Source organism: Typha latifolia, chromosome 12 (genome assembly GCF_019914945.1).
Source record: "Typha latifolia isolate L0001 chromosome 12, TyphaL0001v2, whole genome shotgun sequence".
NCBI classification, from domain to species: domain Eukaryota; kingdom Viridiplantae; phylum Streptophyta; class Magnoliopsida; order Poales; family Typhaceae; genus Typha; species Typha latifolia.
In genome coordinates, this window is record NC_133097.1 from 869198 (window position 1) to 1013376 (window position 144179).

At 35.7% G+C, this 144179-nt stretch overlaps 6 protein-coding genes across 15 annotated transcripts in view; 3 read left to right on the forward strand and 3 right to left on the reverse strand.

The window, feature by feature from the left end:
- Positions 1-12563: 12563 nt before the first annotated feature.
- Positions 12564-66980, forward strand: LOC140799258 (protein MICRORCHIDIA 2-like). Of its 3 annotated transcripts, XM_073153483.1 has the most exons (20): positions 12564-13030; positions 13119-13208; positions 13944-13978; positions 14059-14137; positions 14224-14313; positions 15920-15995; positions 21692-21770; positions 21853-21981; positions 23970-24068; positions 32717-32818; positions 32901-33050; positions 33840-33932; positions 46594-46645; positions 46721-46832; positions 57280-57485; positions 61677-61759; positions 64340-64425; positions 66458-66500; positions 66614-66699; positions 66851-66980. In XM_073153483.1, exons 1-20 carry the CDS (start codon positions 12829-12831, stop codon positions 66852-66854), a joined length of 1896 nt encoding a protein of 631 aa, XP_073009584.1. In that variant the 5' UTR covers positions 12564-12828; the 3' UTR covers positions 66855-66980. The 3 variants fall into 3 exon arrangements, with proteins under 3 accessions (XP_073009584.1, XP_073009583.1, XP_073009585.1); XM_073153482.1 differs by lacking the exon at positions 66851-66980 and having other exon boundaries at positions 66614-66833; XM_073153484.1 differs by lacking the exon at positions 66851-66980 and having other exon boundaries at positions 12571-13030; positions 61689-61759; positions 66614-66833.
- A 9060-nt stretch (positions 66981-76040) lies between these two features.
- On the reverse strand, positions 76041-89607 carry LOC140798677 (putative pentatricopeptide repeat-containing protein At3g25970). 6 transcript variants are annotated; one of them, XM_073152668.1, is made up of 6 exons: positions 89402-89607; positions 84482-86903; positions 82030-82128; positions 80974-81215; positions 80788-80906; positions 76041-76334 (listed from the first exon to the last, which is right to left on the reverse strand). In XM_073152668.1, the coding sequence occupies exon 2, from the start codon at positions 86668-86670 to the stop codon at positions 84838-84840; it is 1833 nt and encodes a 610-aa protein (XP_073008769.1). In that variant the 5' UTR covers positions 86671-86903; positions 89402-89607; the 3' UTR covers positions 76041-76334; positions 80788-80906; positions 80974-81215; positions 82030-82128; positions 84482-84837. The 6 variants fall into 6 exon arrangements, with proteins under 6 accessions (XP_073008769.1, XP_073008767.1, XP_073008768.1 ...); XM_073152666.1 differs by having other exon boundaries at positions 84482-87001; XM_073152667.1 differs by having other exon boundaries at positions 80788-80876; positions 84482-87050.
- Positions 89608-99087: 9480 nt separating this feature from the next.
- LOC140798676 (pentatricopeptide repeat-containing protein MRL1, chloroplastic) lies at positions 99088-114633 on the reverse strand. The gene is made up of 18 exons (XM_073152662.1): positions 114395-114633; positions 114030-114258; positions 113364-113427; positions 113112-113256; positions 112905-113020; positions 106656-106784; positions 106335-106508; positions 106065-106229; positions 105590-105730; positions 105285-105384; positions 103796-103904; positions 103635-103726; positions 103298-103388; positions 102214-102445; positions 102028-102120; positions 101064-101112; positions 100614-100707; positions 99088-99652 (listed from the first exon to the last, which is right to left on the reverse strand). The coding sequence occupies exons 1-18, from the start codon at positions 114582-114584 to the stop codon at positions 99412-99414; spliced, it is 2454 nt and encodes an 817-aa protein (XP_073008763.1). The 5' UTR covers positions 114585-114633; the 3' UTR covers positions 99088-99411.
- An 8674-nt stretch (positions 114634-123307) lies between these two features.
- Positions 123308-124345, forward strand: LOC140798896 (cytosolic sulfotransferase 12-like). Its single transcript, XM_073152979.1, has one exon. The coding sequence runs from the start codon at positions 123308-123310 to the stop codon at positions 124343-124345; it is 1038 nt and encodes a 345-aa protein (XP_073009080.1).
- A 579-nt stretch (positions 124346-124924) lies between these two features.
- Positions 124925-128903, reverse strand: LOC140799326 (uncharacterized). 3 transcript variants are annotated; one of them, XM_073153617.1, is made up of 4 exons: positions 128729-128903; positions 128076-128196; positions 126672-127684; positions 124925-125231 (listed from the first exon to the last, which is right to left on the reverse strand). In XM_073153617.1, the coding sequence occupies exons 3-4, from the start codon at positions 127580-127582 to the stop codon at positions 125057-125059; spliced, it is 1086 nt and encodes a 361-aa protein (XP_073009718.1). In that variant the 5' UTR covers positions 127583-127684; positions 128076-128196; positions 128729-128903; the 3' UTR covers positions 124925-125056. The 3 variants fall into 3 exon arrangements, with proteins under 3 accessions (XP_073009718.1, XP_073009717.1, XP_073009719.1); XM_073153616.1 differs by lacking the exon at positions 128076-128196 and having other exon boundaries at positions 128729-128893; XM_073153618.1 differs by lacking the exon at positions 128076-128196 and having other exon boundaries at positions 128545-128746.
- A 5914-nt stretch (positions 128904-134817) lies between these two features.
- Positions 134818-144179, forward strand: part of LOC140798897 (jacalin-related lectin 3-like) — a 14495-nt gene continuing 5133 nt past the window's right edge. Inside the window, exons 1-2 of the mRNA XM_073152980.1 lie at positions 134818-134961; positions 135057-135239. Coding sequence (XP_073009081.1) covers positions 134818-134961; positions 135057-135239 — 327 coding nt within the window. The remainder of the gene's footprint in view (positions 134962-135056; positions 135240-144179) is intronic.

Here is a 144179-nt window from a genome sequence, read left to right on the forward strand (position 1 = left end):
CAACTGTGGGTCGGGCTAGGCTGGGTGTAGCCCAACCCGAGTTTGAGATATGGTTGGGCTGCATGCAGCTCAGCCTAAGTTTATTGTGGGTTTGGACTGCAGGCACCCAACCTAGGTTTGTTGGTGGGTTGCTACAACCTAGCCCATGAGGCCTTTAGGCCTAGTTACTTTGGGCTTTGGGCCTAATTTTTATGGGTTTGTGCTTGGCTTTGACTTGGCCAAGCCGATTATTGCATCATAATTATTTTAATTATGCTAGTCATCTTATTCTTTTATTCTTATCAACTTGAGCATTAATATTAATTATCAATAAAGAGTGGTTTGGTTAAATTTAGTAATTGCTCTTAATAGGGATTTAGTTCTAGGTACCGTTTAACATAGTTGATTTTAAATTTGGTTAAATTAATTTTAGCAAATGAGTCGGTGATCCAATAGTATCTGTATTAATTACTCCCGTTGGAGAATTAATAATAATTATTATAGGGAAGTTATACTATGCAGATTGTCTTATTTAACGAAATGGATTAACCGAGTGTTGCCCTACGGGAGTCTACTCTTATTGTGTTTTAATTGTTTCATTTTAGAAAATAAGAATTTTGTATGTCGCGTTTGAACGAGAGAGGGTATCGTTCGAACGCCCCTTGCGAACACCTGCAGGCATTCGCATCGATAGAGAATACAATTTGTGCGTTCGAACACACATACCCCTTTTGAACGCTCGCGTGTAAACGCTTGCATGCGTTCGCATTGGCAGAGAACACAAAATCTGCAATCGACAAGAATTCATTTTTTCTACGATTATTATTTGTCATTTTTGGCTTGTTTGGTTAGCCTTTTAAGGAGTAGATGGCAACCAACAATATTATGATGTATTAATATTGAGTTCTATCTCTTTCCTTCCTCTCTACCCTAATCTTCCTCCCCCTTCGTTCATGCCCTAGCCGTGCACCATATCGAGTCCTCCCTCCTCCTTGGGATCTCGACCCCTTCTTTCTCCTCATCTTTATCCCCTAAACACCACAATCCATCCAACCCATTGCTAGTATCATTTCTCACATCATCATCACCACCAGCCGTCATTTCCACCATCACTCCCACTTTACATATTTTTGCCTTAGTCATAGTCAGAATCTACGGGGGCCGTAAATACCATAGATTAGGAAGTTACGGATCGACCACTCTCTAGTTTCATAATTTTCCGTCTACGATAAAAATATCTAGTGATTATTTTCCTCCAAGTGTGTGGGCTGCGTTCTTGCATTCTCCAAGTGGTATCAAAGCTACTGTTCCTCGGCCACCATGCCAACCACCAGATCTATGGCATCAAGACCCAATGAAGGCACCTTCGCAGAGCGAGTGGCCATGCAGATTATCAGATCGGATGCCAACCCTAACTCACTGATCGAAACATCTCTAACGACCTCTACGGTCAACTCAGATCTGATCAAGATGTTTGCGGATATGATGGAGACACAACGAGCCATACAAGCATCAATGGAAGCCATGACTCAAGTCCTTTTAGGCACACCAAGGGGTACAGCAGCGACCGAGGTCCCTACGCAAGCCCGGGCTGCACCACCAGAACTGATACAATCTAGACTTCACCGATTTCGTCTCGAGCATGGATACACTTTAGGGGTGTCTTTTATTCTTGTTTTAGTATTTAATTTATAGAAAAATAAGTTTTCTATTTGTCGCGTTTGAATGCGAGTAGAGTGCATTTGAATGCACTTACGAACGTCTGCATCAAGTTTGCAAATACAAAGAGTGCAAAATGTGCGTTCGAATGCGCTTGCGAATGCCTGCATCACGTTTGCACATACGGAGAATGCAAAATGCACATTCGAACATGATCGGCGAAAATCTCCTGTTTTAGGGTTAATAATTGCCATTTTTGAATTGTTTGGTTAGCCTCTAACCATGGAATCATTATTGAATGAATTGAGTTTTGCCCTAGTCTCCTTCATCTTCTTCTCTCTCATTCTCTCGTTCCCCGGCGTCGCCGCTTCTAGCCTCCCTCGATCGGCCAATCACCCTATTCACTTAGGGGCGGGCCCACTCCTCCCCTTCTTCCAATCTATCTATCACCTTGTCCTAACCCCTACCATCACCCATAACCATTCCACCTCAATGTATTCATCAGTGCCACCCCATTACCGGCAGTCTACCACCAACCTTCATCATCTAGGATCTCGTGCCTCAATCCATAAATCCAAAGATGGACTCCCTGATGTTTATCTACTAATCGGACGATATCTCGAGATCCCACGATTTGATTCGCCTAAAACTAGTTTTTTGGAAAGATCTTTTCTAGAGCTATAACATATCAAAATTTTACATCGATCCAACGGCTGCATCTTTCAGGATCTATTTTTAAAGTTTTAGGTTAGATCTTGTCCAAATCTAAAAACGGAGATCAAGCCTTGGCCTAAGGGGGCATCGTATCAGGAATCACATTTTCGCCAAGGGATACTGCCTCCACTATTCCATACAAGGCGGGAGGAAGATCATGAAGATCCCATGGGTGGTCACGTCAGGAGGCCCTTGCTGCCCACGCCGACTGAAAGACGCAACATACCACTGCCGGTCTTTCACCGTGACGTACCACCGCTAGTTAAATTATGTGATTTACCTAGATCGGGAAGTGGACTTTAGGTTCATAACACCATGTGATTTACCTAAATGATAATAACTAGTGGAATGAAATTTGAGGTAAATTAGTTTAAAATTACTTTTAATAACATGTTAGATGCTAGTATAACTATGTTAGCTCAGCCTAATTAATAAATATGTGAATATGCAAATGAACCTACCTAAGCCTATAGTGAACGTTACTAACTTATTTAATTAATTAGTGGGAGGCATTTGTGCTTATGCTTTTTATTGCTTTACTTATCGTGGTGGACTCCGTACCCTATGAGGCTGATCCTATATCGTAGTGGCAGCTAGTATCAAGAAAGTAGTTCATGTAAGTGAAACTTTTATAATATAAGAGTAGTGTAGAGAATAAAATGACTTACTTTATAACATCATCACATTTATATTATAATTGTGCATACGTTCTTCTTATTCTTATTATTACATGTCATGCATGTTAATTTTATTTTGCGGTATGATAAAATATCTCATATCATGATTTTTATGCATATTTATTGGGTACGAAGATGTATGTTAGCACGTAAAACATGACAATGATGTGTGTTCCATTATACCTATTGTGTTATATAATATCATGCCACTTGCACACGTCGACGACCATAAAGAGGGTGACCGTTGCGTCTCGACAGTACCCGACAACTCACCAGCCAAGATTAGAGGCAGAGGATATTATTATACTCTTATATATATGGCCCACACCTGAAATCTCAACAGACAATTAGGTAGCCATTTTGCCAGGTGATGGGTGATTTATTGTCGATCAACGAGATGATAGGGTAGGGAACTTCCTCTTGAATATTTGGATTGATTGTAGAAAGCAGTCCGCGCAATTGAGGAAAACTATTTACCAAATATTCTCTTGTAATCAAAAAATTACAAAACTAAGGGTGGTTGATCTGTAACTTCCTGATTGTATTTATGCCCTTTGCATATTCGGACTGAAACTGGTGCAAAAATACGATATAGTGGGGATGATGGTGGTGGTGACGGGTGGAGATAATGGCAGGGTTATGGATGATAATGGAGATGAGGGTGGATGGTTGATATAGTTTAAGGGATAAGGATGAAATGGGAGAAGTGGCCGAGATCCCAAGAAGGAAGGAGGACTCAATAGACAAGAGAGATTAAAAGATAGATGAGACTTTACCAACGGTAGAGGTGGCTAGTTGGTAAAGAGGGAGGAGGGAGATTAGGGTAGAGAGACTAGAGAGAGGATAGATGAAGATATAAACTAATATTCATTCTTCATAATGATTTTGGATGCCTTCCACACCTTTATAGAGGCTAGCCAACAAGCCAAAATAACAATTATTAACACTAATTCTAGTGGACTCTCGCTATTCGTATTCAAACGGGGTCGACCAAGTTCGAACGCACAAAAGACGTTCTTTGTGGATGCGAACTGATGTAGGCGTTCGAACGAGCCCCACCGCGTTCAAATGCACATTTTGCGTTCTTTATTTTTGTGAACTGATGTAGGTGTTCGAACGTGCCCCCTTGCACGTTCGAACGTGACCTACAAAAAATTTATTTTTATAAAAATAAATAATTAATGCAATAAAAAAATACTCTACTAAGGTGTATCACGAGAGTCATACCCTTTAGGGTGTTTAAGATTAAGAGAGAAGGGTAGGATGATGTAGACTTAGTGGTACCCGAAGACGCACGATGAGGACATCCATGAGCGACGACTCATAATTTCTGCACGGTGGTGCACGTGATAGGATAGTCGGGGCCGCCATGCACAAATACACCCCTGTGCTCACATAATTCATCATAAAATAAATCATAACATCATCAAGTTAAATATGTTAATATATTCATATTTATATCTACAACAATCATACTAGATAGCTACATAATCTGGCAGGGCCCACATAGGCCATGACAAACCATCAAGATACAACTAAAATTATTGATATATGAGTACACTATAATCCGACATGTATTATACAAATTATCGTCTAATACAATGGAGTAAAAATATCTAATGAAAACCCCTAAACACAAGTATGTATCTAAATACTAGGCAATGATATCACTCGTTCACTTAAGTAAAAGTCCGTAGAAATATTAAGAACGAAAGCAGAGATGAACACAAAGATTTTAACGTGGAAAAACCCAAACGGGAAAAAACCACGGATCCAAACTTGGATCAAAAACCAATCACTAGAATAGTAGCAGTTACAAGACTGACTCACAAAACAACCTGTCGATCCAAACGACTTTGTTCCTCTCAGTCCTGTTCGCTAGAACCCACGATTCACTGCTTCTCGTGATTGAAGTCCAATCTTAGTAACCCTCGAGATTGATCTTTCGTCTAGATAGCCCTTAAGACGAAAGATTAACTTTTGTAGATAAGTGGAACCTTGTTAGTTGAAGAACCGATGTAGCCTCAAGAAGTCTCATTCAATAATGCTTCTTCAACCCCTCTAGAGATAGGGTTTCACAATCCTTATATATGATCTCCAAGATAGAGTCAAATCCAAGTCTTATCCGTACTCACAAAAGTACAAGATAGAGCCAAATCCAAATCTTATCCGTACTCACGAAAGTACAAGATAGAGTCAAATCCTAATCTTATCTCTACTCACGAAAGTACAAGATAGAACCAAATCCAAATCTTATCTGTACTCACGAAAGTCCAAGATTTTCAAACTTCGTTGGTGCATTCGAACGCGGCACGGGTGCGTTCGGCATGACTTGATCTCATCAACTTTGCTCTAATAATTTTGCAATTCTTCAAACTAGATATTTTATAGACTTGTGTAAAACTCATATACATGTAAAAAATACACTTAGAATATTTTGTACACAATTGCCAACAATTAAAACCTAACAATCTCCCCCTTTGGCAATTTGTGACAAAACAACTAGATTAGATATTACAAAGAATTCAAAATGAGCATTCAACAAGTCTAAAAAATTTCGCACTTCAATCCATGCAAATAATAAAAATATACCAATCCAAGATCAAGTGAAAATAACTTGAAATGAATAACAATCCAAACACAAGTTATCAATGGAGCATAAGTTCAAAAGTACTTAAACAAACAAAGTTCACAGTTTCTCCAAGCAAAATTATAAGCAAGATTATAAAGACAGAAAGACTCTAATAAACTCCCCCTATTACCATGCTCCCCCTACACACGTAAACTCTAAAACTTTAAACTCGCACCACACACGACACACTAGACACTCTCCCCCTTTTTGACACAAATGCCAAAGACTAGGAACTCGGAGGGAACTGACGATGAAGAAACCATGAAGGCCCTAAATGAAACCCATCTTTCACTTGAAAACGCTAAGATATCACATTCAATCGCACAAGAAACATCAAGATATTAACTTTAACCTGATCAAAACTCGAAACCGCACGAAATCAATCAAGATCAAGAGACTTAATTGAATAAAAAATAAGAAAATTAATGAATGATCATACATCGCAAAAAGTGAAGAAAATCTTGAAGTTTCGGCCAAAAGACTTTAAAAGGGTTTGAAGTGAAAATTTTGATGAAAAAGATGAAGATCTTGAGGATTTGGGTTTTTTTCAAAAAAAATTAAACTAAAACAAATCAAAAATCTTTTTGGAGATGCACATCTAAAGATTCAAAATACATTCAAGACATAGAATATGACAATCGAATGAAATAAGTCATACACAGATTAACCAAATCATCAAAAGCATATTATAATCAATTCTAATGCATCACTCAAAATTAAATTAATCTTGATTGATCATAACAATATGCATATGCAAGGTGAGCATAGATAACATGAAACATTCTTCTTAAATAAACTTTTCTATTTAAACAATGATACTACACAGTAGTCAAACCGACTTAGTATTTAAATTTGCACTTTTCGACTTATTCTCTATAACCGAACAGAATTTTTTCCTGTATATTTTTTTTATAAATAAACCATATAGGTGCAATGATGACTTTCACACATGAGTAGGTAGCCCTTTTCTTGTAGTACAAATCAAACAATGTGCCAGAATATATACACAAATATTTTTTTGAATTTGCATATAATGTACTGAGTCAAACTGGACTCGAAATAAGACGGCTTTCACACTAACTCATTATAGCCCTTTTCATTGATCTTTTATGAACATATTTTTTATGACTAAGCATGAGGTCAAACTGTGCAAATCAAAGTTAATAGTGAGCTATTTAAAAAAAATATTCATGATATCATGCTCACACAAGAATACACATACGTTATGAGTGCATTAAAATTTTTATTATTATAGAAGTCGAGGGAGTGACAAAATCAAAATTGAAACAATATACTAAAAGATGACAAAATTGACTATAATAACTCATAATCAAGAGAAAAATCATATTTTTATGTCAAAAGTATATTATCCTGAATCAGTGATGTCAAACAAACAGTAAATCATGGACCGAATAATATGAATTAGAAAAAGTATTATGTCATGAATAAGTATATAAATGTATCCTTAATAATACATAAATGTATGATAGATATCATATCATAACTGATCAAGTATATAATTCTCGACAATGTATAAATAAATCTCGATATCATACCATCATCATAACTCTCTCGAATATGACACATATGGTGTATGCCGACCATGACCATATTATGATATCAAATGCAACACATATGATATATAAGGACCACTCGATAATCAAGTATATTAGATAATAATAAAATCATATGTATTTCTTAATATCTTAGTCATCAACATCGACTCTGAATAACATCATTATACTAGACCACCATGCATAGTCAACATCTGGTAGCCTGTCTCAATTCCAGTCCGAAGGCTCAGAGCATGTCTTTCTAACCATTAAAGGTATCTCAATCATATAATCATACCCTGCCAACCGATAAGAGTATTATCATCATCGAGACCTAGGTACCCAACTAGCTGATAGAAATTACATAAGGATAACTCACTATATATGCCCTAGCGATAGAAGTGTAAACGAGTCAAGCCTGAGCGAGTCGCCTCTAGCTTGGGCTCGTCACGAAATTAATTTCAAGCCTACTAGCTTAGCTCAACTCATTTTAAAAAACTTTTAGGTCTAAGTTAAAAAAAACTACTAGCTCCAGCTTAGGCTCGGCTCAAAAAGTTCTTTTTAAAAAAAATTCCTATATTATTATTATTATTATTGTTATTATTATTATTATTATTATTATTATTATTATTATTATTTTAGTTTTAGGTCTAAGTTATTACATTATCAATTCCCAATACAATTATTATTCTCTGTTAATTTAATATTAATCTTATGTCATATCGGTTATAATTATTATACACTTTACTGATGCTAATATTCAACCAAACATTAGCCCCTCTTCATTTTAGAAATAATAAAACTTCTTATACTAGAATAATAGCTAAACATCAATATAGACATAATTAAGAATATAAACACTATTTATTAAAATTACATCTTATACCGCACACTAAGCTAATTATCAATTTACTCTTGATTGATTATAACTTCTCTTAAATATCTTATTATAATTTATTACTCATCTCTATCTCTTTCAAATATCTTATCATAATTCTTTACTGTTCTCTTCCATCTCTTAGACATCTTATCATAATTTATTAGTCCTCTTGATATACTTAGTTAGGATCTTTTCTTATTGTATCAGTTATTTATTTTTATTAAAATAATATTTCTATAGGTCGTGTTCGAACGCAAGAGGGGTCACGTTCGAACGCAGGAAGGGTTTGCGTTCGAATACCCTTATGAACGCCTGCATCAGGTTCGCAAATACAGAGAATGCATATTGCGTGTTCGAACGCGGTCGGGCGAGTTCGAACGCCCGCGTTCGAACGCTTACATCACGTTCGCACATACAGAGAACGTCTTTTGTGCGTTCAAATGTGATCGGGCGCGTTCAAACGCGATCGGCGGGAATCCTCTAGACTCTATAAATATATGGATGGCAATCAACTTCATTATGCTATTAGATTATTAATTTCTTGCTTCCTATCTTCTCTCTAGACTCTCTTCCTCCTCCCTCTTCACCATCCTTCCAACTCTACCGTTGGCAAAGTTTCTCATAACTTGTAATATCCCTCGTCTGTCGAGTCACCCCTCTTCTTTTGGATCTCGACCACTTCGTTCCCTTCATCTATATCCCTTAATTACATCCACCATCCACCTTCATCTCCATACCCATCCATAACCCTAACATCCACTCCACCCGTAACCACCACCATTACCCATGTTATTCCGTGTTTTCGTCCTAGTTGCAGTTCGAACCTGTGAAGGGCATAAATATGAAAGTTGTGGTTCGGAAAGTTACAAATCTAATCCAATTAGTTTCGTAATTTTCTGACTATAGAGAATATCTGAAGAATATTTTTCCACAATTACGCGGACTGCTTTCTATAATAAATTAAGATCTTAAGGAATTATTTCGTAACCTATCTTTTGGTATCAGAGCTCATCAATCTGGTATAAGAGCCCATCACCTCTCTATTCTCTTTCCTCTATTATCATATTTTTTACACTAAATAAATGAAATTAAACTTAAACATCATAAATGTGAATAATTTAATATTTAATAAAATAAGCACATTTTTTAAAGTATTAGTATTGAATATTATTTTTATTGTATATACCTATATAATTGGCATAATCTATTTTTTATAAATTATCTTATTATTAAAATAATTTTTATATGTATTAATAACATTAATAATATAGTATTAATAAACTACTATTTTTTTAATTAAATTTTTACTGATAAAAAAATAATATATTTACTATTTAAACTATGTATTAATCTAACTAAATCTTTCTTTCTTTAAATAATAACATATAACAACCTGTCCTAAAATAATAAATAATAAATAATTAAAAAAATTTAGACACGACGTAGCTGGCCACACTATGCCTTTTGCTCATGCATTTGATTAGGATAATTTGGGATATGAGTACATTGATGATATATAAATATTTTTGGAGATGACTATACTGTTATGATTTTATATCGAGATGATCTTTATTATAAGTGTGTATGTGAGAGACTAATAGGAGTATACATGTGTTAGATATATGGTTGGAGTCTATATTGCATTATCTTTCTCTTGGCTTTTTTATCATCTAAATTCTTGAGTTGTATGATCTATTGTAGTATTGAATATATACATATGATCAATCATGTATTAGAAAATTATGAAAATACTTGTGTATGTGATGTGATGGTTGGAACGGTATCTAGTCCGGACTAGTATTAGATATGCTCTTAACGTATGGCAAAGTATGGTGATGGCTAATCATTGTACTCTTAGCGTATGACATAGTACAACTATCATTGATATACCCTTAACATATGATATGGTATTTTTATTTACTGAGAGACCTTTAGCGTATGATAATCTTCTAAGATATTCTTAGTGTATGTCAAGGTATGATTTATCTCCAGAAATACTCTTAGCTTATGATAGGGTATGCTCTAAGCTTGTGGCATAATGTGTATTGAGTTTGGGGCCGGGTACCATAGTCAAACATTGTGGATGATATTCAAAGTTGAGATAGATGATTATGATAGTGAGAGATATGTGAATTATATATGGCTTTGACATATATAATTATCTAGTGGTTGGCATGCATTATGCATCATCCTTGATGTAACTAGTATTACTAGATCATGATTGTTATACATCATATATTGTTATATTCGGTGATGTTATATTATAATTTCATTATGAGAAATGTTTATAATATGCCCATTCATGAGAAATGTTTATAATATGCCCATTCATGAGATATGTTTATAATATGCCCATTCATGAGATAATATTGATATATATATATATGTTATGAGGATACATATATACATGCTCATACATGACATCATATTTTTTTCTGATTCATATTTTTTAGTACATGATTTACTTTCTATTTGGCATCACTGATTCGGAGTAAGGTCTATTCACTGAGCTTTTAGCTCATGACTTTATTTATTTCTTTTAACCCTATTAGATATGTAGTACGTGATAACAACTTAAGATATGTCGGGCATGGGCGTTACATAACATAAGAAATTTGAGAAAAAATAATATAATATTATTAATAATCTCATTGTTTAAGCTAAAATAAAATATACCAACATGTAAATATCTTGATATTATTAATAATCTTATTTTTCAAAGACATATATTAAAAAATATATGTTCCATATAAAATAAAATTTTATATATTAAAATTTTTTGTTATAAGAATTAAATATGTAGGATTAAATACAAAAAAGACATATATTAATAAACCAATATTCTATTAAAATAAATATATTTAAATAATAATAATAAATTTGTATAAGTATTACATACATATCACTCAAATATTTCACACCTATCTTTCAAGCATTGGACACTTATTTTTCAAACATTGTATATTTATTTCTCTGGCATTGCATTGTATTGCATTTTTATTTTTCTAGATTGCATATTGTTACGAACCGACTTAATCCGATCCAAAACAGTCTGAACTCGATTAGGCTCGTAACTTTCGAGATGATTTGTGAACAATCTAATCGATGAATCTTACTGAATTTTGGATATTCTGTCGCTTTTGGAAAGAACTTTCTAACGAATCCACGGTAACAGGATTTGGACGGTTAAATCTTGAAATATTGACTGAACAGTGGTCAAAGGTCAAATAAACTCTAGCCCTTCAATGGCTAGATAGATGCTAGATAAAATCTCTGGTGTGAAGGGGGAGAAGTTGTTATAGAAGAAGGGGATTAAGAGTTAGAGGAAGCCAACCAAAGACTTGGGTGGTGGAAAAAAAGAGGTGGGAGAGGGCGTCAATGGCTAGAGAAAGTTGAGAAGAAGATAAAGACACAATGCTAATTTCAATTATCAGATAAACTCTAATTAAGATTTCCTCCACATATTTATAGAGACTCACCCTAAGGACCTATCAACTACGTTAAAAAACTTTAACAAACTAACAACTTTTGCCGCAGTGCGTTCGAACGTTCGAATGACCCGATTCCATTCAAACGCACAATTTGCGTTCTATGTTTTTGTAAATGTATGCAGGCGCTTGCATACCCGTTCAAACGCGATCCCTGTCTTCGAACGTCCCCCGGCAAAAATATTTTTATTTCTTCTAACAAAACTCAACTAGATAAGTAGACTCATCCCAATAAACCCAATATCACGAGTGGAGTTAATATGGACTGAGTCATATCATATATATATATATATAGGGTTGTTAAAATAAACAAGCAGCTCGAGTTAACTTAACTACGACTTGACTCACATATAAATGAGCAGAGCCTAAATAAAATTATTAGCTTGAAAAGTTCAAATTTATTAATATATATATATATATATTAATTTATATTATATACAAGTTATAGTAATTGAATTTTAATTTAATAACTATCTTTTCAGCCAACTTTATTTAATAGTTTGTCCTTGTCTATTTATTTTTATTCATATCTTTTCTCTCTGCTTACTTTATATTAGTATTTTCTTCTTTTCCCTATAACTTATCCCATCTCATTTAATGACTTATTGTGACTCATAATTTTGTTTTATTTTATTTATCCTTCTCTTTCTCCTTATGACAAACCTCTCCCACATTTAATAACTTATTTTGATCTCAAATTTTTTTCTTATTTTATTTATCTCTTTCTCCTTATAAAATATACTAATTTATTTACCATCTATCTCATCAATACATTTTAAATCAAATTAAAAAGTGTTTTAATAATTTTTTATTATTTATCTCTATTTTGTACATTAAATATAATTATTAAACTCTTATTCCAATTCTTTTTATCTGCACTTTATATACTGGAATAACGATTTCGATTTCGATTTGTTTTTGTTATTTCACCTCTCTCTTCAAGCTTCCAAAGTTATTTTTAGTTAAAAAAAAGTTTGAATTGAGACATAGTTTAATCAAAATTTAGCCTCTCTCGTCGTCTTCGGTTCGTTTTTCGCCGTAATCTCTTCCCTCTCCCTCTTCTTTTCCTGCCATTAGAAGTTCACGCCCGTTGCTCTTGAAAACCCCCGACCTACTCAAAACCCCACGAAAACCCTAGCAATCGTCCCATATAGTCCTTTCTTCCCTTCCATTCAATATAGTTTCCTACATTGCTTCTTGATCGAAGACTACAGTCGCTTCTCGACGCTTCCCGCTCCATGCCGTCATGCCGAGGTGCGATCCTCCCGGCGGCGAATTGGTTATCCTCGAAACGGACGAGATAACCCGTCTATCGCCTGGTCGAGCCGAACCGCCGGCCATCTCCATGGGCGTAGAAGGGCAGCGGGAGCGTCACACCCTCGAGTGCCGCAGCTTCTGGAAAGCGGGATCGTACAAAGTTCCGACGCCTTCATCTTTCATCCTCCAAGGTTATTTTCCTCTCTTGTGCGAGGAAGAAGGTCAATTTCTTGGTTATTTTGATGAACTGAGATGCAGATTTTGTTTCTTTTTGTGCAGATGGGTTGGAGTCCTCTGATTTTGACCGAGCGCGCGTGCACCCCAAGTTCTTGCACACCAACGCTACCTCGCATAAGTGGGCTTTCGGAGGTTGGTCTCACTTCTGCCCTGGATTTTTCTCCTTCATAAATATAAATTTATGGGTATTTTCCATCGAACTGCGGTGCGTAAGATTGAAAGGGTGCAAATTTACTCATTTCTCCCAATCATATTGAGCTTTTGAGATACCATTATTCCAAGTGAAGTAACTCTGAATTGGAAACATAGAAAGATAAGCATGAGGGGAAAAAGTTGAAAAGAAATAATCTGCCACCAAGTTAAATGGCTTCTTTTGTGCTTGCCTTTACTTGAAGATTTGTATATCTAACTTTAAGTTTCCTTAAGTGATCTTGTGCTGGTGTTCGCATGCCCTTAATCCCATCCGGGCGGAGTTTTGAAACTACCATGCTGTATTTGAATTTTTCTCACTTTAAATTGATTTCTTTGCATGATCTGGTCTTCTATATGCTATGTGATTTGACCATATATTTGAATCTAATTTGTACAACCCTAATACATTTGAGGTCCACAAATTTTAATTGCACTAACATTTCTTTTGAGAGTCACTGCACAAGATTGATTTAATTTCATGACCTTAATTGCTCAGATCTAATTTATTTAATTTTTAATGAAAATGTAAGGCCTTGGAGTTACTAAATTTGTTATTTTTCCCCTTTTTTCTCTCATTTTTTAGATAATAAGCATATAGTCTAATGTGTTATGTATCTTTAAGACCATTTTGAGCATCACCAAAGCCTACTAAATTTTGTTGTGTTCTTTATGCAGCTATAGCTGAGCTTCTTGACAATGCTGTTGATGAGGTTTGCTATCTTTAGGATCTGCATGCAGTACATACTATTGTAAGCCATAATAATTTACATGTTGCTGTGTGGCCTTTCAGATTTGCAATGGTGCAACATTTGTTAAGGTGGATAAAACTATCAATATGAAAGATAATAGCCCTATGTTGCTTTTTCAAGGTACTTGCTTAATAGAATATGTTGCACATATATTTACCTGAATGAGCCACAGGTGGATTTAGTTTCTTAATCAAGGCACCTTGCAGATGATGGAGGAGGAATGGACCCTCAAGGTATTCGGCAATGCATGAGCCTAGGTTTCTCATCGAAGAAGTCAAAGACTACTATAGGACAATGTAAGCTATGAGTGCCAAGAAATTATCTTTTCCTTTTCTGATCTTGTTAGGACTTATAAAGATTTGGTCATAGTATGCATTTGATCTACATGGTTATTTTGATTTTATATGTGGAATAAACAGCTGTATTAACATCACAATTGTTTCCATCCTTAGAATTTTGGAACCTTAATATGGATTGTCATGATGGTACCACCTTGACAAGCTATAGATTTCCAATTGTCATTTTACTGGTGTTTTTCATATTTTCTGTGCACCAGATAATATGTTCAGATTAACTTACTTTTTTACCAAATTACTTTGGTTTGCTGTGAGTTGATGTGAACGGTTGCATGAAGACAATCTCAGTATATGTAATCCAAAGAGCAGAATGTTGCATTGTATTCTGCAAATGGGACCCAAAGGGTGGAGTGTCTCATTTTATTCGTGCAACTAAACCATTTTTGTTTACCAATTCTGTGTAAAATATTCTTAGGTAGAGGTATTTCATTAGGGGCAAGACAACACTCAGTTTATGCTGAGCGTGCTGGCAACAGTTTGCTGCTAGTAACATTAGAACTTAAGAAGTTGTAAATTATGCTGTGTCACAAACACCAATTACCCTACTAATTACAAAACCACAAAAGCACTCTCTGTTTGAGAAATATTGGTTTGCGCAGTCATCAGAGGGATTATCATTATTTTTTAACTAGTGAAGTAGCGATTGTGCTTCCTAAAAACTTCAATACTGCAATTTCTTCTATTCTTCAAGTGCTGTTGTCACTGCAGCCTGTAGATCTTTGTTTTTCATATATTTCTGCATAATACTTTCTTTACTATAAGCATATACACCTTGATGACGATCCAGTGAAGGAGTGATTTTTCTGTAAGTCACAGCTTGGTATACTATCTAGATATTAGACTGAGAAAGGTGGAGCTTTGCAATGTCGCACATTATTTTAAGAATCTAAGGAATATTTCACCTGAAAGCTTGAAATTGATGTTCATTACTATGCAGCGTCTAGGTTGAGTCTACAAAGGAGAAAAGGTTATTGTTGTCTCACGTCCAAATTCCATCTAAGACCCACTCCAGAAAAATCTCTTTGGTTGAAATTTTTAGTCCTTACTAATCGGGGTGGGCCATCAACTCTTCTTGTCTCCTAAAAGGCTATATGGTAGGATATGCGGGACACGCCATAATTTGCTGTGAAATTTTGAACCATTTGGTTCTAATACCTACTGCGAAAAAGGCTGTTTGGTTGCATTTTGCAATCAGTTGTTAAAAGCCATTAGTTCCTCCTAAGGTGGATGGTAGGTTATAACTTATAAAGGCTTGATCCTTGGAATACCTAATCTGGAGAAGTTTTTTCATTCTCTTTTCTTTCATCAATGCTGTTTTACTGCCATGAGTTATGATAATCCAGAGTCTTAATTGAAGGAACCTGCATATATGCTAAATTGAATTTGTATGGTTTATATGTATGCCTTTTACATTCATTTTATAAAATACTGTTAACTTATTCTCTTACTCTCTAAAATATTTTCAACTGGATCATAAGCACTTGATTTTATTTAATCTTCTCTTTATTCTTTTACGATTTATTTCTTATGTATGGTTGTTTTATAGATGGCAATGGGTTCAAGACAAGTACGATGAGATTAGGTGCTGATGCAATTGTTTTTAGTTGTACAACTCGTGGAAGGTAAATTTGTGTGAGAGTTTGTTTTGTCTATTCTGTTAAAATTATCATGGTTCTGGTTTCACTTTATTATGAATGATGAAGGGTATCTTCAACTTAACAATGAAGATTTCCTAATGAAATTTTATTGAAGTTTTATATAGCTTTTCCAGGGAAAGTATTAAATATATTGGTTTGTATTCTACCCATGTACAATGATTTGTTCTGCTTATTTTTATACATATATATTATGATGGGCCAGAATGTGATAGGAACATGACCATAGTTGCCCTCTCTATCATATAGATCTCATCCTACCCCAATATCAACTCACAACTTATTTACTTCAAGTTCGTCGGTATTTAGACTGTTTTAATTTTACTCTGTTATGATCATGTTGTCCACTCTGCATAGTTGGCGTAGCGATAATTAGCTAAAGGTAATTTTTCCTCATTTTTGGCTAAAGGAGTTTTACCTATTCTATTTTGAAAATTTCCCCATTTTTCTAGTAACAACCCTTATCATGGGATAAGGGATGGTGCTATCCTATTCTTTTTCTTTTGGCGTTTGTTGGAAAAAGAAGGATAATCATAATGATGTATTGGATAAAAAGAAGGATAATCATAATGATGTATTGGATAAAAAGAAGGATAATCATAATGATGTATTGGATAAAAATAAGGGATGAAAATGATATTTGATTATAATCAAATTAATTTTATTACCCTTTCTTTGGTTTAATGTAAATAGTTATTCGTAATTTCATTTTACAACTATTATACTGTCTCGTCCTAGTTAATTTTGGAATTCCTACCCAAAAAATAATTTGACTGAATTCACCATAATTTACTTAATAGAAATACCATTACATATGACATAACAGATGGAGCCCATATCAAAATATTTTTAGTGCATATGTATTATAAAATATTACTATGTATATTATAGTTTATATCATTACAATATTCAATATGGACCAAACCTCCGAAATGTAGCACAATACATCACCATAATAATACGTAAATAAAAATCCGAGGGGCAAAGTTGTCATTTGCCAACATGGGATAACTCACCTCTTTATCTCATTTTTCTTATTTCTAGTCGAGAGCTGAAAAGGAAATGTGATAAACCCTCTTTATCACAATTTTTGTATATCTCATCCATTTAACACCTGTTTGGCTTCAATTTTCTAGGTCCCCCAAACCATCCTTTATCGCAAGCAACCAAATGTTAGAATATCACACACCCATTGGACATCGTAATTGAATTTTGGGATCTTGGTGTACTTTCACTTTTATTTAAACTGCTTGTCCATGTTTTTCTTTCACTATTCTAGGTAAGTTTACTATTTGTGTCCTGTGAGCTATATTTGGGGAAGTCCGAGAAAGTCATACCACCTATATAATATATGGCTTGGCTTGGCCTAGTTGTTAGGTACATAGGCTATGATGATATATTAATATTTAATGGATATAAAAAATACTAGTGAAGTTTTCAAATTACTTTTCTACATTTATCCTTGGAATATGAGTCACTCTTTTACCCTCCTTAGTTTTCAAACTAGTTCTGAAGAAAATTGCAACCAAATGTCCTCCTCGTCAAATTTTAATTTTTATTTATTTTTTACGATGGTTTTTAATTATAAGTGTTGATGTCCACTCCCGATGTTTGAGCACATTTATCAAAGCAAAGATTTGAGATTTGCTGAATTGCTTGTGTTTTAATAGAGATGAAACCAAAGAGAATGTGAAGAAGTAGAGAGAGAGGTGAACTCCACTTACCGTGAGTTGAGGTGTGATATACAGTTCAGGGAGGACAAGGTTTCCTTTTCTCTCTCTTCCTTTCATGGAACAACTATCTCATTGACAAGCTCTCGGATGAGAAGTTTGTTGGATCCAACTTAAATCCTCATTTCAAAGAGAAAATTTGTCTATAAGAGGGGAAATAATAATTTTGTATTCAATAAGCTAAGATGATTACTTTTCTCTCCCTTAAATGATAGGAATTGGCCATGCATGTACGTTAGTCTTGATTTCATAAGTTAATATGCACCATGGATTGTCGTGTTAGTGTACATAGTTAGCACGGGTACTGATACATATGGAGAGTATTATACTCCTTCATGGCCACTCATTGATTTGTGGCACTAGAATTGAATGTCTTACTCTAAACAAGCCTAATTTGGGGTCTCTTTCATATCTTTTAAAACCTCTTTACATTTTGGTGTTTAATCTATATAAGTAATATTTTGAATTTTAGAAATTAAAATAAATTTTTTATTTTTCCCTAGTTATTTGCCCTAATAAGTAGGATTCTAGAAAAATTTGGGAAAATGATGAGATTAGAATCTAATTGTATATGTTATACTAATAAACATTGCTGAAGGACTATAATTTAGCCCTTCAAACCTAATTTAAGATCCTAGAAAGGTTTGGAGAATTTTTTCGACATGTCATGACTATTAAATGTGTCAACAACACACCGGCTAGGCACGTAATGTGCTAGCATTATGTACTATGCCTAGTCTAGGTCGGCACTTCCCATGCCACCCTAGCATGTCAATCCTTATTGTGTACATTAGCCAGGAATAGGCCTTACATATGAGGTCTTGGTTCGATATGAGCTTACCATGACCCATATAAGTTTACTTGATCTAGGTAAGTAATAATGTAATATACTTTTCTAGTCTTGGCACACTTGCTCTATGACTTCTGTTAAGGTCAAAGAAAGTTACTTCAGAGGTCAATTATACTTACTATCGGTTTATAAGAACTTTTTAATAATTGGATTACTGTAGTAACCTGACTGGCCAACTGTTTTTCAAAATTGTAATTTAGCTGTATAAATACTGGTTTTATTTAGGGAGAAACTTTTGAATTCTTAATGATGACTATTTTGGCTTATTGTTTCTATAGTTGCATTAGAAAATACAAGGTTCCTAGTATTGGGATCGGGATTGGTATCGGCCGTTCATATTGGATCGGACTATTTTTAAATTACATAAAATTCTAAATATTATTTAAAACTGCAGAAAAATGCAGAAAAATTTAGAAAAAATGATAGAAACATAAGAAAAACAAAAGTTACTCACATATGAAGTCTAAAAACTTAAAAAATATATTAACTTACTCAAAATTTAAAACTTTGATGAATACCAAGCTATTTCTCGTAAATTTCTATGGTTTTCATCCTCATAATCATAATAAGTTCGTAAATAATGATGCCTGAGACCTAATGCTCTAAAAAGTGATTTCATCATACTAGTCATATTATATGGATCTTGTTGTGTGACTTGCGTCTGAGGAGTATAAAAACCAGTATTTGAATCTTTTGTTTGAGAATACTGAGGATAATAACTAGCATATGGATTTGTGATGATTTCAAACAATAAATACTCGATGGGACGATTTCACCACTAGGAGTATCATCAGGATTATAACTAGTACTAGTAGGTATACTATCTCTCGTAGTTGAACGACTCGTACCAGCCTCTGCCCTTGTCGTGGTCTAATCATGGGTTATCTTTGTCATCTAATAACCTGTCCTTTATTTCTCTGATCCATGGAGTCAAAAGGTCTTCTTAATCCAAAACTTGATTTAAATCAATCAATTGTTCATTTTTTGTCTTTCTTCTTAAATTTCTCTCCCCTAATCTCATATTATAATGACAAAAAATTGACTTATCCAATCTTTCTATTGCTAATCGATTGCGTGTTTTGTGTGGATTAAGGAGAAAGTAGTATAATTTATTTTACACTGTGATAAAGACACATTTTGATTTAAAATCTTTTTTGCTATTGACGTCAAATTTGGTGTCTTCTCTCATCCATAGATAGACCACCATTTAGTTGGAGTGTTATAAGATACAGCTGCAGCAATTTTAGCAGTATTGAATTGCCCAATTCTCAATTTATGTCTCTCCATCTGAAATCAGAAATATATTATTGCATACTGATTGTATTGAAAGTTAAAACTTGAAATAAATAATAATAAAATTATTTAATTAAATTATAACTCACTTCTTTATCGCAAATGATTTGTTTATGAATATCGGGTTCAAGCCTACTGATTACTTTTCTAACTTCCAACAAGACTTTACTATCATTAGACATTTGTAGAGAATTAAAATCTTGGATTAAGAAAATACCATTTAGAAATTTAAAATTTATGAACATTCAAGTTTTTAAATATTCATAAATAAAAGTAAATTAGTAAATTAAAATTTAAAACTTAAAAGCATGCCTACCAATAATGTGTATATCTCTATGTAGTTGTCTGTTCCATCTCAAATCAATCATCTTCCACTACTTTCTATAACTTTGGCCCACATTTTTTTTGGTCAATTTTTTGCTATGTCAATTACCTCATATAAGAAACCCATTTCAAACTTGTCATCACTGTCTACAAGTCATAATACTTTGACAAGTGGCTCAACTACTGCGGTGGCAATTGTAAATCATCATAAAATGTATTTCCAAAAATCATGTTTTTCAAAGTTTCACCTAAAGATTTATTTTTAGGTTTCATATTCTTAATTTTTCTAGATCACTTCTGTGATATGAACATCCGCATAATGTTATCCTTGTAGCGCATGATGTTTTTCAAAGCTAAAAAATAAGTGACAAATCTAGTAACGTTGAGTCTGATGATATCTCCACAATTAATTATCTACTTAAGTAAATTCAAAACCTAACCATGATTATATATAAAATTTGTCAATATCTGACCTTCATGTATGATTATGTCAATTTCAAGCTCTTTGGCAATATCCTCTAATATTAAATCAATACAATATATAGCACATGACGTCTAATATAAATGAGGTCTTTTTATCATAAGTAAATTTCCAACAGCTTTATAATTGACCCCATTATCAGTAACCACTTGGACTATTCTTTTTTCATTGATTTCTTGTACCACTTCATCCATCAACTGACAAATATAATTTGCATTTTTAAAATGAGTAGTAGCATTTACAGGCTTTAGAAATATTGTCCCCATGCTCGAGTACAGTAAGAAATTAATTATACTTCTTTTGTTTTGTGTATTCCATCTATCACACATCAGTGTACAATCAAATTCATCCCAATACCATTTAAATGTCTCAATAGCAGTAACTGCTGGCTGCTGCTACTAAGCAGCAACAGTAGGTGCGCAATTAAAAAAAAGAGAAAAAAAGAAATTAGAAACTAAAAAAAAAAACTCACTCAAGGTCGCCAGAGGTCGAGGTCGTCGGATCTTCATCGGAGAATATCACCGGAGGTCGAGATCACTGGAGATCTACTTAGTCGCTGGTGAGGAAGAGACCGGTGAGAAGAGAAAGAAAGAAAAGAGAGAAAGAGAGAAAGAAAGAAAAGAGAGAGAAAGAGAGAGAAAAGGGAGAAAGAGAGGCGGGTGGGTTGGATCCGACCCATTCCCACCCGTTTTGGTTGATCCCATTCGGGATTGGCTGAAACTAGGAACCTTGAGAAAATACTTTTATTGTCTCTTTCTTTTGTTCTACTGGTCACAAAATATATTTGTACTGAGTCTATATTTTGTATTTGCTATAGGACAACTCTTTTTTAATCATCCTAGGAAGTAGGGTCTATCCTTTATAAATATTTTTTGACATTTGCTAATTGCTAAGTCATTAAAGTATGCCAGAATTTGTGGTCTACCTAATGCAATTCCAGCTTTTAATTATTATTAATTTGATGTTTTCTTTTTGTTCCTCCTAGCCATATGACGATGAGTGTAGGCCTGCTATCGTATACATTTCTGAGAAGAACGATGAAAGATGATATAATAGTTCCTATGGTAATATATCTTGTTCTAATGCCCATCTTTTATGCTATAGCTGTATTTGCCCTGTTGAAAGTATTCTGGGTCTCTATTGCAGCTGGATTTCCAAATTCAGGAAGGCCAAGTTGTACCTTTAGTCTACACTTCACTGGATGATTGGGATAATAGCTTGAAAATAATTCTTGATTGGTCTCCCTTCTTTTCCAAGAAGGAACTTCTGCAACAGGTTCTCAATTTTCTGTTCCAAGCTATTGTATCTTTGAGAGCTTTCCTGTAATCTTCTACCTGTGTGTCCATAATCAGTCTCCTTCCTGTTTGTCCTTCTAGGTTTCTTTAGTTTAATCTGTTTATTTTCTTACTAATTTGGGGCATATTGTCTGTTTCCAATATCTTTTGGTTAATAAATAAGATATTACTTTGAAGAATAGTGCTAACCTCTCCACACGTCTGTCACCATTAGGTAGGAAGAAAAATGCAATAGTGAGTTCTTTTCAGATCTTTTACGGCTTGTTTGATTTAAGGCTAAGTTCCGAACTTAATTTGATCGCATTTTTTAGTCTTGATTTTTTGTAGAGTGAACTTGGTTATGTATAAAAAAGATAAAATATGTTTGGTTACTGAACCAAGCTAGGGGTCCTTGAACCAGTTTAGGGACCCTCCTTGAACTCAAACCAAACTGGCCATTAGGTGCTCAAGTAAATCTTAAAGAATAGAATCATAATTGTAATATTTTTCAAGGAACTTTCTAATTGTACTCTCTTGTGAATGAGTATTACTAGTCTACTAGACACTAAGAATATAATTTGTTGGTAGTAGAGAATATGTTTGAGAATATGAACCCTGGATAGCGAGGCTGGCCAGCATGCTGATTGCCCCCACCGAGCGAGTGCCACTTGAAACTTGAAAGAGACAATATTTGGGCTCCGTTTCATCTCTTTTGCTGCCCCTTTGTTCTTTGGTCATATTTCTACGTAAAAAATGGTTTAAATTTTAGAAATTGAGGGGAAATTTGGAGATTTACATCTCGATAAGAAAGTCTACTAATTTTGTCTACTCATTCGATTGAAGTATTGAACTACTACATGGTTTGATGTGATTAGGGAATATCCATCTTGACAGGAAATTATCTATATGTTAAGACGTCTATGACAAGGGCTATATCTCAGTTGGTAGATAATCTTGTTTGCACGTGTTGCCATGCTTTTCAAGAGAGCGTCCAAATTTTCTTTTTTGCCTGAATTAGAGAAATATGAAGATTTGGGGAAAATTTGACTTGGAGCAAAATTGTAGTTGGATCCAACTTCTCTCTATTGGTTGATCACTTGATCTTGAACCATACTTTGCAATTATTGATTGGCTTTTCAACTTTAAGAACAAAATTTGGGCTCTAATTTTAGATCAGGAAAAGGGGGATTATCTAATTGTGTTCTAGTTTGTGCAGAATTCAGAAGGACCTACTTATGAGTTGTTCTCAGCTCAAAATTTGCTATTATTGGGTGAAACTCAAAGATGCAAAATATCTTTTCCCCAAATATTTTTGCACATTAAAAATACGTCCAAAACATTGGAGAAAGGGGTTAAATTCAGTATAACTAGTGTAGGATCCTAGTAGATTTCCTATTTTTATTAAGAAATTGCATGTGTTGCACCAACATCTACTGCCGAAAGGCTTTACTTAAGAGACTGTTTCCTGGGTGTGCTGAGGCCGCCCAATTGTGCCAGTGGCATGCCATATCATGCGAACATGTGCATCTAGCATGACAATTCTTGCTACAAACCTTTTTTGTTCTTAGTCCTTGAAATTTAGTAAGCTGGACGTGGGTACGGGGTACAGATGTCTAGGGCTAATAGTAGCACAACAAATGAGGGGACTTTCCTTATCATGATGATTAAGGGGGACAAAATGAGTAGAATTTTGCATCACCTGAAGCGTTTCATTGGATATTGGAGACTCTGTATTCAAATGTTTCAATTTATATTCAGCCATTTGGGAGTTGCTTTTTAACTTGTCATATATCTGTCGCTGGTTTTTAAATTCCAGTGGATGTAATTGTGATCTTATTACTAGATAAGTAATTAATAGCTGACAGATCATTATTCTACTTCATTTCTAACTTCCCATGACTTTTGAAATTCTTTTCAGTAGGAATTTTTTGTAAGTTTCAGTTACATGCTGTGATACTATTCATTACTTTTTCCTTTGTGAGTTTTCAGTTTGAGGATATTGGTTCTCATGGAACTAAAGTTTTCATATACAATTTGTGGATGAACGATGATGGCCTTCTTGAACTGGACCTTGATGATGATGATGAGGTAATTATAATTTACTGCTGATATGTCTTGCATTACATAGTTGTCTTTTTTCTTTTGATTTTTCAAAATTCCTCTTTGCTTTTAAGATATGCATACTATGCTACAATTTCACATGGTTTCCTTTTTTTTTTGGTAATTCACTTGGTTTGCTTGCTGAGTGAAAACACACAGTAATTGACAAATATCAGTACTAATTATACACCCAAAGGTCCAAACATATGTCCTAGTGAAGGTCGATCTGATAGGGATCTAAGATAGCATGGAGCCTAGGTTTTCTCAACAAGTACCAGAACATAAGACACAATAATAAGTGAAATATATAGGTGCAAAGTTTTTGCCAGTGGTAGGGCTGACAGAGAATAAGAATTTTTGTCATCAATGTTTTAAAAAGCATGCCAGCGGGTGACATGTGTTCAAGGTGAGATTTTAAAAATATGATATAAAATTACTTTTGCTAGGCTATCCAACTTCTCCGTAGTCTTACGAAAAAGGCATAAAATTATGTAATGAAGCGAGTCTGTCACAATTTCAACCTAAAATGCAACATCGCTATAAAAGGATCAATATAAACTTCATGCAGATATGTCTATCATAACATAAAGGCATCAAACATCTTTTTCTTTGGGTAAATCCAAGGTTCGAAAAATCGGGATCGGCCTTCCGAAAAAACAATACATATTGGCCGAATCGGCCATATCGGCCATATCGATTGCCTGGATTGGATCGGATCGGACTTTTTAATTATATAAAATTCTAAATATTATTTAAAAATGCAGGAAAACTTATAAAAATTTAGAAAAAAGTTTCTAAAAATTTAGAAAAAAGAAAAACTATGGTGCAATAAAAATTGAAAAAAAGAAGAGATTAGAAAGAGTGTGAGTGGAAGAAAATCAAACAAAAAAACCATGATGTAGTAAAGAAGAAGAAGAAAAAGAAGAAGAAAAAGAAGAAAAAGGGAGAGAGTGGAAGAAATTTAAAAAATGAGAGAAATAAAAAGATTAATTAAAAAATTATATACTAGAGTTCGTCGAAGTTCACCGGAGTTCGTCGGAGTTCACCGGAGTTTGTCGGAGTTCACTGGAGTTCGTCGAAGTTCACCGGAGTTCGTCGAAGTTCACCGGAGCTAGATTTCTCCATAAAAGAAAAAATGATTATATATAAGGAGAGAAAAAAAAGAAAGAGTAAGAGAGAGTGAGAGAGAGAGTTCGGATTAGGCTTGGATCGGGATCAAGTTCGGCCGATCTGGATCCGGATCGGCCTATCCGTATCGGGATTGGCCGATACGGTGAATTATGGGTAAATCCATTGCTTTTGCTTCTCCATCATGGCTAGAATGGGAATCATTTATCACCATAATTGCATCCATGTTCTCATCATCTCAAACTCCAACTCCTCACTATCAACTAACCTTTCTCTTTTGGATTGCATAGCGGATGATGATTCGTTATTGGCCTAGGCCTCCTTGTGTATCTCCTTGCTTGCTCATTAATCCTGGATGCATTCTCAACTTGAGACTATGTTAACCCTTCTCCAAGAAGGACTTCGTCATCTTTATTTGTTATTGAATCACTTACTAACAATTCATTAATTTTTCCTTTGTTCTTGTCCTTTGCAACAATAGGATCTCTAATTTTGTTCTCTTGCTTCTCTTTAAGCCTTACATTGAATTTCACAAGGACTAGATTATTCAATATTCTTTGCCTCAATCTATTCCTTTTCTTTTTGTCTATCTATAGCAAAAGGACAAGATATCAATTCTAATTAGCATATTGCATTCTTGGCTACTAAATGTTGAACATGGAGAATATAAGTTATATTTACCATTTTAAAAGTACTTTAGTTTCTTTCTGAAACACCCAAACCTCTAAATACACGTGTAAACCGTGTGGGTAAATTCCCCTACGCGGTGAATCACATGACCTATCAGTAATAGGTTTTCACAAGGCACATAGCATTATAGGTTCATTACCATACATAATCTCAACAATATGAGTCCGGATACAAGTTCCATAGGCCACAACATGCCTTCAAGATACACATCCCAAAATATAACTCTAAAGTTCCAAAATACAACGTCAATTATAACGTTCTCGCAGGGGCTCAATACAACTACTAGACATAGACATAACTAAAATGAAAAGGCAGCTACTCCTCGCTACCCGCATCTGTTACCCCTAGCTCTGAAATGATACTACCAAGAGGTGGTGACCACACAGCCCAGTGAGTAGAATCCATACAATCTATAACAGTAAAATCTATAACAATTTTCTCTAATGCATGCCTATAGTTGCTAGCTAGGGGTGGCAATCGGGTCGGGTTAAGCGAGTTCGGGTCGGGTCAATATCTCCCTAATACGAACACGACTGGATTATTAAACGGGTTGTATTTAGTAAACACGAACACGACTCGTTTATTAAACGGGTAACACGACAACTCGTGTAACCCGTTTATTAAATGGGTCCGGTTAAAACGGCACGACCCGTGTAACCCGTTTAATAAACGGGTCATATTAACACGACCCGAATAATACAATAATATTTAATTATTTACTATTTAACCCCATATAAAAATTAATATTTACTAATTTACACTATATAAATAATACATTATACAATAATATCTTTTCAACTCAAAATTTATACAACATAAAAATAATAATTCTAAGTATTAAGCCATTAATACAAATAGAATCTATTATACAATTGACTAAGCTAACACAAATAGAATCTATTATACAATAAACTCTTAGTTATACAAGCCATTAACTCACAAATCCTAACACAAATATTTAATTACAACTGTAAGTCAGTAACAAATCCAATTCCTCGACGATAGAGATCAGAGACCAACGGCGATGGTGCGGTAGATCGACCGACAGCGACGGTGATGGGGCGGGCGGGCGGGCGTGCAAGAAGGATGGTGATCCGTCGGAGATCTTAGGAGAGAAGGGTGGCGGTGGAGGCGAGGCCTCGAGACGGAGGATCGGAGAAGATCGGGCCTTAGGATTTTCGTCGGAAGTTTGAGGAAAGGCAAGGCTGCAAGAGAGTGGGAGGCCTGTCGAAGATGAGGAAAGAAGCCTGCGGTGGCGATGAGAGCTTACGATTGGCGACGGTGGAGGCGAGAGGGAGGGGAAGAGATGATGGGATTTCGAAGAAGGGATCTAATGGAAGAAGCTCATTAAGCCAATCTAATGGAAGCAAGAGCTTACCGCTGTCTCCACCACCACCGCGATCATCGTTGCCCTCTCGGTCGCTGCACCATTAAGCCGATCTAATGGAAGAAGATGACGAGGAGACGGCTGCGAGCATGGGTAAGGGCCAAGGGCGACCAACTGCGAGAATGGGTAAGAGCCAAGGGGCGACGATTACGGGCATGGGTAAGGGCCAAGGGGGCGATGGTTGCGGGCATAGGTAAAGGTCGAGGGGTGACGACTACGGGATTGGGATTTGGCCGATTTGGGGACTCACTCAAGTAGTGTTGGTATTAGGTTAGGGTTAAAAACTTAGAAATATGTATATATATATGGCGGGTTAGCGGGTTTGCGGGTCGACCCGACCCGTTTACTTAAATGGGTTAAACGGGTCAAGCGGGTCAGTGGTATAAACACAAACATGACCCGATTAATAATCGAGTTAGGCAGGTTGACCCGTTTATGACCCGAACCCGATTGGACTAAACCCAAACTTGATTAACAGTCGGGTTATCGTGTCGGGTTATTGGGTCAGGTCAATTTTTGCCACCCCTATTGCTAGCAATAACAATACGCTTGTTTAAATGACTTACCATGAGTTACTGAATCAATACAATCAATAAAGACTACACGTCACTATTCTAGAATATGCCAATTCCTAATCATATTAGGATAAGTCCACACAGATATAAAACTTGATACAATCTTTTATTCATACAAATCTTAATCATAGTGTTTACATGTTTTGCATAGTAATAAAAGAGTAGTTTAGTCATTTCATGCTCACCAAGATATTAATCATATTTTATCATAGCTCACCGAGCCATTCACCACACAATGCGAATATTCTTAAGAAAATCATCCATCATATAACCATCCATCATCTCATACATGGAGGAGGGATATATACACATCTAGTGGTAATGCCACCTACACATGCATAGCGACACTGCATGTGATCAGTGCTGGTCTGTCACGCCAGAAGTCGCGGGAAGGGAACAATGAAAACAATCCTAGGTATCTCGCCAGCGAGTGGACGCATCACAACTGACCACCTTCAGTCAACGATAGAGAGAATTATGTAGGTTCCAGATCCAAGTGGTAGTATCAGGGCCCTTAGCTATTGTTCTTGAGAAATGACCGGGTTTGGCCCATTGCTCGAAAGATGTTTTTACAGGATCCCTATCCACAACAATTTTCACTTCTGGTTCCGGCGAACAAATAATCATATCAAAATCAATAAAAAGGCCATCATGGACTAAGATCCAAACATATCAATCTTGTTGGGAGATACTGCCCAAGGAAAAGAAAAGGTGACTTCCTTGTCTGTGGCCATCAGACTAAGGACTCTTGTCATGAGCCCATATCTCACTCTCTCTAAATCATCACCGCCTTCAACGGGAGAATCGGGAGCCCTCGGCTCATCAACGGACGCCCTAACCCTGCGTCGTCGGGTACTGCTAGAGATATATCCTCGCCTCACAATCATGTTCTTCTATCATCATAATCTAATTCTGACTATGCAGTATAATTACTTGAATGCCACACAAGCTCCAGTTGCCTGGGGGGTCTCCACAACACTCTAATTCTCTTCAGCTAGTTGGCTCCTTCGGAATTCCAAAATCCTCCTCACGCAGTGTCGATCCTATTAATTCATGCAAGTAAAGCCATACGTAAGATTAGTGAATTAATATAATTAATTATCTTATTAGAGAATTTAGGTTTAGGCATATACATGAGTCAAGGGTCTCCTAAAGTGAGTTCTATGTTATCCTAAAATTTACACTATTTAGATGATAATAAATTGTTTTAGGAGAGTGGTTAGACTAATAAATCAGGTGGAATAAAGAAATGAGGTTATAGGGTCCAAATGGCCTCAAATGGGCTAGGCTGGGGGTGTTGGGATAGGCTCAAGCCTAACCCAATAGGCAAGGGGGCCTTAGTGGGCTGTAGTCCAACTGCAGCCCACAAGGTTGCATGAGGTGGGCTGGGGGTCCAACCACAGCCCACCAAAGACTTGGTTGGTGGGCTGCAGTCTGCAGTCCACCCAAACCAAGCCTAGTGGGCTGCAGTCAGACCGCAGCCCACAAGGGCTTGGAAATGGGCTTAGTGGGTGGGGGTTCTGCTAAACCCTCCCTTCTCCTTCCACCATCTCCCTCCAAACAAGGGAGGAGACAGAGGAGGGGAAACGAGGCCGCGGTGCCGGCGGCGCATCCACGAGGCCGCGATGCCGATGCCGGCGCAGCCACGAGACTGGGTAAGGCACGTCGGCCGAGAGGGGTAAGTAAAAGGGGAAGAAAAAGGAAAGAGGGGAGTAGGGCTCGACGATGGCGGGCGTGCTCCATTGGCTGGCAGCCATGGAGGTCCCTCCTCCCTTCACTAAGGGCTCGAATCCCATTTAGAGAGTTTCTCTTCTTCCATCGGAGCTCTCGGACCGGCGGCTAGACATGGAGTCGTCAACCGTCGCGGACTCCGACGACGGCGAGGGGGAAAGGGGTTAATCTATTGAAATTAATGACGGGGTAGGAGGGCTTACCGAGGGGGTTGTACGGTAGGCTCGTCGGCTCTGGGTCCAAGGCTTCGTCGGCTCCGGTCCGAAAGAAGGTGAGGGAGGGAGGGAGGGATGGTGCGGTTAGGGGGGAGGAAATAAGGGAGGTTGGGATGGTGGCGTGCATGACAAGGGAAGAAGAAGAAGAACGCGGGTGGCAGGGCCTGTGTCGGTGCGTGCGTCGGGTTTTTTTTTTTAAAATTTTTCGGGTCTTAAAATCCTCATTGCCAAAATTCAAACTTAAAATCCTCATTGCCAAAATTCTAAGAGTTGGTTTATCAGTGCCATGCACACTCCACTAATCAGCTACATTTAGGAAAAAAAGAATAGGATTGTAAAAGAGAGAAAGGGAGAGATAGTTCAGATCAGACCTTGATTGGGATTGGGCCGGCGAACCATAGATTATTCATTCTTGCATAAATTTTATATAAACTAGATCACTCAACCTCTTCTTTGAATGAATTTAAAATTAAAGACTAAATCAATTTGACATAAAATTCAAATATTAGAATTGACGACTTAATATATTATCTATTTAAATGAGCTCCAACATATCCTGAGGAGCTACATGTCAAATTAAGAATTTTCATCACCTATGTCTTTCTAGTAGGGGCATCGTCTATAGATACTGTTATTTGTCTCAATGAGTCTATACCCTGTGGATCCACATCAACTAGAAGTCACTTCAAGATGACGCTCGGGACTTTTCCTCATAGCTGATTTGGTTAGGGTCATTAGTGTAATCAACACACCTTGTCTTTTCCACTAACCGTTGAGAGAAGTTAGAGTCACCTAAAAAATTTCTCATTCATCATATGACTGTTTTTTAATCTCACCAGAGTCACCTAAGAAAGTTACTGCAGTGATCTGATTTACGACTTTCCCTTGGACTTCCAGATAGACTTAAGTCACCACGGAAAACCACAAACGATTTTTTTCGGTTCTTACACATTTCAAATTCAAAATAGTTTACAAAACAATAGTAACTTCCTTAAGAATTAATTCCTCTAGCATAATCACAGCCTGATGTCACACAAAATCCAATAAATATGCAAGCTTTACTATTCCAAGCATATGATGATAGAAGTCATCTATTGTTTCTCATGTACACTCACAACAAGTATGACAGAGATTGGTAACTTAGTTTAACGAAATGTAAGGAAAGTAGTTGTTGGGGTTCCTTCTCTAACACAATATCTCTATCCATATGCCACTAGTATTCTCAATCAGTGCTCGTGGTCCAAGCTTGAAAATTGTGGCTGACCACCCTTTGTGGCGAATCGTATCTAAGGATTGTTATGTCAATTGGCATGGGGCATTGCAGCGCAGTATCAACATGTGGCATGAGAAGTGCTACATGGCACCCAATGGAAGGACCAACGTGAGATGAGGAATAGGGAAAGCGGGTCAAGAAAGAAATTAAAGGATCTACAAAGCAAATCTAACTTAAAGTAGCGGATATGAGAAAGAAGAGGGTGATGACAAAGAGGAGAGGGTTGTCTGCAAGGGCGGCATAAGAAGTAGTCTCCCTCTCCTCTCCTCTCCTCTTTTTTTCTCTCTCTCTCTCTCTTTTACATTGGGCCAGGAGTTGAGCCTCTATTATTGCGGTATGGTTGGCAAGTGCTGCAGCATAGTCGTGCGATGCCACAAGCGTGACAACCGTTGGCTGATTGTGTGGCTGCATCATGAGATGAAACCATCTTTTAGGGTGATTGGTTCACTTGTTAGCCCTCCTAGTTATTGACCTGTTCCAGCATGGCTAGGTGATGGAGATCTTTTTCATTCAACAAAAAATGAAACAGGTCGTGCTCGGCCTTATACTATGTTCATTGGATTAAGCATGGAGGGAAGGGAAGAATGGGTATGAGAATGAAAGATTTGAGAGAGAAAGAGATAGATTAAAGTATGCTTAGGCTGTATTGTATTATCAATGATGCATCAATTGTCCTTATTGTAATTAACAAGGCTATTGATTTTTTGTCACTTCACTTTCTCTCTTGAAGTGCTTAAAGACATCCGGAAGCAACGATGGCCGTGCCACCATCGGCACGGGGCGTGACAGTGGCACACATTTATAATATATTTAATAAAATTTTTAAGATATTTAGAGATATTTTTGGCAACGATGGATGTGCAACTATTAAATAAGATCACCGAAGTAGGAAGTTATTAAGAAAATAAAAAGAGAGATAGAATAAGAAGGGCTACGATTGAAGGAGTTGAGAGAGAGAAGTGTTAAACACAATTGTGTTTAACATGAGAGTTTTATAAATATTTAATGGATGGAAATAAAAAAAAGATAAAAAAATAAAATTAGATGACAAACCATGATAATACATGATTTGATTGAAATTAGAAAATGACAAATAAAAATTAGGCATGAGTTGTCATTCCAATTTTAAAAAATGACAAATGAGTTGTCATTCTATTTTGTTAAATAATAATTATAGAAATTAAAGAATGACAAATTATAAAAGTTAATTGATGATGATTGATTGAAATAAAAAAAGTTAAAAAAATGGGTTCTACATGTCATATCATATTTGTTAAGAAAATTAGTAAAGTTTATTTAATAAAGATTGATAGAAATAAAAAAATTTTAAAAAAAATGTCTCTACATTCATGCATGACCGGCACGAGGTTGTGCTCGACGGCACATGGCCATGCCAGATCGGCACGGATCAGCACGGCTCGGCACGGGGGTGTGCCACTGGCACACCCCGTGCCAAGTGCCGTGTCTCTACTGGCACGGCCATCCATGTTCGGAAGTTTAAGCTACCATGCATATTTATATTTTGTTTTCTTATAAAAGATTAGTTGCATTCTAGCATAAGCCATATGTGAGCCGAGTATTTTAATGAGCCAAGTATTTTAATTACAAAAATTTCTTTCTCTTTAACCAAACTGCAGGATATATTACTCAGAGATCAAGCCAATAGTGGAGGCTTCTCAAGGTTTCATAGAGAAATCGTGCAACATCATATCTCTTACAAGCTCAGATATTCGTTGCGAGTGGGTTTGATCTCTATTAGTATGTTTATTATCTTGTTTGTATGTCCTTATTTCATCATTCAAGTTGATTGTATTTCTGCAGGCATATGCTTCCATTCTTTACCTTAGGAAGTTCTCAAACTTTGTGATTATATTAAGAGGAAAACCTGTTGAGCAGATAAACATTGCTGATGAGATGAAATTTAAGAAATTAGTGACCTACAAGCCTCAAGTTGGGGCTAACTCTGAAGTCGTAAGTTCATCTGTTCATGATTTATTCCGTGTGCTGTCTTCATTTGATAAATTACTTTCATTTTCAAGAGTATCATCTATTACTCAGAAAATTGATTATAGTTGGGTACAATGAGAAATCAGGTGTTTGTAAAGTTTAGTGACATGTTTTGAAGTGGACACAATTTCTATAATTTGTTTGTATTCTTCTTGTTGATAAGATCGCTAATGATTATCTGATTTGAGTTGATTAGGGCAAGATTTTAATAATGAAAAGCAAATGTCTATTGATAATTTTATTGGCTTTGATATATGACATTGCATGAAAGAGATCCAGAAATATCTAGACATGCTTGAGATGAAATTTACTTGGCAGGACTAATAGAAGGTAAGTCTTTTGTACTTCAAAGTGTTTTGGATGGGAGACAATTTAAATTTAATAAGTGAAGCAAGATGCTTCATGAGCCTTTCTGTGAATTCATGGTAGAATTAAGAAGGGTTATTTTGGTGTTAAGTATTTATGACTTGTAAATTCTACATTCTGTACTGTTCTTTTTGACGCTTATTGGCAATTAGGTGCCTTCTTTAATTACTTATGTTCTCTTCATTGCATGTTCTTTAAACCCATTTTCTTAATTTTTTGCTGACTATTGGGCATTCATATATCATTCAACTTCTTTGCATATGCAATGAAATGAAATGTGTTCCCTTTGGTTAATTCTCTTCTTACTTGACATTCACCTGAAATTTTTTTTCTCTATTTATTTATTCAGTTTGAATGGTACATTAACAAGTAAATATGTTGACGTAGGTCTCAGTCCGAACAACAATTGGCTTCGCAAAGGAGGCCCCTGTTTTGGGCATCTTTGGAATTAATGTCTATCATAAAAACCGTCTCATTATGGTGTGTCACACATCTTGAACCCTGTATCTAGTGAATTTCTTATTTCGTTCATAATTGTCATTAATTAGTAATTATGATTTATACACATTGTAGTTAAAAGTAATTCCAGATCTCTGCCTATTGAACTTGAACTGGTTAATTTATTTATTTTATTTTTATTTCTGGAGCATTTGTAATTAGTCATGTGACTTTATGATTTGTCACATTGAACTTGGAATAATTATTTCACAAAGCTGCAGATCCAATACCTCATCACTAATCTCACAGAAATGTAGCATATGGGCAGAGACCCCAAACAACATTGTATAAAGTTTCTCATGTACAAAACTGAGTCCCTTTTACTGTAATGGTCCGGGGGTTATATGGCCCAGAAAATTTCAAAATTATTTTGCTATTAGTTATGCAGTACGGTTAGAGGCTCTGTTGGAAAAGACTTTGATTCAGATGACACAGGGAAGAACTAATGAAAAGGAGCAAACACTAGTCAATCCTTTGAGAAAGACAAGAGAAAGAGAACTTTTCACAAGTCATTGAATTCCTCTTGAATCTTACTGTACACTTATAAGCATGAGAGGTGCACCGGATTGTATAAATGAAAATGGCTATGCCTAATTAATATTTATGGTTTTTGCTCCCTCTAAAGCCAAAATCATTAGGATCAAGGATTTAGTATCAGTTTTAGGATCGGGATCAGCTACTTGAAAAATGATGCATATTGGCGGTTTATTTAGGACAATTCGGATCAGAGGTTGACTAAATAGGCCATATCAGGATCGGCCGAAACTTCAATCTATGATTAGGATTTTAAGACAATTTCTAGTGATTGTGAAAATCTGTCGGTCCTTTCATGGAGCCTTTCCAAGATTATATTCTTTGTACTTTGTAGGACAATTTTGGCCTCACAGTAAATATTTACATCCCATGACTTGAAACTGCACTTAGGTGTACATGTGGCTAGCCTTAACCGCCATGCTAACTGACACTATTCATATTAGACAAGTGTTACGCTTGAGGACATCTGGCTTTCTTATAGAAAAGATTCTGAAATCATTAAGCTGTTACATGGAAAACTTAAAGCACAAATTAAAACTTGATAGTTATGACAACTGTTCAGCTAACTGACACTATTCATATTTGACAAGTGTTACGCTTGAGGACATATGGCTTTCTTATAGAAAAGATTCTGAAATCATTAAGCTGTTACATGGAAAACTTAAAGCACAAATTAAAACTTGATAGTTATGACAACTGTTCAGAAGTTGAAATATTTGAACAATTTGGTTATTCAAGAGAAATGTAAGTTGGTTGAAAAGGCAGATATTAGATATCTGGTGCTATTTTCTGAACCTTTGCTATGAATTTTCTTTTCTAACTTGCTTTTGTACAATTATCAATGTTCAAGAACTTGGAAATATTAAGTTTATATGGAGGTCTGCTGGATTATAACAATATGATGATAAATTTTTGGATTTTACTTTATTTGATTGAAAAGTACTTATTAGCTCAAGAAGCAAGATAAGTCTAATTATTATTTAGCAATGAAACACGGGCATAGATACAGACACAGACATGGACACGGACAAGGACATGACCACAAGACAAGGCATGACATGATATAGACACGATGGCATGACAAATTTCGAAAAAATTGAACACAGATACGATGGAATAAATAAATAAGTAGATTTCAAACATATAATTATTGATACTTCTAAAGCAAAAGTTTGCAATCTAATAGAGTAACACATATATCAAACTGTAAGAAGTATTTATGAGAATGTATTAATTTAGAGATAAGAAAAAATTGAAGGACAATCAAAACTCAAAAAGTGTACCAAATTATAAAAAGGCATCGAATTATCATTACATGCCGTAAAAGTGCAAAACATGTCTAAGTAATTGAGTTCTATAGAAATTTAAAAATCAACAATCATTATAAAATAAAGAGGCAACATAAGGTAGATCATTCATCTTCAGTTGATAGTGGATCCTTATTGTCTTAATCAATAAACATTAGTCTCCAAATCTGGTTCATTAATGGAGAGACCAACGAACTCTAATACTCTTGCACCATCAAAAGAATCATAAGAATCTCTCCTGATGTCTCAAATCTTGGTCACCTCTTTTAAATAATCTGAAGACCTCCTTGATAGAAGACAAAGATTAGTATGCAGATATTGAAACACCCAAACCTCCAAATACACGTGTAAACCGCGTGGGTAAATCCCCCCACGTGGTGCATCACATAACCTGTCAGTACAAGGATTTCACAAGGCACATAACAGCACAATTTCACCATAAATAAACTCAACTATAAGAATCCGGATATAAGTTCCACAGGCTACAACAAGCTTTCCAAATATACATTCAAAATACAATACTAAAGTCCAAAATACATCGTCAATCATAATGCCCTCGCAGGGGCTTAATACAACTAGAAGACATACAAAAAAAAAGCAGCTACTCCTCGCTACCCGCACCTGCATCCCTTAGCTTTGAAATAATGCTACCAAGAGGTGGTGAACTTGCAGCCCAGCGAGTATGATTCATAACATCTAAAATAATGACATCGCATGTGTATATGCATGATATGCCTATATTCGCTAGCAGTAACAATATACTTGTTGAGATGACTTAACATGAGTTACTAAATCAATACAATCGATAAAAAATATCAGTCACTATCCTAGAACATACTAGTTCTTAACGTATCAAGATAAGTCCACACAGATATGAATCTTGATATAATCTCTTATTCGTACACATCTCAATCATAGGTTTTACATGTATATATAGCAATAAAATAGCAATTTAGTCATCTCATGTCTACCAAAGCATTAATCATACTTATCATCGCTCACCGAGCTATTCACCCACACAGGTAAATACTCTCAAGAAACAATCATTCATCATCTCATAGATCGAGGGGGGATGTATACACATCTAGCGGTAATGCCACCTACACGTGTATGGCGACACTACAAGTGACCGGTTGTCTGTGGTCATCAGACTAAGGACCCCAGTCGTAAACCCATATCTCACTCTCTCTAAATCATCACCGCTCTCAGCGAGAGAATCGGGAGTCATCGGCTCATCAACAGACGCCCTAACACTGCGTCGTCGGGTACCGCTAGAGTTATATCCCCGCCTCACAATCATGTTATTCTATCATCATAATCTAGTCCTGACTATGTAGTATAACTACCTGAATGCCACATAGGCTCCCGACCTCAGGTGTAGGCCGCTAATGGTATAGTCATATAAAATACACTCTACCCTTAACCCTAGGCTGAGTGAGTAAGGGTACTGCATAGTCAGAATCCGACTACTAATGATAGGTGGAAGTGGTGCAGTGTCTATAAGTGTATAAAGCATGTCATAGTCATCATGATCGTTACATTCTATATTCACAACAATTATATATCTATGCAATGGTATACCATACAAGATACATGTAAAGCATTATCACACTAATGTTTATGCCACATTAACATTCTCATAATATTATGATGAGTAAGTTATCAATAACTGCATATGCAAAGACATAACATGGTGTACTAAATGCATGCATTAATACCGACATTTTCTATAGTGTCATGACAAGTATAATGACTGTAATTATATTATTCTAGATTTGTATAACTCTACTCGCCTGGGGGGTCTCCACGGTATGGTAAATCTCGTCAGCTAGCCGGCTTCTCCGGAATCCCAAAATCTTTCTCACGCGGTCTCAATCCTATTAATTCACGCAAGTAACGCCATACGTAAGATTAGCGAACTAATATAATTAATTATCTTGTTAGCGCATTTATGCTTGGCAAATACATGAGTCGGGGTCTCCTAGGGCGAGTCTTATGTTATCTTACAATTCACATGATACAAAATTGTCATTACGACGGATCAGGCTAATTAAATCAGGTGAAAAAGATAAACAGGGTTATAGGGTCCAAATGGCCCCAAATAGGCTAGGCTAAAGGAATTGGGTAGGCTCAAACCTAAAAAGCAAGAGGGCCTTGGTGGGCTGGGGGCCTAGCCACAGCCCACCAAGGTTGGAATAGTGGGCTACAGACTGCAGCCCACCCAACATTGGGTTAGTGGGCTGCAGCCTGCAGCCCACCCGGGTCCAAGGCCAAGTGGGCTGCACCCTGCAGCCCACCCAGACCGAGCTGGTGCCACCCAAAACTAGCTTAGTGGGCTGCAGTAGCCCACTAAAGGGGAATGGGTGGGGTTAAACCCCCCACCCTTCCACCCCATCTCCTCCCGAGGGAAGGAGGTCGAGGCGGTGAGAGGGATCCACGGGGTTGCGGGGCTGCGGGCGGCGCGGCACGAGGCCGGTGGCACAGCACAAGGCTGGCGGCGGCCACGAGACCGACGGGTAAGTCGAAAAGGGAAAAAGGAAAGAAAAAAGGGGAAGGAGGTGGACCCGACGGCGACAACCACGCTCCATGGCCGGCGGCCATGGGGAGTCCATCCTCCCCCTATCACCAAGGGCCCGAAGCCCAGAGATGGCCTCTCTCCCTCCACCGGGGCTTCTCGGATCGGCGGCTAGACGCGAGGTCGTTGGCCGCCGTGGGCTCCGACGACGGCGAGGGAGGGGGGTTACACTATCAAAATTAATGATAGGGGGGGGGGGAGGCTTATCGGGGGTTGGCCGGCAGGCTCGGCAGCTCTCGGTCCGGCTTCGGCGGCAACGACACTTCGTTGACTCCGGCCTCAGCAATCCGCGAGAGAGGGAGAGAGGTGAGGTGGAGGAGAAGATGAGAGGCGGGGTGGGATGGCTGCGGTGAGGGGAAGAAGGAGATAGAGGAGGTGGGGAATGTGGCGTGCACGGCAAGGGAAAGGGAAGAAGAAGGAGAAGAGAGGATGCGGGCAGGGTGGCAGGGCTGACGCACGTGCTCGGCGTGTGCATCAATCAGAGGGATTTTTTTTTCTTTTTTTTCTTTTGGGGTGTTACACATATACTAAATGTTTAGTTCTTTGTGGAGTTATCTTATTCATTTTCAATGCATGGATGAAATAATGGGTGCTCTAGTTCTTCTCACAACCTAAGAAAGAGCAAAATTGCCCAAGTAACCTAAGTGTTAAATTTTGAATAATATAACCAAAAACACCATAAGCAACGCACCATATATTTGGATCAAAATCTCTCTTATAGAATTATAATCAGCAAAACTTTCAGTTGATGTTGATAAACTAGTATACTCTTGGTATACCATTTTTCGTTATTCTGCATTTGGAAATAACTTTTTTAAACATTTGTTTCTCATATTAGAAATTTTCAAATCCTTATGTGGTGGTAAATGATTTGGATCCTCTTGAATCCATAATGACTTGCAATACCTATTAACATGATCATTAAATTAGTAAACAAATACATAGCAATGAAAGAAACAATAAAACATAGTAAAAAAGGACTAGAAATTAATTTAATCTTGGATTCAAAGAACATGCTAAACAATGTAGTGATGTATTGCATTTGTCCTATCTATCCATTGGGATCTTATGCATCACTGAATAAAAAAGCGATTCCTCTCATTTCTTCTTATTTTTATGCATAATATGACTGCTATCTTTTCAATCATTGTATCCTAATTTACATATATCACATATAAACATAGTTTATCTATGCCTTCAACTTGTAACATATTATATATATAATATGAAGGTAAGTATATGTTTAATCTTATCCCACCAAAGGTCATCGAGAATTTTATTTTTGACAAATTGTGCTTTGCCAATATCATCTTTTTTGTACGGACTCCATTTATCACTGATTATCATTGATTGAAGACCCTTCTTGATCTTTTTGAATTTTCAACATTATAATAACTGAAGCAAAGTGAGTCTTCGCAATAGCAAGCAATTTTAAGTTGATAAATTCATTAAAGATAGCCAACTTCACGGAATGTTCATAATGAAATTTTTTATGCCTATTATATTATCTACAATTATTGAAATCCAACTACACTCGACAAACGCAATCTCATTTGTCTTTGTATTTTTTTGCTATGCATATGTTCTTTAAAGCTAGATTAAGAGTATGAACGATATATGAGGTCAAAAAAATGTGATAAAATTTTGTTTTCAAGAAGCATCCCTGCTGCCTTGCAAATTGATGCATTATCCATAACCACTTGAACTATATTGGGAGGGTCAACCTATTCAATGATTTTAATGATCAAATTAGAGATAAAAAAATGTCTTTATAATCTCCTTTATAATTTACAACCCTTAAGAACATAGGACCACTCTCAATCACCGGTAAAAACTTTATAAGTGGTCTCCGTTGTTCATTGGTCCAATCATCACATACAATATTCACCCTTTCCCTCCATGTGCTTCTAATAAGTTTTAGCAACATTTCAATATTTACTCTTTCTTGTTGAACTAGTGTAGTTCTCAATATATTGTATCCAAAGGGCATGGATGGCCATGCCGACCGGCACGGGGCGTGCCGGTTGGCACTTGCCGTGCCGGCGGCATACCGTCACGTGGCACAAGGGGTGCCGCATGGCACCCCTCCTAATAGCTTTGCCATCGACCTCGTCGTCGAGCTCGTCGTCGCCGTCGCCGCTCGCGTCGGGTGCCCTAGCCCGAGGGAGGGGAAGAAAGAGATCGAGCCGGATTCGCAACTTAAAATTTAACCGATAAACTCTCTCTCTCTCTCGATCTTTTTCTTCCCCTCCCTCGGGCTAGGGCACCCGACGCAAGCTCGGGCGAGCGGTGACCGGGAGTGGCGATGGCCAAGGTGGTACCTTTTTCTCTCATTTTCTTATGGCACGTGCCGTGCCTGTGGCACTGCCATTGTTGCCAAGGGGTACTAATCCATAAATATTATTATATGTTGCAAATTGAAAAACTCTAATATATTAAGGGTTTCTTGTTACATGAAAAAGCAACTTGACTGAATAGAACATTTTTGTAATTAATTGGCTATGAGCATCATAGCTAAATGACTTTTTAATAGGTGTCATTCTTGTTGCTCTTTTTTTTGAAGTCCCTCCAACTCCAAATGAGCTACTAGAAGATGTTGCTTGTCCAAATTTTGACAAAAGAATTTGTTTAGGCATCAACTCAGCCATATCAACAACCATTTTTATTTTCATGATATGTTAAGTGCTCACGTTTGGACAACCCTAAATCCATGCTCACTAACTTTCAACAAATGATCTTTTACTATGTAATATGATTCTTTGTAGACTTATTGACAATAGTTGTACTTAAATTTATGATTGCCACAACCTCTCAATTTCTCCATCTTAGTAACATACTTCTAGATAGGAGAATTATCATCCACGGTTAGAAAATGTAGTATTTTGACTAGACTATATTTTCAGTATTAATTTTTTTTTCAACCACAATATCTATTTGTAACATTCGGCACCAACACGTGCCTCTCACGTGGGTAGAACCCACGTGATTACCACGTGACCTATTGGTCAATGTTTCAACACAACATACAAACAAAAAAGCCCACATTTCCACAAATAAAACAGACAAAAAGAACAAGCCATAAAATACATATCTATAGACAGATGAAAATTGCTCACGTAAAGGCTACAAGTCATCTAGCTTAATTTACAAGAATAAATAAATAAGAGTAATTAAAGATAATTCTTCCCTGCCACAAATTTCGGCTCATTTACCAATCTGAAAATATTTTCACTAGAAGGTGGTGAGCATAAAACCTAGCAAGTTTTTATTTCTACAGTCTAAAAGTAGTGCAATAAATGATACAATAATAAGTAAAAATATGAATATGTGCATCATGATCAAATCAATGCATCAGTCTGGACTATCAAGTCCTAAAACTCAAGCTCACACTGAGCTTGAGTCATAGACCATGTCAACACCATATCATATAATATGCATCATCTTAGACTACCAAGTCTGTAATATAGCTCTTGTAGAGCTATGCCCGTAGGTCATATCAATACTCATGCTTGACCACACATATACCTGTAAAGGAGAGTAGACCCTAGTGGTGGAATCGTTAGCCTATCACCCAACGAATGACATGACCGATTATCCGCCATCGCAGACTAAGGACCTCAGTCGTAAGCCCATCACAAGGGTTAGTATCGCATATCAATGCTACCATCCGAGCCCTCGGCTCCACATCATTGCATTACCATGCGGAAATCATGTGCCGTTGTTCACGGACACCTTCACCCTATGTCATTGGGTACCGCTAGGTTTATATCATCCTACCCTTCTCTCTCTATCTTAAATATCTGAAAGGGTATAACTCATCAATTGACAGTAAATCGTCCATTGCCCAACAAAACAGCTACCTAATTGTTTATGATCAACAGACTAAGACCTCATGCATGGGCTCTAAAATATATAAGTATAAGAATATCCTCTGCCCATAACCCTAGTTGGGGAGGTGTTGGGTACTGTCAATACACATGTTTACAGCACAATAAACAAATAAAATACATTATTATCATGATTTACGTGCTAATACACATGTTTAGCCTCAAGGGAACTAGGCCTAAAGGCCACATGGGCTGGGCTGCAGCCCACCCACCAACAAACTTGGCTGGGCTATCAGCAGTCCAAACCCACAACAAACTTGGACTCGGCTGCTTACAGTCCAAACCCAACACAACTTGGGTTGGCTGTCTATGGCCCAAACCCAACACAACCTAGGTTCGGCTGCCAGCGGCCCAACCCACCTTGCCTGCCACCCAACCACCACAACAGCCCAACCAAGCTCGAGGGCTAGGCGGCCCAACTCAACAACACCCTCCTTCCTCTCACTCAACTGAAGACCAACAAAGAGGAAGGAGGTGGTTGCCGATGTGCACCACCGTTGGCAGCCGAGGTCGGTGCACTGGCCGACACCCACAACGTGTATGACACTTGAGGTGCGACTTGGCTGGAGGCCGAGCAAGGAGCCCTTAACAGGCTGCGGCTCCATGACACCGGGGAAGGGGGGTGGGGTGGGGTGGGGTGGTGGTGCTGGTCACCGATGACACCCTCAACCAACCGCACCAAACACACCCACCTAGCCCACACGAGGTGGCGCACGGTTGGCTGAGGCAGTCGACGGCGAACAAGCCCCACACTAAGGTCGGCGGCCACGGGGATGAGTTGCCCGACAATCCTGACCACGTCGGCACCAAAGGACGATGCTGGAAGCTTTGTCTCACGAAGAGGGAGACTTTTGACCAATCAAGGAAAGGAGATGGTGCCAGCAGAGGCCGGATCCACTGACGACAGTGGCGGGAAGAGGCCACTTGGTGTGGCCTCTCCCAAAGACGAGAAGAGCCCATGAAGGGCCGAAATCACGAAAGCTTCATGAGGTGAAGCTTCCAGGAATGCGCGGCGGCGACCTGTGGTCCCTGGGCGGCCAACTGGCCGGTGAGACCGAAATCAAGAAAAGGGGGGAAAATGAGATTTGATTGTGTAGCAGTTTTCACTTAACCAACACTTGTCATATGTTTGAACAATGTCGTGTAAGAGAGAGAGAGAGAGAGAGAGAGAGAGAGAGAGAGAGATCTTGTCGTGCTCAGCCGCTCGTTGCCTTTGACTTGCTCAGCCGATTGTTTTGCTCATCGTCGCTGCATTGCCTTCTTTTGCTCGGGGGTTTTAGGTGAGGTGAGGGTTTTAGGTTTGAGGAGTGAGGGTTTTAGGGTTGAGAGGTGTGAGGTGAGAGTTTTAGGTTTTTTGATGGAGTATTGATGCAAATCTAGTATGAATGCAATGTTTTGGAGAACAATCAACCCAAACAAGTAACTAAAGTAAAATTTAGTAATCAATAACTGATAATAAATTAATTGATTAAAATGATTACTACTAGATGGAAGGAGAGAAAACCACTCAGATAAGGTAGTAACTTCTTCAACTTTCAAATATGATGTAAGAAAAGACTTTAGAGTTTAGGTTTACCAATAAATGGAATAGTAGTGCTTTTATTTTGAAACCAAGTCTTCCTCTTCACATCCAGGCACCCAAAGATTCTCTTTCACTACTAGAATCTTCTAGATAGCAACAATAACTAATGAAAAGTAGAGATTGAAGAAGGAAAGAGGTTTAGAGAGGAAGTAGAAGATATTAGAGAATAATTTTAAGATAGAGTAGGGGAAAGGGAGAGAAAAGGAGAAAGAAGGAAGGGAGAGAAAGGGAGAGAAGAAGACTGTAGGAGAAAAAAAATGAGAGATTCAAATAAATCTTATTCAATCGTCCCTTGTTTCTTATGCAATAATCCTTAAATAGGTTAACAACTTTGATTCTAGCTGATTCTAATAGGAACTTATTTCTTAATAGAACTCTAATTGATCATTTGACCTAATTGACTAACCCAATTTAGGTAATAAATTAATGTGGACATTCGCCACATATACCATAACTATCAATTGAGATATAAAATGTTGATAGACTATTTCTTCTCTTTTTGGGCTAGTGATTTGAAAAAATATCAGATATTAAAGAAACAAACTCCTAGAATGTATGCAGTTGGTGAGAGAGAGTGGATGTGAAACAAAAGGAGGACAGTGGGTGTGGATTTTCAAAAAGAAGATATATTTTTGTCCAAGTATTTTCTTGTAACACAAGAATCAAATTGATAAATCTAGTGAAGAGAGCAGTGTTAGTGGCTTAGCACATGCCAGTATGGAGGTGAGGTAAGAGAAGTGAGAGATATGTTAGTTTTGGCATGATACTGAGGGTCTTCATCTGGCGGCAGACTTTGATAGGTCAGGTCAAACTTGATACTGTAGGAGCCTCCCGGAAACTCTAATTTGGCTTTTGAAACCCCTACAACATGTTGGCTAACCGGCTGCGATGATGTTTTAGAAAGTGATCTTTGGTTACATATGATTTTGAGTCTGTCAGGTCAATTACCTGATACTGGTACTATACATGCATTCTGCAATCTGCATGACTACTGGAATGATACCACATAGTTTAACTGCTTTTCATTCAGGTAGACAACAATTAAGGAATCCTATCTTACACATTATTATTTCATCTTTTGTTCTGCGTATCTGCTGGCTTGAGAGATGTACAAACTCATTTAGAGATATCCATGGCTATGTTACATCATCATGAGACAAACAAATTTCTGAGAATGAGGATAATCAAATGTGAGTAAGTTGCTCAAAGCCCTAAATTTGTCAAGTAACTCGACAAGTCAAACTGAAAGATTATATTTCTGTGTTATATGCACAACAATTTCTTGGCAAATAAGATGAATTTTTGTTTGAGTACACTGCCTCAAGTTTTTTGTTCGGCTGAAATTTTGGATCATCGTATAAATGAAGTACAACACTCTGTATTTGAGGGGCAATGAAACTTTTATAGGAATTGGTAAGTCAGGGGGGTGCATGATAGATAACATGTTTTTAGTGCATCTAAAGAGAATAACATACGCGAGGAGAAATATAATACAAAATCCAGGCTGTAAATGGTTGTTACAATTGAGGATTAATTGTTCTGCTACACTGAGCAAAATATCTTGTGTTGATACTTGATAGTTGATACCTTGCTGGCAAAAAGATATTGGTTATGCTGTACTTACCCCCATGACAATGCTTTTGTTGCGTGTTGTATGTTGTTTGCCATGAGGCCATCCTTTCATTGCTATCTTACCTTGGGCTTCTGTAGTTGTTCCAACTCGTTGCTGCTAACTGTCTCCAAATGGGTGTTAAGAGGAAGAAGGGGAAACCCCTCCAGGTTTCTTCTTCACAGATTCTTTATATGGGCTTAAATACTGTGTTGTTTGTCTGGTTGGGCTTGGAAAAAACTCAACAGTCACAAAATAAGCCCACATAACTGTAAGAGTATGTCTCTAGTCAGGTCTGTATGGTCGAATTTGACATGTAAGCTAGCAGTTGTCTTCCCTTTCCTTTACCTTGCTTTAGACCTGACCCACTGTTTCAAAACATTGGTCTCTCTCTTCTTCTTCTCTCTCCATCTTTGTTGCCTTAAGTACCCACTCTCTTTCATCCCTCCTTTCCTTCTTTGTTGCCTTGATGTAGTTGTGTTAGCATGACATGAGATGGCCAGATGTGCACTATTAGTTTGACACATCTCCAAAGCTGTTGGATGTGTTAAAACCAAGGATGGTTATGCCACAGGCATGGCCCATACCGACCATTGGCTGACACGGCATGGCATATGCCGGCCGTGCGGCAAGAGAGGGAGAGTCCACTCACCTTCACTCCTCGACCTCATCGTCACTGCTCGCCGCTGATCTCGTCATCATTGACGGTAAGCTCAACGACAAGATCGAATGCAAGCAGTAAAACAAACTCGACGGCGAGTGGATTGCTGCTTGGAAGGGTGCCATGCGGCACCCCTCGTGCAGGTATCGTCGGTTAGAACCACTAATCTTATGATTGTTGTCCTATGAAATTTCTCAATTCTTAAGATAAAGGTGTGCATACTGAGTTACTGCTCCTTTACGTCTTTCCATATTCTTCCATAATCTGATCAGTCCTATTATGGTGGATTATGCCTTAATATTTCTTTTTGACATAGTTTTTTTGTTTTATGCAAGTTTGAGTAAAGTTGCTTGACATATGTGCCTACAATTTATCTGTTTTCCATTCTCTTTCTTCTATTTGCTGTATGTTTAGCTGGTGGAACTTTACCGAATAGATAGTTGGCATTTGACAAGTTATAACTTTAATTTTTCATTAAATTTCTCCAGCCCTTCTGGAAAGTGGTTCAGGAAGGTTCCAGCCGAGGGCGGAGTGTTCTGGGTATGGATTTCACATGCTGCCTCTTTGATTACTTCACAGGAGCTATTTAAGTGATACTGGTCATTTAAAATGCAGGAGTTCTTGAGGCAAATTTTATTGAGCCAGCTCATGACAAGCAGGACTTTGAAAGGACACCACTATTTATTCGGCTGGAAACAAAGCTTAGACAAATAATTCTTGACTACTGGTACATATCTCCAAACCTGTGCAATATTTCTTGCATAATGAATAAAAATTTGTTGCATTGTTATTTGGCAAGATAGAGAAATTTGTCTCCAGTGGCAGAAATCTTTTTAATCATTCTTTTGTCTCTTTTATCTTCTGTATGTATTCCTCAATAAACATCTTTCATTTTGATTTTATGTGACAAATTATTGTTGTGTTGTGTTTCTGTTTGTTAGGTTCCAATTGATACTAATTTAATGCTATGTATGAATAGTTTCGTTAAACATGGTTAATATAGTTGTGAGTGTTGTTGAGATTCAATGTCTCAAAACATTATCTAATTTCTTTTACGGTAACATAGACTTAAAGTTCGAAAATTGAGATCGGAATTGGCCTTCTGAAAAATCGATACGTATCTGCCAGATAGCAATGAAAGGATGGGTCAGGTTGGATTTAATCCATTGTGTTTAAAGGCGGCGGCCATGGTGGGGTGGGCGAACCAGCCATTCGGTAATGCACCTAGGTGGCCTATAAATGGTGGCAGGTTGCCAATTGTCCTTTTGACGGGTCACCTTATCATTTGGCAGCTCGCCTTGTCCTTTTTGCGGCTTTCTTAGTTATTATAGCCAGTCGATTATGTAACACCTACCTTTAAATACACGTGCTCCTCATATAGGTAGAACTCACGTAGTCTCCACGTGACCTAATGGTCAATATTTGCACATAATATATATGATAAACTCAATATTTTCACAAATAAAAATAAGCTAAATGGAGTTTAAATTACCACAGGCCGCAATCAGTCCCAAAATATGTATGCATACACTTCCTTAAGACAATGCCCACATAGGGGGTTACATTTCATATAACTTATTTTACAATATTAAAACAAATAAAGAAAAGTATAATCAAATCTTCACCAGCTCCTTCACAGACTCGGGGTCATCTGCTGATCTGAAATATCTTCACCAACTCCTTCAAGACAATGGCCACGTAGGGGGTTACATTTCATATAGCTTATTTTACAATACTAAGACAAATAAAGAAAAGTATAATCAAATCTTCACCAGCTCCTTCACAGACTTAGGGTCATCTGCTGATCTGAAAAATATTTCCACCAAAAGGTGGTGAGCATAAAACCCAGCAAGTATACATCTCTATATTCTAAAAATAGGATAACGAAGGATGTCACGTGATACATATGTATGCTAATATAATTATAGTAATGCATCTATGCAACATATTCATATCAATAGCTCACATGTATTAAATAAAGAACACATGACATGTATTATTTAAACTATCAAATTATTTATATCAAGCTCACAAATCATTTATTACCAAATTTACACTGAGTCATAGCCATAATTATTATAACATGCTCAAAGAGCTATCCACCAGATAATAAATATAGGCTCACACATCATTTCAAACATTGAGGATAAGTAGACACCTAGCGGTAATGCCACCTGTACATGCTTGGCAACGCTGCATATGACTGATTGTCTGTGGCCACTAGACTAAGGACCTTAGTTGTAGGTTTATCATCATCAACAATATCATCGCTCTAGTAAATCATCGTATAGAGCAGAATCATCGCATACAATGAAAAAGAGCTCACATTTAAAACATAAGTACACATTCCACTAATTAATTAACAATCCTACTAACAATCGATATTTGTATGAGTAGGTCCACCTAAGATCTCCTTACATTTATTGATCAGGTAGAATTAGTATATTAATTATGACGATTTGACACTATTAAGGTCCGTTAAACGATTATCATCACATTTACCGTTTCACCCATTATTATCAATTTAAAGTAAAAGAAAAGACCACATTCAATTAACTATATTGAATATAAAGGTACCTCTAATATAGTTACCAAACTCCAATTAGAAATAAATTCCAATTAAAAACAGATTCATAGTGGTAATCTTACGGTAATGCCTGAATTGTTAATATTGATTTATAGCAATTATTATGACCAACTAATTTACCTTTGAAAGATGATTAATAATTAAGGCTTAAGTTGACAACGATAATTAAATACGATGGCTAAAATAAATTTAAATAATTAAAGGTGCTACTAATCTGCTTGGATCAGCTCAAGGACAAGCATAAATTCCCCAAGATTAGGCCTGAAGCCCCGAGCCAACTGGCTGGGTCGCAGCCCAACTCACTAAATCACTAGAGCTAGGCTAGGCCGCACCCAGCCCAACTCAGCACACTCCCCTCCCTTACCTCCAACCCAAACCAAATGAGGGAGAGGTTGCCGACGATGAGGGGGAGCACACTGGCAAATACCGAACTTGGAGGAAATTGGAAGAATGGGGAGTCGACGGCAAATCGCTGACTGGCCAAGGTGACCGGCGACGACGAGGGACCTCTCCATAGCTGGCGGCCATGGAGGTTGCCCTTACACCTCACTAAGCCACAAGGGCCTCGAAAGCCGACTGCCCAAGCTCCTATGGAAGGAGAGGGAACTACCAAGGCCAGCACGGGGAAGCACAAGGCCACCGGCCAGCCGATTACCCGATGGGGTCCGACGGAAAGGAAAAGAAGGGAAAAGATATTTTAGGCTAAATTAAATACAAAAATAACTTGACAATACAGGAGAGGACTCACTGACAAATATGTCTGTGGCGACGGCAGGCTTCGGTGATGCCTCGGCGCGCGAGAAGGGGAAGAGGAGAGCGGCAGCTGCGGGGTGAGGGAGAAAGGAAAGAAAAGAAGAAGAGAGGGGGGAAAGGAGGACGACGTGGGGAAAGATTGGGGCACGTGCCCCACACGTGCAATTTTTTTTTCTAAATTTATTATTATTTAAAAAATGGTATGGATAGTGAGTTAGTGACTAACTTAAAAAAAACCCACTTTGCCCTAACCCAATTGAGCTCTTTTCCTCTTCCTTCTCTCTTGAGCGACAACAACAAGCGGTATTGGCAGAGGGAGTGGCGACGACAAGCGGCAGCAGTAGCGATGAACTCGAAAGACATCGCATTCACCGAGCTATCCAGCTGTTGCCACCTCTTTCTCCGCTGCCATCTTCAATAGCACTATCGCTTGCCCTTTCCTCTCCCCCATTCCTCTCTGCCATCACTTGCCCTTTCCTCTCCCCCATTCCTCTTTACCATCGATGTCTGATCTACAGAATGAATGATTATTATGGCTTGGCTTGGCTTGAAGTGGTCGCACAATCACCACTTTCAATCTCTGATCTAAAAGTAAGGAAGAGAGCGAAAAGAGAGACTAGAGAGCAATATGTAGTGAGAGCAATGGGCAATGGTTTTCTTGGGCTGGGAAGGGGAAGCGGAAGTGGTTTCCTTGGGCTGGGAAGGAGAAGCAATAGTGGTTTTCTTGAGTAAGAGGAAGGGCAGTAATTTTCTTGTAAGGGGGAACGGTAGTGGTTTCATAGACTGGGCTTAGGAGAGACATGATGTAGAGTGATGGATATCAAGTGATTGATGGTAGAGTAGCTGTCCTGGGCACTAGCTTTATCCTAGTGCACTTATTTCTAAGAGAAAACGTCCTCATCTTCTTCTCGAATCACTGAGCTTGCCATAAGAGTAGGATGCTGCATATTTGTCTATATAAGTGCTGAATAGTGTGATTTTAATAATATAAATTTAATCTTATTTATACGAATTAGTGTAACAAAATTTACATATAGTATATTTTATATGATATTAATTATTTTTATTTTTTATATATTAAAAATACTAAACTATCTTGGCGTCCGCCTTCTGCCTAGGTGCTAGGCGATGGTGACCGCCCACAACTCACACCGCCTTTAATACATTGATTTAATCCGACTAATTTTCAGTCCTAGACATAGGAGCTGAGATGACTGATGTAACAAATGTCATCGAAGGTGGACACAAGTTGAGTATTCTGAGGCATTAGGAAGGAGAGAGGAAGGGCGGGCATATCTTTAATGAGAGGGAGAGGGAGAGATGTTATCAAGGAATAAAGAACTAACAATTTTTTTTTGGAAACTAGCATAATGGAAAGAGAGTATAGAGGTCCTTTCTATTACAGGTTGTTGAGATCACAAAAGTCTTGGTTTTTTTATAAATTTGGAAGATGAAGTTTCAACTTCGGATTTGTCTAGATAAGTGTTCTATTTTCTTTTTGCTTAATCATCACAATATCCATTTTAAATTTGCACATATCTATGATTGTCTACTTGTAATAAGTATTGATGACTGCTAAACTGTTAATAAGAGGCTTTCTTTGTGCACCTATCTAGCCACCGCACACAATGCTAATCTCTTTTCCCCTCCACGTGCACTTAATGAGTTTTAATAATCTTTCTTATTAGAGGAGTGTGGTTCTTAACATATTATATCTAGGAGATAAATATCCTAATATTTGACTGCTAGTTTCAAAAATATAAAACTTGACATAATAGAGTTTCTAGCAAGATGAAAACAATTGAATAGAACATTCTAGCAATTTCATAATGTAATAATTATGAAAAATTGTATTAAATGACTTCTCAAGAGTTGTTTCTTTCGTTGCCCTCTTATTTGATCTAAAGGGTATACTAGAAGAAATGGTTCAAAACGGCATATTGGACGAAGTATGTTGTGCTGACTTTGACAACGGTACTAGCATAGGCATATAGTGTTTTATTTTTAAGTCAGTGTTCTCCACAATCTTTTTCATCTCCATAATATAAAGGCTATTTACTTTAGGGCAAGATTTGATTTCACATCCACTAGTTTTTATCACATGCTCCACTCTATAATAACATTTTTTGTATATTTGTGGACAATAATTGTATTCAAATCTAGTATTCGCTTCTTTCCCATCTTTTCTAATTTTGTTACATACTTTTAAAGTGGTGCATTTCAACGAAATAGAGAGGACAACAAAATAGAAATAAGAGAAAAGGGAAATTTGATATGAGGAAAGGAGAAAGGAGGGAAAAATGGACAAGGGAAGTGAAGGGAGGAGAAGAAAAGGGATACTTTCTATTAACGATAGTCGTGTCAACTGGCATGCCCATATGTGCCAGTTTCATACCTTTAACACATTTTGGTTTGAATATATGTATTAAAGCTTACATTAGGGTCATTTATTATCAAATTATTTTTGTAAATGATATATTTTATTAATGATATATAAATAATCAAATAGAAATATTACTCAACACATAATATGATTGAACATATTTATTAAACTAATATTAATGATTTAATACTCTATAATATAATTAAATATATTTATTAAACTAATATTAATGATTTAATGCTCTATAATATAATTGAACACTCCATAATATGATTAAAATAGGAAAAAATGGGCTCCATATGACATGTCATGTTTGTCATATGATTAAAAAAGGCTCTATAGAATAATTTGGATTTACCACTCTAATGGATTTGTTTTGAACCTCCGCCACCCCATGCCAATTAGTACCCATGCTGACCGGCACAGCCATCATTGCCTTCTATAAAAAAGGCCGATGTAAAGGGAGAGAGAAAGATTGACATTGAGAGTAGAAAAGAGGCATTGAGAAAGGAAGTTTGGGGAAGACCTCGTGAGAGAGAATATTATCGAGAAAGGAAAGGGTTACGCTATTGAGAGAGACAGGAGAGGAAATGGTTTGTGGCTATCGAGAGAGAACGAGAGGGAAGCAGTCGGTGCCCTATTCTTTCCTCTTTCCGCTTTCCTCTTTCAATCTTAAGTAACAGGCAAAAGGCTTTACGGGTTAAAAATATTTAACCTACCCAATACCTGTGCAATGTTACGACTTGAAACTTACTGGCCACATATCTCAATAGGCTTGGATACATGATGCCTTAGTATTAACTTTTCAAAATCCAAAATCTAAAAAGAACTCAATACTAAAAACTTGTAAGGAAATAAAGATAATCTAATTAGACAACCAATTTCTTTAAAATAACTAATCCAACAAAAGGAGAAAGATAACTCCAAAGTGGAGGTAAATGGGTCCTAGTGCACCAAGTTTATTTGCCATGAGGATCAACATATGAAATATTAAGGGATTTTAATAAGCTAACAACTTTAGCTCAGTGGATGAATCCACTCAAAAGTTAGTAAAACTAGAATCCGTGCGACATGATTTAAAAACCAAAGCTCAACAATTAATAATAATAATCAGCGTGCTCATAATGTGAATAATAAAGCACAAATAATGATAATGCAACTAACAAATTGATGATTTGCTCAAATCTTATTATATAAAACTTCTTAATCTCAATAGATACCATATTTATCATTTTGGGATTGTGCCCGTAAATCCACATCAACTAGAAGGAGGTAGTACTCAAGTCTTTTTCTTGTAGATGATCCAATTAGGGTCATTAGGAAGTGTCATTGTGTTAAATGCATCCTATATTTTCCTTTAACTATTGGGCAAGATTAGAGTCACTCAGAGAGTTTTTGGTAATCTAAGACTGTTCTCTGACCTTGTTAGAATCACATAAACAAATCACTATATGATCAGAAATAGAGGTATATTTTTTAGATTTTAGATAGACTTAAGTCACCACAGAGAGATATACGAAGAATATCTAGCTTGAGACTGTTTTTAAAGTGGTACATACTCAAAATTAATATTTCGTTAAATGCACTAAGATTATATTTCACGGTCTAATATTGCACCAAGTAGAACATATCACAAAGTATAGCATATCACAAAGTATAATATTGTACAAAGATAATATGATGGCATAATTAGACGAAATACGAGGCAAATAAATACATAAGTGAATCCACTCACTTTTGATCCACGTGGAATAGATCAAATCAATAGTCCATGTAAAACTCTTCACCTTTAGCCATAAATAAATTTATATTTAGAAAACTATATTTTACCTTTATATGATTAGGCCTAAATTTGTGTCACTTTACCTCAATATAATTATATTCAAACAAAACCATTACTTTTTTCATCATCTTTGATTGATTTACAAATCAAATTAAAAAATACTCATTAAACACAAATTTGTAGATAATTGGATAAGCTTTCGTCTAAAATAATACTGATTGAATTTCAGATGATAAATATGACAAATATATTGAACATATGCATGCTAATATTATATATTTGTCATCTGAAATTTGATCAATATATTTTAGATGTGTAGAAAGCTTATCTAATTTCAATTATCTCCAACTTATTTTTAATGAATATTTTCAAGTAAGACTTATATATTAACCAATTATGATGAAAAAGGAAATAATTTTATTTTGAATATAATCATGAGCAAAGTGACAAATAAAATCGTAAAGGGATGAAGTGAACCTAGGCCTATCACAGGTGGCTAAAATATAATTTCCTCTTTATATTTTAATTTAACAACATATGAAATTTCTCGAATTGACACTGATTAAGTTTGAGCCAATTATAAGTTCAACTACATGGGCTAGCTTAAGCACTTAGTTAGAGCATACTGGGCCAAGGCTTAAAAATCCAATAGAATTGGTGGATATTACACCTAATATAACCAATAAACCTAAAACGTATCCTTCACATCCAATCCTATTCTATTGATGCTCTGGATATGTATTGGATATATATCCAAAGTGTATCCGTCCTGTATCCATATACGATAGAGCCATGAACATAGTTGAGAAATTTGTCCTAGGAGAGTGGAATGAGATGTCTCTTTTTAGTTTGATGTGTGTTGAATCATTTGAGAGGAGGGGTGGGGACTATGAAGGGTAAGGGCATTCTTTTAGTAATACATAATATTTTATTGCCATTAGTACATAATATTGATATTGTATGCAATTGTCTTAAATTGTTGAACTAATGAATAATTTTTTAGAAATAATTAGCTTTCTAAATGTATTACTTGTTACAAATGATTAATACCCGTCATGCTCTATTTTACTTTGCTATCAAAGCGATGCTAAACTCGGATTGATACAGTATAATATTATATGCATTTGTTGTCACGAATCGAAATAGGAATCATGATTGGTCATGCACCTCAATATGCTTGAGATACATGAAGCCTTATTAATACTTCTTAAATGTACGATGGCAAAAATAAATAAACGAAGAAGATCTGCTTTATAAAATTTAAACTAATTGTAATAATTATAAAACAATATCATTATTTTTGAGTCTCTAAACGAAACAAATTTAACTTCTAATCTAAAGCATAAAATCTAAAAGAGCGAAAAAGTAAATAGGTGGATCCTAAGTGGAGGTGGAGTCTGGGTACATCTCGCTCAGTCGCCACGTTGACTATTACCTGTGATAGATAAATAAATAAAGATAAATAAATCCATGAGCCAACAACTATAGCTCGGTGAGTGGAATCCATTCGAAAACCAAATAAATTCTAAATTATATTAATGTTGAATAAAATTAAACTAAAATCAACAATATCCATAACAATTTGCAATAGACATGCTCTTTAAATAATGACAACGATAACAATAGAGAGTCATAATTTGTAACATTGCACAGTTTCAACATGTTAATATCTTTTCAATATTTATACTGTCATATGTCTTAATGATCCTATATCTTGTGAATCCACATCAACTAGAAGTCACCTTGAGATGACGTTCGGGACTTTTCTTAATAGCTAATCCGGTTAGGGTCATCAGATGGTATCACTATGTGATCAATACACTATGTCTTTTCCACTAACCGTTGAGAGAAGTTAGAGTCACCTAGAAAATTTCTCATTCATCCTAAGACTGTTCCCTAACTCCGCCAAAGTCACTTAAGAAAGTCACCGCAATAATCTGATTTAGGACTTTCCCCTGGACTTTCAGATAGACTTAAGTCACCACAGAAAATCGCAAGTGATTTATACCGAGACTGTTATCTAGGTCGTACCAATACTAGTCTCATTTTTCTTTTTACTAAAATTTAATATTTACACAAGGTATGGTGATGCACTGAGTATAATAATTAAATGCACACAGAAAATGTAACAATTAAATTTTGCACGTAAGGATGAAATAAATAAATTTGCACACAGAAAATTTACATGGTCTGACAAGGTACGAAATGTAATAAAAATAAATATGTGAGTGAACCCACTCACCTGAGTCTAGGCAAGACAACTGAATCTCAAATCCCTAGCTCACGTGCTAAAAATCACCACCTTTAATAATAAATAACAATAACATTTTTAAATAAAAAATATTAAATTTTTTTTTAATGCAATTTAACTCAAAAATTAATAATTTGGGCCAAAATAAGCCCAAATCAGTTAGGCTGCGCTGCAGTTGGCTCGCAACCCACCCAACAAATACTTAAATGGATTGGGCCCAAGGCCCAATCCAATTAACTAATGGAACTGGGTTGGGTTCCTTGGATTTGGATCCAACCTGACCCGAATCCAAAAACATAAGGGGAGAAGGCCAGACTCGGGTTGCCCGAATCTGCCTTCTCCAAACCGAAGGGAATCGAAGGGCAAGAGAGAGAGAGAGAGAGAAAGAGAGAGAGAGTCCATTGGTGATCGCCACCGTCGGCGGTCGCTAGCCACACCCTAAACTCCCGCCACAATCGTTGGCCACAGCAACCACATGAGGTGGAGAAGTTGCCGACGATGACCTACACTCCTAACTTATGGTCGACGGTGATTTGAGCTATGAGGGCTCTCCCAGAAGATAACATCGACACCGGGCTTAAAGTACGAAGCTTCCGGTGACGGAGTGGTAGCGTCCCGAAGCCGCTGGCCGATGAGGTTCACCAATGAGACTGCAACACCGAAATTAGGTATTTCTAATTTACTCCATTAAATTAAAATTAAACTAGAGGGATGAGAGAGGGCTCACCGAGGAGGAGCTTGATGGTCCTTATTTATTCCGGCGATGCTCCGATGGGCCGAACCCACGTCGTGATTCCGACGGAAAGGAAGAAGAAAACGAAGGAGAAGAAGAAGAAAAGGGAAATGGCTGGGGGGGAAAGAGGTTGAGGAGAGAGAGAAAAATTAGGGTTTAATTTATAGTGCAAAAATCAAAATCTAAGTTAGATTTGGATTCGACGAGATTTCGGCGACTGCCTCATCGCGTGCCGGAGAGGGAGAGGGGACGGGGTTGCACGTGTAGAGCACGTGCACCCTCCTCTCTCAAACCTTTCTTTTTTTTTCTTCCGATTCTCACATTTGTGGGGCTCAAATATCAGCAGGAAATACAATGTATTTGTTTGTGTAATTCATAAGTGTTCTTTTTGTTGATGTCTCCTATGACGTTGTGAGTTCACAATTATTTCATTAGATTACTATGAGCTATTAACTTGTCTTAATTCAGTTGCTTGAAGGATCACATTAATAGCATCTTTTACATGCTTAAAATTTATTAATAAGTGAAGCAACCTCTAGTTCCTTGTTTATTTCATTTTAGATTTTGTTTGCTCAATGTAATAGTGGTTTGGCAGTTATAGTTTGATATTTTTTAGTTCATGTTTTGCCTTTTCTGTGCACTTGAAGTTATATCAATTAATGACTAATTTGATATAATCTGCAGGAAAAATCATTGTCACTTAATTGGCTACCAGAATCCGGAGACAAAGAAGAAGGGATCTGATAAAGGTTCACACAAGTCTAGTGGGAAAGTGCAAGAAAAAATCCATTCTGGTGAACATGTTGTAGGGATTTCAGCAATTACGCTGCAAGGAATGTCAAGCTTGGAACCAGTAGTTGGAGTGGCAGCTAATAATCAGGACCAGCCAGGTGAGCATATCATAGAACTAGCATGATTTTTATTGTGTTTTGAACTTTTATCATCTGATTCATCAGAATATATTGAAGAACTCAACATGACAATTTTCCATACGAATCAATGATCTTCTGATTGATCCTTCCTCTATCCTAGGTTGTGACCTCAAAGGACTGCTGACAGATTTTTTATTCAGGAATTAACAGATGAGATATACATTTTGTATATAACTGCAATATCTTGATTTATATCGCTGACAGATGGCAAAATTTATAGAGCTTACTTGTTTACTTCTATGGAAATAGAATATGGGGTATAAATAGAAAAGACTTAGCCTTGCACTATCTTTTCTATTTCTAGTATGAGGTGGCTGCCATATATGACCAGCCAAGGAAAAATATGACAGATATGCAGAAATATGTTACTCACTTGCGCAATAATTATTTGAACCCTGCAAATAGTAAAGAAGGCAGTACAATAGACATCCATAATTGCATTAAATGATATGATTATCATGCCATCGTTATTTGGAACCTTGATAATAGTATGATAAAATGCACACGTTAATTAGTCATACTTAAGTTTATTGCAGAAAAATGGTGGGTAAAGATGTACCAAGGGATGATGGCTGATTAAATCATGGAATTTAAGCTATGAGTTCAAAATTTATAGTCTATCACTGCTGGTGCGTTTCTGGATGGAAAGTCAGGCTGATTTGTGTTAAATATGTCATCAGAAAGAAGAAGCAACTAGAAAGTAGTAACATTATTCATGCAACTCTTTGAAATCTGGTTCTGTGCATAGTAACCTTTTACTAGTGGCTTCATTGAGGATTCTTGTCCAAGGCACAGGGAGTGCACGTATTGCCACATCCTGTACCGGCCTGTTTAATATCTAGCAGCATATTTTGACACCATAAGCATGAGAGCATTGTGATATCCACCTGTATTGTTGCAAGTAATTCACTGGTATATTATGTATCTGCTTGTGCTGATTGACAAGACAATCTATGAGTGTCATGACCCGAAATAGGAATCATGATTGGCCATGCATCTCAATATGCTTGAGATACACGAAGCCTTATTAATACTTTCTACGTGTACGATGGCAAAATAAATAAATAAAATGAAGATCTGTTTTATTAAATTTAAAACTAATTGCAATAAACATAAGATAATGTTATTATTTTTGAGTCTCTAAACGAAATAAATAAATCTTCTAATTTAAAGCATAAAATCTAAAAGAGCGGAAAAGTAAATAGGTGAATCCTAAGTGGAGGTGGAGTCCAGGTATATCTCACTCAGTCGTCCCGCTGACTATTACCTGAGATAGATAATGAATAAAAAAAATAATCCATGAGCCAACAACTACAGCTTAGTGAGTGGAATCCACTCGAAAACCAAGTAATTTAAAAAAAAAAACTAAAATCAACAGTATACAAAACAATTTGCATTGGACATGCTCTTTAAATAATGACAATGATAACAATAGAGAGTCGCAACTTGTAACTTTGCACAGTTTCAATGGGTCTAAACCCTGTGGATCCACATCAATTAGAAGTCATATCGAGATGATGCTCGGAACTTTTCTTCATAGCTGATCCAATTAGGGTCATCAGATGGTATCACATGTGATCAACACACTCTGTCTTTTTCTCTAACCATTGAGAGAAGTTAGAGTCACCTAGAAAATTTCTCATTCATTATAGGACTGTTCTCTAACCCCGCTAGAGTCACCTAAGAAAGTCACCGTAGTGATTTGATTTAAGATTTTCCCCTGGACTTCCAAATAGACTTGAGTCACCACGGAAAATCGCAAGCGATTTATGCCGGGACTGTTCTCTAGGTCGTACCAATACTAGTGTCATTTTTCTTTTTACTAAATTTAATATTTGTACAAAATATAGTGATGCACTGAATATAATGATTAAATGCACACAGAAAATGTAACAATTAAATTTTTGCACGGAAGGATGAAATAAATAAATTTGCACACAGAAAATTTACATGGCCTGATAAAGGTACGAAATATAATAAAATAAATATGTGAGTGAACCCACTTACCTGAGTCTAGACAAGACAACCGAAATCTCAAATTTCTAGCTCACGTACTAAAAATCACCACCTTTAATAATAAATAATAATAAAATTTTTAATTTGAATAATATCAATATTTGTAAAAAAACTAAAAAGAATTAAAATGAGTTAAATTACCCATTGGATTGGGCTGGGCTACTGCTGGGTTAGCCCGTAGCCCATCCAATTTAATTGGTTCGGGTCGGGTCTAAGGATCTGAAATCCAAACCCGAACCCGAACCCGAATTCAAAAGAAAAAGGGGTTGGCTTGGGTTTAACCCGAGCCCAACCAAACCCCTTTTTCTTCCTTCTCGCGTTCGACGCGAGGAAGGGAAGAATCGAGGGAGAGAGCGTGGCTGCCGGCGACTCTGCCGATGGCAGTTCACGACCGGCTCCCTCTCTCTCTCTCTCTCTCTCTCTCTCTCTCTCTCTCTCTCTCTCTCTCTCTCTCTCTCTCTCTCTCTCTCTACTTCGTCGTCCTCACGAGGTGGAGGAGAACCCACCACCGACGGCCCACTCAAAGTCAACGACGACTGGAGCCACGAGGGCTCTACCGGAAGGCAACCATAGCGCAAGGCCAACGGCTTGGAGCTCTTGAGCATGAGCAAGAAGAAGCCGCGGCCGCCGGTCGGCGAGAGTTACCGGTGAAGCCGAAATCTCCCAAATTAGGTATTTTTAATTTACTTTATTAAATTGAAATTAAACTTGAGGGGTGGGAGAGGGCTTACCAAGGAGTCACGTGGTGGTCTTCGTTGTCTTCGACGGCGCTCCGGTAGACCGATTCCACAGCGTGACTCCGACGGTGAGAAGAAAAAGAAAACGAAGGAGGAGGGGAAGAAGAAAGGAGGGGGATTAAAGGGAGAGAAAAATTTAGGGTTTAATTTATAGATTAAAAGAAGATCAAATCTAATCTTCTTTGCGCCTCGTCACGTGCAGGAGAGGGAGAGGGGAGGAGGGGCTGCACGTGCACCCTCCTCTCTCAACCCCTAATTAATTTTTTTTTTCTGGTTCTTACAATGAGTGTCACCACTACCACCATGACACCACCAACAAAAACTTATATTCCAAATTTCCAATAAATGAAGCTGATCTCTGGTACTTGGTATATAAAGGCCATATATGCAACCTTTATGAGGTTCAACTGCAAGAACGTTTTTATCAATGTAAATAATGATAACTTGGTTATATAAAGATGATTCATATCACCATAAATTATGTGTTTAATTCAGCTTACACCCATCAACTGCAACAGCAGTTTTTTTTTCATTTCACACCCTGCATTGTGTTTATTTTAGTTTACAACCTTTTTATTAATTTCTGTCCGACTGTTGTCTTTGTCACTAAATATAGAAAACACCGTACTTTGGGTGCTTTGAAATCTAATGACAAATATATGAGTGATTCAGGCTGTTTTTTGGTGTTTTGTTAAAAATGCAGGCAGTTGAAAATTGTTAAAGAAACAAGTAAACCACAATAAACACCTAATAGAGGATGTGAGCTTATAAAATTCCTATTAAAAAATTGATTGAGTACATGTTCACTAGAAAGATTGTTTAATTTGCATTGCCTTATCTTCTATTGTTTGTAGCTTGCTCGCCTATCTGGCCATTATTAAATCTCATGTAATGTTCTATTTCACTTATATATTCTACTTAATTTTGAAGGCTGAGAAAAATGCACTTTTAATCTATACCACTTGTGGTAGTTGTCTAAAATTATAGAGGAATATATATTTTATCTCATATGGTTAGGCCATATTCCTTTTTCAACTTTCATTTGTGACACATATTTCTATCATGGTACTGACCTTTGTATAATTGGTTGGTATATATTTCTATCATGGTACTGACCTTTTTAATTTATGATATCCAGTTGGGAATAAGTCTTATACTTTGCCGCAAGTCCCTCCAAATTTTCAATTCTAGGGATTATGATTACAAACATCCAAAATTAGTTATCTTTGGTGTGACAGAGTGACAGTTACACATAGGTTAAAACATATGGTGATCAAGTGTCACAAATGAAAGTTTAAGGATGCACCCTTAATTTCAATTAAACCAGTGTATAATTATTTTGCTCAAAAATTTATTTCCGAACTTGTTTTATATTGGACTAACTTTTTGTTTTAAGTTTTATGTGAAGGTTCTACTGCATTACCTTCTAGTCCTGCTCAAGGGCAAGAAACTACTATAGAACCATCTGATCTGAGAGAGGTGCATATCTTCTTTTAACTCACTTGTTTGATATATTCTTTTTGCACCCAATAAGGTATGTATTCAATGTACTCTTGTCCAAATGAAGTATGATACCTAATCATCTGCTTCTTTCCTATTTTCATGCTCATATTTTCAAAAGTCCTTTATAACTTCATTTTACTTTCTAGAAGTGATTTATCATTTATTCTTTTACCACGTCCCTCACTTGGTTGATCTTACAAGGAACTGACCAAGTGATAAATGTGCTCTATTGTGCTGCTATACATAGTTTTATAGTTCTTGGATAGTACTCATAAAATTATATTGCATTGTTCTATATCATTGCCTTGCATGACATGAGTTTCTATTATGGTTTCAAGCTTTACTTGTTCTACGACAAAAGTAGCTTCTTGATCTTCTTGTTAAAACACCACAATTTTCATGGAATGATTGAATAATACTCTCTCTCTCTCTCTCTCCCCTGTATCGAAGGTCCTCTTATTACACTTATGTTGCTTATGAGCATTTTAAATGCAAGTAATTTGGATGTCCTTGAAGAATTGATGCATGAAGAAAGATGACTTACACAATATTTTTTATAGAAGATAATCTGCTGTTGCACTGATGCACTTTCATGCTTGAATTACCATTAAAGTGCCCTGGAGTAGAAAGATCTATTCACCTTCGTCGATTCCCATTTTACAAATTACACCTTATATTTTACCTATATTATAATTCTCATCCCGTCTTTGAGGATTTTGTAACCCGACCTTTTCTTTTCCCTTATAATTCTCATTTAACACCTTCTGTTATAATATATAAAATAATTTATAAATACCTAAATTACCCCTATCTTTTTCATTCTATTTCTCTCTTCCCAAAAAAAGAATAAGAACAAGAAGAAGAAAAGGAGGAGGAGGGGGAGGGGGAAGATGAGGAAAAGTGGCGGCAATGACGACGATGACAATGGAGGTGGTAGGTGGGGAAGATGGTGGAGGGATAGAAAATGAGAGGGAATGGTGAGGGTATTTTAGTAATTTAACCAATATTAGTTAGTCAAAATAATATCAGGATGTTAAATGAGAATTATAGGGGAAAAGAAATGGTCGGGTTATAAAAGCGTTAAAGACGGAGTATGAATCACAAAATAGGTAAAATGTAGGGTATGATTTATAAAAATTTCTTTTGTTAGCTATGCTTTAAGTTTGTTGTTATCCTTTGAGATATTTTAACCTGCTTGTCTGTCATTAAGGACAAGGTTTAATGTTTTGAAATCTTTTCATATTTTCATACTAAATGCAATTAACTTTCTTTTGCATTTTAGTCAAGCATTGACCTTTTCAGTAGCCAATGCTAATAGTTCTAATAGTTGTCTGGAAGCTCTAGCAAAGCTATCTATAATTTGTCATTTTTCCTATAACAAAGTGTTAAAGATAAAAATAAAATTTAGAAAGTAAAGAAAATATGTAAAAGGTGCCCTATAGCAAAGCTCCGACCAGCACAGGTCTTCTCTGAGGTGGATTTCACACATAATGGCAGTAGTTGGCGACAAAACTGGTGGTAATATGACTGTCAATGATAGTTTTTCAATGTATCCGAATATAGATGCCGTCATTCTGGACATTAGACGTATCATGGTTCATAATAACTGATGACTTGTGTACTAGGCTGCCACCAAAAATAACTGCTGACATCATGATATACATTTCTGCAAAAGCTGAAATATTATGTGAACCTCATGCTGACTATTGCTAAAAGTATGAAGTGTCCTTTAATGGTCACACTGCCTGTGGTGCAGTATGAGAATCAGTTTGTCTCTCTCCTGTATATCCACTCCAGATCCTGCTTTGCAATATTTAACCTAAAAATAACTCTAGAAGTTCATCACTATCACCACTATCATCAGTGTATGATCTCTTACCCAGGCTCACAAATGAATGGTCCCACTTTATGTCCCACTCATCATCCTCATGTATTTCAGCTTGTTTCCATACAATTTGTAGAAACAGGATGAAATTGTGGTTAAATGACCAGAAATGATATGAAACAATGATGTATATGGTATATGAAATCAGGCTTGATATGTTTCTTCCCTTGTTTCAGACTGGTTCCACTGAAATCCTTAAAGCATAAGTTGGACACTTGGGTAGACAGTTACAATGAGATCAGCATATTGGCATCCAAATGCTGGAAAGTCCATGTAGCAAAAGCTCTGTCTGCCTTTATCACAATTAGTTTCTTTTGCAATTTTAAGGATTAACTGAAAATGCTTACCAGTTGGTTTAAGTAAACTATATATACAAGGGATAGAATCTCATGATTTGTACTGTGATTTTGACTTATTCCAGAGAGAAACTTTAGTTATCAGCACATCCATTTCTCTTTATAAGTCGATCATTTTCAACATGCTGGATTTTTCTCTGCTTTGGGTGCAATTTCTTTTAATTTATTGTATAAGATCACTAACTTGAATGCGTTCTTTCTGGTGTATATCATTTTAACTTTCTGATTTATAAAGTTTTATATCAGCTGTCCATCTGTGGCCCCATAAGAATGTGCTGTGAATAATTCTTCTGGCTTATATATTTTGACTTCCAGGATGTGGAAGAAATTGGACCAGTGGATTCACTAGATTCCTCTTTGATGGAGAAGATGAGTGAAGAAAACATTCTACTTTTTACAAGGTAGATGTGCTGTGATTCTGGAACTCACTTATTGATAGTGGTTCAGTTTAAATGTTTGAACAACATAAATAATTTTGACTTTATAATTATCATTGCTACGGAGCCAAAGTTTTTAGGTATTTTAGATGATTACCTGGTGTAATACCTCTTAGCCAGCCTTGCTCTGCAGTCCATGTTCTCAATCAAGTTTATTGAGTCATTATGATGCAAACACTTCCAAACATCTATGAAGTTCATTTGCATCTTCCTCTCTTAAGAAATTGTTGGCGATATAAATCCTGTATCTTATGGGTTTTGACATACTATTCTTGCAATGTTTCGTTTCACTGCCCCATAAATGAAGGAATTAATGTACTCAAAATAGATTTATTGATCAAATTATTTAAATTAACTCTTCTTTGTGTGTCTACTCATTTTAATCCTCTGATTCACACATTCTTATATATCAAAATTACCTTGGTTTTTACATCTCTTTTCTTTTGCCTCATCAAGTTTGCCTATATCATTTTTCACCTTTATTTGCTAATTCTTTAGACAAGTTATTAGCATCCTGGAATTTAGCCTCACCAATTTCTATGGGCTTCTATCTAGCTGCATTATTATTATAGTATTGGAAATCCTCACTGTTCATGTCTATGGTTATACTGTTATAGTATGCCATAAACTTTTGATCTACTTGTCATCATAACCACAGACTCATTTTCGATTATAATGTACTTGTTCTAAATACTTCAAGAATAACTTTACTTATTGCATGTGGGATATGCCTCTGCTTTCTTTGTGTTCCCTTTTAATATAATCTATTTTTTAAGGTTCTATAATTTTCTAAGTTTGACCATCTAGTTCCAGAGAGTTTTTGACCAAATTAGGTCTGTTGCTTTCTAAGTTTGACTATTTAGTTTCGTAGAGTTTTTCTTTCTTTATTTCCTTTTTTGTCTTTTTTTTTTGCTGCAGTAGATTTGAGCATCAAAGAATGAACCCAACTCTCAAACTTATTTTCTTGAGTATTTTAAGTCCACGTAGGTGCCAAGTAGATTGTTGTTCGTTATGGTGGTTCAACTCATCTAAATTGCTGACTACATGAGCTTCTTAGTACTCATACCTGGAGACCTAAACGTGTGAATCACTGATTATGTTAGCTGTTTTAGTCGCAAACATGTGAAACATCCCATTTTGCTAAGGTACCTAGAATTGCTGACTTAGTTGGCGACTTCATCAAACTAGATCACTACCTCAGACAATGGTTTTTGTGGACTCATCCAAGATAATCCACATCAGCTAAAAGAACATCTAAAAGATATTTACTTCTTTCTTGAACAAAACCTCGTGAAGTACCCATCTCCCTTTTGGGTTAGTTATCTAAATTGCCTCATATTTGAATTTCTCATTTGCTGATTTTCTTTCACACTTATTTCTGAAGCCATGAAGTGAAATAATGGTCTAGTCCTTGTGCTATTCCCTTTAATTTATTCATTGTATGTTCTTCATAGTCTAGTCATCCAAATCTTTAGAACATAACCCAGTGGTCTAGTCAAACTGATAGAATTAAATAGCAACTCTCTATGCCTTACTGGTGTGAATAATTTTAGCTAATCATTCACAAATTGTTGCCTTAGTTTAGCAATAGTAGCCCAAGTTAACTTCTTGATTATTTTCTTTTCTAGGTGCATGCATGACTTTATTTTATATGTTAAGTTTACTTTCTCAATTTACTTGCTCTGCTCTTTAACTTTTCATAACCATCCACAATACTCGCTTTCATGACTTTATTTTATATTTTAAGTTTATTTTCTCAATTTACTTGGTCTGCTGCTCTTTAACTTTTCATAACCATCTCGCTTTCATGATGACGATTATAAAGGACACTGTTCTACTGAAGCTATTCTTTCTTGACCCCAGTGCTATGCCAATTTAAAGACGTGCTAATTCATTTATATATATCAACTTTTGTTGGCTTGACATGTGAAACTTTTTCCAGTTAGGCATGACAGTATCTACCAACTCTGACTTTTAAATGCTGTTTTGTGCACAGGCGTGAAGAGCTCCAGCTCAGGAATGCACAATTAATACAGACGGTATGCATAAAATTCACACTCACACTTTTACTTTGTTCAATAGGACCAGTTATAGTTCTTAGCTATCATTGCTTGCAAATGTCTATTTCTAAAAGTAGTGCTTGTATGAGTAGATTGAGGAATTGGAACGTGATTTGGAGGAGACAAAAAGGAAATGTTCTCAGGTTGCTGCCGAACTGCAAATCCGAAGAAAGCTCAGGTGACTAAGTAAAGATGTTTCAACGTTGTATATGCCCCTCAAGTGCTTTCTAAGTTTCCACTCTGTATATTTATTGAAAAATTCAAATTTTTTGTACATTTTGATATTCTTATATACATATATTCTCTTGTATATGATCAACTACTCCAAGGTAAAGGCATTGGGATGTCATCACCAGTAACTGTATCTAAGCTTAAATGCCAACAAGGAAGAAGCTCAGTTGTATGTCTTCTAGTCTTATTATTTCTTCTCCACTTTCACCTATATGACCATAATGTTACAATCTTTCTGATCCATAAACTTTAGACTATCTGAACCTCTCCTATGACTCCAGCACCAGCTCCAGACTCTTACCAGTCTTCTCTGACAGTTCTAGTTTCATTGATTTTCTCCTCTCATGGGAGAGTTAGTTCCATAGAGAGTAAGTTTCTAGACAACAAATACACCTTTAATATAGCACGTGGTCAATCTTTTTCATGGCAACCATGGTATACATGGAGGGATTAACAGAAATATAGTGTGCAATTAATATTATTCATATGGAATTTCCATTATAGGGGTAAAAACTATTTGGATAATATAGATATTGATGTTTCTTGAAGTTCGGTTTTAGAAGTATTGGGGGCAATTTGTGGCAAAAAGCCCCTCTATTATCGAATTGGCAGCAATAGACTCCTCCATTATCGAATTGCAACTTTGTTCCTTTTTTTAATAATTTAGTCTTAATAAATCTCAAAAAGACTGCTTTATCACTAAATTACCTCAATTTTTTTGGCCTAACAAACTAAAAAAAAGACTTCCCTGTTCTTCTCTTTAGCGTGATTTTCTGATTCCTACTTCCTTCAATCTTTTTCCTCTAATTCTTGTGCCATTTTCTTCCTCATCTTCTTCTCTCATTCTTTTTCCATCTTCTATTTCTATCAATAATAATTTAAAGATTATTTCTCCTCTAAAATAATCTCATTTAGCAATCTTAGAATATGGTTCCTTTATTCAATATCTTAATTGTTTATCTTCCTCATTTTGTTCTTCAGTGATTGAAGTATTCTGAATAAAGTTCATATTTTGGTGACTATTTTATCTTGCTCAAAATATGTGTATCACCTATGTAAATGTTGGCAATGTTTGTATATCATTTTGACAATATTTTTTACTACTCTAATTTTGTAAAATATTTCTCTGATTAAAATTGGTATAAAAGTCTCACGCGTCACCTATGTAAATTTTGTGCACCGTCAATACAAAATGTGCGCTTTAATATTATGCAAAGTATGCATCGATAATTGTGAAAAAGTTTTACATATCACCTATGTACATTATGCACACTTGCTTATACAAAATGTGTACTTCAAAATTAGGCAAGGTACGAATTTATAATGATAACAAAGTCTTGTCCATCACTTATGTAAATTGACAAATTTTTTTTTCAAATATTAAAATATGTAGCTATATATACACTAAGAAGATAAAGCGATAGTAGAAGATTGTATATATTTTAGGATCTAACAATCATATTAGTAAACATAGTAAAAAAATTATGCACATCACCTATGTAAAGTATTTTCAAAGAGTATATAAAACATGAGTAGAAATTTTAGCTAAGGTAAGTAGCAAAACATAACGGCTAGTTTTTTTTACCAAGAAATGAAAAACGTTATGCATCATCTATCTAATTTATACGCACTGTATATGTAAAATATACGCTCTAATTTTAAACAAGGTATACATTAAGATTTTTCAAAACTGTCACGCATCGCCTATGTAATATGCATCGCCTACGCAATATGTACGTATCGTCTATGCAAATTGTATGCTCTAATTTTAACTAAAGTATGGATCGAGATTTTCTAAAAATCATCGCATATCGCATATGTAATATATATGCATCGCCGATGTAAAATGTATGCTCTAATTTTAATTAAGGTATGCATTAAACTTTTCTAAAAAGGTTACGTATCACCTATGTAATATGTACGCATTGTTTATGCAAATTATATAGTTCAATTTTAATCAAGCTATGCATCAAGATTTAAAAAAATAATATTAAACATTGCCTATGTAATATGTACGTATTACGTATGCAAATTGTATGCTCGAATTTTAACCAAATTAGGTATCGAGATTTTAAAAAAAATGTTATGCATCGCCTATATAATATGTATGTATCGTTTATACAAATTATACGCTCCAATTTAAACTAAGGTATGCATCGAGATTTTTAAAAAAATGTTACACATCGCCTATGTAATTTGTACGCATCATTTATGCAAATTATATGCTCTAATTTTAATTAAGATACGCATCAAGATTAAAAAAAAAATGCCACGCATCACCTATATAATATGTACGCATTGCGTATGCAAATTGTAAACTCCAATTTTAATTAAGGTACGTATTGAAATTTCTATAGCTTATATAATATGTACGCATTACCTATGCAAATTGTACTTTTTAATTTTAACTAATATACACACTAATGTTTTCAAAAAAAACACCACTCATCGCTTTATCTCCTTGGTGTCTAGCGAAGAAGTCTAATGATGATATTTTTATTTTAAATTTTATTTTTCTAACATTTGATCTTTATATATAGCTATATATTTAAATAATTTTATGTACTCAGGTTACTAAGTAAGTTACCTTGTTGTTGGCATCTTTTATGTATTTATCACTAAGTAGAGAAATGTTTAATACTTTTTATACACATTTTGGATATGTTTAAGCTCTAATTGTTGAATTGTCTCTATTTGACATATATCATACTAGATCTTATCAATTAATACTCTAATTGAGACATTGAGTTATTTGATATCATGTACACTTGAAATAATTTAAAAATGTATATATAACCATTAAATATTTTAGAGAAGTATTACGCGGAAAGAAATTTCATGGCAAATGAAACTAAATTATATTTATCTAGTATATTTCAAAAAATTAGTTAGGGCTCCTAAATTGGCCAACTCCAATTATTATTTTTTAACCTCAATTACAAAAGCAGTGTGATTCTTAGCCATATTTTTACTCATATTTATTTAGATATGTGTATGTAAAATGATGATGCAATGACTCTAAAGTTGTAGAGTCAAATTGTTACGAATCGGTCTGATTCGATCATGCGTAACGGTTCTGGACTTAATGAAGCTTGTAACTTCCGAAGGGATCTGCGAACAATTTAACCAACGGATTCTCTTAAATTTTGGATATGTTGTTGCTTTTGGAGAGAGCTTTCCAATGAATTTAAGATCACTAGATTCGGACGGTTAGATCTCAAGATATCGATCAAACAGTGGTCAAAGGTCAATTAGATCCTAGCTTGATAGCCCATCAATAGCTAGATAGATGCTAAGTTTAGTTCTTGGTGTGAAGAAGGAGTTGTTATAGAAGAGAGGGTTAGAAGGTGGAAGAGGCCGACCAAAGACTTGGGCAGTGAAATTATTAAATTAATTTTTAAAAGTAGTATGTAATAAGAAGAGAATGATGGGTTAGTATTTCAGAAGTAAAATTGTTATTTAGTTACTATACTTAAATAATTAGGCTTAATTCAAAAGAAGGCTAAGTGAATGCGGCTAGATTACAAAAGGAAGATGATAAAAAGAAAATGCTACAAGAGGATAGAGTATGAGCTTTGAAGTTAGTTTAAGATTCTGTTGTTGTGCTCATGCCATATGTTTCACCAAATGATAGAAATCAAGGTGCCGTGCACTTGTGTCATAAGTTCCATATTAGTATAGTATGCCATCGTCTGGGGAAATAGAGTCTCGCTCTACTAAAGAAACCTGCTTTAAGATCAGCCAATCGAGCTATAGACATTAGTAATTAAACATTTATTCATGGAAGTTAGGTCAAGGAGCAAGATTGAAACATCGCCCACTTTGAGAGATTTCAGAGAAAAGGGAAGAGTTTCATCACAACGAGAGATGGAGGGATTTAGTGGAGCTCAACAGAAGTGGCGATCGAGGCTGCATCCGAAGGGCCGACCTTAGAGGGGAAAATGAGGGGTATCAGATTGGGCTAACCAGGTGCTTGGGGTGAGGCCTGGGCCTCACTTGTAATCATAACCCGACTTAAAAGATAATTCCTCGTTGTAATCATATACTATTAATTCTTATATTTATTTTATTATTCATTATCTATAATTATACTATCCTAATAATTTATTTAAGACATAATTATCTGCCTCTTATTCTCTTTGATAATTAAGAAAATAAGAATTAAATTAATGTAAGTAATTATATATGAAAATATGTACATAACTCAAATAATTACTATATATAGCTAGGATTAATATAGTAATTTATATTACATGTATTTTGCTAATCCTGGTATAATTAGATTTATTTATTAATCATGATAAAATTAGATTTAATTCATATAAATTAAATATATTAGATTAACTACAATAATTTAATAACTAATAACATAATCTATCATAATTTAAATAGTAATTAAATAAATTATAAATAAAAAATAAATTTAGATAGTGCTGGGCTCAACCCAGCACCACCCACCTGCTCGACCGAGTCCAGCACCATAATCCTACGGGTGCTGGGCCGAACCCAGCAGCCAAAGCGCTGCGGGCGCTGGGCCGAGCCTAGCGCCCAAGCGCACCTGCTGCAAGGTGCTGGGCTCAGCCCAACACAACTGCAACAGCCACCCGAGAGTAGAAGAAGAAGAAGAAGAAGAGGAGAAGAAGAAGAAGAGGAAGAAGGAGAAGAAGAAAGGGGGAGGAGGGGGGCTGGGCTGCAAGGGAGGGGAACGGCCGCTGGTGGCCACTCAGCGGCCGGTCTCTCGCCGGTGGCTTGGTCCTCCAGCGGCCCTGAGAAGAAATAGATAGAGGTAGAGAACTAGAGAGAGAAAGAGAGAAGGAAGGAGAGAGAGACTCACCGACAGGTAGAAGGGTCGACGGTGGCTCTTCCCAATGGTCGGTGGCTACTGGGGAGCTATAGGGAGAGAGAGAGAGAGGGAGAGTTAGAGAGAAAGATATCGAGAGAATGAGAGGAGAGGAAGGAAAAAATTAGAGAGAGAGAGAGAGAGAGAGATCAGGGTGATCACGTGGCGGCGGCGGAGTGGCCGATGGGCTCGATCCCACCTCCACGCATTGCCACGATGTGGAGAAGAGTGGCTCGGTGGAGGTGCATGGCACCTCCACCACTGCCATAGCATGCAAAGCATGTTGGGCATGAGGCCGACCATAGCGTGGCCAATCGCATCGTGCCCAACAAATTTTTTTTTTGTACTTAGGTTATTACATATAAGTCCGCACTCTATGTAAAATAACTATACACTATAGTATATAAAAAGACCGCATTTTATGTACAATAACTACGTACAAGAGAATAGAAAGAGACACTGTAAGGTTAATGCAGAGTTATAAGTCCGCACTCTATATAAAATAATCATGCATTACAGGATACAAAGATGCACTACGGGGTAATATGGAGTTATAAGCTCACACTCTATATAAAAAAATTATACACTAGAAGATATAAAGAGACACTTCGGAGTAATGTGGGGTTATAAATCTCATCTCTATGTAAAATGCCATGCACTAGAGGAAATAAAGAGAAAAGATGAAAAAAAAAATCTAAACGATAGCTAAGATGACTAGTATTTAAGAGAAGAGATAGTGGAGAAAAAAAATCTTAACTGTAGCGAGGTGATGTGTAATTAAGTGTTGTCTAATTTAGAAGCAAAATAGTAATTATAAATTATTACTAAATTATTTTTTACAAGTTGTATATAATAAGATAAGAGAGAATAATGTATTATTATATTAAAATAATGTAAGTTATTTAGTTACTACACTAAAATAATGAGATTTATTCTAGAATAAGCATATTCTTATTTACAAGGTTCAATAGAGATAAGATTAACCTAATCTAAGTACGAGATAGCTTGTAACTTTATAGGTGGTTGGGAACAGTTGCAACGTCGTCATAAACTACTAACGAACTACTAACGCTAGAAACCAAAGGGGTCTCGATAAGCATGGCCATCGGGAAGATAAGAATGCTAGCTAATCATAACAAATAATCTTTGGAAAGGTAGTAGGTGAGATCTCACATGTCATATTACCTTATCGTAGCTCCTCGAGGATCGGGTTGACTTCTTTGGTAGGAAAGGCTTCATCCAAAATATGAGGCAGTGATTGGATCCTCAGGAGAGGTGACTACATGGCTCTCATGAGCAGACCTGATGTGTATGAGAGTAGTTGCACTAGGGAGGAAGGAGGGGACAATGCCAATATTAGTAAGGCGGGGCTAAAAGAGGTGAGGAAGACCAGATCCTAGGCAGATGAGGGTGCTAAATCCATTCTTTGTAGGTCTAAATATAGGCCTCCAAATTCGCCTTCTTCTTAGCATAATTCTGAGATTCTTGTTCCATTTTGACTAGTCGACCTTGAAATTGGACGATTTATATAGATGGGACATCCTGCAAAGCATTCTAAGACCCAACATGCATTTTGTTGCATTGGGCTCTTTCATCAACTAATGGGAGAGAGGGCTAAAGGACGGGGGAGTAGAACCCTTGATCTAGCGAGTGACTTGAATGTCAATAAAGTGCTTGAATCTATTAGCATAGCCCAAATATGCTACAAGAGATGTCTGAACTGAGTCATCTCTTTCCTCGAATAATAGTCTAAGTCGAGGACCTCAGGGACTCGGAAGGAACTAATGATCTCTTGCATAGCCCTCTCCCTCCAATAGTCAAGGAGGAGGTTGATTAGGGTGATCAAGCACAGTAGGGGAGGGAGACTTTTGAGACTCCCGGGTCCACTGATCAAGACTTACAGAATGAAATCACCCCTGAGCACAGGAAACCTGCCTCTAGGAGCAAGCAGTTTGTTCTCCGAGGAATGGAGAATGCTAGGTTAGACAAAAGATTGTTTGATAAAGATGCATCAATGGCAGAGGTAGTCACAACCTTGTCGGGTAGGAGCATCATGAAATGGGAGAGCCTCGAAAGGTACAATGAGACAAAAGAGGGAGCAGAAGTAAATTATATGCTCCTCCACTCGGACTAGCTCCTTAGATGCCATGGGATGGTGAGTCTTATAATAGAAGCTTATATGGCCATGGAAATTGCATAAGAAGTAACGGGCACCGTTGCAGCAGAAAGAAGCTCGATGGCTAACTTGGCATAGTGAAAGCACTAACTCACCTCAAGTAATAAGAAGGCCATATCACATAAGCCTGAAGGGGGTCTAGCTATTAGAAATCTTTGGACCGCTAAAATAACTCTTATGGGTATAATATTTTTTAAGTTTTTGAACAGACCTTCTAGATTACCATCATGAAAAATAAGTATGGGGAATTAGACCCTTCGGCCAAGAATGCCCAAAAGGGCTCCTCTTGGACCTAGTGGGCTTTGTGTCGGCGGCTAAGCAAATGATGAATGGAATCAAAGTTAGCATAGGCTTGGAATCCACCATCAAGGTCCTGAGTGATCCTTGGCTTTTGAAGACCCCTATCTCCATGCAGCCAACTTTTGTCAATATGTCCTTTATTGATGAGAACCTTCGAATTAAGGATCTCAAGTCTAATGGGCTCTGGGATACTACTTTAATCCTCAGAGCCTTTGGGCTAAACATCAGTGGCAACATTCTTGAAATTCAAAGTGAAAGGGCCTAAGATGAATTGATTTGGACTACTGATAGCAAAGGTAAACCAACTGCCAAAGCTATTTATGATCATCTACGTCCTAAGGGGGATCTTTCTTTGGATTGGAAGGAGGTGGAATCTTAACATCAATCCTAGGGCTAACCTATTCATATGGAAGGTTACCTGGGGTCAAATACCGACCCGTGTTCTCTTGCATAGCCTACACATTGAGGTAAATTTGAGTTGCCTAATGTGTGGCCTATGGGAAAAGACTTTAGAAAATCTGATCTATGGATGTTGTATGCGCTTGAGGTCTGGGGTGTGATTGCCCAGCACCTAAATGTATCTTTTAAGATCGATGCCCATTGGTTGGGCTATGAGTGGTCACATCTTAATGGTAACTCTAATAAATTTAAGGTTGTCATTGCTACCACAATATGGATGATCTAGAAAGCTAGAAATAGGAGATGTTTTGAAAACCTTAATCCTAGTGCAGATACCACTACTTGGCTAAGTATGCAGATGGCGATGGAATATTATGACCGTTGTCCCCCTCACAGTGCAAGGAAAGAGAAGTTTGTGGAAGTCAATTGAACTCATCCGCTAGATTGATTAAGCTTAATTTTGATGAGTCTTTTGACCCTTTGAATGGATCGGCTAGTGTCGGTGTCATTGGAAGAACTAACTCGAGCAGAGTTGTCATTGTAGCCTCAAATACTGTATCGACCTCGTCCACCCTTCAAGCAGAAGCCTTAGCCCTTTACTTTTGCCTCTCCTTGGTTGCCTCGCATGGCTAGCAGAAGGTCATCATTGAAGGAAATTCATCTTCCGTCATATTCGCCTCCTCTAATCTCTATGTATCTAGAGTATCATATTCCAATGCGCTCAAATACTGTCCACTCTCTCCCATGTCAACTTCTCACACACTTATTGGGAATGTAATCCGGTAGCAGACTATGCTGCCCATTTTGGTAGATCATCCATTTTTTTAGATTGTGAGGATGACCCTCCTATGTTACTCCCTGATCTTATAAATGTATCATTTTATTTGATGCCTCGGGGCCTAAAATCCCGGCTCCCCCGCCGGCATGCTTAATCTCTTTTATCAAAAACAAATAAAATAAATAAGAAGGCCATATGGATGCAACACGAGGCATTAAATGGGGATGTTTATATGTAAGCATCTCCTTGAAGGAAAGGGAGGGAGAGGAGGCTTTCCAAAGTAAGACTGTGAAGGATATGGGGTCTTGTCAAAGGCTACCTACCATTTTCTACAAGAAACCACCTACTGGGAAGAGACTTGAAGCTCTTGGACCTTGATTTGAATATGTTTGACCACATGCGTGCATGGTAGTCCCATTTATGCCGTGGCCAAAAGAGATCTCTGTACATGCGCATCACGCATCATCACGAGAAGTAGAATTTTAGGCCACAACAATTCATCAATTGTCCACAACATAATTAGGAAAATATGAGAATATAGCCAAGGTGAGATACATCGTGAGAGTCTAACAAATAACCATGCTACAAACTAATATAAAATGAGGAATATAAGAGACTTAGTAGTTAGTTCTCTGCTACATCATTTAGACATTCAGATGCTTCGGCTGTAAAATCTAAGTTGGAACCACAATATCAACTCATTAATTATGCAACTAATTAGATCCACCAAGTGTTGAAACATATACACAATAGTAATTATATCTTATCTATTGCCCAAATAAAGAGAAATAACAATTTAAGTGAAGTTTTTGTATTATTCTTTCACTAAACATTTGATCATACTTATAGAGTACAAGACAACAACCAAAGCATAAGTTACGATGTTGTTGCAAAGAGTTTGAACTATTTGTAACTACAATTGGCCGAGCATTAACTTTGGCAGGTAGAGTTTGTTTCCAATTCAAATTCTTGAAGACTTATCCATAGGATCAGTTACGTCCTTTGACTTGGACTCTCCTTGATTTGTGGATAGTAGATAATCTCCAATACCCAATGATCGGAATGCTTGATTATAGAACATTTTTCAGCCTGTACACATGATATGGGTATAACGGTGCATAACAAGCATATGCCGCATAAATATACCACATCAAAGGAACAAATCATACATAAGCGTGCCATGAAGTGCATTATTGATGGCACGCTTATGTACATAATCATACATAAGTGATTTGCACCAAAAACATAATGCATTTTCTATTTTGTGGGTCACATTCATTTTATCTTTTCTTTGTAATGTTAGAATTTTTTTTAAAAAGTTTTTTCTTCCAACTTTGTCTTTATTGAGTGATGAAAAGAAAGAAGCATACTATACATTTAATATAGTTTGACATTTTTTTTCTAATAAATTATACTATTCAGTCAGTCTTGTCTCATGAAGCTTTCTCTCTTACATATATAATAAATGTTTGATCTCTCACTCACATATACTTACATAATACATAAATAATTGTGAATTACGTTATGTGAATTAGTTTAGCCTTTCTTTTAAATACACTGTTATGTTATTCTTGCCTCGGGAAGACATGGCTAGTCACTTCAAGAAACACATCTAATATTTCTTCAAGCAGAAGTGAAGACGAAGACATCAACTAAATAACTCGTATCAGGCAAGGGGAATAGTGAACGAGAAGGAAAGTGTGAGGCTTTCGTTGGTCATTAAAACATGCTCTCCTCAAGTAATGCTAATTGAAGTAGAACGTCAATTGGCCACGGTACTAGCTGATGCTAGTGGAAGTGACGCTCTTTTCCTCCTTTGCCGGCGGTAAGAGATCACCGGAGTATAGCACAAGATCGCCTTTTTCTTGCTGCCATGGGGTCAAGCCTGTGCCAAACTTCAGATTGACTAGGATATGCTTTATGGACCCTTGACGATGGACCTCTCCTCCTTCGAGGAAGAAGAAATAAAACATGCATTCTTTTACCTGGCTAGGAATAAGACCTGTAGAAGACTTTAGACCCATCAACCTCATTAACTATTTTCTCATAATCATCTCTAAGGTTCTAGCTAACAGGGTAGCTCCGCTTCTTTATGATCTCATTCTTTCTTCTCAATCTAGTTTCATCAAAGGAACACACATTCTAGACAACTTTGCTATGGCCCATGAGCTGATTCACTAAATGGGAAAAAATAAAAATAAAAAAGTCTAGATCTTATCATCAAACTTGACTTTTGAAAGCTTTTGATTGTGTTAATCACAGCTTCTTAATTGAACTGATGCGAGCTCACAACTTCCCCTCTATCTGGATCAATTGGGTGTCTTCAATATTCTTATCGGCCTCGAAAGCTATTTTAGTTAACGGAATTCCTTCCGACGAAAAGAGAGAATCGCCCCCACTTTTAAAGATTTCAAAGACGAGGGTGGAATTTTATCCCGTGATAAGCCTCCACAAGATCCTTCAGCATTAATCTAGGTCCAAGTCCAGAGCAATGTAACCAAGGATAATTAGAGTCTACAGGGTAGGCAGATCCAAAGAGCCCAACCCAAGGATAGATAGGCCAGCAATGAAGATAGAAAGGGAGTTTAAAGTTAAATGCTGTGGTTGGTGGAGGGTTAACCTGTAACTTGCAATGGTTGAAGCGGTTGGGAACCGAAACAACATATCATTATTATCTGCCAACATTAAATACTAGTAGCTAAAGGGTCTACTATGGTTGATGTGGTCATTGAGAGAGGCAGAGGTCGGCAAACCATGCTTTAAGCCATCTTTGGGAAGAACATATGTCCTCTCCAGCTTCCATGTCTAAGCTCCTTGATGATAGTGTCATGTACCTTGGCACCACAAATTGCCTTCCCAAATAGGGTTAATGGTTAAGGTGAGCAGATTTGCATGGGCGATAATAGGAAGCTCTGTGCACAAAGGTCATCGTGTAGGAAGGAGCTAGAGAGGAAGATTGACTCTGGCTAGAGGGAAGAGAAAGAGGGTGTCGATGGAAATAAAGATTATCCCTATAAGCTTGGATATGGGCTTTCCTCTTCTTTTTCTTCCCAGCATAGTTCCAAGCAACCCATACCCACCATGACCAAGCTCTCAGAGTTTGAGGGCTGAACCTCTAGCCACAACTTAGAATCTCGTAAGAATACAATATATGTCCTCATAAGAAATGATGACCTTAAATTGCGTTATCTCGTTCCTCCAACGACAATTTGAGCTTGATCTACCAACTAGGGTTGAGAATGAAGTCATCTCCCATCGCTGAAACCAACCATATTCAATACCACCCATCATTGCTAGCTTGTTAGCTAGAACAAGAGATTGGTTATAGCAAAGGTTCTCTAAATAACAAGAGGACTAGGGAGAAAGGTCGTACACTCCTCCACCCTATAATGGACGTCCGACACCATTGAGAGAAGAGAGTTGTAGGAGCAGTTTTTATGTTCAAGACGACTACACCAAAAAGCAACAAAGGGTGTTAGTGGAGGAGAACTTCTAATCAATTTTGGACGAGTGGTTGAACAAGGATCAAGATTACCAAAGCTAGAGGATATCTACACCATTATAAATCTATTTCGTGTATGTTGTGATGGTTAGGTCTCCTTGAGGAACCTTTTTTTGTGTGTTAAAAACCACCTACCACCCATCATTATCTACAATAATGCGACTAGGCTTAGGTGGAGCTTTTTATGCATAAAACTACTCATTGGTGGCAGCTTGAGCTAGACGGAATTGCCGCCAATATTCCACAATGAACGCAACAAGAGGTCTGGTCATTCTAATTGTGAGACATTATAATTTTTATGTTTCTTGTTTTGGAGGAAGGGTTATTATTGTACTTGCAGTATGAAATTTTAATATTAAAGTAATGTTCTAAGGTGCTTATGAGGCTAGTGAGAGTCATTCTAATTATTTGATGAGATTTGTTAACTAATAACCTAATCAGCAAATCTCTAGTATTATATGTGGCATATTCTCAAAGCACATGCTCTAGTATCGAATTCTATAAGCAAAATACTAGAATTTAGCCATGTTCACTTTGTGGAATAAGACAAATACTAGTATAGTTATTTTAATTTCTTATACTAGCATAAAAGAGCCTATTATCACGGATTTAATCTTTTTTTAACAATTTGCTAGTCCGTACTGTTAGGACTGTTAGGACTGTTTTGAGTATGTAAATGGGATGCCAACCCCATGTCTTTTGTATGTTTTTGGGTGTCTTTTGGTTTCCTTCAAGAGCTCCTTGCGAAGCAACCTTGGGATCGCAATATTAGTGTCGTCGCAACACTAGTTTGGGTTTTCCCCCGCATGTGCCTATAAAACTCATGGGCCAAAACCCAAACGGGGCTTACTTTCAAAACGTAACGCCCCACAAGACCTTTGAACCCCCTGGGTTGCAGAATTGGGGATGCTCATACTTAGTAGTATAGGAGAACTATCGAGAAGCATTAAGTGAGTCAACTTCACAACCGAAGTGCCACTGGTTCAATGGTGTTCATTTTGCCCTCGATGGCTATCCTGCCTCTTTAATTTCTTGTCGTTGGCATGTCTTGTAACTTCTTTTCCAATTAATAGAGAATCGCAAACTTGTTTGCCATACATTGTATTTTGCTTGTCTTTGCTTTGTCGCAATCCAAAACAGGTGCATCGCTTGTGAAGCGAACAACTGACTTAACTTTGCTACTTGAAAGTTGAGTGCCGTGCGGTCTTTGTCTATCGCAAAGACTTAGTCCGTGACAGTACGGTGCTCCAACTTTTTCGCAAGATGAGATAAGCCTCGAAATAAAAGTAGTATAGATGTAAGAAAAGAAAAATGAGCTTCAATAAGTTAAAAAAAGACAAGCTTTCTTTATGAAACCCTCACTTCTATTTTAGTTTACTAGCTTCAAATCTCTTTACAAGTAAAGTGCTTAAGTCTTTATACAGAGATCATAAGAAACTTAGCTACTAAGATTTTTAAATTTTCTTATCAAGTAGGAGGAACTAGCAAGGGTAGGGGAAAAAAAACCTAGGTGGGGAAAAAAAATATTAAACACCTCCTTCTAAGATCTTTAGGTTTCTCATGATAATTTTATACCATCACAATTTTTCATCATTTTATACTAGTTGATGCTGAGTCCTGAGTGTTTACCTTTTACTATTTTCCCAAATCTTTCCTGCACACTGATGATCAAAATCAAATCCAAATTAGCATTACTTTATCTTTCCATATTTATCTAGTTTAGGCCAACTTAATTATCAGCAACCTCACCAACACAACTCTTCAATTTTATCGCCACCTGATAAAGTTTCTCAGCCAAAAAGAGAAAGTTATCTAATCAGTTTTAATTTCTTGAAAATTAGGGGTTGTCTCATCAATTTTCATTTCTTGAAAGGTTTACAGTTTATCTTAGCCCAAGAAGAAAAGATTAAGGATTATCTAATCATTTTCCATCCTTGAAAGAAGCAAATGATGCACGTATGGTTATATTGTACAAAATGAGAACTGTACTATATGGTAATCAGTCGAATTGTGGTAATTCATAGCTTTGAGACAACATACCTCAATAGTATGGATCTGTAATTTCCTTCCATCAACAATAATTGGACTTTCTTTGAAGGACAATTGGGATATTAGTCCCAGCGAAGCCACTTCCTGAGGACATTAACTGTCAAGTTACCCTGGTACAGGCCAAATATCAAGAGAGATGCATTTATGAATTTTGAGAGCAATTCAGTTGCCACCAACCTCAAGAATGGCAAAAGGGCGGGTATCATATTCCCCGAATTCATCCAGTAATGATCTCACATTTTAGCACCTCGAAACATCAACGCTGACTTCTAAATTCTCAATAAACTTACTCCTCAATGAGGAATCACAAGCAAACCTCAAGCATCCCAAAACTTGAGAAAACATATCAATAATTGGTTGTATACCAGCTGAAATTGCTTCACGGTAGACTCTGATTGTGGATGCTGTCCTGCCATGTACTAGCAATAAAAAAAATACAGCATTCAAGAATAATCTCACTGCAAGATCTTCCTCAAAGAATTACTACAGTGAGAACTGCAATCATGTAACAGCATGAAGCAGTATGTACCTTGAGATAAAAATTAAGTATGATGTCATTGTAAGAACCTTCAAAAGAAAGGCCCTAAAACTTCACACTAGTTTATCCATACGAAGCCATATAAATCAAGAAATAATGATCTCTATCTTCCAAGAATAGCTCTATATAGAGAAAGATTTATATATGGAATACAGTATTCTCCGATGGTTTGAGCTTTTGGGCTCACCAGATATTCAACATAGTATCTGAGCCTGGTTTCTAACTTGGCAGTCAGTGATTATAGATGAATGCTTCTAAAAGCTCTTACTGTGTAGCAGCTAAGGAAATATGAAGCAAATTGTAGTTCAAAGGAAAAATGAAGACTTGAAATACCATATTTTAAAAAAAATTATAGGATTGAAGAAAAAAAAAAGAAATGTTGAAACAGTAGTTCTGCGAAAGTAGAGTAAAAACACTAGTAACTTAGACCAAGAAGTCAGCATACAAATGACCACTATGGCAGTAAAAAGGTTAAACATTCTTTGTCAAAACATTGAGACAAAATATATATTCCAGTCCAAAATATGTAATTGAGAATTTGAAGACAAAAAGGTTTTGACAGGAGAATGAATAGCATTTAGATGATTTCAAAAGCTAAGATTATGATAGATCTCAAGACTACTTAATTGATTTAAAGTCTTAAATTTGATTTTTTTTTTTTAAGAATGAGTATGATAATTAGGCAAATACCATACCATTTGTTATTGATCATTGGTTTTCCAGAGATGAAGGTCACAACTGTTTTACCAAGTGAACAATCCTTTGCAAAGCTTTTTCGGCACAACCGCACAACCCTACAGCAAAGGTAATTTCATTAAGATCACCTATTATTTTACATCAGAAAAAAGACAAAGGTCGAAGATAGATTAGGATACTTCTAAGCTCATATACACTACCAAACAAATGGTATACAAATTAGGCAAAACAAATCTGTTGCTAATTCACTGTAAAGCAAGTGCAGTATATTTATTTATTCTTTTCCTTTTTCTTACTGCAGTAAAAGAAACTAGTATATAAAAAAGAAACAAACTTACCTGTCAGAGAGCAACACATAATGAGAAATATCTGTACTTCTATTCCCATCTAAAGAAAGAGAGGAAAGTCTTACTAGAAGGATAGAGTCCCACCTTATCATTGTGAGTCTCTGGTAGGGCATCTGAATACAAGATTTGCTTAAGTAGGAGTGTATTTTCTATATTCTAAAATAACCAAAACAGGTGGTTTTAGTCCTTTTGGGGTGTGGATCTGTTCCAAGCATGTCTATTTGGTCAGAACGGACACCAGACACATTGTCATATCTACATCAACGCATTAAGTTATCTACATCGACGCATTAAGTATGTCACACAAGCAATGCAAACTGGAGAATAGAAGAGCCCCTCTTCATTAATATGAGAATGAACTGAGCCATCCATGTGACACGCTTGATACGTTGATGTATATATGATGGTCTTCTTGGATTGAATCCCACCTCGCTTCTGTAGTTCCTTGTGCATCAATGAAACAAAAAAAAAAATCTATAGATTTAGTTGTGTAAGTTTCACTTTAATCCAATTGGTAATTTATGTCTAGCCCATGAATACCATGAGATACAGATTACATTATCAATGTAGAGTTCGTACAGATTTTGGCATGCTAACACTACTAGTCAAAACATATTGAATATACATACCAAGCATACTTACGTATCTTATATATGCTGCTCAGAGATAAGTATCAGATAGAAAGTAAAGGACTTCACATATCATCAATCTATGAAACAATAGAGACAAAACAATCTAAAGTGAAGTTGTATTTTGATTATTTTCTTTTACAGTAGAAAACCACTAAGGTTAATCTCTATATAAGTTCATTTAAGATTTCGATCATCATAAGTTCTTCATGCATATTGTTTATGACTTTGTGTTGATCCTTAGCGAAGCCACTTGTACTTATCTCATGAATGCTTTTGTCATAATCTTATTGTTAACTCACTAGTTACTCTAAAAGTTTAAGCTGTTAGAGAGAAATATTTTTTTATCTTTTAAGTCCTATTAACTTAGATATGTAAATTTTTTTATATTTTATTGATCAAGTAGACTTGGCTGGATTTGAACTCAGTAGTCCGGACCTTCTGTTTTGATATCATGTAATATTTTAACTTGTCAATTACTCTAAAAGTTTAAGCTATTAAAAAATAAAAGATTCTATATTTCATATTCTAACACACATTTATTCCCATGCTTCTTTTCAGATTTTTTTTTCTGAACCTTAATTCAATACTTTAGTCTAAATTAGTGTATCTTTCTATATATGAGAAGATTAGTAAGAAAAGGAGCCCCTCAAAAAGTCAAGAGCTGCCTTAACACTAGATAGAGAGAGTCTCAGATCCTAACAATCAAAAGATACTCAAAGTAGGCCAATGGTCTTCAAACTTAACCATAACATTACAATCTTCTCTTAACTTTAATTAGTAATAGTTAAAACCATACATTTTGTGTTATATTGTCTGCAACTTACCAATAAAGTTTCTAAGCACAACAGTTTCTGCTAATAGACACTAGTTGCAGTTCAACTCAACAAAGGAACCTCCAGAATATGTAGTGACTAATATATTCTGCTCAAAGAAGAAATATCAAAAATCTTTATTTTAGGTACTTGTTCATCTTTGGGGAACAAATAAGAGAACAGTCGTAAATGAAACATCACGCCATAGTAGCCAAAATAAACCTCTAAGATAAAGACTGCAGAGATAATTGGAAGCAACCATCCTCATACTGAGAATCAGGACAAAAGGTTTACAGATGAGCAGGTAAAAGCTCAAAAAGCCAAAATTAACCTTTTAATATCAGCTACATCCTTAACTTGGAATGACATGGCAGTATCTAATAATATTATATAGCCTTATTAACCATTTGATTCAGAAAGAAGATTAGAGGCTACAAATCAAGTGTGTTGCTTAACTTACTTACAGTAGACATAACTAAAAGGAGGTGTTCAAATCATAAGGCATAGATCAGCTAACATCATAATGCATGCTGATAAAAAAGAAAAAAGAAAAAGAAAGCTAGTTGACAACAAATATTTAAGAACCATTACAAATGTAAACAGAAAATAGTGAATTTGAAACTTTGTTTTTGTTCATACTAGTTGGTTTGATTATCGTACTTCAAACATAGCATCAACTTCTCCACTTTTAGAGCAGGTTCATATCAGTGTAGTATAAAGTTTGCAATCAGGTTTTAGTCCAGCGCCCATCAGTAGTAGCATCACTTGAAATGCCCCTAGGTAGAAATATAGTCTTTAGATATTTAAAAGGTAAACTAAGATGCTACTCTATTGAAAAATTAACTTAGGAATACAATATGTAAAAGCAATGGGGATTCTAGAGTTGTCAGTAGTTAGTGACAGCCTTTTGTAGTGGAAGGCTTTCTCCTAGAAATAGAACATAAAACCTGGATAAGAATAAAGCTTCCCTTGACCAGGTGATCTTTTCTTTTCCTTTTTGTGAATTTTATGAAGACTCATGCTGGATAACCAAACTCGTAGTCAAGCAATTCAGACTCAGAAGAAATCATCTCTTTGTCTTCAAAGAACACTCTTAACAACTCATAGATGTCCTCAGCTTGAGGGTGCGATCTATCTTCTGCATTAAATGAATGCACCTTGTTCCTGACCTCAATCCAACTCCAACCAGGAACCTTGCTCAATCCTCTGTTCCTCATCACCCTCTGCAAAGTTGCTCTATCATTCCACATCCCAAAACCTGAGTACATGTTGGAGAGAAGCACATAAGTGGAGTGATGTCCAGGCTCTGCTACTAGTAAATGCTTAGCTACATGGCTTGCCAACTCCATGTTTCCATGGATCCTACAGGCACCTAGTAATGTCATCCACACCATGGCATCTGGTTCAAAGGGCATTGACTGCACAAGTTTTTTCGCTTCATCTAGTTGTCCAGCCCTACCAAAGAGATCGACCCCACATGCATAATGCTCCATCCGGAGTGGAATTCCATAGCTTGATTCCATTGTTTTTAGAAACTTTGATCCTTCTTCTACTAAACCCATGTGACTACATGCAGAAATTAAACCCACAAAAGTAATGTGATCTGGTGGAACCTCCAATTCTTGCATCTCAGCGAAGAGATCAAGTGCTATCTGTGCTTGCCCATGTTGTGCATAACCGAAAATGATTGAATTCCATGTCACTGAACTGCCTTTGTCTGCTTCATTGAAAGATCTTCTTGCATCGTCAATGATGCCACATTTAGAATACATGAACACTAATGAGCTAGCTACAAAATCATTTGAAGCAAAACCTGATTTGAGGACTAATCCGTGGAGTTGCTGACCCAATTGAAGAATAGCCAATTCTGAGCATGACCGAAGTACGGCAGAAAATGCATACTGGTCAATCTTAAGATGCACTGACTGCATTTCCCTAAAAAATTTCAATGCTTCCAGAAATAGCCCATTCTGAGAGAACCCAGTTAATATTGAGTTCCATGAGACACTGTCCTTAACATCCACCAAGTCGAAGCATTTGGTGGCATCCTCCATACCATTTTCGCCACACCTGATGTACATTGCAATTAGTGCATTACAAACTGGTGTTGCCCAATCCAATCCTCTCTTGATCACTAAACTATGCAAGACCTTTCCTTGGCCAAGATGATCAATTTCAGAGCAGGCACTAACCATACTGGTAAAAGTGTACATATCCATATCCATTCCAACCTCCTGCATCCTAACAAACAGCTCCAATGCATCATCAGTTCGCCTATGGCAAGCATATGCCGCGAGCATCGAGTTCCATGTGACCAACTCCCTAGCATCTTCCATCTCATCAAAAACCTTTCTCGAATCTGCAACAAACCCACACTGTGAATATGCTGTGATCGCTGCATTGCACACAATGGAATCCATCACCCAGCCATACTTCACAATCTTAGAGTGCAATTGGCACATCAAGCGATGACAATCCATTCCTTCGACCAAAGTCAACAAGCTAGCAAATGTAGCCTCATCAGGCATCAACCCTGCTCTTTCCATCTGATCAACCAACTTGAATGCAGTTTCAGTCCAACCCATTTCAGCACAGCCTGCAATAAGCGCATTCCACGAGACAGCATTTCGTTCAGGCATTTCCTCAAACATCAAGCTGGCATCTTGAATCCTACGACATTTTGCATACATATCAACTAATGCACTCGCCGAGAAGACATTGTAATGGAACCCTGACTTTACTATCAATGAGTGTATCTGGATGCCAAGATTGATGCCTGCAACGCATGCAATGGACTTGAGGATGCTGCCCAAGGTGTAGTGGTCAAAAGAGATGGACTTGGCCATCATAGATTTGAAGAGGGCCCATGATGTCTCGTGGGCATTGGAAGAGACATGGGCAGAGATGAGGGCATTCCAGGACACGGTGTCTCGCTGGGGGATTTCGTCGAATACCTTACAGGCGTGAAACAGCCCATTGGATTTAGAGTAGGAAGTGAGGATGTTGTTCCAGGAGTAGGTGTCGATGGCGGATCCGGATTTTATCAAGCGAGCATGGGTTTTCCCTGCGGAGAGGAAGGTCCCTGTTGGGAGATGGAGAGGTGAGCGCATGCCCCCTCAACAAATAGGATGCAGGACATGAGTTGTTTCTTTGATCCTCTTCAACAACAACACAATGCACCTAAGGGAAAAGTTTTTGGATATGCATTTTATATAAATCCTTCTCCAATCTGAAATAGCAGAACATATACTTAAATCAATAGGAACCATGAGGATGTTTTGTTATCAAAAACTAAAGCCTTGAACAAATGGGTGCGTATCTGCATATTGCAATGTGATATATACTAATGCTTGAAGAGCATAAAATATAACATCAGTCACAGAAGGAACAAAAGAAATTTAACATGAGAAAATATCTAGATTTTAGAGGCTACTTTCTTTAGCTGACTTCAACTTATCTATCATGGTGAACAAATTTTGTCAAGCAGTTGGAGAAAATCTTCGATATAGGGTAAACAATGATCACAATGACATGCATCTTTCTGGAATTATCATCTAATACCTTTTCAGCAATACTTAAGCCTCTTCGCACATTAAAGAGAAAGGTATTGTGACCCTTAACCTTAAGATAGTAAGTTTGTTAGAAATATTAATATTTCTATGGTGTTATTTTAAAATAAATAATTTTGTGAATAAATATTTTGATTAGACACCTTTTCATAATTATAACTATCTGTTAGTTATTTAACTACCATGACTACTTTTTAGTTATATAACTATTTTTTCGTTATCTAACTACATTTTAGTTATATAACTACCATAACTAATTTTTAGTTATATTACTACCATAACTACTTTTTAGTTATATAACTACTAGCACCTTTTAGTTGGTGTCTTTTTATTTTCTATAAATAGAAGATAGGGCTATTGATTTGGATATTCTATAGACCTAAGTGCTTGCTTTGTTACAATTAACTCTAGTTCAGATCAAAGTTCAATTTTGCAAGTTACACCTTGATTCATGACGGTCTTGTATCCCGAGAACAAATTGCCTTCGTAAATTTCCAATCGCAATAAGTGATGGCAAATTTGTTCAAGAGATAGATTTACCTTCGCCTGACCGTTGCAAGTGCCTAGCCATTTGATTTCATTAACCTCCACTTTTAATTCTTCTTCTTCTTCTTCTTCTTCTTCTTCTTACTAAGGTTTATGGTTTTAGGCCCTTTGGGTCCAAAGGGCATGAAGAATCAAAGAACATAGCGAGTGGGCAAGGGTGTTCGCGCTAAAGTCAATTTGATTATATGAATCTTGATGCAAATCCCAAGACACATTCATCTAATCAAATATTTAACAAATACTGAACCAAACATATCAATTAAGAAACTTGATAAACTGAGAATATCATGCTGATGAAGTTTTTTTCAACTGTGATTATTACTCTATTAGTTTGTGGTTTTGTAAAATCATGTTTTCTTTTTTGTTAAAAAAAACTTAATTAGTAGAATAGGAAACAAATTAAATAGTGGTCAACCCACATCTGGATCCATATTTTTGCTCCAGATACTCATTCAATTACATAATTTAGGACCACATTCTAAACTAATAATAATATAAATCTAATATGGGCTGGATTTTGAACGAATACATATCGGATATAGATTAGATTTTGAAGGAATATGGATATCGATCGGATACGAACCATTAAATGAATTTGGATATAAATTAGATATTAATTAAAACGAAGGAGACATGATATGCTCTAAAAAGATAATGGTCTAAAGCATTTTTCTCTCATACTATCCATATGACAAAAAAATAAATAGTAGATATGTTCTATAAAACATTTATTCTATTGTTTACTTAATTACCGACAAGGTTGGTTGGCATATTACATAGACACAAAGGCATCTTCAAAATAGTTTGGCACAAACTAACACGCATGCCCAAAGGGTAGCATTCATTACATCTTAAAGTAAAAAGAAATTATGAAATAAAATCAATAAAAAATGTAAAACCAAGGGCAATCAACTAAAGATATCAAAATTCCAAAGGTTGGTCAAAAGTTACTCTTATACATACTAAAGCATTTGCAAAAATCGAGTGCATGCGACAAGATTAAAGTATGATTGTCTCTCCAAAAATTTGACCTTAACGACATAGCCCTATAATTATGAGTACTGAAAAGAAAAAATAATTTAATTCAGGAAAATCCACCGCATAGTAACTTTTGACCATGTAAGGGAGCCTCCTCCTAAACTACAACAACTAAATTTCTTTAAAGTAAAAGATGCAATTATGAGGTTCTAGCTTGAAACCCTTCATTATATGATTGTCTGATTTAGAAACCAGGAATGCATAGTAACCAGGAAAAGGAAGCAGAATAGAAAAGGTATTTTGCCATCGCATCAGGACCAAATCGCGAACTTTGAATTTGCTTATTAAGAATAATAAAGAACTGTTCTTTCTACAAATCACATATAATACTACAAGTTAAATGTGGTCTTCGCCAATTAAGCACTTAAGCGAAAGACCCAACTCTCGAATTAGCAATCCAAGGCACAAAATTGTAGAAAGATCTCACCTATCTTTGGAAATCGACGGAGTGGACTTCAGCCTTGTAAGAGAAAACCACAATCTCCTTGGAGGACGGATTGAGCGAGAGGGAGACGGAGACGGCGACGGAGGCGGAGGGCGAGGAGGGGGCCACGAAGGCAGCGGGCTATGGAGGTGGAGTATGGAGGCGGATGGAGAGATGGTAAATGGACATGATTTTTTTTTGGGTTAATGTTAAATTGGATTAGTGGATTGGCCGGGTCGGATCGGGTCGATTTAATATAATTAATTATATTTCTGTGGGTAAACTGATATCTGATTCCCGCTCTAAACAATTTATATTTAACCGAATCCAATCATCCATATTCGGATCCGAACCCAAGACTAATAGTATATCCTAACCCATATGCGGGCTAATTAGACATGATCATCGGGCGGGCCAGCCGAGTTCGGGCCGGGCTTTTTGGGCCAACCAAACTTAAGTATTTGTTCATGGCCCGACCCACTAATCACTCGGGCCGGGCTAGAATAGTCTAGCCCATTATCGCCTGTTGGCCCGTGAGAGATCGGGCTAGCCGGCCGGGTTAGGCCGGCCCGACCCACCAATCATTTGGCCCAACCCACATTTTAGTTATTTTTAGAATTTTTTTTACTATTAGCTTATTTTTAAAAAAATATTTATGTTCCTCCATTTAAAAAAATAATAATAAATTAAAAAATTTTAAATGTGTGTTCAAAAAAAATATAAAACGGTATAGTACCAAAATTTCACTGTAGCAAAACGGATAAATACTATAGCAGAATGGGCAGGCCTAGTTGCGGGCCAAACGGGCGAGCTTCCGGTTCAGGTCGGGCGGGCATAGGGCTGGCATGTGCCACCCATGGGTAGTTTACGCTCGGGCCGGGCACGAGCGGGGTGGGTCGTTTGATCACGTCCAGGGCTAATTCAGATATGGAATTGGGTCGAGTTGGATTTACACTTTTTTTGGATGGAGATAAGATAAAAGAAGAGAAATAAAGAGAAGAGAAGATAAATTCTCTCATTGGTTTAAAAGAGTAAAGAAATAAATAATATGTTTAGTATTATACTACTTATCTAATATTTAAGAATTAAAATAAACAAATACAAGCTATAATATCTACAACATTATACTTTAACATAAATAAAAGTGGCAAACAATTGTTGTTTAATAATTTTCTCCTTCCTCAGCTCCTCCTTCTTTCTGCACAATGCCGGGCTCGACCCAGCACTGTAGCAGGCAGTGCTGGGCCAAGCCCAGCAATGATGGCAGAGTTAATTTATTTATTAATTAATTATTTTATTTATGTTATTTATTTAGGTATTTTTCTTCTTAATTAATGCAAATAGAGTGTTTAGACATTAACTATTTTAATAATATTATATATTCTTCAATATAATTTTATTAATGCTAATTTTTATAATTAATGATTAATTAGGTATAAATATAGGTAATACTTATATTTATTTATTTATTTATATATATATTAGATTAATAGATAGATTTGTAAATTATAATTATTAGATTTATATTCTAATACCTTCATCATATATATATTTTAAGTATTTCTATTAATTTTATGATTATTCTACAACAAATAAAATACTAAGCTTATTTAGTTATTTATTTATTATTTTATCGAGTAAAAACTGTATTGTCCCTAATTAATCAAGATAGAGTATGAATTATAAAATTAATTATAATTAGACCTTGTCTATACTTATAGTTAGTTAGCCTTTTATTTTATTTTATAATTATATATTTAGAAATACTCTCATATAAAAGGAAACATACCTCTTCTCTTTACGTTATAACTAACATTTTATGATAATAATATAATTATAGTATTTGAATCGTATCTATAATATAGACATAGTTATGTAATCAAAAATAAAGAGAAGTGATTCTAAACCTAATAAACATTTATATTCTAATTGAATTAATTCTAATTAGATAAATGGCTAACATCATATTACTTAAATATTTTCATATCCCGAACCCCTTATTTGAGACCCTGTGGACTTTGCTAGCAATGAGTGTCACTCAGTTAATTGATAGACGTGAGAGATGCGTGGTTTGTGTCTTCGATTCAGACGGTGAGTATTCTTATCCCCTAGATGCCTTTTTCAAATTATGTTATATTATATATTATGTACATGCATGTTTTGGCCTCTAGCATGATTATATGACTTTATCTAGATATGATTATAGTCGAGCATATTTTTATCATACATAGAATTATGCCGATCTTGGATATGAGTATGATGATGATAAATAGAGATGATTAGATATGATTATACTATTATGATTTTATATGAAGATGATCTTCTAGTATGAGTATGCATGTGTTAGATATATGGTTGGAGACTGCATTGCATTATTTTCCTCTTGACTTTCTTACCACCTAAATTCATGTTATGCATTGACTCATTATCGTATTGGATATATGCATGTGATCTGGCATTTAGAAGGAAAGCATGAAATGTGATTGATATGATAGTTGATAGAAGCGTGAGGATGTCCGAGTAGGCACCAGGGTTAGGGGGTGCCTAGAGTGATGATTATGGTTGCTGATATGCGATATCTCGTGGCCCATGTCCGAGGTCAGTAGAGTTTGTGCGCACAGACAATCGGACACATGTCGTTCGTCAGGGCATATGTGGCGAGTTATCTTCATGAGGTTTTCTATCAACTATTTGGGTGCCCGGTCTGGATGGATGTTGACACCCTAGCGGGTGGCGGGGTATGCTCTGAGCCTTCGGACATGATGTTGAGACCGGGTACCGGGTATTGACTGTGCATAGTGGTCTAGTATGATAATATTATACCAAGGTGTCGGTGATGATTGTGATGTTGAGAAATACATATGATTTTATTATCATTTGGTTACTTGATTATCGAGTGATCAATATGCATCATATATGATTGTATTTAATATCATAGCATGGTCATGGTCGGCATGCATCTTGTGTCATATTTAAGAGAGAGAGTTATGATGATGATATGACATGGAGATTTATTTATACATTATTGAGAATTATATATTTTATCAGTTATGACATGACATGTTATCTTTTTTTTATTTATGTATTATTGAGGAACATTCATATACTCATTCATGGCATGATGCTATTTTTGATTCATTTTATCTAGTACATGATTTACTCTCTGTTTGACATCATTGATTCGGGGTAAGGTCTATTCATTGAGTCTTTTGCTCATGACTCTCTTTATTTCTTTTTCTAACCCTCTCAGATATATGGTACATGATAGCGACTTGAGATATCTTGAAAAGATATTTTAGAACGATGATAATATAAGCTATAGATGTGAGATGTTATAGATGATAGTTTAACCAGATATTGAGTTGTACTAGTATTTGATATTTGTACTCTTTTATATTAGATGATGATTTGGATATTATAGGTCGAATCATAGTGTACTCTTGTATTAGTTATTTTAGTTGTATTTTGATGGTTTGTTGTGACCTGTGTGGGTCCTGCCAGATTATGTAGTGGTCTAATGTATATTATTGTGGACTGGGATATTCATATGTTAACATGTTTATTTGGTTAATAGTATGATTTATTTGGTGATGGATTATGTAATCATGGATATGTTAGTAGGTTTTATTTGATGATTGTATATGCATAGGAGATTATATGTGCGTGATGGGCCCCACCCAACCTGTCGCGTGCCGGGCGGGGGCGTTACAATATTAGTGGGCAAAGATCTCTTTTTTTTTTTGCTTTTTAGTCCCATATCATTAGAGTTCCTCTGGTATCAATTCTTAGTGAAAACATGTTGTGCACGTGGAGTCAGTTGGTGAGTGAGAGAGTTCGATCTTGAGCAACTGAGAGGAGAGAGAAAGGAGATCTGAGTATAAAATCAGATCTTCCCCAAATCCCTTGTAAGAAAATACTCTATCATTTTCCACCATTAATGGAATAGGCTTCCTCCTTTAGCTGAGAGGAAGAGTTAACCCACCTTATCCTTGGCTAATTGCATCAATCTAGTGGGATTCATTGCGATTAGAGTTTTCTCAAGGTTTTCATAGCTAGAAACCTGACATTTGGTATCAGAGTAGTTCTATTTCTCAGTGTGGAGAAGAAGAAGCAAAGTCCATCCATGGCAGAATCCACTCGTTTGGCTACCTTGGTAGAATTAGCAAAGGGAAATGAATAGAAGATACAAGATCTATCCAATAAACGCCAGAACCACACAGAAACCATGAAAGCCACAATGGAACAATTCCAAGCTCACATCTGCACACAAATGGAGGCTCTTTTCAAGGGTTTACATGAGCTATGCGTCCAAGAGCATGAGGTGGAAGAAGATGGGTTACCTAGGGCTCAGTCCTCCATAAACTTGAAGAATCGAGAAGGGCAACCACCATTAGGAGACAGTACCTCAAATTCCAGGGCTCGCTCTCATCCCAACTGGCTACCGAGAGGGATTAGGACTACTATCCAAGTCCCCAAGATCGAGCTACCCCGGTTTGATGGAGAAAATCTAAGAGCTTAGTGCAGACGATATCGTCAATTATGTTAATTCACTACTATACCCAAAGAGCACAGCGTACTCTATACTTCACTATTTTTTGAGAGCTAGGCAAAAGCATGGTTTCAAGACTACCAGGAGTCAAAGGATCAAATTACTTGGGAGGAGTTTGAAGAGGATCTTTGCATATGGTTCGATGATTTAGGCTATGACAACATTATTGGAGAATTCAACAAGCTAAGGCAAGAGTCTACTATAACAACTTATCAAGAACAGTTTGAAGAACTCAAAGCACTAATGGTAGTTAAGAACAACAAATTCTTCACTAAGGAGTACTTCATCCAAAGCTTTATTAGTGGACTTCGAGAGGACATTAGACCTATGGTATGCATGTTTCATCCCTAAACTTTTCAGCACACTATTTTTATTGCTAAAATGTAGGAAAGTGTAGTGGATTCAACAACCAAAGCTAAAAAGGATCCCAGCTTGGTGTTCCACGTATGCTCGGCCGTCTTCAAACCACCAACTGAACAGCTTAAGATCAAATTTAGTCAATCATTCAACTGGTTATGCAGTACATAAGAGCTAAACAGCACCTTATTTTTTCTAATCCACCTCGACAGTACTAGTATTCGGCAAGTTCAATTTAGCAAACCAGCAAATGACAGCTTAGGCAACACTTAATATACCTCATATTCTAAGCTAACACCTGCAGAAATAAAGGCTAGAAGAGATAAAGGGTTGTGTTATAACTGTGATGAAGTTCACCAAAGAGGTCACCGTTGTGTTAAACAACAGTTATACATGAAGAACTCGGATGAAGATGAGCTGGATGAGGAGGTCAACCCTGAAATTATCACTCTGAAAACTACAGAACCAACTGAATTGGAGTTGGGTATATCCTTGCATGCCTTGGAAGGGTTAACATCGCCAAATACCATAAGAATTCCTGGGTTTCTAAATAAGAGGGGGCTATGTGTATTGGTGGATAACGAGAGCACCCATAGTTTCATTGATCCTCATACGGAAGGGAAATTTAATTCTGAACAAACTACACTCCTCTATGTCACTATGGCCACGGGCAGCGGCTAGTAAGCTCCTCAAAATTCACCAATCTAATATGGACAATGTAAGGGCATAAATTTCAAGCCGATATGAGGGCCCTTCAACTTGGGGGTTGTGATATGTTATTCTAAGTGGATTGGATGAAAAGATATAGACCTATAGTTTTTTTATTTTGACGAACTCAAGTTATCATTCACTAAAGAAGGGCAAGAAGTTATATTGACCGACAGTGAAGTGAAATATTCTTGTCAAGTAGTGTCTAGATCTTCCATTCATAAGATAATTAAGAAGTGGCATTGTACCTATATAGCACAATTGTTCTCTCTTAATATCAACTCTCAATCGGATCTTCCTCATTTAGATCAGCCCTTCAAGAAACTCATAACCCAATATTTAGAAATTCTTTAGGAGCGCACTCAACTACCACCGCCTAGAGCTCATGATCATCACATACATCTAAAAAATGAAGCTATACTCCCAAATTTGATGTCTTACTGAATTCTATTTGCTCAAAAATCAATAGTGAAAGACATTATACAAGAGATATTGAACAATAGGGTTATCCAACCTAGTCACAGTCCATTTTCTTCACCTATTCTTTTAGTAAAAAAGAAGGATGGTAGTTGGAGTCTTCAATTTCCACTCAAGAGTTCCTATGAATTGTAAAAATCAAGTATCGACAGACCTAGTCTGTTGTCCCTGCTTTTTTTTTTTAGAACTCAAGCCTTCACCATCAAAACTAGGCGCTGAAGAAGGAAAAGGATTGAATAGAGGAACTCCTGAGCATTTGTTGATCTAGTGCTCGTATAAACAGAAATTCCATATCTATCCATATATGGATATAGATATTGATGTGATACCCCTTATTTCAACAAAGAGAATCATTTCTTTGGAATCTGTTCCAAACATATATGCCATGGTTCCTTACTTCGACAGGGTGCAAATATCTAAATTTCACCTTGGATTACTGAAAGCTCAGTAGCCTCACAATTAAGGATAAATACCCCATCCCTGTAATTGAGAAACTATTAGATGAACTACTTAGGGCCAAAGTTTTCTTCAAATTAGATATCCGTTCAGGGTATCATCAAATCAGAATTCACCCAACGAATATTGAAAAAATGGCCTTCCCAACTCACATTGGGCATTATGATTTTAGAGTGATGCCTTTTGGGCTTTGTAATGCACCTGCCACCTTTCAATCTCTAATAAACTCTATTTTTCAACCCTTGATAAGAAGATTTGTGTTGGTCCTCTTCGGCGACATATTTATCTATAGCTCTACATTAGAAGCTCATAGGCAACATCTTGAACAAGTGCTGAAAATACTCAAAAGAACTCCCTATTTGCCAAGTAGGAGATTGAGTACCTCGGGCATATTATTTTTTAAAAAGAGGTGTCAGCTGATCCTACTAAGATCCAATGTATGAGTAGTTGGCCGATGCCCACAAATCTGAGGCAGCTAAGAGGATTCCTAGGATTCACAGGCTACTATAAAAAAATTTGTGAAGAATTGGTCTAATTGCCAAGCCTTTGACAGATTTGTTGAGGAAGGATAGTTTTAAATGGTCTACTAGAGTTGAGGAGGCCTTCCAAGATCACAAATTAGTGATGATTTTCACACTCGTTCTAGCCTTGCCTAACTTCTCTAAGCCTTTTGAGTTGAAAACGGATGCGAGCGATGTGGGAGTAGGAGCTGTCCTACAACAAAAGGGTCATCCAATAGTCTATTTCAGTTGTGCAGTTGGGCAGAAATTTTATTCTTATTCAGTTTATAAAAAGGAACTCTTAGCCATTGCCATGACCATCTCGAGGTGGAAGTCTTACTTAGAAGGAACCCACTTTATAATACACACTTTGTGTTGTGTCTAGTGTTACACCTCCTTGGCTCAAAGGTAATCAACTCCTACAACAATGATAGCCTTGCCTCTACCTTATTGCCAAAGTTAGCCATCTCCGGAACTCATGAAGCTTACTCAGTCTCACAGGGGTCGATTAAATTCCAAAGAAGAATATATATTAGAATTGAAACAAGAATAATGCATGCAATAATTGAGGCCCTCTATGCATCACCGGTGGGTGGACAGTCAAGTATCCAAGCCACTTATAGAAGAGTAAAGCAATTTTTTAATTGGCCTCGAATGAAGCAGCAAATAATGGAGTTTGTACAATGTTGTGACATTTGTCAAAAACACAAGCATGCAACCACTCACCCCGACGGACTCCTACAGGCCCTACCAATTCCCACAAAATTAGGACTGATATTATTATGGATTTTATTGAAGGGCTCCCAAAATCAAAAGGAAAGGAAGTCATATGGATGGTGGTAGACCGATTAAGTAAAAATGCACGCTTTATTGCATTATCCCATCCTTTCACAGCGCCACAGGTGGCAAATCTCTTCCTTGATCATATTTACAAATTTCATGGGCTATCGGCGACTATAATCGATGACCGTGGCTCCATCTTCCTTAGCGAATTTTAGAAGGAACTGTTTAAAAGCCTTGGAACTTCACTTCATTTCAGTTCAGCATATCATTCATAGTTCGATGGTTAGACAAAATGAGTGAATAGCTGTTTGGAGTCCTATCTTCGTTGCATGCCCAACTTCAAACCTAAGAAATGGGCTAATTGGTTGCCATTAGCTGAGTGGTGGTATAACACAAACTTTCATAACAGCCTTGACATCACTCCCTTCCAAACCAATCTACGGGTATGCTCCTCCGCAATTAGCATTAGCCTCAGATGCAACACCGACAGTAGCTTTAGTAGAGTCCTACATCCAAGAGAGACAAAGGATGATTCATCTTCTCCAAGCTGAATTGTCCAAGACTCAAATCCGTACGAAGCAATTTGCTGACTGACACAAGACCGAGCAACAATATGAGGTGGGAATTAGGTTTACGTGAAATTACTTTATTTTTAACAATTTTTGATGTATTTCTATATATTGCTAAATTTACATAGAAACAACTAATAGTCATATAGAGTTATGCTTTTTGTTATTTTGCTAATTATAAATACCTCACCACTATCCCTGATAGATCTATTATTTTATTAATTAAATAGCGATTAGATAAACTTATATTGAAAAAAAATCGAGAATGATTAGGGGACGGAATAAAAAGAAGATACAATAGCAAAAATAACTCCGAAGTGATGACTGCGTCCCCTATCCTTGATTTTATTTGTCTCTCTTTGGCTTTCCACCATTGTTTCGCCTCACCTCTGAGCATAAAGGCAGCAAAGGCCACCTTCTGGTGATCATTACACCCTAGAGAATCCAACATTTTCTCTATGTCCGATAACCATCCACTAGCTTCTAGTGGATCAATGCCTTTACTATAAATCGAGGGGTTTAACTGCATAAACTTATTTAAAGTGATGCCCGCTATAGGAGGTGGCTCAAGAACTCTCTGCGATATGTCAAGTCCTCTACCTCGAAGAATTTCCTCAATAAGTCTTTCTTGACTTGTCCGGAGACGCGAAATTTATATTAACAATTTTTGCATATATAAATAATAACTTTCATTAACTTTTAACAATTTTTGATGTTTTTATGTATATTACAAAATTTACATATTTTATCATTACAATTTATATATAAACAAATAATAATCATATAAAGTCATATCTTTTATTATTTAACTAACCCTAATTATATCCTCACTATCTCCAAATACTCTTTTATTTTATTAATTAAAAAGTTATTATAGAAACTTGTATAAAAAAGAGAATGATCGAGAGATAAAAAGAAGAAGAATAAAGAAGAAGAATAAACTATAACAAAAAAGAATAATTTTAAGGAAAATGAAAAAATTACATTAACAACTTCCACAAAAGTCAATGAAAGTTAATATAATTTTTTCTTTTTGTTCTACTTTCTTTTTCTATTATTATTTCTTTTTCTTCTATCCCTTAATCTTTCTTTTCCATACAAGTCTTTATAATCTTTTTAATTAATAAATAAGATATTAATCAATTATTATTTCTTATAGTATAAAGATGAAGAAAATGAGTGCAGACCCAATTCTCTCTCTTATAGTATTCCGTCAATATTTAATAAGGTACTAAATAACAAAAGAGCGAAGTTGGAAAAAAAATTAAAAAAAAAAACTCAAGTACAAAAGAAACCGAAAATGATCCTGACTCACAAAATCAAAAACCAAGTGGGTTTTGTGGTGCAGATAACCTATTTTTCTTTTCGAGAAAGGAAAATAATTATTACAACTTTGACCCATTCGACAGTAAAGAGAGCTGCAGTGGAAATTTGATGCCACTAGAATCAGCAATTTTGCGTTGCTATTCCTAAATGCAGAAGAGCAAGATGATCAACAACCAAACGTTGATGCCGTGTAGATCAAGTCCTCACTTTGACGTTGATACCGGTGCTGCTTATTCTTGCTTAAGGATGAACGATCAGTAGTATGAGGTTGCACTTAATCTAACTTCTCTAATCAATAGAGAGATTCTTGCTGCTGCGGATGCTGCGCTGCTGATCAGCAATCCCTTTGGCCAGTCGTGACGGTAATGGGATCATTTCTACTGCTTTTCCGGCGAGTGATGAACCATCGATTTTTGGCTTAAACCACCTTCTTAGAGCAAGACCACTAATTCTTATTTTTCCATATGACTCGTCTCCTTGGTAGTAAATCCCCAATCTCCTTAAGAGTGAGCCTACTCCTTGACCAATCCTACATCAATTTAAGCAAAATTCAGTTTAAACAAGATAACTGTCCTCCCTGTAATCTGATTGAAGCTAGTGATATCAAATATAAGAACCGAAAAAGTAATGCATCCATTGAAAAAGAAATTGAGACCATGACCTTACCTCCAGTTATTTGAATATCTTCCTACATCAACATATCATGTTGATTCACATTTTCAAGAGAGTGAAAATATTACGTGATATATGCAGATAACTTAGTATTTGCTGTTGCAGCAGGGTTTGAAGCAGTAAATTTGATGATGAAAAAGGTATAACAAGCCATGGAAAATTTTCCTAGACATAACCATACCGAATCACCAAACGACAGGTAGATTGTTCAATACACTCTCAACAACACATGATTGATTATATATGCAAACAAGCACGTCCATGGTCTACAAGTTGCCACTGCTCATGTTTATATGATCATAACCTCAACCAATACGTGGAATGAGGAAACATTGAAACTCATGATCTAGAGGTCGCGGTTCAATAGAGAAAGAGTTTCACAAACTGATGAGTCACTAAAAGTCGGTTCCAACACTTCTGATCCACAATAAAATGCAAATTAGGAAGCAAATATCAACGGTTTTATGGTAGCGGCAGATGAAGTCCAAAGATTCAAGATATAGTGCTCAGGATACTCAGCAAAGAGATATTCTATCACTATTCTGTCACACTCATTCTAGGAGTGTATAATGCATGTATTAAACAAGAGAAATATAGAAAGCTGAGTTTGCTGATAAATCCAATCCATTAATATGACAAACCAAATATGTTCAAGATTCCATATAATTGATTAACATAACTTTGTGGAATGGCATATTCTTACAAGTGCATGCGATTATTTTTTTCCACAGAGTACAAAATAACTATAAAAAGGAATCACTTATGTTAAAAACTTGGGTTAATAAAGTTTTTGAATAGGGAAATATTGTTATCTTTACCTTCCAGCAAGGTTAATTGTTTTCTGCCCTTCAGCAGATTCAATTTGTGTTTTTCCTGTGGGTAATAAAATGGTTACACTTGGTAACCTTGCTCCTGCACAAAATGAAGGAATACTTAGAAAAAGAATTGCAGCATCCAAAAAGTATATTTCCTAGATTCTCTCGAAACTGTAACAGTCCGTCAAACTTCTTTTTGATTATGTAGTGTACAGTAATAGAGGTGTATTTCCTAACAGTAACTTTCATACCTTTTATTGTCTTAGATTTACCTGTGATTGAATGTGAGTGTGACTATATTTATTTGTAGTTTTTTTTAATTTCATTTATTTGCCATTTGCCAATCTATTTTGTTGAACATTTGAAATGTGTCAAGTGATATTGATATACATACGAACTTCTGTACAAAGGTCTACATAACAAAAAATTCAATTATTAGAAGACATGATTTACCTGCAGCTAAGCGATGCTTCAGACCTTTCAATGTTGTAAGGATGTAAACCTGCCAAATCTCAAAATCTAAACCAATTACTGTGCTCTTTGGAATGAAAAAATTCCACAAACAGAAACAAGAAATTCCATGCTTCTTACACCAGTAACCATTATCTACAGGTATTTTCAACCGATAACATTGTTGCACTAATACAAAACTTTGTGCTTTTTATGTCAAGGTCAGTAGTGTTGCTAATGATAACAACAACAACAACAACAACAATATAATAATGAGAAAGTCCATGTAGCTCGTAAATAGGTATATTATTATGTAATTTCTTCAATTACGAACTGAATCAATTTATGCAACTCTAATGTTGTTTCAATTTACAGGTATACTTCAAGATAATTTCTCTTTATTTTTTTCATTTTCCAGAAAGATTTTAAAACTTCCTTCAGTGAGATCTTCAAGTTTCTCGCAATAATTTTTTATCATCACAATTTTTTATCATTTTATCTTAGTTGATGCTGACAACTTCTATAGCCTTGAGTGTTTACCTTCTGCTATTTTCCCAAATCTTTCCTTCACACTGATGATCAAAATCAATTTCATATTAGTATTACTTTCTCTTCCATATTTATCTAGTTTAGGACAACTTAATTATCAGCAACCTCAACAATACTAACTTTTCAATTTTATTGAATCCTGATGAAATTTCTCGACCAAAAAGAAAAAGTTATCTAATGATCTAATCAGTTTTAATTTCTTGAAACTTGAAAGGTTACGGGTTATCTCATCAATTTTTATTCCTTGACAGATTTATGGTTTATCTTAGTCCAAGAAGAAAAGTTTAAGGATTATCTACTCATTTTTCATCCTTGAAAGAAGTAAATGATGCATGGATGCTTATATTGTACAAAATGAGAACTGTACTATATGATAATCAGTCCAATTGTGGTAATTCATAGTTTTGGGACAACATACCTCAATAGTATGGATCTGTAATTTCCTTCCATCAACAATAATTGGACTATCTTTGAAGGACAATTGGGGTATTACTCCCAGTGAAGCCGCTTCCTGAGGACATTAACTGTCAAGTCACTCTGGTACAGACCAAATATCAAGAGAGATGCATTTATGAATTTTAAGAGCAATTCAGTTGCCACCTACCTCAAGAATGGAAAAAGAGCGGGTATCATATTCCCCAAAACCATCCAGTAATGAGCTAACATTTGAGCAACTCGAAACATCAATGCTGACTTCTAAATTCTCAATGAACTTACTTCTCAATGAGGAATCACGAGGAAACCTCAAGCATCCTAAAACTTGAGAAATCATATCAATAGTTGGTTGTATACCAGCTGAAATTGCTTCATGGTAGACTCTGATTGCTGATGTTGTCCTGCCATATACTAGCAATTAGAAATATATTGCATTCAAGAATAATCTCACTGCAAGATCTTCCTCAAAGAATTACTATAGTGGGAACTGCAATCATGTAACAACGCGAAGCAGTATGTACTTAGAGATAATATTAAGCATGATGTCATTGTAAGAACTTTCAAAAGAAAAGGCCCTAAAACTTCACACTAGATTATCCGTATGAAACCATATAAATCAAGAGATAATAATCTTCATCTTCCAAAAATAGCTCTATATAAAGAAAGAAATTGATAACTTTAAGATGTAGTTATTTTCAGAATATATAAAATACAGAGTTCTCCAGTAGTTTGAGCGTTTGGGCTCACCAGTTATTCAATATAGTATCTGAGCCTGATTTCAAACTTGCAAATCAGTGATTATAGATGAAATGCTACTCAAAAGCTCTTACAGTGCAGCAGCTAAGAAAATATGAAGCACATTGTAGTTCAGAGGAAAAATGAAGACTTGAAATACCATATGTAAAACAAAATCATAGGATTGAAAAACAAAATGTTGAAACAGTGGTTCTGGAAAAGTAAAGTGAATCAATGACCACTAGTGACTTAGACTGAAAAGTCAGCGTACAAATGACTGGTATGGCGACAAAAAGTTTAATCATTCTTTGTCAAAACATTGAGACAAAATATATATCCCATTCCAAAATATATAATTGAGAATTTGGAGAAAAAAAGTCTAGGCAGAAGAATGAATAGCATTTGGGTAATTTCAAAAGCTGACATTATGATGATTCTCAAGACTAGTTATTTGATTTAAAGTATTAAACTTTGATTTTCTTTTCAGAATGAGTATGATAATTAGACAAATACCATACCATTCATTATTGATCATTGGTTTTCCAGAGATGAAGGTCACAACTGTTTTACCAAGTGAACAATCCTTCTCAAAGCTTTTTAGGCACAAACCTACAGCAAAGGTAATTTCATTAAGATCACCTATTATTTTACATCAGAAAAAAAAGATCGAAGATAGATTAGGAGACTTCTAAGCTCATATACACTGCCGAATAAATGGTATGCAAATTTGCTATGAAATTAGGCAAAACAAATCTGTCTCTCATTCACTGTAAAGCAAGTAGCAGTATATTTTTTTTTTTTCCTTTTTCTTATTGCAATAAAAGAAACTAGTATATAAAATAGAAACAAACTCACCAGTCAAACAGCAACACATAATGAGACTAAGACGAATACCATCCATTTTGGCTTCTTCAAATAGTTTAAAACCCAGTTCTGCTTCATCTTTCCTATAAATGCAGATTAAACAATCAGAAAATAAATGAATAACTCAAAAATAAGAAGTTCAAAATTATTACTTTTCACATGCTACAATAAGGACTGCATAAGTGATGTCATTTGGCTGCACTCCTAATTTCCTGGTTTCATTAAGAACCTCAACAGACCTCATAACAAGGCCATCATCACCTGCAGTTTAAGAGAACTGATCTTTAGTACTTCAACAAAAAAACTGCTGACTCTATGAAATTGACTCTAAATGTATTCATCCTGAAATATTCAAAATATAATGGCAACATGCAGCACAACATGGTAGAAGGAGACTAAATTTATGTTCTTAATTCTAGTGATAGGAAAAGTCCTTAGTGGAGTGCATAAAATTAACTATATACATTGCTTCCTTACTAATGACCACTTGCTCTCATGATCCAAGCAGATGCACCCTTGCTACGACCAACTTGTTCAGATGATCCACATCAATCAAGCACGGCTCATGCCAAGAGAGGGCAGAACACATGGCACAAAAGTAGATCCAGTTCCAACAACTAAACCCCTACTCTATTGAGTAGCAACCTTCTTGTGTGACAAGAAGGACCTACTTTTGTGGGTTTACCTTGAGGGGGAAAAAAAGAAGGCAACAAGAAGATGGACATTTAGCAAGAGTCAGATAGGTAGCAAGTCACCTCTCAGAGGATAGCACACCGATACTGCTTTTGTCAATCCTATCAAAATCAGTTCTCCGCAAGAAGATCAAATTTCTGACAATTGCTTTAGTGTATTGCTGTAAGTTTTCTTTGTAATATCCAGACTGGTGCTTTTTGAAGTTACATACTAAGTGCATTGGAAGTAAAAAGAACAGAGGAAAGAAGAAATTAATGTTTATCTTCAATTCCTCATAATAAATTATTCTTTACTCTAACAACCTATATCCTATCTCTTTTGATATGCTTGCACCTCATCCGTGACCTATCTTTCAAAGCCTTTGTCTTTTCCATTCTACTTAGACAAGTATTTGTATTATGAATAGAGGAGGACATAAATTATTTGAAAAATATTTAAACTAGCTTTGCAACTTCTGTATCTGTTCAATAAATTTTCTATTTAGAAGTAAAAATAGTAACTCCTATCCAGAAGTTGATTACTTGGTCTAATGCCTAGATTTCACATACTACAACAACGGGCATGACCATGTTAATACAAGAAATAAAATCACCCAAAAAGAAGGAAATAATATGACTTGGTGAAAAGATCAGATATCTACTTAGAGACTCAATAAAAAATATGTGTAGACTGATAGTGCCAGCTAGAAAATAATATCATGTTAATTCACCAGCTACACTACATTAGAAGCTTAAGTTATTAGGAAATGGTAGCTTTTAATAATTTTATCACTTGCACATTGCTTCTTAGCTGAACACATTTTGAGAGGTTCGGGAAGTGAACTTGACTTAAACAGGTTGAAGGTTTTTTTAATTTAATTGACAAGGTAGGCTTGGTAGGAGTCGTAATCATAACATAGCATAAGAAATACATGAACATCAATTAACCAGTAGTGGAGGAAATACATACATAATGAGGTGATCAAAGCATTCAGCGTTGAAACTGTCGGACGTAACTTGCTTGATTTAATCAGATCATACAGCTCCAGCGCCTTTTTCCAGTTTCTTGCCTAACATCAGGAGCTTGTTATTTTACAGTCATGAGCTAATGTAGCACCTAAGAAATTCAGGTTAGGACTACAGCAAAATGCAAGCATAAGGTCTATGATAAGCAAAACAAATATCATCCGGCATTTGAAGAGTTTAAGGCGACATATACTACCAACTCATATGACTTAGTATGTCTACCATTCAAGTACTAATTCAAGTACTAACATTGCAGCAAGCTCCCATTAAGGAACTATATGATATATCTCCAACTCGTATTCCTTTGGTTCTTGCTTCTTTTATGATTTCAAAGGCAGCATCAACCTTCCCAGCATGCCCAGCCACATCCACTATGGTGCTAAGAAAAATCTGCGTAGAAATGGAAGCGAGGAAATTTAAGGGCATTTTGAGGTCCCAAAAGAGATCACTGAAAGAAAAGATGATAATAAACAAGTTTAGTTAATGGTCCAAGAAATAGCTTCTTGAAACGTCCATCATAATAACACATAATAAACATTTGGCCAAAAGGTAATTTCACCAACTAATATTAAGGAAGAGAAAATATTATATAATAATATTATTGCTGTAATCGAAATTATGAGACTACAATAAGATTATTTATTGCGATAACAAAGGCTGCCAGCTCAAATTTTTTGAAGAAGAATAAATAAAATTATATTAGGTAGAGCAGGGAGTAGAATACCTCGTCAGGTGTCACCCCATTCCTTTTCATATCATCATATATTTTAAGCGCAAATTCTAGATCACCAGTCTGGCTACAACTCCTGACAGCGATCGTATAAACTTCTGAGGTCCCCTTTATGCTATAGTCATGAAGCATTTTATACACTTCACGAGCACGATCAGCCTAAAGGTGGAACAATAATTTGTATTATTGGATTCTAGAATAGCAAAAACCATATCTAATAGAAGAAAGTTAAGCTCAAGCATCGTTTTCAAGACTGATAGATACCTGACCAGCCTGGATACAGGTCTTTATTAAAGCTCCAACAGTTACATGATCAGGATCTATCGGTGTAGGCTCTGCCATCATCTCTGCTAAAACATCAAAAGCACGATCAACTGCCCCTGATTCACCACATGCAGTGATCAAGGCATTGAAAACAACTCGATCAGGCTGCACTTTCTACTGCAAATAGGACCTCATTAAGTTGTAAAACCTTATGTAAAGAAACCAATGCTTGTGATGCCATCTGTACTATCAGTACCTTCCACGGACAAAGTAGAACTACAATATAAGATGCATATATCAGAAACATACTTGCAACTATACCTTGGATCTCATAATTCCGTAGGCACCAAATGCTTTTGCCACTTGACCAGCTCTGGCACAACCATCAATAAGTGCGCCATATGTATTGACATTTGGTTCTATGCCAGCATTGACCATCTCATGGAAAACCTATAGGACAAAATGCATCCATAAATGAAATGTCCAATATTATGATTACTACATGAACATGCATATCTGAAATCAATGACCATGGCACCACTGTGTACGGTAAATGAATTGTATCAAGCATCCTATATTAATCCAGAGAAATATAAATACAGATTTTCTACAAAATTAAAGTCCTAGGAATGGATGGCCGTGCCATTACTGGCACGGCACTTGGCATGGGGTGTGCCAGTGCCGACCAGCACGCGAGCCGTGCCGAACCGTGTCGGTCAGGCACAACCTCGTGCCGGTCATTGTGCCATGTGGTGCCATCTTTTTAAAAAAAAAATTATTTTTATTAATTATTATCAAATTAATTAATCAATTGATTATATAGAAGGCTTAGATAAAATTAATGATAATGAGACTAGAAATGACAATGATGATAGTGATAGTGATAATAATGAAACTTAGTCTAATGTAGTGATGATAGAGATGAGACATACGTTCCTGTTACACAACCTTCTCACAAGTATTGTTTTTAAAAAGGACTTGAGTCTGTAAGTAGCAAAACATCAAAAGAGGTTCACCCACATAATAATATGAGTTAATTATAATTACCATCATATCAATCACATCCACTATAGCCAGAATACCCTTATTATACTCTACATCCACAATCTGCAATCTACATATGTTTATGGTATATTTGTGGCTATACGGTGACGTTCATTCCTGTGCATGTTCAATATTCATATTATATCATAGGAGAATTATAAAATTTCTATTTATATGAAGACTACGTGAGACGTTACAACGAATAATACCATTAGTGAATGAGTTTTGAAAAACATCGACAGCATTTAATGCAATATCCTTGTGTTATTCTTGTGCCGACAAATGAAGTCTTTGATCCTCCTTGTCATTTTACGTTCAACTAAATACTAATTTTAATTTTTATACTATTATCAATTAATATTATGTCTTCAATTATGTTATAAAGTATTCAATTATATTATAGTGTTTAATCATTAATATTAGTTTTAATAAAATGTCTTCAATCATAGTATGTATTGAATAATATTTATATTTAATTGTTACTTTATCTTTAAGGATAATGGTAACCCTATCATTAACTAATTCATTCTTATTTATTAATTTTATAGTAATAGAACTACATGTCCTACCGAGATAGAATTTATAACTTGCTATCATCTTGCCTAGTAGGCAAAGATTTACCTCTAATCCTACTCACATTAGATCTAGTGCTCAGGTAGTTTGGCCAAATAGTAGGTCAAGAAATATTAAACAAAAATGTGGGCGGGGTTTCCAAGGAATACAAATAACCATAGTTTTTTTTCTAAAATATATCATTTACAAAAATAATCTAAAGATAAATCATTATAATGTAGATTTTAAACTTTTAATACATATATTTAAACTAAAAACTAAAAATTAACATATTGAAGACCCAAAAACATCTTTAAATATTCTAAAAAACTTATTAAAATTATTATGAATGCGTGCCAATGGCACGTAGGGCACGCAGGGGTGTGCCATTGGCACGGTGGGGCATGCTCATCGTTGGTCCTATAATTCTTTTAAATTCATTTTCTAGTGTGATGGACTGCAAGCAGATTTGATTGCCATTAAATTTTATTTTCAGCACCTACTTATTAATCAGAAATGTAGATAGGAGATGTAAGGGAAAAGTTTCCAGATCCTGCAGAAACAGCCATATTTTCTGATTGTCACTCTCATTTTATGAAATCATATCACTGGAATACAATAACAGACAAAGTTTAAAATTTTAAATGGGAAAGTATGCAGGAATTTCTGTACCTGTTGACATCATGGTAAGTCTGTAGGTACAAGAGACTAGCATAATTTATTTGCACAAATATAGGATGAGATGACTAAACATTTTGCTCTTATCAACGGAAGCCACTTTTGGAGATAATGAGTATTGACTTTGCTATGATGGTACAAAGATTAAACTTAAATATCTAAAACATCTGAGGTAACAAAAATTGCAATCTGTCGGTACCACAACTAGCAGAACAATGTTAACTATGTTGAGAACTATCAGACAAGTATACCTAACCAATCTGAAAAGAATCTGGAAACTTTCTAGTCATTTGTGCTCAATCATAGGTCCTCCCTTGGGAAGTATGTTACAAGCAAGGATTGAGGGAAGGAGGGTTACAGTTGGGGAGCACTTATTAGTGTTCGATGCGTCCAGGCATGGATGCTTAACATTTTAAAGAAGCAGGGATTAACCATTGGGGAAGGAAAATAGAAAGGTAACTTGGGCATTATAAAATTAGGTCAGCCCATATCATAATCTTGAAAACAAAGAGCCTGATGTTGCTACAAAAGCAGTTGGGCTTCTTGATGCAAACAGCCGCATGACATGTGATGCAGACAATCACCAATTACATGGAAGCACAAGGCATTTCAGCATGGCACTAATGGGCATGTCCAACGTCCAAACTGCAACCATGTGAGATCGGCCACATTGATCTCTTTCCTCCATTCAACTAGTAAATAATGTTAAATCCATTTTAATTTTCTTGACAAATGCTTTATTCGGGTTATCAAGCTAACTAATAAAACCCTCTTCCTACTTACCTGCTACAGAACTATAATCGACTAAACTATCACATATAAATTTGTCATCAACTATCCTTATAGCTGCCAAACTATAATATATGCAACTATCAAGCACAATAAATAACATCCTTGGAAATCTACCAGACAGAACCCATAAAACATCATGATGTACCAACATTTAACTATCTCATGTCAAAGGCAGCTAGGAATTTGAGCAAGGTACAAAGGGATGGAGAAGCACAATGAAAATAACCAGTATGTCCATCTTCTTAGTTTTTATTTAATTGTTTAGATATAATTTGGAAAGTCTAAGTGTCTCGTGTATGTCTAAAATGTAAATATAAGAAAATAGAGACAAATATGCCAGTGTCATTACTTTCCTTTAAAGATAACTCCTATGTTATTGTTATTATTTTCCTTTAATCTTTATAGATTAACTTGGAAGCTCAAAATATCTCTACTTCTATTCCCATCTAGAGAAAGAGAGGAAAGTCTCACTAGAAAGACAGTGCCCCACCTTATCGTGTGAGTCTCTAGTAGGGCCTGAATACAAGATTTGCTTAAGTAGGAGTATATTTTCTATATTCTAAAATAACCAGAACAGGCATTTTTGCTCCTTTTGGAGTGTGGATTCATTCCAAGCATGTCTATTTGGTCAGAACAGACTCTAGACATATTGTCATATCTACATCAATGCATTAAGTCTGTCACGCAAATGATGCAAACTGGAGAATAGAAGAACCCCTCTTCATTAATATGAGAACAAACTGAGTCATCCATGTGACGCGCTTGATGTGTTGAAGCATATCTGATGGTCCTCTTGGATCAAATCCCACCTTACTTCTATAGTGCCTTGTGCATCAATGAGAAAATACTCCATAGCTTTAGTGGTGTAAGTTTCGATTTAATCCAATTGGTAATTTATGTCTAGCCCATGAATGCCATGAGATATAGATTACATTATCAATGTAGAGTTTGTAGAGATTTTGGCATGCTAACACTACTAGTCAAAACATAGAGTATACATACCTAACATACTTAAGTGGCAGAAAGAAAGTAAAGGACTTGACATAAAACATCGATCTATGAAACAGTGGAGACAAAACAATCTAAAGTGGAGTTGTATTTGATTATTTTCTTTTACAATAGAAAACCACTTAGGTGAATCTCCATATAAGATCATTTAAGAAGTCGATCATCTATAAGTTCTTCATGCATATTGTTTATGACTTTATGTTGATCCTTAGCAAAGCCACTTATACATTATCTCATGAATGCTTGTGTCACAGTCTTGTTGTTAACTCACTGGCTACTCTAAAAACTTAAGTTATTAGAAAAAAAATGTTTCCTTTATCTTTTATGTTTTATTGCCACTTATAGGCATGAGACATTTTAAAAAGGCCCAGCTTGACTTAAATATGTGGAAGCTTTTATATTTAATTGATCAAGTAGACCTAATAGGATCCCCTGTTTCGATATCATGTAACATGTTAACTTGCCAGTTACTCTAAAGGCTTAAGCCGTTAACAAAAATTTTATCTTTTCATATTTTAACACACATTTATTCCCATGCTTCTTTTCAGATATATTTTTTCAGAACCTTAATGCAATACTTTAGTCCTAAACTAATGTGTCTTCTATACATGAGAACGTCAGTAAGAAAAAGGAGCTGCTCAAAAAGTTAAGAGCTACTTTAACACTAGATAAAGAAAGTCTAAGATCCTAACAAACAAGAGATACTCGAGGTAGACCAATGCTCTTCAAACTTAATCCACAAAATTACAATCTTCTCTTAGCTTTAACTAGAAATGTTAAAACTAAAGTTCTAAAACTCGGTATCGAGTTTGCCCATCCGGAAAAACAATACATATTGACAGTATCGGCCGTATAAGTCGCCTATATCTAATTGGACTATTTTTAATTATAATAAAAGTATATATATTATTTAGAAATATAGAAAAATTTCTAAAACTTTCAAAAATGACAATAAAATAAGAAAATAATAATTACTCACATAGAAAGCCTAAAAACTAAAGAAAATATTAACTTACTCAAAATTTTGAGTAAGCCTAAAATTCCCTCTCTCTCTCTCTCTCTCTTCCTCCCTCTCTCTATTATTATTGCAATGAATTTATTCTAGTTTTTTCATTTCTTCCCTTCTCTTTCCCTCTCTCTTTCTCTATCCCTGTTAATCCCTCTCTCTCTTCCTCCCACTAACTCACTCTCCACTCTCTCTCTAGCCTTTCTATCTCACTATCTCTGTTACTGCTGCAGTAACAGAGACGGAGAAACAAAGAGAGAGAGAGAGAGCGGAAGAGAGAAGGAGAGAGTAGAGAGGGGCTCACCAGAGGTCGGATAGAGAGCAGAGAAAGGCAAAGAGAAATGGGGAGTCGAAAAGAGAGAGAAAAGAAAGGAAAACAAAAAACAAAAAAATAAATACTTACCCGAGGTCGCAAGAGGTCAAACTCGCCAGATCTTAGTTGGAAGATGTTAACCAACATCGAGGCTGCCAGCATTTGTGTCTAGTGGCCGCCGGAGTAGATGGGGGAGAGAGAGAGAGAGAGAGAGAGAGAGAGAGAGAGAGGGGGGAGAGAGGCTCGGGGGCATCAACTATTTGATGCCCCCGGGTGGAATACAGGTTGGGTCCTTCTTGGATCTGACCCGTATAATTGGATAAGATCTGGGATCGGCTGAAATGGTTGATCCCAACCCGATACTAATCGGGTGTTAGCCGATCCGGCCGATATCAAGATGAAACCAGTTGCATGGACCGAGATTGGCTATAGCTGATCCCACTCCGTTTTAACCGATCCGACTCAGGCTCGGCCGAAACTTGGACCTTAAAATCATACATTTTGCATTATATTGTCTATAATTTACTAATAAGGTTTCTACTAGCACAGCAAGTTTTTGCTAACAGACACTAGTTGCAACTCAATAAAGGAACCTCCAGAATCTGTAGAGATTAATATAGTCTACTCAAATAAGAAACATAAAAAAAAACTATATTTAGGTACTTCTTTCATCTTTGGAGAACAAATAAGAGAACAGTCGTAAATGAAACATGATGCCATAATAGACAAAATAAACCTCTTAGATAAAGATTGCAAAGATAATTGGAAACAACAATCCTTATACTGAGAATCATGACAAAAAGTTTACAGAGGAGAAGGTAAAAGCTCAAAAATGTGAAAATTAACCTTTTAATATCAGCTATATCCTTAACTTGGAATGGCATGGCGGTATCTAATAATATTATATGGCCTCATTGACAATTTGGTTCAGAAAGAACATTAGATGCCACAAATCAAGTGTTGCTCAAATTACTTACAGTAGACATAACTAAAAGGAGGTGCCCAAATCATAAGGCATAGATCAACCAACATCATAATGCATGCTGATAAAAAATAAAATAAAAAGGAAAAAGAACATTATTTGATGACAAATATTTAAGAACCATTACAAATTTAAACAGAAAATAATGAATCTGAAAGTTTAATTTGTTCATGCTAGTTGGTTAGATTATCATACTTCGAACATAGCATCAACTTTTCCACTTTTAGCGCAGGTTGATATCAATGTAGTATAAAGTTTGCAATCAGGTTTTAGTCCAGCCTCCTTCAGTAGTAGCATCACTTGAAATGCCCCTAGGTAGAAATATAGCTTTTAGATATTTAAAAGGTAAACTAAGATGCTATTCTAGAGGTAAGAGTAGAATTCCACGAAAACCTGAATTACCATTAAAATCTTGTGAACTTGCACATACAGACAATAGCATATTGAAGGTGCTCATTTTGGGATTCTTAATTAATCTGCTAAACCGAATTGCCTCTTTTACAGTCTTCTGACTCTTGCAAGCATTCAAAAAACTTGTATGATGTACCTGGAAAAGTTAGTAACGTCAACAGTTGGCAGAAAATGAACAGGCAAGAACTTTAAAAAAGCACATGTAATGCAGAAAATGTAGGAGCTATAAGTATGTATATTTACCTTTTCCATATCCAAAAATCCTTTCTGCTCCATGCTTTCGAGCAAATCTACACAATCTTTCAACCTGATGTGTGGACGAGTAAAGGTAGTTGAATATGAGTAAGGAAACATGGATGCAAGGAATATCAGCTAGGTAGTAAGGTATAATCCCTTGGCATGGAATTGAACTAGCTCCACTGAGTGGACCTCGTTTCAGCTTCAGAGCATGGGAGAGTGAACTTGAGCTTAGCTTGAGCCTACTTTGAGACTTATTTGCTCAAGCTCGGCAAGCCTTTATATCGAGCCAGCTTGGCAAAGGAAGATTTAATTGGCTGGAGGAGTTTTAGGCTTGTAAAGGAAAAAAAAGGCAGCAAAAATAATAATAAAATTGGATTGAAAAGAGGCTCTCTACTAGCTGAAGTTATCAAATAAGTAAATGACATGTGAAACATAAGAGACACAGTCGCACAATCATATACATCCTTCTTAATGCGTATGAGCTAATTCAAACCATGATCGAGCAAGAGAAGCTTAGCTCAAGCTAGGGTCTGAGCTGGTCAACCCATTTGACACTCGCATCCACAAATTAGTAACTCGACTGAGCAAGTTTTCCACCAACTAGATGTCTCTCTTTATGTAAATCAAAACTAGAGAAGCATTGAATTGGTATTGGATTGTAAATAATACCTCGCATCTCTCAGCAAGCGGCTGTAGGCTCTTAGATACGCTGATGAACCGTCTAGATCTTTTACAACAAGCCCATTTAGTTGAGGGAATCTTGAAAGATTTCCACTGTCATTACTGTGAAAGAGATTTCCTGCATCCTCCGCAAATCCACGGCCCTTGTCTAATTTCTTCTCTTTACTTATGGGACCTTCTCTAAAGCATGCAGGAGGAGTTTGGTCTTCCGAATAAGCTGAAATAAAAATATGTAATTAATGAATTCAGAACGAAGAAATAGATGGGAAAAAGCCATGAATTCGGAGAGATGATGGGAAAAAGTAATTTACTCATAATCAAATAAAGTTCATTGTATGCTTTGGAAACTTAACTTGCTGTAAATAGAGAGCCTTTCGCATCGGAATCTTCAGCTTTGAATGCACTTCTTGATTGGGACGAAGATCGCTTGCCCGGCCGGTGCCGGAATCCAAAAATTTCTCTTCGGATGGAGGTGGAGAGAGGGAGGTGATGAGGAGTGGAGGAAATTAGGGCTAGGGTTTTGGCAGAGAAGCTCGCATCCATAGGAGAGGAGATGAGAGGATGAGAAGCGGAGAGGAGATTGGGAGCGGGAGGAGGGAGGTATAGACGGGGGGGATAATTGGATAAACCAATGCTGCCGTTGTTGCTGACGTGTCTCGTCAAAAAACGGTTTTCTTTTCTATCTTTTTGTTTTTTGTTTCTAGCTTTTTTTTTTGTTTTTTTTGCTTATATTTCATTTATTTATTAATTAATTTTTTTTAAAGAAAAAGGGTGAATAGAGTAAAATTCATGCTTACACCACTACTGGAACATTGCAATTAAATACAAAAAAATAATATGATTAGATAATTATCTTTAAATGAATAGAAAATAAGAATATCACTAACTTTGAATTTTATTATCTTATTTTTAACTAAAAGAGATATTGTATTAGAGCTATCAGAAAATAAAATATTAGATTAAGACTAACTTATAATTTTTTTTATAAGGAGGATACTAGTGTACTAACAATCCTCTTAAAATAAAAATATTATACTCTAACAAAGTTAGGTTTTGGCTACCTATTTTATTATAATCTATAAAAAAATATATAATTTTAAATGTAAATAACAAGTCTCTATTATTTTAAAATAATATAAATTTATTGAACGGGTTTTCCATGGGGTTTCAACAACTTTTATGAATAAGAGAATTTTATATCTTAAAAACGCATAATAATATGTTTCTATTCATATAGAAATTAAAAAAATTTAGTAGTGTGATAGAGCCATAAGCCTACTACCTTAAATGTCCAACATGCGATGAGAATGCCGCTTTGAGTTTTATAAGTCAAGACTAAGAACAATTTTGAGGTCTCTAATTATTTCCATAATTAAATTGTAAGATTCATCCACATGTAGTGCTTAATAAAGAAAACTATAAATTGTGAGAAATATACAAATAATATAAAAATGTATGTTTCTCTTTATGCGTATCTGACAAAATAATATATTACTTACCACAATGCAATTTTTATTATTCTCATAGTCAAAACTCTTATTTATCAATTGAAAGATTCATTCACATGCAAAGCTCAACAAGAGAACTATAAATTGTGAGAGATAGATAAAATAATATGAAAATGTATGTTTCTCTTTATGTCTCTTAGATAAAATAACTAACAAGATAAGATAATATGTTATTTACCACAATGGCACATGATTAAATTATAATCAATCAGTTATTATTTTTAAGAATTATATTAAAAGTAGTTTAAAAATATTCATATCATAAATATAATCTATATTATTTTTAGTTTATGATACATAAATTAATAAATATAAAAGATTGAACAACTAATGAATTGTAATAATAGATATATATTAGCTGATGAACTAGTTGGTATATATTTTAGAAATAATGAGAAATATTTATTTAAAATATCAATAAAATTATGCTAATAAAATATTTGATTTCCTCGAGAAAATATGGATTAACATGGTAAATATCAAATCCAAAATAATTTAAAATAAAAACTAAAAAATCAAATCAAATCAAATTAAATTGTTGTTTATAGAAAGAAAAATATTCTAGAGTATAAGGCTCCCACCAATATGTGGTCTATAAAAAGTAAAATATATGCAACACTATCCAATTATTTGAGAGATCATTTCATTATTTTTTTCCACAGTAACTTAGTTGTAGAAAGATAATTTTTACTAAATAATGATACAAGATATTATTAGCATAATATATATATATATCATGATAAGATATATTATATTATTTAATTAGTGCTCTAAATTTTTTAGTTAGTGTCAAAGGTTTGTTCGAGCAGTATGTTAGATATATACTAACACATTAGTCGTGCACATTCAATAGACTCTAATCATGTTTATTAAAATCTTATAGCTCTTTCGTACTATCTTTTGAGAATGATTGAAGCCATTAAATATATGTGATCAATGCATTAAAACACATTCAGTGAGTGTCTGAATTAACCCATATAAATAGGCACATAGCCCTAGATTATTAAATGTGTTTTACTTATTAACTCTTAGAAAATATTATTTAAAGAAAATTATCGAGTTAGCTATTACTTGGTTTACACCAAAGTATATAATTAAATGGTACAAGAGTACTAATAAAATTCTATTCAGTAGATTGAATTCATATCAAATTTTTTTACAACAAAAACCCAAGCAATTCAACAACTCGATGTTAAGGATATTATGGGTAATTTATTTAGTTCCAAAATGGGATAAGGAGGGATAAGTTATCCTAAGCTAATCCCAAGGGATAATATATCTCTTAGAATCTCATCTTCCAATTTTAGTCCATTGCTTAGTATATTTAAAACTACAAATATAATAGCTAAATAAAATGGCATTATCATCTTGGATAAAAAAAAATTGAAATGTTAGAATGTTTGATTTTATTCAAAGTGATAATTTTAAAAAAATTATGCTAACTTTACTAAAGATGATTGGATCAACGTGAGCGGTGCTTTTCTTAACAAGTTAAATGGGAAGATATAGATCAAGTAACAAAATAAATAATATTACATTTTTTATATATCTACTATCAAAATTTATATAATAGTATTATTATCATATATAGAAATATCTTTATATATGAAAATCATTGATGTTTTCTAAATGACATTTAGGAGTCAAAATATAAATTTGGATAACATAAAGATATTAATTTTTTAGCTATCATTACTATGTGGGGCCATGGGCTGATATTTGAGTACCCATTAAATGGTTGTCTACACAATAATTATGCACATTCAATGATTCTAATTATATTCAAAAAATAATACAAAAAGTCATAAGATTTGAGTGAGCATTACTAAAATCATTAGATGCGTACAATTGATGTGTTAGTACTCTAACAACCTACCCATACAACTTATATAAGATCAGTTTGCGTCGAATCTCAACTTAATAAAATGTCCATGCTATAAATAAAAATATATAAGACATCATTAATAGAAAAGACATATGATTATACATTGGTTGATGTTCAACCTTTGGGCTATTAAGGAAAAAAAATTCTATAAATGAGTCACACATATATCAGATCTATATAACAAAAGAATTTTATTTCTAAAATTAGTAACAATATATTCATTAAATATTTATACTACTAAATAGCAAACACACCTGAAGTCTTTAAATATCATGAATACTAAGACAAACGATTATTCACATATTGACCATCTTAATATGTCTTATTAAAAATGACGTTCTTATTTTTGTTTATATCATGGATATTTTATTAGGTTAAGATTTGATATAGGCCAATCTTATGTAGGTTGGTATGAGTAGGTCATTCAATATGTGGCAACGCATTAATCATGCACATCTAACTATTTTTATCATGCTCGAGTCAAATTTTATGCCCCCTTTATACTTTTTTTTTCGAGTACAATAGAAATAATTGAATACACGGGACCAATATATTAGCATGTATTCAATGAGTGCCTGAATCGACCCACATAAATGAGTCTATAACCTCACATCATAACTACGATATACCTATTATCTTTTAGAAAATATTATTGAAATGATATATTTTGTTTTTACATGATTTACATATATAAAATTAAGGGCATATACTTAATTAAAAACTTATTTTTTTCTAAGTTAAGGACGTATTTAATTTTTCATATATTGGTAACCCTTAGGCAAGTAATTCTTCACATATTAACCACTATGATATGTCCTAAAAAATACACTTTAAAAATTCAACAAACATTTTTAGTAAGTATATGTTCTTAGCTTTATATACATCTTCATTAAATTATAGTTTTAACTCAAGTAAAATATTATCATAAATTTAGCTTAACTTACTTAAGCTTGGCTTGATACACTATCTTATTTTTTGATATTTAAGATCCTATATATCATAAGATTGAATAATAACTTAATTCTAGACAGAGGACACAATACTCTCAAATCATTTGGTACAATTTATCATTATAAAAAAAATTAGTGTCACGCTCATATGAGGGTTGGAACACCCAACGTCTTGGTTGGCAAGATACGACTTCAATTAATTTATGCTAATAATTGGGTCTATCAACACTAATATAAGTGAGATTAAGTATCTAACATTTTAATTTCTTTATACCTTATATATTATTATTGCTAAAAAATAATATCAAAGCACATTAAAAACTAATTTCATGAGATAGTCTTAATTAAATAATATATTAAGATAATAAAAAAGTTATCATTAAGGATTGGTAAATCAAATAATTATTTATTCATGAGAGTACCACTCATGAGAATTTTAGAATTTTTCTATGAACGGATCAGCCTAGATCTGATTCGTAATATTTATTGATGACATGTATGTTTGTATGATCATTTCTAAGTACGCTTTTGGTGATGCTCTATCCAAATAATATTTTTACAAACTTGGTCAATTTTTTGAGAATATATTTTATTGATATTATTTTTAACATGTTTCTAATATACTTATTTTTTATCTTATTGATATATCTTGTAACCATGTAAAATAAAAACTTTTATTATATAAATACATGACTATCATGCAAAAAAAATGATATTTATCCATATTTAGTCATCAATCTAATTCTACATGCAATATCCTAGTTAAATTTGTTCTCTTGTTGAACTCCAAATATTATATAAGTGGATGTCAGCCATATGAGTGGGTGGCTCGAGAAGGTAGATGATAACTATGGTTTAGAAATAGATTTAGAGTTGTCAGGTGAAATCTAAGTTAATCTCTATATAAGAAAATTAAAAACCACAAACTCACCTGTAATATGCACATTGATAATAAAATTTCTATCATTACAAAATTTGTTATCGACGTGACTATGTAAGAGGTTTTATTTTATTTTTTATTTACTTTCGTTATTTTATTTTATTTATTAAATAATGGCTTATCAAAAAAATATTTTAAATTTCAAATCTAACAATATATATATATATATATATATATATATATATATATATATATATATAAAATATAGTGTTATTTCATTGCTCATTTTAATATTTAAACCACTAAGCTCTAACTCTAATTAATAGTAAGATTTGCTAATTGACAGAAGTTATAACTAATGGTGCAAACGATAAACTTGGTACTCTATATTTAACCATCAACCATCTCCACAAATCTTGCTTGTATTAGGATTTAATAAATGCCAACATAACTCTTAGGAAGAAGAAGAGGGTATATGCAACCTTGCATTCTTCTTTTTCTTATACTACTTTACCTAAACAAATAGTTAATAAGGAAGAGAAGAAGTATCATCTACTCTCTACAACAAAGAAACACTTAGATGCATAGAAGAAAGTCGATGTTGTAAGAATATAGACACCACCGATATCGTCCCACAACCTTATTTAAGGATAACATTTTTTCGATCTATGGTGAGTGCTCATTATATGTATTCTTCTAAATCTAACTACCAAAAAGTAGGTAGGTATTTTATTCTTACCAAAAAGTAGGTAGGTATTTTATTCTTACTTATTGGATGACATTAATCAAGTGTAGTTATAAGTTGTATGTAAACAATTAGCTATGTTTTGCTCAAAAAATTTAAATATAAAATGATAAACGGCTAAAATTAAACAGTAAATGTACGATAAGAAATTTACTAAATTAAAGTTCATTCCGTGATCCTAAATAAACTATAACTACTCTTATTTATAGGAGTAAAATTATATTTAATTTGCCCTACTATTTAGATTATCCGTTTTAATTTAAATTTAAAAGTAACAAGCAAAATCAATTAATTAGACTCAACCTAATTTACTCGCCCCTCATGGTTGGATGATATCAATAAATATATTCAGTAGGTTTTCAAAGAGATTGTGAATAATGACACGATCTACTTATTTGCTAGTGAAGATGCGAAAATATAAAGAATAGTTAAGAGATACACTACCCCAGATCGAATATCTATATAAAAGTTATAGTGCATAGGAGATGACGTGTTTATGCAGTAACTTTGATCATTTATATTTGAGAAAAGTGAATGATTAGTTCACTTTTAAAAAGTATCAAACTAAATATGCAACAACGATATTACTATTCGCGGATACTAAATTATAAAAAAATCATAATGGTAGTTTAAATATCTTTGCTCAATATAGAAGTAAGAACAAAAATATATATATATATATTCTAAATAGTAATGATATGTTCACTAAATATCTGAAGTAGAGAAGGTTTTTTAAAAGTCTGCTACAAAATCTCAAACCCACTCAATTCTTCATACATTGGCAATCTTAAAATTATCTATTGAGTTTGGTTGCAATCTTGCTTTCTAAAAATTCTTTTAATCAAGTCATTCAAGTACATTAATTTTATTATTGTTCTTCTTTATAACTTTGTTTGCACTTATCATTTCTCTCTCACCAATAATAGAATGCAAAATATATTTATCATTGTTAGACATGAGAAATAACATAAGTGAGTTAATCAGTTGTTTACTTAGTTATAGTGAGCAAACGTGACTTATTAAGAGGTTAGGTGAAGATTTTTAGTTATTTTCTATAAAACTATTGTTGAAGTAGGTACCCAAAATATCTCGTTTAATTTCGTAGTTATATATATTTGATTTTAAATTAAAGACCATGTATTTAAAAGTATATGATGTGAAAGAAATTGTTTGTCATATTTTTATTATTTTTACAAGTTATATTTCAAACAATATGAAACTTTTGAGAAATTAAAATAGAATTTGATGCTATATTTTTATTGCATTATTTACCGTGTTTATTTGATAAAGTTTTGGTTAAATATAATAAAGTATATTTATTGAGAAGGAGATTGCATATTATATGTCCATCGTTGCTACAAACTATGTTTAAAATATGAGACTTGAGAGAAAAATATGATTAGTACTATATTATCATTACATAATTAACTTTATTTGACAAACTATGTCTAGATTAAAGAAAAATGATTGTGTAAAAATTGTTTTGTATCTAAGGTTCTAAGAATACATCAAATAGTATATATTTATATGATTTCTATTCTTATCTAATTCTAGAAATGTGGTAAATTAATAAACCTCGGTCTACCTATGCAATTTTGGCCATAATAAATGTGAGCTCTTTAGAGCCTTGTAATTGTCTATGAGGTGACATTTAAGTATGACTATATTCGATACCACAAATCATTCTCGTATTTTGCTATGGGTTCGGTCCTCCAAGGTCTATTAGAGCTCTTTTCAATCTACTCATGACTAGATCGATCAGTTTTGGATCAAATAGGAATAAGTCAATCTTCTATCTCTTACCGAACATTGGATATCAGATCAGATTATAGTGGTTATAGATGATCATCATTGAGTTGTTGATCGAAATAGATTTATTTTTTAATTTATTTATCAAAATAGATAACACCCAAACTTGAATATCAAAATATGTCTATTTTATTATAGCCCTAAGTAAAACGCTTGAGATAAAACTTCATATCACTTAGCCTAGGAAGGTCTTTACTTAGAAAAATATTTAATAGTTAAGCATTTTAGTTAGAGCAAATATTTTGGCATTTAAGTTTATGTGCTATCTATTTTAATAAATAATTTTTAAAATATAGCTAGTTAGTCAAAAACTCATCATTACTAGACATGTAACTATGTTGCTGGAGTAATAGGTCATTATAATATTTATGACCTGAAAATAATAAGTTTTTTTTCTTGCAATTGTAATTGAAAACATTATGAATTGATTCTATTAAAAAATTAAATCTTTACGATCAACACTCGGGAAAAGTTATAATATATTAAAAAATTAAAGCTTTATGTTAAAATTAAAAGAAGTATTTATTCCAAAATGGATAATATTAACATAAGATATTCTATTATTTAGTTGAATACTAGTATAAAAAGTAATAATTATATTTAATATCACATAAATTGATATTAAAATAATAAAGAATAATAATTTTGTATTGGGAATTGATAATATTTTAAACTAATGATTAAATAATCTTGATTGAATGTAAATTTATAACAGTAATTATGTGTCGTCTAATATAGGGCAAAATAGTAATTTTAAATTATTATTAAAATAAAATTTAAAAGTTGTATGGAATAAGATGAGAAATAATGATGTATACCAAAATAAGTTTAAGTTATTATTTAGTTACTATACTAAAACAATGAGACTTATTTTATAAGAAAACTATTCTTATTCTACATGTAAATGGGAAGCTTAGCTATTAATTGCACGAGGGTATAAAGTTTTGTAAATCTTGAGTTACACTTAAAAGTTGTTGCATATATAAGTTATTAGTAACAACTTATATATATATCGTTGTCTGGTATTGAAGAGCCGGATAACGGATGCTAAGCCTCAATCTTATTGTGTGTTCCTTTTCCTTGTAAGCTACGCTTCACGCATTCCATGCATGCATGCATGCATGCATACTACGTCAATTCAACTCACAAATGATGTCCTCGAGTCATGCAAACTCGACCTCCAAATGGTTATTATCTACTCAGTACTCCAAATTCCAAACCCAAATCCATTGAAACCCATTAATTAATTAATTAATTAAACCAAGGTGTATATCTGAGCAATTAAGTAACAAATTCCTTCGATCGTACTTTTTGATCAACGTCGGATATATAAGATAAGATATAGTCTACTATGCCAAAAAATTTCAAGGCCATTAGCTTCGACGATTTGTCACCATTCAATCTTCCGAGCTAGAATCCTCACCTCCAACTATATATACACATACTCCTATTAACCTTCACATCCACTTATCGCTCTCTATCTACATACATGGCCATCTTATCTCCCCTCTCCCTATGCTTCCAAGAAGAGGATGACAAGAACAAGAAGTCCACCGCCGGCGACGGCGACGGTTATGACGTCGACTATCTCATCTCCACCCTGCCGACCAACAACCAAGGCCTGTATAAATACCAAGGCTTCTGGATCCCCCACCCCGGCGCTCTCCTCGGCATACTCGGCACCCACCGCCACTTCAAAGCCCTCCCCGGCGACGTCCTCCTCGCCACCATCCCCAAAGTCGGCACGACATGGCTCAAAGCCCTCGCCTTCGCCGCCCGTAACCGCCGCAACCGTCCCTTCTCCTTGTCCCACCTCACCTCCTTCAACCCGCACGAGTGCGTCCCCTTCCTCGAGTACCAGCTCTACGTCGACCCCGACCGCCTCCCGAACCTCGCCGCCCTCCCCTCGCCCCGCCTCCTCGCCACCCATCTCCCGTTCGGCCTCCTCCCCCCCTCCGTCCTCGAAGAGCCCGAGTGCAAGATCGTGTACCTGTGCCGGAACCCCAGGGACACGTTCGTCTCCATGTGGTACTTCTTCCAGGACCTCATGCCGAAGGGCATGACTTTCGAGATGTTCTTCGAGGCGTTTCTTAATGGGGAAATCCCGATCGGGCCCTTCTGGGACCACGTTCTCGGGTATTGGCGTGCAAACTCGGTTAACAAACAGAAGGTGATGTTCATGAGATTCGAGGAGTTGAAGAAGGACCCAAAAGGGGAGATGAGGAGGCTGGCGGAGTTCATGGGTTGCGGGTTCTCGCAAGAGGAAGAGGAAGAGGAGAAGGTGGTGGAGGAGTTGGTGGAGATGTGTAGCTTGAGAGGGTTGAGGAGGTTGGAGGTGAATAAGAGTGGGATGATGGGGATGGGGACGATCGAGATCAAGAAACGGAGCTTTTTCCGGCGAGGGGAGGTGGGGGACTGGGCCGGCCATCTCAGCAAGGAGATGGTGGAGAGGTTGGATAAGGTGATGGAGGAGAAGTTGCAAGGCTCGGGGTTATCCTTTGACCAGTACTATGGACTACCTAATTGATTACGTTAACCAATTATATTATAAGATTTCTATTGGACATCGATCTAGGAACTGCTATGTTTGTACTTACGTAGTTCCCCCACTTGTTATTAAAAAAAACTTATATTTGGAAATGAATACTGCCTATAAATGGTAATTGTCAGATTCTCTGATGACAGCTTTAGTAAAGTGAAACTTATAATGGCAATTCCTCTCTGATGACTTTTGTAATTTATATATTACATTATGTACACTCTATTATAACAATATATATATATTGATTATAAAAAATTATATGCACTTAGGTTTTAATGTTAAATTGAAAAAAAAAAATCAAATATAGCTAAATTGTATAAGCTCATGCAAATGACCCATAGGTGATAGTTCCCCCAGACACAGAAAACAGAGAGAAATTTGTGGGGGTTTGAAAGACATTTGGATTTTATGAAAGTGTCTTACTTGAACTCTCCCCCCTATTGAGGCAAAGGGGTAAAAATAAAAAAACCATATTATAACTTAGCAGTTGTTGCTAACTCAAATACTAGTAGGATGTTACTAAAAATTTACAGTTGACAGCAGATATAATAGATTAGTAGGTAATTGGCAAAGAAAAAAAAGTGTTATGAATAAACATACAGTTTTAACACAACCATGGGCAATTGGGCAGGCATCAACTCTGAAATGGAACATACTGATGACAAACCACAAAGATATGCCAACACAATGAACAATCTACATGCCAGATTTGCTCAATGCTATGAACTTTAACTGCTCATTCATGGCCAGCAATTGTGCCTCTTTCTGATCTAATAGAGCTCTTACCCTGATGTTTTCATCCACCAGCTTCTGGACTTCGGCCTCCTTCTGGGCTTTCTCATCCTCGAGCCGAGAAGTCTTGGAAACCAACCTACACAAGTAAAAAGCAATTAAAAACCAACAATATATTCAACGGTTACCTACAAAATTACGAAGTTTCTTCAGAATATTTATCCACACAAAGACAGAGGAAAGAGGAGAAGAGAGAAAGAAGAGAAATTCCCTATAATATATCACTCTCCAGTATTACAAACATTTACTGTTTACATAGAGTAGAATATACACTTTTTAGTACCATTTTGTAGATCAAGTACATTAAATATCATCTATGGTGTTATTTGAACAAATTTCAGAAGACCACAGAGTTCAATTTAAAGTTGGTGGAAAGATGGGGTTCCAACCACAACATTTTATTGATTTATCAATGGATAGCTAGTTGATATCCTCATCCTAGCTCATGTTGGAAATATAGCAGAAAAAGGGAAACACTAAGGCTACTCAAATGGCTAGGCTGCAAGTGCTGCAATAGATGGTTGGCCTGCCCCCTCGTATTATTGCTGACCTTACTTTGGCATGGCTCGTGCAACCAGCACAACTTGGCATAGTCAGCATGCCAGTCCTTGATTAGTACAAACTAAAATCCAAACCATTTTAGCCACCCAGTCATTTAGATCAGATAGCAAGGAATCCACTGGTATACTTGCAGAGGTTCAAGCAAGTCTACCGCAAACTAGGGAGGAAAATAATCCTAATCAAGTAACTAACAGATCATGCAGAAACTCAATATGAGCTTACATATGATAGTTCTATAGCACGGCCCGTATAATGGAATGGAAGAAAGAAAAACGAAGGGTAATAGAACAGATTTACTAGAAACTGAAGGGCAGTCAAGCAGATTTACTAGCTCATTAACATATTTGCAAGTGAGACAAGTTGGAACATAAAAAAGAGGCATTTCTTGACTGGCACTAGATTTGCTTCAATTGGTCATAGAATTTTGACAGAGTTAGACATGAAGTTGTCGTAGATAGTTGACCATGTTTCGCCTAAAGCAACAAAAAAAAAATAAAGGAAAAAAGAAAAAAATCCTCAGGTTCACATGGCACAGGGAAAAAGTGAAGAAAAAAATTTGTATTAAGATATACAAGATAGAAAATTATGATTGCTTCCTACATGGCTAATTTTAAAGCTGCAGATAATGGGAAACATAAGATCAAACATGTTCATTGAATACAATATATAACACTAAAGCTTATATATGATCACTCAGCATGCTGAAAGAAATAACAGCATTAAAATGGGTTAAATATGTCAATTAAATAGCCAAACAACTATAAACAATTTATGAAAAGTAAGACCACTTCTTCAAACTAAATAACGCACAAGCAGCTACTTAGTTGATATTGCAAAAGAAAGTTGTAGAAAGCAAGTTGGAAATGCTTCAAGGCAGACTAGAGTCCAAGAAGAAAGGTGTATGTTCATAAAGTCAATAATAGCAATAAGAGCAAAGTTTCAAATTAGAAATCTGTACCTTTCAAAAATCTTTTGCAGTGTCTGAAATTGCTCCTCAGATGAAATGATAGTTTCTCTTGCACTGATAAGAGTGCTAATGCAGGATCTCAGTGCCTCAAAATCTTGCTTTATGCGGAAAAGTTCTTGTTCATTTTCAGCAGCTTGTTCTCTATGTCTAGATGCTTCCTGGACCAATTCTTCCACCTTCTGCCGCATTTCACTTAATATATCATTTGCTCCTGCTGCAAAATTTTCCATATCTTCTAGCTTTGCAGACATGTTCTCAATTTCGAGTGTCTTCCTTCTGATTTCTTCCGTGCCTAAATTGACTTTCTCTTTCTCAATTGCAGATTCATTTTCTGCCATTATAATCTTCTTAACAAGAAATTCCATAACACTAACAACCATTTGCACTGACTTGAGTAGGACACTCATAAATTCTCCATCTTTTGCATCAATAGATTTAGGATCGATACCGCTTGCTTCTATCATTTCTTCCTCAGAAATTTCAAATGCAAAAAGGTCAATATCATTAGACCAATCAGACAAGGGTATTCCATGCCTGTCAACAAATCCTACTCCTTGTTGATGCTTAATCCCATGTGAAGCACGAGTCAAATCTGGATCAGCCAAAGTTCTCGCCTTCTTTTTCAGGTAGGTCAGTAAGGTACTGGTGGTTTTGACTCTCTGCCAAAGAAGTTCCAACTCTTTTCTCGTATTATCCTCAGAATGCTGGATACTAGACTTAACCTCCATAAGTTTTTCCTGCAATGTTCTGATCTGAAATTTGTGGCATTCCAGTTCATGCCTCCAAGTTATATTTGATGGTTCAGCGAGGATATTATCCTCTGAATACTGAATATGAGAATTAACCTCTATAAGCTGCTCTTGTGAGGTTGATGATTCTTCCTTTCTGAACTTATCCTCCATAACTTGTTGGTGCTGTTATAATATAGACACTCCAAACTTTATAATAGAAAGCACTGGAGGGAAGAGTAATTATATTCTGCTTAAACCTTTCTAGTGCACTTCCTGAAAATAGATAACAAATTAACAACAATCTATAGATTATTTAAGGAACATCCTTTTCCTTGCGTAAAATAAAGAAGTACCAGATGTGTAGAATATAAAATATGTTGGCATAGATAGTACGAAAGACAACTTTGTATTTTAACACTAAGAATAAGAGAGAATGTGCTAGACATATGGACAGGGATGAAAGAATCAGGAAACAAAACCAGATGTCAAGATGGAAGGAGATTACAGATCCGAAGAATAAGATGAATAGCGACTGGAAGGACCTTAACTAAAGTATGAAGTCTCCAAGAAGCACCCTTCCCCGAGATAACCAGAATAAATAATGATGGAAAAGGATAAAATATACAAGATAGCAATATTTTCTTCAATCTGCTGAGTTACCAACCATCTCATTTTCCTGCCGCGAAATTTTAGCAACTGATTTGCCTAATTTTGTATCTTTATGACGGTTGATACAGAATCTAGGATCCTAATCTTGAAAGAACTCCAGAGTCCTCTGGTTTCATCTGCAGATGATCATTTCGTCTATTATCAAGAAAAAGATCAGTGAAAGATAGCGACTTTCTAACAAAAGCACCTTGGGAAAAGCAATATTGCAAGATCAACGGACAATTAGATAAACCAAAGCATGCGTAAATGAGCAAGCATATACAGGTTCACTTATAACATATAACCAACAATAAAATTTGAACCCTGGCTTTCAACCATTCTTTCTTGCCCAACCTTTAACTTGACATCAGCAATCTGAATCACCACGATTACAGTTCAATCAAACCCGCTAATTCTTCTTTTTCTCTTGATCACTTGAATAGAAAGTAGTGGAATAAAACAATCAAGTTACGCCATTTTCTTACATTATTCTATAACTGGAGGGAATTGAAGAGGTTTAATCCGCTCAAAGAAATCAATCGATGATATCAACAGCACATTGCATATTTGCAATTAAATGAGAATCCCAAAACCCATCGATTTGAAAACCCTAACCCCAATTTCTCAGATTGAAAGAGATCGAAGCAGGTGGGATCGCAAAAGTCGTACCTTTTTGATATCTCGAATGGAAGCTTTGATCGATCTCTTAGCCTTTTTAGATTTTTATTTTTACCTCTTTCTCCCCCATAGATTTTTCGGAGGATACAATCGAGAGGGTTAGATCGTCTTGGTTTTTTCACGCGTCGAGATTTCGCCCGCAAATTGTAAGATATTGACTCGTTTTAATTATATATATATATATATATGACTTGGCACTCTAATAAGCTCTGATCGTTATCACGCCGTCTGATATCTGATCAACGACGGCTGACCATTAGGACACCTGTCAACTTGAATTAAAATTAGAAAAAAAATCATGGGTCTTTATTTTACACAATATTACACCATAGAACTAATATAATTTATAATTTTGCATTTACAGTAGAACTAATATAATTATAAAGTTAGTCACACTTATCGATCGATCGGGAAGCTAATTATTATGACAAATTAAGTAACACTCGTAAGTGCATGAATCTATGGAGTAGATCTACAAGCAAGGTATCGATCCCATGAGGACTTGTTTGAAAACTTGAAGTGTTTGAAAATCTTAAAAATAATTTTAATATAGTTAGCAAATAGGTTTAGGAGATTTCTGAAAAAAGAAATACTTTTTGCAGATTTATTTTAATTAAGTGAGAGAAATAAGGTTTTGGAATCCACTTGTAGATAACACATTTCTATTAGATAACATAAATATTTCTTTTTGTACTATTCACCAAGAAATCAAACTATGATTTGAAAGATGAGAGGTAGATTTAATTGGTTAGTAGTGATTATGCCCAATTCTGGTTTGAGCCCAAATTTGACTATTTTTAGTGATTAAATGAGATTTAATTGATAAAAGGTTTACATATAACTAAAATACATTAATTAGTTAAAATAAAATATTAATATTTAATAATTTGGGCATAATAAATATTATAATTATAAATTTAATACTAATTATACTACGGATTGGCTTGCTAATCACAGTAGGAGCTTAGGCTTCGGATATACTTGGAGGATATCTACTAGAGCTTAGTCATATTTTGGTCTCCGATACTTTGGGAGACTTTTGTAATCGTTCAGTTAATCTATAAAATCTCATTTCTTTTAATTTTTTTTATATACACGAGAAAGGAGAATATATATATTTTGTGAGGAGACAGAGGTAATTATGGAGAGATAAAATATAGATTACTTCTTCAACAAAACTATAAATATCACTATATTTTTTCTTATAAATATCCAAATAGTTATTGAAAATTTGAAATAAAATTATTCGACTCTTCCAAAAATGACCATTATGATATTCATAATAATATATTTGTGCATATGATGCTATTAGAACTAGATCGGATCACTCGAAAGATATTGAGCTCAATGGATTGAGTCTAATTACCTTATTTGGTTATTTTGTTTAGTGAGAGCTTTAATAGGTTAGTATTTTATTTAATTATCTAAATTCATGAGCAATTTTGGAAATATATTTACAGAATATTCTACAAATGTCAGAATAATATCAAACTAACTTGATAAGATTGCCAACATCTAGATCTACAACTTTGGTATTCACAACTTCTCTAGATTCGGAATCTATCTGTCGCAAAACGAAGGGGCAATTCGAGAAGATAAGGAAGACTAGTTTAGTTAAATTTGTTTTAGACTTTTTGATTTAATCTCTATAAATTGGAAATTATGGTTTGTATCTTAGATATGCTTGGAATGAAAGATTAATTGGCTTTTGCCTTAACATCTCTCTCAATTAGGCCACTAGCCTCTACATCTCCCTCCTCCTCCTTTACCAACCAACGCCACCTCTTCCGTTGGCACAGTCTCGTATAGCTTCTAATCTCCTTCTACCACCGATCCCCCTAGTTCCGTAGGGCAGGCTTGCTTTTCCTCTTTCGTCTCTCTATCTTAACCTTCTCTATCTCCCGTAAAGTTTTTATCTTTACCCACTATCACAATTGTAGGCAAATCATAGCCTTCAATCATCTATCACATCTGCATTCTCAAGCCACCACCACCATCATTTATTATCGAGCCACCTCTATCAACTACTCGATCTCCATTTCATCATCACCTTCATCCTATACTTAGGAATCCGTGCCTCCACCCACAGATCTCAAATCCCGTACATACTTGAATCTCAACCACTACGAATCAGATCAAGTCGGTTCATAATAATTTTATGACTTATTGCTACTATGATGTCCAATTATTTAAATATTCATGAACTTTTTATATGGATGTACTTATATTTATTTTATTTTACTAGTAATTGTGTCATTTGCTGAGCATTAAACTTATTCATATTTAATATATGTTGTTGATTAACTATCGTCATGGTGGGAGCTTTATAGCAATTCATGTAGTAAAGTGATAGACAAACTTCATTTCTTTTAATGTAATATTTTATAAAAGGTTATGTTATTTCTATATCTTACTTTTCAGTATGTACTCACTTCTTTGTTTCAATTATTTTAGTTTTATCAGTTGTCGATCATATAGTGCTAGCTCTTTTGGTCTCCACGTGAACTCGTGTGAGGGCAACCTCACGTATGTCCATATCCGGGGCACAAGGCGAGTAGGGGATGCTACAACCTATGTGAATAACCTCTGACGCATACTGTATATCAACTACAACACACTCGGGTAACTCATAAACCCCACCAAATCAGCTATCTTCTTCAGCCGAGGCACTCGGGACACTACTTGGCAATGTGTAATTACCTTGGTAACTCCTTATTGTTCTCCAAATCTAAGACCAATGTCTATTTCGTTGTGTTGGATAAGATCAAGGCTAAGCTCACGGTATGGAAAGTTGGCATCCTAATGCTCATCTAAGCATGACCATCTCATCTTTTCTTTCAGAGGGAGTCTATATTTTAGAGAGGTACGAGTATGTGTATCTCTAAACAAACTAAAACTAGAGGGCATTTCTAGACAAACTAATGAAATATTCTTCCATTAATACGTACCTTTCTGCTGGCTATTGTTTATTTGGGATGTTCTCTAAGAATAATGTTCAGATCATAAGACTCCATTGGTAAATATTAAAAATAAAAGATGTGGATAGTAAATTAATTGTGATAAAATGGGTTTGAAATGTAGGTTTTCCTAAAAATTATTTTCCTTTCTTTAGCGATTGATGAATAATGATATTGTTACCCTTTTTCTTTTAACCCAATTTATTATGGTCCAAACATTTCCCTCTCTTAGTACTAACATTCATAATGGTTAGAATGTTTTCTCATTGATTAGATGAAGGTTTTCTCATTGTTTGAGATAAAAGTTTTCTTATTAATTAAGATAAAAGTTTTCTCATGAGATAAACGTTTATTTTCAATATGGTAACTCATAACCATAAAGCTTGATGGGAGCTAGGCTATATATAGTGGATTTGGTCCCTAAGCTTATTTACTCAATTCAGAAAAGTCACATCATCAAATTAGAGTGTTTGAGAGCTTAGAAGATCCAAAGCTAACGTGAGAAAAATTATAAGTTTTGAAGTGTGAATTTGAACACAAATGGTTGAAGGTATGATGATCTTTTGAGAGTTTAGTTTTCAATCCTTTATAGAATTTAATTCCGTATTTTGGATTGTATTCTTTTATTTTAACATTTGGTATCAGAGCACTTTTTAATCTCTGCCTTGGTGTTTATGAATAATCTCTATGCTCTTCTTTATTTGCGGCCAAGATTTTTGTCATAAATTAAAGTTTCCTTTTAAGTTGTTTTTGATGCAAAAAATAAAGTTAGAAATCCTTAAGATATTGATTTTTTAAATATTCTGTGTTTAATTTTTTAAAAAATAGGGAAGAAGTTTTTTGCATCAAAATATTGAATTTATGCCAAGTTGTGGTGATGGAATTTCTGGGTCTAAACTAGGTTTGTGTGATCTGGATGAAGATTGAAGATGACCAAAATTTGCAAAATGATATTTCTCATCATTTTGCGATAATACAATTTTTTTGGGAAAATAATAGTTTTGAGATTTATATAATTATAGAATTTAATTCTTAAGCATTATTTTATATTGCTCGCATATGTTATTTATTTATGCTTAGAATAATATATGTAATTTTAAGTTGAATTAAATTGTGTAAATTGATCGATTAGGCTCATTATATATTGCATGGATTAATATTTATGTTCTAAATTAATACATGCAATTTTGGGATGAATTTTGAAATTATCATAACATGCATAATATATACAATAAAGAATATTATGGTAAAACATTGAATTATATGATTTTATTTAATTAAACGATAGCCACAACATCTATAATTAAATAAAATTATATTTCAACAGTTTTAAAGATCACATAAAATAATTTTAGACATTAATTGTAATTAATTATTTGAATATAATAAATTTTATCCCATAAGAAATTTTATTATATTTAAATAATTAATTAGGATAGGATATCAAATTATTCATAACTTACCCGCAGGAATTATGAATTAAGTGATAATTTGATAGTTTTATCATAAAATTTAAGATATATATATATATATATATATATATATATATATATATATATATATATATATATCAAACTATGCTCATAATATACCCATAAAATTATGAATTAAGATAGTTTGAGAAACTCTATCATAAAGAAGAATGAATCTTATTGAAATAAAATTTAGCCTACAGGTAAATTTTATGTCATTTGATTATTTTTTTCAAGTATAATTTACATTGGTAAAATATAATTTTATTTATGCCTCAATTTAACATAAGCATGTAATATTGAATGCAGCTTCACGACCTGAGAATTTATCTGATATCCGTTGTGATATCCGTTGTGAACTTAAAGAATAATTGGTGCTTTAGTTTTGAGATGACACTTAGTCTTCTTTATATCTTATGGCAATCCTTGGGTTATCTAGAAGTTGGAAAAATAGAATTATATAGTATAATTAAGAGTCATATAAATCACTATATATATGGTATTATCTTATGGAATGACATCCAAATAAAGTAAGAAAAAACTCAAAGTTTTTATCCACTTCATCTTGTTCTAAGTATCAAGAGAACAATATTCTTGTTTTAGTTTTCTACCACCTTCACCTATAACAAAGTAGTATTAGAGCTAGTTTTTTTTTTTGAAATATCATGGTTTTTAATAGTTTTTTGCAAGTCCAATTTCCTCGCTTCACCAAGAAGAATTACAACCAATGGAGTATCCAAATAAAGGTTCTCTATAAATCCGAAGATCTATAGGAAATCGTAGAGAATGACTATGAGCCGGAGAAAATAACAACATTTACATCACAACAACTTAATGAGCTGAAAGAGACTCGCAAGATAGATAAGAAAGTGTTGTTTTTTTATTATTTATCAAGCAGTTGACGAGATAATACTTGAACGGATCTCGACTGTATGGACGGTGAAAGAAGTGTGAGATATACTCAAAGTATCTTACAAAAGAAAAAAGAAGAAGATGAAGATGGTAAGAGTTCAAATTCTTCAAAATAGGACCATTTGACTTTTATATGAATTGTTGTGAAAATATTGGATAACTAATTTTAGATATGTTTCGGCAAAGAAAAATCAAATGAAAGAAAATTTACCTCAAATATATTGTATTCGAATCGGAGATCTTTGGATTAAGGTTAAACTCTTTTGGACCCCTTCATAAGTCTTCCCTATGTAGTTCTCCAGAGGAAAATATTATCATATTTTCGCAATAATATTCTATATCATTTTTATCCTCCTAAAAATAGCTTGGCATCCAGACTTATGCTTTCAGAAATACCCACAAAATATATTGTATACCAATCAGAGATTTTCTGATATATATATATGTCTTCGCACTGTCAAAAAAATTCAATGCGTACTTGCCACGTTTAGCTGCTCAACACGGTTCCTTGCCACTCCATGAAGATGTAATTCTCTAAGCAATATATTGCCCAAACTTGTACATACGATATCTCAATCCTATCTTCTCTACTTTGCATCTCCAACCTCTAGCTCGATCGCAATGGTGAGTTCTAATTCTCAGTACCATCTTTGATCATTAATATTGAGTGATTATGTATATATACAGGCGATGTCCAAGATGGGTCCTAGGCGGCGAATCCACAGGCAGTGCAAGGCAAATGAACGTTGGCGGAGTTAATCGTATAAAAAAGTTGATAGTCCGCCATGGAGAAGCTATTGATGCTATTCGCATTATGTTTGAACGCAATGGGCAGCCTGAATGGACTCCAATGTGGGGAGGAAGTGGTGGTGGATTCAATGAGGTAATAACCACCACTGGAGCTATATATATATATATATATCATAGACGTCTAACTCTTTATTCAGGTGCATGGGAATTCCTTACTTCTGCATGCAGATTAATCTCGGGCCAGATGAACATCTTATATCCGTAGATGGTTATTATGGAAAATTTGAGGATTGGTTAGTGATAAGATTACTTACTTTTGCTAGCAATCGTGAGACTTATGGTCCTTATGGCTGCCAAGAAGGAACTCCGTTTTCCCTTCCTGCTGATAATGGCCAAATTATTGGCTTTCACGTACGATACGGAAAATATCTCGATGCAATTGGCACCTTCGTGAGGCGACCCTAGTGGTCAGGTGAATCGTCTTTTGTTGTGTTTCGCTCTCCTTTTGATGATTGGGTGCATGTTTAATCTTATTTTGTCTTGTTTTTTGGCTTGGCCACAAAGTTCGCTAGTCATCTCTCTCGTCTCTCTTTATGTTTCTTCTCTAAGGTTCTATAGCAGTGATTTAGGGTCTTGCAGGTCATTGGAGTCTGGTTTTCCCTAGTCTTGATGGAGTTGCAGAATACCAATGCCTTCTTTTAAACCTCTTGGTGTCATTGATCGCCAAGAAGGAGACCTAGTTGCCCTTCTCCTCCATTGCTTTATTTTCATCAGTACTTATGTCTGTTATTATTTACTTGACACTATACTCTTTGTTGTTCGGTTTGTGTTTCAGCTAAGTATAAGGCTTCTACTTATGGTTGTCGCCTTCCTCTTTCTTTCTTATGTATCAAATTTTAACTTGCTTAAAGCAAATAAATTAAGACTCTCTCTCAGAAAACTCTAAATTAACAATTGTTCAATTCATATATATATATAAAAATAATAATCGGAATAGAGCTTTGTATCATCAATTATTGCTCTTATTAGACATTTATTTGGACCTTAATTGGATTATACAATGGAGAATATTAAACTTTCATATCCTTGCCGGGATTTTCACATTATTGCCTTCTCTTACAGGATATATATATAATGTAATCTAAAAATTAGGTTATAGTATTATGGATCCTTTGAAGTATTCTTTGCAAGAGCTAAGATTAGTTTACGTGCAACATCGTGGCATCCACTTCAGTTAGGTATCAAGACATGCTCTCTTAACCTTTAATAGAAAGAAAATAAGGAGAATATTAGTGCGATTCTATGTAATGATAGGTTTGTGAACACAAAACTAGTGGAAGAAGTATATAAGTGAAGAAAATTGAAAATAAGCAATTTCAAATAAAAAAAAACTCAAATTTAGCCTTTGCTATAGTAAAACCAGTATATGATATGGTATTGATTCAAGCCGATTTCAAACAATTTGAATTGCACAACATAGTTTTTTTTTTCCTGTAACACCAGGAACATAACTTCAGTGTGAATATAACTCAAATTAGTTCGAATCAATTGCACAAAATAACTAATGAAAGACTGAAACATATCTAAACTTACTATTTCTTTTTGTAGACTCTATTAATACCAAACAAAATATTTGTCAGCTCTAATCTAGAGGTTTAGAGGAAGTGATCTAACTTGAGAGAGCTTTCTGTAAATCATCTTCATCACGAAGCGTATTTCCTATCAATTGCAAGGAGAGTGATAGATATATGTTGAATGCTTGAGCTTCAATAGAGAATAATCTAAAAGTGCTGAACCGGGTTGTCTACATCGACATCTACATTGACACGAAGAGCAAGAGCGAATTTGATCCATATCAATTTAAGGACAAAGAATGAGGAATAATATGGATACACACCAGAAGCCAAACTAAGTCTAAGAATTAAGGAATCATTTGTTAAATATTTGAATTGTCATATTTATTTGTTATATAGTATCTGCATTGTAATGGATCATCTTTATAAATACAATGAGGTTCCCACACGTTGAAGTAGAGCCGTGGAATACCAAATATCTCCTCTACCTAAATTAGTTTATCTAACCTTATGAAAGCCTTTGCGAACGCCTACATCAGTTCGCAAAAACAGAGAACACGAAATATACATTTGAACGTGGTCGGGTGTGTTCGAACGCCCGTGTACGAACACCTGCATCAGTTCGTATCAACAGAGAACGTCTTTTGTGCGTTTGAATGCGGTCGACCCCATTCAAACGCGATCTGTGGGAGTCCACTAGAATTAGGGTTAATAATTATTATTTTAGCTTGTTGGCTAGCCTATATAAAAGTGTGGATAACAGCCAAAATCATAATGATAAATGAATATTACTTTCTATCATCTATCCTCTCTCTAGTCTCTTTACCCTAATTTTCCTCCTCCCTCTTCACCAACCAGCCACCTCTACCATTGGCAAGGTTTCATCTATCTTCTAATCTCCCTCGTCAATCGAGTTCTCCTTTCTCCTTGGGATCTTTACCACTTCTTTCCCTTTGTCCTTATCCCTTAAACTACCTCAACCATCCACCCTCATCTCTATTATCATCCACAACTCTAACATCCACTCCACCCGTTACCATCACCATCATCCCCACTCTATCGTATTTTCGTTACAGTTTCAGTTTGAATCTACGAAGGGCGTAAATACGAAAAACGTAGATCAGGATCGATCAACCTTAGTTTCATAATTTTCTAACTACGAGAGAATATTTGGTGAATATTTTTCCTCGATTGCGTGGACTACTTCATGCAATCAATTTGGTATCAGAGCCCAGAAAACCTCGGACCTTTATTAATGGTGGAGACAAGAAAGATGGCATCAACAAGGAGATCAATGGAGAGCACACTGATAAGGGAAGACTCAATCCACAAAAACCCTAACTAAAAGGCTGATTCCCTTGGGGCGGCCGAGTCAACCAACATCCATGCGTGTGAACATGATAAGTTACAGAATGATTCTTTCAAGATCTGGATTTATTGTAGGAATCAGTTCGCGCAACCGAAGAAAATTATTCATCAAATATTCTTCTGTAGTTAGAAAATTACAAAACCAAGTGGGATCGATCCGTAACTCACTGATCTACGTTTTTTTGTATTTACGCCCTTCACAGATTTGAACTGTAACTAGGAAGAAAATACTATATAGTGTGGATGATGGTGGTGGTGATGGGTGGAGTGGATATTAGGGTTATGGATATAATCGAGATGAGGGTGGATAATTGATGTTGTTTAAGGGATAAAGACGAAGGGAAAGAAGTGGTCGAGATTCCAAGGAAGAGGGAGGACTCGAAAGACGAGGGAGATTAGAAGTCCGGAGAGACTTTGCCAACGGTAGAGGTGGTAGGTTGGTGAAAAGGGAGGAGGAAAATTAGGGTAGAGAGACTAGAGAGAAGATAGAGAGGCAAAAAAATCAATATTCCAATAGCATAATAATTTTGGCTGCCATCCATACCTTATAGAGGCTAGCTAACAAGCCAAAATAATAATTATTAACCCAAATTGTAGTGGACTCTCGCCAATCACGTTCGAATGTGCCCGATCGCGTTCGAACGCACAAAAGACGTTCTTTATTTTTGCGAACCTGATGCAGGCATTCGAACGCGCTTGACCGCATTCGAACGCGGCGTTCGAATGTGACCCTTCCACGTTCGAACGCGACCTATAGAAAATTTATTTTAATGAAAATAAATAACTAATGCAATAAGAAAAGACTCTAAAATCTAATAAATCTAGCTAGTTATAAAGATAAGTAGAAATTCTAAAATCTAATAAATTATTATATTTTACATGAACGGATTTTAATTAGATGAACGACTAACTTCTTGCTACTTAAATATTTTTAGATCCCGAACCCCTTATTTGAGACCCCGTGGACTTTGCTAGCGATGAGTGTCACTCGGTTAACTGATGGACGTGAGAGATGCGTGGTTTGTGTCTTCTGATCAGATGGTGAGTAGTCTTATCCTCTAGACGTCTTTATCAAATTAGGATATATTATATCTTATGTACACGCATATTTTGGTCTCCAGCATGATTATATAACTTTATATAGAGATGATTTCAGTCAAGCATATTTTATCATGCATTTGATTAGGCTGATCTGAGATATGAGTACATTGGTGATATATAGAGATGATTATACTGTTATGGTTTTTATGTCGGGATGATCTCTATCATGAGTATGCATGTGATAGACTAGCAAAAGTATACATGTGTTAGATATATGGTTAGAGTCGGCATTGCATAATTTTTCTCTTGGCTTCTCTACCACCTAAATTCCTGAGTTGCATGATTTATTGTCATACTGGATATATATGCATATGATTTATCATATATAGGAAATCATAAAAGTACATATGTAATCGGACTGGTACTGGACATACTCTTAGTGTATGGCAGAGTATGGTGATGGCTGATGGTTGTACTCTTAGCGTATGATAGGGTACAACTATTATTGATATACCCTTAGTGTATGGCAGGGTATGATTACTTTCTTCTGAGATACCCTTAGCGTATGGCAGGGTATGATTTATTTATAGAGATACCCTTAGCGTATGGCAGGGTATGATTTATTTAAAGAGATACTCTTAGCGTATGACAGGGTATGCTCTGAGCTTGTGACATGTTGTGTATTGAGTTTGGGGCTGAGTACTGTAGTCCAGCATGGTGGATGATATTTAGAGTTAAGGCAGATGATTGTGATACTGAGAGATATGTGGATAATATCTGGCTCTAATATATACAATTATCTAGTGGTTGGCATGCATTATGCATCATCATTGATGTGACTAGTATCATTGGATCATAATTGTTATACATGATATGTTGTTATATTCGGTGATGTTATATGGTAATTTCATCATGTGATATATTTTTGGTTGAGGATATAATATGCTCATTCATGAGAATTGATTTCATTCATATATATGTCATTGAGGATACATATATACATGTTCATACATGGCATCATGCTGCTTTCTGATTCATATTATCGAGTACATGATTTATTCTCTGTTTGGCATTACTGATTCAGGATAATGTCTATTCACTGAGCCTTTTGCTCATGACTCTCTTTATTTCTTTTCTAACCCTCTCAGATATGTGGTACGTGATAGCGACTTGAGATATCTTGAGAAGATATTTTAGAACGATGATGAGGTGAGCTATAGATGTGAGACGGCATAGATGATAGTTTAACCAAATATTGAGTTGTACTAGTATTTGATATTTGTACTCTTTTGTATTAGACGATGATTTAGATATTACAAGTCGAATCATAGTATACTATTGTGTTAGTTATTTTAGTTGTATCTTGATAGTTTGTTGTGGCCTGTGTGGGTCCTGCCAGATTATTTAATGGTCTAATGTATATTATTGTGGACTGGAATATTCATATGTTAATAGGTTTAATTGGTTAATAGTATATTTTTTTTTGGTGTTGGATTATGTGAGCATGGATATATTAGCAGGTAGTATTTGATGATTTCATGATTGCATGTGTATAGGAGAGTATCTGTGCGTGACGGGCCTTGCCCGTCCTGTCGCGTGCGCCGCGTGTGCCGTGTGGCCGCATGGGCATGTACGTGCCCGTGCCGAGCGGGGGCGTTACACTAACAAGGTATATCAGCCCACCACCCTCCCCCCACCTTGTCCTCAAGGTGTAAAGTTAGGGAAACGCTCCAAAATGTCCGTCTCCAACACTAGACTAAGACCTCCATCTCTAATCCGGTACTATGACGTCGTCGACGCCTAGCAAGTACACGAACTGGCTGTATGATCTTTGTCTGCTCTAATGGCTCTAGTAGAATAGATCCAACGACCTAATGATCACCAATCTGCTCCCTCAGCAATGAATTATGGAAGACAGGATGTACTCTCGACCCCTCCGACAGCTCCAAATGATACGCAATCGGACCAATACGCTCTAACACTCAAAATAGACCAAAGTAGCGATGTGCTAACTTCTGATTTCACATCGGACGCAAGGTCACCTATCGATATAGTTGCACCCTCACGAACACCGAACTGTCGATGTCGAACTCTTGCTCTCTTTGGTTGCGATCATAAACTTGCTTCATGCAGTTTTGAGCAAGTCTAAGATGGGCACGCGACCTCCTCAATGTGGTGTCTCTATCCATTAAAGCTAAGTCTACCTCCGTTCAATCTACATATGCCACTAGGTCATAAGCGCGTAATGTTGGAGCCGTGTGCCCATAGCGTAATGCTGCTATGGTAGGCGGTGTTGCAAGACCAATCCGCCCATGGTAAGAACCCCAACCATCATCTCGACATCTCTCCAACAAAGCACCTCAAGTATTGCTTAATGCCTCGATTGACCACCTCGGTTTGGCCACCCGTCTGTGGATGGTAGGCCGAACTGAAGTTCAATTGAGTCCCCTGTAATTTGAAAAACTTTATCCAAAATTCACTTATAAATACACGATCACAATTAGAGACAATCGTGCGTGGCATGCCATGTAACCGAGCAACATCTCTAACAAAAATTTTAGCCATTAATTTGACTGAAAATTGATGTGACAATGTAGGAAATTGCACATATTTGCTCAATCTATGAACCACCATAAGAATGATAAAATAACCACGTACCAATGGAAGACCTTCTATGAAATATATAGAAATGTCTTCCCAAACATGGTCTGGTATCGGTAGATGCTATAGTAATTCGACTGGTTTTAATGTGGTTGCCTTAGCTCTTTGACATACTTCGCAAGTATGGACAAAACTCCTCACATCTCGCCTAAATCTTGGTCACATGCAACTCTGAGATATCCTCCAATAAGTCCTCAAGACACCCTTATGTCCAGCCTCTGGAGTTTGGTGGAAGTGCTCCAACAATTTCTGCCGCAATCCATCATTTGCGGGCACCCGAATGCATCCGCGGTCCAGCAGCAAACCGCCTCGATTCTCCAACTCTGGATGGCGCGGCGGATCATCCAACACCTCCTATAATAATCTCAAAACATCTGGGTCAGATGTACATGCATACCTCAGCTCGTCAAAAAAATGAAAAGTAGGAGAAGAATAGGCTGCAAGCTCGGCAGTATCGGGTTGGCGTGATAGTGCATCCGCCGCTCTATTTTCCATTCATTTCTTGTATTGAATTTCATAATCATACCCCAATAATTTTTTGACCCATCTTTGCTGTGCCGGATTGTGAATACGATGTCCCATAAAGTATGGAAGGCTCCTTTGATCAGTTCGGATAATGAATCGCCTACCGATCAAATAAGGTCTCTACTTTGTCACTACATGCAGAATTACCAACATCTTTCTTTCGTAGGTCAATAATTATTGGGATTTTTGTGATAAGGCCTTGCTAAGAAAGGCTATGGGATGTCTTCCTTATATTAGTACAGCTCCTATGTCAACTCCCGACACATCACATTTCACAACGAACTCTTTGGTGAAGTCCGGTAGAGCTAGAACAGGCGCCATTGTCATTGCTGTTTTTAGTTTTTCAATGGTTGTAGTGGCTTCATTTGTCTATGTTAAAGAGTCCTTCCTCAGCAAAAAAGTGAGAGGAGCAGCGATCTTGCCATACCCGGTGATAAAGCGGCGATAATATCTGGTCAGCCCCAAGAATCCTCGCAATCCTGCGGTGGTAGTAGGGATCGACCAAGCAGTCATGCATGCTACCTTTTGAGGATCCGCTGCCACTCCTTCTGCTGAGATGATGTGGCCTAAATACTCCCCATAGGCACTTAGACTTCTTAGTCATCAGCTGGTTTTGCTTCAACAAATTCAGCACATCCCCCAAATGCCGCCAATGCTCCTTTTCAGTCCTACTATACACTAAAATATCATCAAAGAATACCAAGACATATCTTCATAGTAGAGGCCAAAAAATATTATTTATGAGGCCTTAAAAGTAATTGGAGCATTGGTGAGACTAAAGGGCATCACCCGAAACTCGTAGTGCCCGTGTAGAATTCGAAATGAAGTCTTGTGCATATCCGCCAAGTGAACTCTAATTTGATGATAACAGACGCTCAAGTTAAGCTCGCTAAATATGGTCGCCGCTGCAAGCTTGTCCAGCAGCTCCTCTATGACTGGAATGGGATACCGATCATTAACGGTGATAGCGTTTAGTGCTCGGTAGTCGACACAAAAACGCCACGTCCCATCCTTCTTTCACACCAATAGCACGAGCGATGAGTAAGAGCTATGACTTGGTTGTATGAGGCCTTACTCCAATATCTCGGCTACCATCTTAGAGATAACTTCCATTTGCATATGTAATTACCGATATGGCCTCACATTCGCCGGTGCAACCCTGGGTACAATCTCTATGCGATGGTCTGTCGTTCGCCTTGGTGGCAACTCCTTTGGTTCCTCAAACAGTCCAGCAAATTTACCTAATAAATTAAATAATTTAATAGTAGTACCTAGACTCATTTGAGGCTCATCTCTTGCTGGTCCTAACTAAAGAAGATAGGCCAAATCACTCGCACAAGGCAACCCCACCATCAGATGCATCGTTGGAATCAACGGAGATCGAACGCCATCAAGCCGCACATCTTTATTTTCTTGCTTAAATTTCATTCACATGCTTCGGAAATCAAAAGTGACAGGGCCCAAGCTTTGCAACCACTGAGTGTGAAATACAATGTTCGCTCCTCGCAGCACCAACGGATACAAATCCACAATGATGTCGTGTCCTTGCACTCGTATACCGACCCGGCGACACAAGCTCTCCGCCCTAAGCTTCGTGCCATCTTCTATAGCAACGTCAAACCCCGCGGTCGGTTCAGCATCCAAGCCCAACTTACTCACTAATCGGGGCTGAAACATTCATCGCATCGAAAACAAAGGCTCTTCGCTCTTCACTCCTCCACTTGGGCAGGTGTGAGAGTTCGAACGGGGAGTCTTGTGCCTTCTCTAACATCGGAAGAAGGTCTCAAAGGTGGTTGTGATCTAGTACTAGCAGCCGCTGTTTTTGAACCCACAAAATTTCTAGCCGACGTTCTTGGTGCAAACCGCCTATCTCGGTTGCCCCAACTTATTTTCGCTGCCATCTTGAGAGCCTTATGCTTTTGCTCCATCCTCACGATCTTCTTAAAGGTCTTCTCAAGAGTGGTAGGATAAAGAGCACGAACATCCGCTTATATCTCCTCCTGCAGCCCTAAAACGAATGTGTTCATCAATTTTGGTTTGGGCCAAGGTGGCTCACAATGACTACTAACTCTTTCAAATTCTGCTTGATACTCTAATACGGTCGTCTTCTGAACCATCTTGCTTAATGTGGTAGCAAAATCTTCATATACCACTATGCTAAATCTGCACGTAATGCTCCTAC

Excerpts from the sequence above, each read along its gene's own strand:
- LOC140799258 (XM_073153483.1), top strand. The coding sequence starts at position 12,829 with ATGCCGAGGTGCGATCCTCCCGGCGGCGAATTGGTTATCCTCGAAACG. Across the intron at positions 13,209-13,943 it reads GCATAAGTGGGCTTTCGGAG|CTATAGCTGAGCTTCTTGAC; the intron begins GTTGGTCTCACT and ends TTCTTTATGCAG. Across the intron at positions 61,760-64,339 it reads AACCATCTGATCTGAGAGAG|GATGTGGAAGAAATTGGACC; the intron begins GTGCATATCTTC and ends TTTGACTTCCAG.
- LOC140798677 (XM_073152666.1), bottom strand. The coding sequence starts at position 86,931 with ATGCGCTCACCTCTCCATCTCCCAACAGGGACCTTCCTCTCCGCAGGG.
- LOC140798676 (XM_073152662.1), bottom strand. The coding sequence starts at position 114,584 with ATGGATGCGAGCTTCTCTGCCAAAACCCTAGCCCTAATTTCCTCCACT. Across the intron at positions 106,509-106,655 it reads ACGGAATTATGAGATCCAAG|AAAGTGCAGCCTGATCGAGT; the intron begins GTATAGTTGCAA and ends TATTTGCAGTAG. Across the intron at positions 102,446-103,297 it reads CCAATGATCAATAATGAATG|GACAACATCAGCAATCAGAG; the intron begins GTATGGTATTTG and ends AGTATATGGCAG.
- LOC140798896 (XM_073152979.1), top strand. The coding sequence starts at position 123,308 with ATGGCCATCTTATCTCCCCTCTCCCTATGCTTCCAAGAAGAGGATGAC.
- LOC140799326 (XM_073153617.1), bottom strand. The coding sequence starts at position 127,582 with ATGGAGGATAAGTTCAGAAAGGAAGAATCATCAACCTCACAAGAGCAG. Across the intron at positions 125,232-126,671 it reads CTGCAAAAGATTTTTGAAAG|GTTGGTTTCCAAGACTTCTC; the intron begins GTACAGATTTCT and ends TTACTTGTGTAG.